General features: G+C 46.5%; 1 protein-coding gene across 10 annotated transcripts; it reads left to right on the top strand.

Moving 5' to 3' along the window:
* The first annotated feature begins 40,370 nt into the window (after positions 1 to 40,370).
* Positions 40,371 to 132,396, top strand: TNC (tenascin C). 10 transcript variants are annotated; one of them, XM_057313713.1, is made up of 30 exons: positions 40,371 to 40,707; positions 67,823 to 68,416; positions 70,992 to 72,401; positions 73,713 to 73,976; positions 74,926 to 75,041; positions 75,751 to 75,907; positions 79,557 to 79,826; positions 80,809 to 80,994; positions 81,242 to 81,331; positions 82,807 to 83,070; positions 91,170 to 91,442; positions 92,018 to 92,290; positions 92,886 to 93,158; positions 95,645 to 95,917; positions 98,481 to 98,753; positions 99,868 to 100,140; positions 102,568 to 102,843; positions 106,128 to 106,400; positions 107,966 to 108,238; positions 113,934 to 114,056; positions 115,184 to 115,327; positions 117,495 to 117,614; positions 119,438 to 119,581; positions 120,342 to 120,472; positions 123,712 to 123,844; positions 125,640 to 125,791; positions 126,686 to 126,782; positions 127,706 to 127,867; positions 129,797 to 129,960; positions 131,650 to 132,396. In XM_057313713.1, the coding sequence occupies exons 2-30, from the start codon at positions 67,960 to 67,962 to the stop codon at positions 131,758 to 131,760; spliced, it is 7,155 nt and encodes a 2,384-aa protein (XP_057169696.1). In that variant the 5' UTR covers positions 40,371 to 40,707; positions 67,823 to 67,959; the 3' UTR covers positions 131,761 to 132,396. The 10 variants fall into 10 exon arrangements, with proteins under 10 accessions (XP_057169696.1, XP_057169697.1, XP_057169698.1 ...); XM_057313714.1 differs by lacking the exon at positions 92,886 to 93,158 and having other exon boundaries at positions 40,372 to 40,707; XM_057313715.1 differs by lacking the exon at positions 102,568 to 102,843 and having other exon boundaries at positions 40,377 to 40,707.
* Positions 132,397 to 144,179: the final 11,783 nt, after the last annotated feature.

Raw genomic sequence — 144,179 nt, 5'->3', positions numbered from 1 at the left:
TCCTTTTTATAACCGGAAATGGTGTGTAATTGGAATACATGGAGAGGCTCAACAATGCCTGGCACCACTGTTTTTTTTGTTGCCAGTGACTTAGCTTTTCCATTAAAACCCACGAGAGAAGAAGAGAATCAAAATCCCAGCACCCAGCACAGAAAGCGCATCCCAGGAAGGTTCAGAGGTGACATAAAACACTTTTGGGCCCTGCAGTTGGCTTGAGAATAAAGTGATGCATGGTCTGGTTCTTGTCTCACTACGTTCTGTCAAAGTACCTAATTTACAGGTCATGCCCATGAGGCCATCTGGACTCTGTCAACTGCCCCGAGGATCCATGCCAGTCTAGACCGGCTGTCAGAGTTAAAGAATCTCAGAATTAAAGTGCCACTTAGCTGTCCAAATTGTTGGGATGAAAATGAATTACAGAGTCCATCATCACTAAAATTTGCTGAGGCTTCCCTATGTGATACTGCCTTGGGACGCGGCGTTCATTCTTTCAGTTAGTGATCACAGCACTCTCACAGAAAATGAAATATATGAAAAAAATAAGCCTTAATAATTTGCCCAACAATTCTAAGAGTAATATGAAACTTTTCTTTGCTCAGTGGTTCCAGCTCTCTACCTTCTCAGCAGCTAATATCCATTTACTGTGATTTATAATCACCCTCCACCATCTTTATAGTCTTACTCTGTCAGGGTAGGTGTTGAGTGAAAGACACAGGCAGGCTCATGTTTAGAAAATCCATTCTTTACCATAAACTGTGTCAAGATACTTACTACACACCTTCCAAATTATTCCTCACAAGACTACATGTTATCATTCCTTTATAGATAAGGACAATGACACTCAATGAGGATAAATGATTTGCCCAAAGGACACATTTTGTAAGTAGGAGCACCATAGCCCTTCCAACTCCAGCTCATGCTTTTTCCACTACCCAGGAGAGCAAGCTAACAAGAAGACAAAAAAAACAAAAAACAAAAACCATATAATAAGCTAGATGAAGGGCCTGGGTGATTCACCAGTTAGATGATATATCCTAGAAAAATGTGGTAGTCTGTTTCCACTAAGATGTCTCTGTATCACAAAAAGAATAACAATATGGCACAAAGCAACAGTTAGAAAAGGTGTAAATACTCCTGATTCCATTCCAAATGGTCTTAGATGGGAGGGAGGACAGAGCCTGTTTGAACTGAACCTTTGATTCATCGGTTGCTTCATGCCATCATTCATATTTACTGCTTGTTTGCCTAAAGAGTGAGAATCTTCAGAATACAGTGCCTGGCCCAAAGTAGGAACCCATGCACTACCTAAGGAAAGAAAAGAGTGAGTGAGAGAGAGAGAGAGAGAGAGAGAGAGAAAGTGAGACTCTGTCCCTATCCTCAAAGAGCCCAAAATTTAGTGTCAGTCTGAGAAGGAAACAGCGCATAATAGCAAATACGATTATTAGAAGCCAGTTGCGATGCAGGCTATGAAAGAAGAAGCAAAACACATATGTCATGCAAGGCTCTCCAGAGGAAGTGGTGTGACTTTTGAGCAGAGATCTAGGAGACACATTTGAGTCAAACCTAAGTCAGAAGTTATAGGAACAAAGATGATATAGACAGAAGTATGCCAAGGTTCAAGGTGCTGGGACCTCTTCAAGGGTTCATGCATCTCAGAGAGACTGTAATAGAGATTGTGGGCTTATGTGTTGGAATGGACAGCATTGTTGGGGCTGGAAGAGATGGGTCAAGACATGAGCTGGACAGACTGACAGAGGCCAGCTTTTAAAGAATGTGGAAGGACAATGTGAAAACAGGGACTTTCTGGAAGAGTGGAAAGCCATGAAGATTTTCAACAGAGGTGAAATGCCTTTACACTTGTCTGCTGTACATAGAACGGATTGGAACAGTTGAGACTGGGGTCAGAGACACAAGATAAAAAGCACCTGCCATAATCCAAGGGAGGAATGTTGGCAACCTAAGTTAAGGCAGTTCCAGTTTCAGAAGGTTCATGGTCCAAATTGGACAATTGGAGATGTTTCAGAATATTCTGAATCCCTAACCAGAAACTCCAATGCCAGAGTTCATGGTGTATCTTCCTTAACCATATACCTTTGTGGACCAAACTTGAATTTTCTCAAATATAATAACTACAGCAACAAAAATTCCTTACACTTGTGTAAATATTATAAATGACAGTGTCTTCTCACTTAACTTACACCCAGATAACTCAGTTGTTCAGTAGATATTCAATAAATAAAGTCTCTTACTAGATTCCCCAAATGGTTCTTTGAGGCAGGCAGGAGAGCTACGATCAGCATATGCATTTTACAAATGGGAAAACTGAGACTTAGAGAAATCAATGAGTGAGGGTTCAAGAAAATTCCAGACCCAGGAGCAAAACTAAAATCCATGTGGTCTGAGCCTACCTCCATGCTAGAGTCCACGGGCATAATTCTTGGGCCTATAGACAGGAATCTGCGTTTGTGAGTATCCTAATGACAGTTGTAAAACTTATTCGTCAGATGCAGTTTTAGAGGAGGATTTGAATGCAAGGCATACAAATACAGCTGGGAGACAGGAGGACAGAAAGAGTGCTAGAAACATTTAAGGAGGCAAAAAAAAAAAAAAATCAAAGATGGTCTCTCCCCCAGAGCTCCAAAAATTCAGGTCAAAGTGAGTCTACACCTGGCTTTTTGTGTGCTATATCCATGTTCGTGCAACTTGATTCCTACTGACAACAGGTCAGGATCTGGTCATTGTCACTATCCTGGATTCACTTTCCCTGGCCTCCGCAGACACCAAGCCCCACACATGTCATGGAGTCCGACCTCACACCTGGCACCTGCTGGGCTAGTGCTGGCTGCCAGCAAGAATCTCTCAGGTCTGGGCCATGAGCGTCTATGTCCTGGGAGAGCTCCCGTCCCAGCAGCATTAAGAAAGACACAGGTGATAAAATTCACTTGTCTACCTCCCCAAAGCCACATCCTGCCAGGACCTTCTGATTCTACATATAGGCCTCTTCTCTCAATCTCCCCTTCTGGACCAGGTGGAGATGAAGTCAGCCTCTTGGCTCCTCCAGCTCATCTCTGGCCACTCAGCTCAGACCACAGCTCTCCCACACAACGTGAGATCAATGACTAGCCACTAGGAAGAGAGGTTTGGGGAGGTAGACCCGAATCTAAGTATCTAAGCACAGTTAGATACTGCCCTAGCCCCCTGTAGTACACAGTGTTGCTGTTCACCCACCCTGTGCCTCTTGCATGGAGGACTGTTCATGCTCACCCTATTGATTTTGGCAGAGTCATGTGTCTTGGTTTTGGCCAAGGAAGCGTGAACGGAAGTGACATGTGTCACTTCTAGGAAGAAGCTTATAAGAGCCCAAGTGTGGTGACTGTGTTCTCTGTTCTCTCTGTTAATGCTCCAGATAGAAACTGCTCCCTCGGCGTGGGTCCCAGGCTGAGGTTAAAATGGAGCAAAGCCACAGCTCAGCCAAAGGCCACATAGCATGATAGGGAAATAAACTCTGTGTTGCACAGTGAGACTTAGGGGTCATTTGTTACCTGAGCATGACCTAAACTACCCTGACTTTCTCTGACTCCCCTTATGCTCTCCTGTCCAGCCCACTAAAGTGGGTCATGTGCTTCCTCTTCGGGTTCCCTGAAACAACCCCCCCCCCCCGCCCCCATGTGCACCATATCCTAACATGTACCATAACAAATTGGGATGTGGTTATGTTGGATACCTATCCACCAGCCCCCAGGTTCTATGTTGCTTGATCTGTACCTACACAGTTCCTAGCATATGGGCCTCACTTACTAAATGCCTATTGAAATGAACTGAATGTATTTATTCCTGAAATTCGTATTTTATGTTATTCCTTCTTTGCGTATAACATCGTACTCTACACTTGTATTAATGGTGCCTTTATAAAGCTCCCAGGAGAGCAGGAATGATATATGGAACACACTGTAGTTGACTAAGCTACCACACATTCCTGGTGGCATTCTTCCTTACTCATCTCCTCTATAGAAGCTGGAAAAGCAAACAAAAGTGGTCATATGATTTGGTTCTAGACAATAAAACGTAAGTGGGAATTTGCTGGGTATTCTAGGAAATTCTTGCTTTTCTGATAAAACGATTGAGTGTAGATAATGTCACCCATCTCCTTTCTTCCTGATTTGAAGGTGGATGACATGCTGGGAATGTTACTGCCAACGTGAGATTGTTATGGGGGAAAAAGGCAGACCCAGCCCCAACATTGTTAGGGTGAGACATCCTGATGGGTGAGAAAAGTAAACACAGAGTTGTTTTTCCCATTGTTAGGTTTTTTGGTCACTGTCGACCAACATCAACCTTTGCCACTTGCCTTCCTTGTCTAACTCCTACTGACCCTTCAAGACTCAGCCCAGTTACTATATCCCTCCTGAAGTCTAGTTTGTATTTCAAAGCACAAACCCTACATTCATTCTGCCTGGATCAGAAGCCCATTTCTTTTCTTTTTTTTTTTTTTTTATTATATTATGTTAGTCACCATACAGTACATCCCTGGTTTTTGATGTAAAGTTCAATGATTCATTAGTTGAATATAACATCCAGTGCACCATGCAATACGTGCCCTCCTTGCTACCCATCACCAGCCTATCCCATTCCCCCACCCCCTCCCCTCTGAAGCCCTCAGTTTGTTTCTCAGAGTCCATAGTCTCTCATGCTTCATTCCCCCTTCTGATTACCCCCCCTTTCTTTATCCCTTTCTTCCCCTACCGATCTTCCTTGTTCTTAATTTCCATAGATGAGAGAAATCATATGATAATTGTCTTTCTCTGCTTGACTTATTTCGCTTAGCATTATCTCCTCCAGTGCCGTCCATGTTGCAGCAAATGTTAAGAACTCGTTCTTTTTGATAGCCGAGTAATATTCCATTGTATATATGGACCACATCTTCTTAATCCAGTCTCGGTTCCTTCCACGATTTAGCAATTGTGGACAATGCTGCTATGAACATAGGGGTGCATATGGCCCTTCTCTTCACTACGTCTGTATCTTTGGGGTAAATACCCAGTAGTGCAATGGCTGGGTCATAGGGTAGCTCAATTTTTAACTTTTTAAGGGACCTCCACACTGTTTTCCAGAGTGGCTGTACCAACTTGCATTCCCACCAACAATGTAGGAGGGATCCCCTTTCTCCACATCCTCTCTAGCAATTGTTGTTTCTTGCCTTGTCAATTTTTGCCATTCTAACTGGTGTAAGGTGGTATCTTAGTGTGGTTTTGATTTGAATTTCCCTGATGGCTAATGATTTTGAACATTTTTTCATGTGTCTGTTAGCCATTTGTATGTCATCATTGGAAAAGTGTTCATATCTTCTGCCCATTTTATGATTTGTTTATTTGTTTCTCGCATATTGAGTTTGAGACGTTCTTTGTAGATCTTGGATGCCAGTCTTTTATCTGTAGTATCATTTGCAAATATATTCTCCCATTCTGTGGGCTGCCTCTTAGTTTTTTTTGACTGTTTCCCTGGCTTTGCAGAAGCTTTTATCTTGATGAAGTCCCACAAGTTCATTTTATCTTTTGTTTCTCTTGCCTTTGGAGATGTGTCATGAAAAAGGTTGCTTTGGCCGATGTCGTAGAGGTTGCTGCCTATTATCTCCTCTAGGATTTTGATGGATTCCTGTCTCACATCAAGGTCTTTCATCCATTTGGAGTTTATCTTGGTGTATGGTGTGAGAGAGTGGTCAAGTTTCATTCTTTTGCATGTAGCTGTCCAATTTTCCCAACACCATTTATTGAAGAGACTGTCTTTTTTCCACCAGATGTTTTTTCCTGCTTTATCAAAGATTAGTTGCCCAAAGAGCCGAGAAGCCCATTTCTAAGTGGATCCTTCTGCCACATGAATTTTCTATGAAGAGCTATTTGCATTATGCCTACACTTCTTCTTCGTGACAAGTTCTGCTCAGATTTTTGATGTCTGCTAGGTGTCCCCAACGAATCCGTTCTTTCTGGATTGCACATTGTAAGCTTTTCCCCAACAAAACTTGAGTATCTCTTCTGTAAACCACAGGGGGTTTGGCTGTAACCGGGGGCCAACCTGGGACACCAGGCCAGCAGCAGGATCTTCTGCATCTGTTATGTACTCTAGGTTGCTGGTTATAGTCAGTCTCCAGAGATGTCTGTGAGGATGGGTCTTAGTTGTTGTACAGTACTGGCAAATTCCTGAATATTTCCCCAAGAATCATCTCTCTCCAGTTCTTCCTCTTGGCATGGGCCTGGGACTAAATGGGCCCTCTGTGTGGCTTCTGCAAAGGCTGTAGCCTACACTGCCTTCCACCCCAGCAAACCCTCCCCCAGCTGAGTCATCCCAGAAAACCAACACACGTCTCATTGTGTAAAGTGGTCTTGGACAGGACCTGGGCTCAAACCCTACCACGGTAGATATAGAACAAAGAAAGGAGTGGCACATCAAGAAGGGGGTAGGAGTATAAAGACATCTTCCAGATCCTTGTGCATGGAGGTGATGGTTTACCCAGGGCTAATGGGAAATCTGTGGACTCAGATAACCAGGGCTTAAATGTTGACTCCGCCACTTAATAACTATGACCTTGGGGAAGTTAGCCTCACTGTGCCTCAGCTGCTTATCTAAAAAGTGGGGGTTGTAATAGTCCCCACCTCATAGATTGCAGTAAGAGGATCAGTTAAGCCAACGCATGCAGAATGCTTAGCACATTGTCTGGCGCATAGTAATTGCTCGATAAATTCTAGCTGGCGTTATTAAATTATAAAGGTAGAGGTGAATTGGTTGGTCTGTAGCATCAAAGCTGGCAGGTGCTGCGAACCTTTGGAACATGAAAAAAGCGAAGAGACAACCAAGAAGAGCAATCAGGGAAGAGGAAAGCTTAATGTCAATAAAAACCAGATCAGTCAGAAGACAATTCTGAAAGCCAGATTGTTAACTCATAGGAAATGTCTCTGGCAGGGGATCAAGTAACCCAATTTGGAGAAATAATTAGACGGCAGACTGGAAACACAAATGACAAAAAGGAAAAGGGGGTGAGCTCTGTGTCATAGTTGAGAGCACATCCTCATTACACAACCTGCTTTCCCTGGGATGAGCTCAGTTGGGGATTAAGAATTTGGTTCCCTCCACAGAGATGCCGAACAGCTGCAGTGGATTTTCAATTCCTGTCAAAGCAGTTGGATGCAGGAAGCTGGGGCAGGAGTACAAGGATGTGACGCTGATAGAGGCCGTATTCACCAGGGGGCCATGAAAATGAGGTAGATACAGAGGCATCCATGATTTCCAGACGGAAATGTTAATTAGGAAAGCTTCGAAGTGGTAAGATGACCGGCTCCAAATATGCATTTTCTCTGCTCCAACTTGGGAATGGGTAAGGTGCGTCATGATTGTGTTGGCTAGATGTGTGGGTCTGATTCCAGGGCTGGGAGACTTCTACCTCCAGCTAACTTGTTAAGTGACCTTGAGTAAATGCCTTCCCCTCCCTGGGCTTTTGGTTACCCCAGCTGTAAAGGGAGTGAGTTAGATCATTCCACATCTTCTCCCAGCTTTATATGGACATGATATGTGGCCTTAAAGAAACCAATAAATAATAGACTCTTGCTGCAGTTTTAAGGATCCCAATAAACAACACTCCATCCCTCTCTCCAAATTCAACACCCACTGCCTAATTGAAATTAGAGTCATATTGAAACAAGAGACTCCAAATGCCACCTTTATTAGATAAAAGTTTGGTTGGAGAACATGGTGTAGGTATGTGGAGTCATCAACTTCCTGAAATTAGCCTATGGGAACCCTGAGTCATGGGCAGCTCTGCTTAACTGCATGTCCTCCCCCAACCCCACTGGACAGACTTGTTTGGTTTTTTTTTTTTAACCAAGTGGCAGAAAGCAGACCAAAATATAGCTCCTCTGTAGGCAGGCAGAGCCAAAGAGAGAAAGGAGAAACCAGCTAACCTGAGGTCCTCAAACTTGAATGGGCATCACAGTCATTCAGTGGGCAGTAGGCTTGTTGATAGACGGATGGTTGGGCTCACCCCCAGAGTTTCTGATTCAGGAGTGATGGTGCGGGATGGAGCTGAGAATCTATTTCTAGTATGTTTTCTAATGATACTGATGCTGCTGGTCTTGGGACCATGTTGAGAATGCTGAGCTAAGCTAAGTGTGCTCAGCAACCTCTCCCAAACTCAACAGTATGATCAACTAGCTCCCCCCTCCGCCCCCTGCCAATGGGAGTCAGAGGGAAGGAGAGTTCCCAGGAGCTCTAGTAGATATTTCTTCACATGCAGTGAAGGATGAGTGTCCCCCAATACTAACTATTGAGTTTTTAGTGAGATGTATTCATGTAGTACTTACTGACTTACTGACAAAAATAAAGAAAAAACAATGCTATTATAATTGTGCTTTATTATATTAACTATAAGAACTGACAATTCATTAGAAGACTGGTAAAAATCCTAAGAATAATTATATTACTCTTCCAGTTAATATTAAAGTTAAATAATTTTCAAGGCGTTAGCCTACAATGGATCAGTATAATAAACAGACAGACCAGGAGGAGAATTCACGTAATTCTTGTCTTTGAAATTACAGCAGTGTTCAATTAGATATTGCCCTGGACCTAATGCTTGTGTTATTGATTTAAAAGGTTGCAAACTTTGGGGCACCTGGGTGACTCAGTCAGTTAAACATCTGCCTTTGGCTCAGGTCGTGATCCCAGAGTCCCAGGATCAAGCCCTGATTTGGGTTCCCCTCTTGTCGGGGAGTCTGCTTCTCCTTCTTCCCCTCCCCCTGTTCCTGCTCTCTCTTTCTCACTCTCTCTCTCAAGTAAGTAAATAAAAATTAAAAAAAATAAAAGGTTGCAATCTTTATTAAAGAAACCTCAAGGGCTTATTACAATCTGGTATGCTGTGTGCAGGCAAAAATCATTGTACTAAAAATTATAAGATCAGGATTTATAGTACCACCTTGGCTACTTTCTCAGTTAGGTGACCTTGAACATGTCACATCTGCTTTCTGCCCTCTTCTTCATCCGTAAAAATCACAGATAATATCTATAGACGACTGAGAGATCTGCATCCTGTTAACTTTTTTCAGCCTTGAGTGCTTTCTATTTTTGTATGACTTCAAATGTGTAACTTCATTTGGTGCTTGTTGATTGAGAGCCCTTAAAATCAAGCAACTCATCTCATTCAATAAAGCAGGAAAAAATTATAGATGCTTAGAGAGGTAGCATGCTAGCGAAATGCAAGCTGTGAAGTTGGCCGTCTTTTCAGCCTAAATTGATTTGATTAAAGGAGAAGATAAGAGTTCTCTCACCCCCAGGTCTAGAGAAGAGCTCTTGATGCTAAATAGGCAGCTGGAAGGAGTTTAAACATTTCCCCGGCTTTGGAATTTCTCTCAAAGTTGAAAAAGCTAAATTAAATCAAAATGTGTCATCATCAAACATTCAAGAGGAATAATTTGCATCATGCAATTACTAGGAGAGCATGGCTTCTCTGCCTTCTTAAGGAAATATCTATCAGGAGGATTTGGAAACAGGTAAAGAGGAACCAGTAGATGGGTCTACTTTTATCTAATGAGGCTGACATTGGGTTTTTCTTGTTTAAATATGACTCCAATTTCAATTATTCACTTGGTTCTGAATTTGGGGAGAGGGATGGGGTGTTGGTGATTGGGCCTTTTAAAACCACAATAATCAGTTGGGTTTTGGGGTTTTGTTTTGTTTTGTTTTTGTTTTTGTTTTTTGGGTTGTTTTGGTTTTTGGTTTGGGTTGTTGTTGTTTTTTTGTTGTTGTTGTTGTTGTTTTCGTCATGTATCCTCTCCATCCAAAGCTGGAAGGAAATTTGGGGTGGTTTAATTCACTCATGTTACACTTGGGAGTATCTGAAGCCCAGGTGTGGAAGGCATTTACTCAAGGTCACTTACCAAGTTAGTTGGAGGGAGAAGGTTCCAGTCCCGGAATAAAAACAAGGAGGTACATCAGTGTCGCTTTGAAATCTCATAATCAGATAGATGAGAGTGTGGTTTGGCTGAAGCTTAGCATTCCAGGCCCACAGATAAGAGCCAGCTATTAAGTCTGGGCAGAGCATAGAGGTGTGGAAGCTATTAGAGGCAAAACCCTGGCATGGATGACAGTATGGTGGCAAACAAGGATGGAGCTAGAGAGAGAAGAGTGCTGAAGACACACTCCATCGGAAGTCAGAAATTTAAGAGAGAGAGAGAAGGAATGGTCAGTGTTGTTCACGCAGAAGAGTGGTGCAAACAGATGCCAAAAGGAGATGTACGTTTCAGGAAGGACCAAGTAACACAATCCATTCAATGGAGAGGTCCAATAAAATAAGAACCAGAAAGATGGCTACTGGGCTTAGTAATATGAGGACTGGATTGACCTCAGTGGGAGCAGACTCAGGGAAGGGGGGCGGAGGGAGGAGGCTGATTAAAATGAATTGACAAGTGACTATGGGATGAGAAGAGGTAGTGGGTTATAGACTTTACAGGGATAAATTTAACAGAGCCTGATGCACAGTATGTGATCAGAAAACAGGGGAATAGAGGAGAAAGTGAAGGATACAAGAAAAAATAAAGAAGAATGTATATCCCAGGATGAGAAGAAAATGCCATACAGGGCATAGCAGAAGGACAAAGAGGCTAAAGTTTCTTTGTAACTCTTTTAGGTTGATTGATAGTTATGTATTATTCAAAGACATGTATCCATGAGTTAAATTACAAGCCTGAAGAGAACAAAGAGAAGGTCTCTTCTCCCTCCGGACAGATTCTTTGCATCTTTGGCACATTTTCTATTCAGTCTAAATATTTATGGACACAGCTTTACTTGGAGTTGCCCCATCTCCTTTTTTTTTTTTAAGATTTTATTTATTTGTCAGAAAGAGAGCACAAGTAGGGGGAGTGGCAAGCAGAGAGAGAAGCAGCCGCCCTGCTGAGCAAGGAGCCTGATGTGGGACTTGATCCCAGGACCCTGGGATCAGGACCCCAGCCAAAGGCAGACGCTCAACCGACTGAGCCACCCAGGCATCCCCTGCACCATCTCCTTTAAGGGATGTTAGCAACATGACAAAGAACCAGAGAGAGAGCAAGAGATGATAAATGTAGGATGCATGGTGGGGTGGGTGGGAATGCTGGGCAGGGGTTCTGGGCTCTACATTTTCCAGAGAGATGTTTTGATGGAATCTGACCTATGGCAGGAACGTATTAGTCATAATCACAGGATGGGCATCAGAAGGATTCATTTGCTGTTAGCTTTACCTTTCTCTGTGTTGATGTCATGGCATAGTCAGTGATGCCTACCAAGAAGGAAAAGATCGGAAGGCCTTCTCCATTTGACTGCCATCCACTTTCCTGTGACCTCTACAGACTGTGATCTGGTCCTTGCCTACATCTCCAACCCCATCTCCTCTGACAGTAACCCTCACCAACCCCACTCTACATATACTGGCTTTTGCTATTACTCAAATACACCACACTGGTCCTGACTCAAGATGTCTGTCCTGTTTTTTCCCTCTGCCTGGGAAGCAGTTATCAAAGATAACTGAGGTTCTTATCCATTAGTTCTCTGATCCAAAGACAGCTTTTGAAGAGGCCTTCCCTGACCACTCTTTTTAAAATAAGTCCCCCAACTCCATCTCATTCTCTAGACATTTGCCTTGTTATATTTTTCTTCATTACTTCTACTTTGAATATTTTATTTCTATGTCTCATCTCTCCCATTAGATAGAAAAATATTTTGACTTTCTTAGTGCTATATCCCCTATTATCCGGAAGAGGACCTGACACAGAAGAGGTACCAAAAAAATAGTTGGTGAATGGTTGAAATCGTTAATCAAGTTAATTCATTACTCCTCCAAGAAGACCCCTCTGTTTTCCCAGGCTGGGGAAGGTGCCCCTCATCTCTGCTTCTATAACCCCTAGATGATGATATAATGTATTAAAATGAAATGTTCTCATGTCTGGCTCTCCGGCTTGTTACTAACTAAGTTCCTGAAGCTCATGGCTGATTTTTCTTTGCCTCTCCAATGTGCCCAACGGTGTTGCTGTTCCCTGGACTAAAGGGGAAAGGTTTTATACATTAAATGCTGATAACCACCCAGAAAAAGAAAAGCGGAACAGAAGGTGAATTCTTGGAATTTAGCAATGACTTGCCTAGAAGAAGGAGAGATTGTGCTGTCATGAATTACATTTTTTAAAAATCAACCAGCAAAATATATTACGTACCCATTCAGATTGATGTGCCTAACCAGAGGAGAGCATTTGACATGAGAGTCAGCCAGCCTCTATTCTAGCTGTGACCTTTATGTGAGAATGAGTAGGGAGGATACCCTTTCCCCTCCGGGCCCATTCCTATCTTTATGGTGAGAAGATTAGACCATGGGATGTCTAAAGTGCTTCTAATCTTGATGTTCCAGGATTCTACATACCTAGGACAGCGAATATTGCAATCAAGTAAGAAAAATATGTAGAATGCATAACCCCACCCTCAAGAAAGGCAACCGTGCAGTTTGGAGTCAAATACACTTGCGTTTGAACTCGGACTCTGAAACTTACAAACTTGGTGAATTTAGGAAATTGTAAAAATCAGTCTAAACCTCTATAAAATTGAAGTAGTAATTCCTAGTTTACACTCTGTAGACTGTAGCAAGCTTGCTTTGCATTTCTTCATAGATCCCACAACTAGCCTTTTAAGTGGAGCTGATTTAAGAATCAGATGATTTTTTTTTTAAATTTTATAAACACCATCCTAGCAGGTTGGGTATCTCAAGCAGTACCGTAGCTTCGGCTCGCCTCAGCCCTAGAGCAGACAACCTCCCTCACAAGGCTAAAGTTTTCCAGGTCCCCCTTGGGGCCTCTCAGCAGACTCCGTTTGTGTACCCGGGAAGTTTCTCAAGCCATTTCTTTCGCTAGAATTCCATGGTAAACATTCTTACAGATGATTTACCGTCTGTCACAACACTGCAGTTCCCTTTCCAGAAGGAATTCCTACAGAATGAGGTCAGTTACTTACTAACCGTGACTTCCTTTTTTTTTTTTTTTTTTTTTTTTACTCCTTTTGGTCTTGCTGTTAAGATGCTGAGCAACTCCTCTGACTACACCAGTGGGTCTCTAACAACAGCTGTGGGAGCACAATGTTCCAGCAGTGTAAGACAGAACCCAGAGGAACCGAGAAGATGAAGCACAGACTCTGGGTCCTCTGGGGGAAATTCCAAGTTAGTAGATCCAATAATTGTGAAGTAGAGTTAATGAGAAGTTCTCAATTATGCTTCTAGAGGATTTGGGAATGGGGAGCATGTGAAGGTATTTGTCCTTCCATAGGCATACTTCGTTCATCAGTGGCCCCATAATGCCAGGGACGATGTCTCCTCTTAACTTTGCTTCAGAAATGTTGGAGACCCTTTAAAGAATTGAGCTAATCCCGCTGTAGAGTGCATGGAACTCCTTGCTCGGCAGAGTGTCAGCAACTCCCTTTCCCCAGGCATGTGGGAGCCCAGGCCAGGGGCCTGCAGGTGAACATCTCCCACTACTCTCTTCAAGAGGAGCGTGTATGTCTCAAGGAACATCAGAATGTGTGCACAGGCATATGCACACCCTCATGTACTCGTATTGCTGAATTATGAATATCTTTAATAATTCTATCTTTCATCTCACGTAGTTAATGCTTATGCATGATGGGTGCAGAGGTGAGGGCTGAATAGAATGAAATAAAGACTCTTGGCCAATCTAATTTAGGAAACTTCTATTTCTGTCTCCACTGGATAATTTCCCTATGACTTCTGATTAAAATAACATTTCAGAAACAGCAACAGAGGAACCCAATTTCATTCGGTCCATCTTCCATTCAGTCATTCCACAGACCTTTAGAGAGCCCCTCGGAGAAACAGGCCCTGAAGCTGTAGTAAGCTGAATTTCAGCCCCAGCTGAAATTCTTAAGCAAGTTACTTAATCTCTGCACCTCAGTTTTCTACATCACACAATGGAAATAACAGCAGAACCTATCTCCTTTGTCCAGAATAGTGTGTCAGTCACGCACAGCAGTGCTTGACATTGACTAGGACCTCAGCAGGGATTAGCTATGATCTCGGGAGCAGCAGTAGTAGTGCAGGAGTAGTAGTTGTAAAAACACAAAGACAGCAGAGAACACGATGTGTTGAAGGCTTTGGCTTTCTCATATGGTTGGAGGAAAGTGGATCTGCGTGGATTCGAGTGGGGAGATGGCAGGGGGAGATTCAGAGATGAATTTCAAATGTCCCTCTGGTCCAGTGGAAAGAATCCCGGAGGGAGAGGGAGAGGGCTGTCGTTCAAGCCCAAACTCTGACAGTAACTCTTCAGGGGATCACATGTGGGTCACCTCGTTTTTCTTGACCTTAGTTTTCTCACCTCTGTAATGTGGGCTATGCACTAGATGGGGAATGAGATGAGGAGAACAGTGATGTCAGGAGGGGAGAGCTGTCGAAGATGGACTCGCAAGGTAGGGGTGGCCAGCGGGGAGTGTTCTGCAAGCCACAGTACTCAGTTGGCTAGTATCAGAGACTATGAGCTCCCAAGAAAGGGATTCTATCTGATTTACTACTATGTTCTTCATACTCAGCACCATGTCTAACACGGAGTAAATACTTAATGAGAATTCGTCAAATGATTGCTTGAATAAACAATGAATAAAGAAGGCTTTGGAGGAGCCCCCTCCCTTTTTTAAGGGTTTCTATTATTTCAGATGACTATTTCATCTCCAAATACTGCAAGTACCTCTTTGGGACTGACTCTATCCAAAACACAAGCTATAAGGCTTTCTTTCTAAGGAGTTTTCCAAAGATTCTCAGTTTCGTGGAGCCAGACTGGGGACATGTGTTTGGCATTTTATAGGTGGGAGGGGAAAAAGGCAAATTCTGGAGAAGCAAGCTGAGCCCAAGCTGAGTCCAAGTGATAAAGAGAAATGACTAGAGAAGGAACAACATTAAAAGAAACTTTTTAAAAATACAAGTACATAAATCATCCCACTGCCATGCTGTCCTGATTAGAAACCCAAAGTAGAAAAAAAAATCATTTTCTTCTGTGCTAATATTTCATTATAACTGCCAGCTCAAAACCCCTGGGAGCCTAGAACTTGTGGATCTTTGAGTGGGGAGCTGGAAGAACTGATCTCAGAGCATTACCCTACAGCCAGCTCTCAGAAGAAACCACAGCACTGAGTGTGGGCTTCCGGAACCCTTGTGGAGACCTCTCATTCCAGCACAGTGTTTCAAGAAGGAGACAGGGCTCCCTCAGGGGGCTGGCCAACAAAAGAAACAGTTAAAGGATAAAGTCATACCAGGCATGATGCCAAACCCCAAGTAGCACTGGGGGTCACTGGCTGAGGACCAGGCCGTCAGGGGCCTGCCAACCGGTCATTTGTGCAGCACCCTCTGTGCCTATGACTGTACGTAGTCAACTGAGACCACAGTCCCTGCCCAACACTCGGGGGCATGGTGAGGAGAAAGAGAAGAGGCTCTGAAGGAAGAAAGCTGTAGATTCAAATGTTGGTCCTACCATTAAGTATCACTTACCCAATCTAAATCTCCAAAGTCTGTCACAAGACAGACAGACAGAGAGGAAGGAGCGGGGAAGGAAGAAAGAAGGAAGGGAGAGAGAGAGAGAAAGAGGGAAAGAAAAATGTTGTTATAAGAAGTAAATGAAATCACATATTTAAGGCATGATTCCTTGCACACGACATGGTTTTTTAAAATATTAGTGCCCTTCCTTACAGTGACTCACTGTTAACATAAGGATCCCTTTGTTACTCAATTCAGAAGTCCCAAATTTGTGAAAATTCACATAAATTAGCCCTACTGTTGTCCCCAAATGAATGTAGATTGCATCAACATATAACATGTTGGGAGTTGCTCACCTTGGTGAGGGAAATGAGGAGTATCCTCTCCTGTTGAACACTTCATGTTCACCTGCAAATGTCTTTGATGACCATGTCCCTCATTACTTGCAAAAGCCTTTCATATTTTGAGTTTAAAGTTTCAAAAATCACAATTCTAGTGGCCTAAAAGAGAGGTTTCTGGGCAGTCGGGCCTAAATGAAAATCTCGGTTCTACCGGTTACCACTTGTGTGGTTCTAGTAGTGTTATTTAATCTCTGAGACCCAAATTCCTTAGCCATAAATGAAAATATCTGTACCTTAAGAAGTTTATTAAACAACATCACATACGTGAAATGATCCAACACAGGAGGTACACGTTAGCTTCATTCATTCATTCACTCATTCATTCAACAAATACGTATCAAGCACTTTTGATGGGCCAGGAGGTACTCTGGGGACCGATGATACAGTTGTGAACTGAACAAAGCTTTGTCCTCCTGGCGCCTTTACTGTAGTAGGGGAGCAGGCAATAAAAAGATAAACAAATAGATTTCTCTCAGCTGGAGCAAGTGCTGTGGAAAAAAAGCTGCAGAGTAATAGGATGAACAGTGATAAGATGATGGTGCTAGAAACAAACACTAGATTCTTTCCCCTTTGGCTCACATGATTCTTCTCTTTTTGAATCCCAAAGTCTCCCACCCTCTGACCACGGGCCTCCAGGAAGGATAAACAAGAGGTTATAGTCTGTTGAATGGAGTCATCTGACATCCTTTAAATAAAGTTGTGGACACCAATAGAAGAGTCCATGGTCAACAGGATGGACAATTTGGGGGTCGCTTTGGAGACCCTTGGAGACTCGTAGCTATGCTGTCTCCGGGCTTGCCATGGTTGACACTACAGAGGCAATTCTTGGGGAATGACACTTCCCCCAAAGGAGGCAGTCCTCAATAATGCCATCTTTGTTGCAGCAGAACATCAGTGACCTTGTTCTGAGCTGGGTCCAAGCTGAAGGGAAAGACGGGAACGGCCAGCTGTGAAAAGATCAATTTGTTTCCAATCCACTCTTTCTTACCGTCAGGGTGGCTGGCTCCCCACATTGGCTGGGTCTGTCAGGGACAGATGCCAAGTAGGGCACAGACTGAAGAAACACCCCCTGTTCCCACTGAAGCAGGAGCATTCAGCCTTCTGAGCAGAGTCTGTGGCATTAGCCATCATCCAGCTGTATTGCTTTGGGGAGACACAGGCTAGGGGAGCCAGGAGGGAGGCTTCAAGTCTAATTCAAAACTCTGACTATTCAAATCCTCTTATTCACATTTGAAAACACCTAGGGTTGGCTGGATGTGAGAGAGTCAGCACTTCCATATACCATGGTTTGGAGTGCAAATCGGTGTAACCTCTTCAGAGACCCATGTGACAACAGGTATGGGAATTGAAAGCTTTGTTGCAGCCAGTCCACTTCTAGGAATTTATCCTTCAAATAAATTCTCAGAAGTGCACCAAGATGAAGTCACAGGGGTGTTTCTTGCTGCATTGTTTGCACTAGCAAAAGTCTGGGATCAGCTGAATGTTATGTTATAGCTAAAAAGAATGAGGCATAGGTAGATTTATGTAGAAAGGGGTGCAAAAGGAAAAAGAGTAAGGCAATATGGATGGTAAAATCCATTTGTTATATATGAAGCTAATCCCTCCATCAGTGTATATTCCTATTGTATCTCTGCTTAGACTTCTGTTTAATCCCACTCCAAACCTAGGATCTGATAATACTTATGTGGCAAAGGGCGCTATGAGTGTGCAGGATGCTGGGGATGAGTGGACACCATCAGTAGATATAACAGTACAGTAAGAGGCCTTGCAAGCCTCTGCTAACTCCACTCTGTGCACCTGTTTTCCTGGGCCAGGGTGACATAGAATCCATAGCCAGGTGAGTAGAGAGTTGCTTATATGGTTTTGGCTTTTCCTGAGCTCCTTCTGGTTGGGCAACTAAGACCACCCAGTATTTTCAGCATGCTCATAACGGTTGACCATTTCCTTCTCTCAGCAAAGAGCACAGAGAACAAATGTGAAGGAACCTAAAATCTCCCTAAAAGAAAGAGAAGTCCATATTTGCACAATAAGAATTTTCTCCTTTCCAGCTTTAAAATATCCAAACACTTGCCAGTTGCAAATATGACCAAATTCACAATGAGCACCAAATGTTGAAGAAAAAATAATTCTTCTCACCCTGCCACTAATCAGCGATGGAATTTTAATGGAGCTTCCTGCTCTCACTGGGCTTTAGTTCTCCCTGTGGTCCCCGTGACATGCCAGGCATGGCTCATACAGAGCACCCATGCCACCTCTCACCCTGCTTCCACTGACAGACATGACTAATCAATCACAGCATTTTCTCCTACAGATCCCAGAGGATTCCTGTGAAGCCTTCCTGATACAGAGCTCCAGACAGTCATGAATGATTAATCTAGGCTGATATTAAAGATAACGTTTCATAGCCTTCTCCAGACTAGATGATCTCTAAACTTTATTCCAGATTCAACATTCTGTTCCCATAATTCAAGGATTCGTATGAATCCAAGCTCGTTCATGAAGTCAAGCCGGATTGTAGAAACACAAGTTAGCTTTTCCCACCTCTGAGTTATAGAATCTGGTCCATGTAAAGTCAATATGAACTTGACTTCTCACTGCTTTGCAATGTTATCTCATTGTTATTATCTGTACAACCTTGCTGCCTCTCTGGGGATACTTGATTTAATTATAGAAAGGATATCTCACATCACAATTTTCAAACTCCAGTGCACTGTACCCACAGAGGTACTCAAGGATTTTCCAAGGTCCCCAGTTGGCAGATAGTTTTAAGGGAATTTTTAGATTCTCAACTTTCATTTGCACTCTTTCTCAAGAATCTGAGGATAAGGATGGTCCCCTTTTCATAAATGCCTTTCACCCACTTTACAAAAGGAAGCCATACCTCTCACTCATCTTGAGTTGTCTGGGCGTATGAATTTGTCTGGGAGACCAAACAAAGGTATAATTCAAAGTTCTATTGTAACTGTTGAGAAAGTGAATGACTGGTGATCTAGTAGCAAATCATTTTGCAAGTCACATGACTTCCAATGCTTTGGTTACAACAAAACTAAAGGGGAACTTAATTGAAATGTCAGTTAAAATTCATTAAAAATGCTTTTTAATGATTATTCTTATGTGATTTTTGGCATACAACCTGTTAAAAGATTATAACACTGCTATAGCAAAAGTCCTTCTTTTCTCCTTATTTATTTCTGTGAATGGGTTTCCCAGTGCCTACAACCAAAAAATGAAAACTAGAAATAGAATTTATATAATACCATCTCATGCTAGCAGTAATGTATATTCCTTAACAGATATATGATCTAATTGAAGAAAAATCCATCTATTGAGAAAGCATTTCCAAGGGCATCTGGGTGGCTCAGTCAGTTAAGTGTCACACTCTTGATTTTGGCTCAGGTCATGATCTTGGGGTCATGGGATCAAGCCCTGCATTGGCCTCCACACTGGGTGTGGAGCCTGCTTGGGATTCTTTCTCCCTCTCCCTCTGCCCTTCCCCTGCCTCTACAGAAAGAAAGAAAGAGAGAGAGAGAGAGAAAGACAGGGAGGGAGGGGGGGGAGAGAGAGAGAGAGAAAGGAGAAAGAGAAGGAAGGAAGGAAGGAAGGAAGGAAGGAAGGAAGGAAGGAAGGAAGGAAGGAAGGAAGGAAAGGAAAGAGAAAGGAAAGAAAGAGAAAAAGCAAGCAAGCAGGAAAGCATTTCCAATAAAAGTTTGTTTCATGTCATAAATATTTATCAAAATTTTGTAAAGTATATAGTGGGTTTATCAATTGAGTACTTATAATTGTTATGCTATTTAATCTAGAAGAAATTGTCTTGTGCTAGAACCTTATACTTACAGAACATTAAAAAAATTAATATCAATTTATATACATCTTTTGTTTTAGAGGAACAGGATAACATGATCAATGAAAGACTTTCAAGTATAAAAATGCACTACATATGATGAACTCCTGTGGAGGAGATGAAATGGAAATACACATTTAAGGAGGAAAAGAAACTATGTAAGTTTTCAACTGTTAAGATCTTATTCATATATTTCTTAATAGATAAATAGTACCAAATTACTATGGAATTTAGATTTTGTGAAATCTATTTGAAAGAGTTTTATTTTTAAATGATATATTTTTAATATACTTGAAGCTATATCCTTTGCAATTACTTAAAGATAAAAGCATTTGTCAACTTAAAAGGTAAATGTTTTTCCAAGATTATTTTAGAGGGTACAAAGCAAACTCTTGAAGACTACTGTATTTACCACTTGAAGATTTCCTGTATTTGCCATTACTGTATTTTACCATCTCTTCAATAATTTTAACAGGGCAGATCAAATGGTAGGTTTTAAGGGACCCTATTTGCTAACAAACTAATCTGTGTAAAGGTGGTGAGGATGACACATTTTCTAAGTATAAATGTTGCCTGTCAAGTTGGACTGAGGTTGGACTAGATCTGGGCCTCTTTGTCAATCCCGGTCCAGTGTTCTTACCCCTGAACCCATGCTACTCTTTGTAATTGGGCACCATAGCTTGCATTAGGAAATTGAAAGATATTTAAACCCTGGGTTTTTCTTGAGAAATTTTTTAAAAATCTCTTTAATTTCAAAATATAATGCTGGCACCTTGGAATCAATGCTTTATCTGGAGAATGCAAACAAAGCAATAAATATTTTTTTGAAGATTTTATTTATTTATTTATCTGACAGAGAGAGAGCACAAGCAGGGGGAGCTGATGTTTGAGGAAAGGGAGAAGCAGCCCCCCCACTGAGCAAGGGAGCCCAACACAGGACTCCATCCCAGGACCCTGGGATCATGACCTGAGCCGAAGGCAGACGCTTAGCAGACTGAGCCACCCAGGCGTCCCAGCAATAAATATTTTTAAATCATTTTTTAGGATGCCCTTTCCTTCTTTGGTCAATCCCAGATGCTTTCCTTTCTGGGCAGATTGCTAAACTGGGGTGAAGGCAAGTTAAGGAGGTGGTAGGAGGAAAAAATGCATATCGTCTATCTACTGTTGCTTCAGTTTCAAGTGGGGTTTATTTATCCGTTGACTCGTTCGGTAAGCCTAACCGAAACACCCAGTCTGTGCCAACTTCTGCGTTGGGATCTGGAACTTCCGAAGCCAAGAAGACGCAGGTTCTGCCTTGAAGAGCTCAGAGCTTACTAAGAAGGGAAAGGGAAACTCATGGACAAATAATTAAGATACTGTGTAGTAAGCATTTTATTAGAAGAACCATCAGGGTGCCAGGGATCCGAGAAGAGCAGAGAGACCTATCCTGTAAGAGCCGGTGGTGTTTGAGCAGTTCGGGCGGGAGGTGTAGCACGCAGACACGGCAGCAGATACCGTCACCACGTTTCAGGAATGGCAAGTATACTGTGGCTAATGCAGTGGGTAGAATCAGCATTTAGGAGTGGGGACGGGAGACAAAGCTCAAGAAGGAAATTGGGGATAGGTCACAACAGCCTTGAAAGCCTTGCTGAGGCTTGATCCTTTGAACATTGGGAAGAAGCATGACTAGATCAGGATTCTAGGATGATGATTCTGGGTATTCATGGGTTCAAAGATGTAAGAGGAAAAAGAGCTTCCCCAGCACTGGATGCAGACAGATTCTCCAAAAACCATCAGCCGACCTCTCAATAACATTTTCTTAAAAAGGGGGGGGAGCTCTAAATCCATGGCATTCAGTGCATCCAGTAAATGTATTATACTAAGAGGAGGAGGGAATGAACCAAGAAGATAGCTCTTCGTTTGTTCTGTCAGTATTTATACTAAGAGGAGGAGGGAATGAACCAAGAAGATAGCTCCTCGTTTGCCTCTTCCCTTCCATGTGGTTCTATACACTTTTTTCTCTGTACAATAAATTTGTCAAGTGGGAACTATGATCCCCACCTTCCTAATGTCTGCCCTGAGTTATAGATGGGCTGAGTAACTTGGCCAAGGTGACACTGCAGTAAGAATTAGACTATTTGCAAACCTGGGCGGCATTGCCTCCATGAACTGTTTCACTGTTCTGGACCATGAGAATAAAAACACATCAAACCAGTGATGCGAGCCCTTCGAGGGATGAATTTGGCCTACTCTTGGCTCCATTCCAAGTGAGGGGTTTCTATGTATATGAACTCACAGGCCAAGTCTGGAGATGAACAGAACGTGGACACTATGTCCTGCTGAGGCGAGGGTCACAGAGGAGTCTTTTCATGGCTATGGCTTCTTTCCTCAGCTGGAACTGCCAGGTCCAAATGGTGGTCATCCTCATTCTTCTCCTAATCCCACTTCAGTAAATAATATCACCATCTGCTGGGGCCCCACCTCCAGGATGTTCCTTCTCTCTATTTCATTCCCCACATCTGATCGATCACCAAACCCTGGCAAGTTTGTCTTTAATATCACTAAAACCTTCCACTTCCTTCCATCCCCACAGCACCTACCTGGCCCAAACTACTGTCATCTCTTGCTAAAATGACTCTGACAGCTTCACAGTGGTCTCCCTGACTCCAATTTGCCTTCTTGACTCTGCTTCATTCTGCAGCCAGGATATTTCTATGACATGAATCTCTTGTCCCTGCTTGTTGACATCCTGGAATGACCTCCCATCACCTAGCTGTAGGAGAGATTGAAATCCTTCACATGGCTTTCAAGGCCTGCATGAGAACCTGCCAGCCTTGTCCTTCTCACCAGCCCAACCCCAGTGATCCCTCTGCCCCTTCCCAACTCCCTTGCTTCTTTACTTCCCTCTCCTGTGTAACTCTAAATCATGTCCAAGACTCTGTTCAGGTGTGACACTCTTTAGCAAGCTTTCCCCCCACTCCCACCCACATAGATCTTCTACCCACTCTACCATGGCACTCATCACATTGGATCACAATTGTCACTGTACTTGTCTGTCTCTTCCCTGGGCTATAAGCCTCTTCAGGGCAAGCCCTGTGGTTCATCTAAATTCCTTACTGCCCAGAACAATACTAAATGTAGAACAAGTGAGCAGAATATATGTATTAAATAAATAAATAAATATCCTCATTGTCATCTTTACCTCATAATGGACACTATACAGTCTCATAATAGATGCCATGTTTGAAAACAGGATGATTTCAAAAGTTAAATGAGCTTGAACTTTGTCATTAACTCATTAGGGCCACCCCCAGCCTCCCTCTCCTGGGGATGGTAAAGATGTCTTCATCATCTCTATGAGATGTTCCCTTAGCAAGGAAACCAACTCATCCAGCTAATTGGAAACAGAGGCTGATAAATGCTTTCTCAACAATTTTAAAAGTCTGAGCAGGCCTTCTGACCATGGACGAGAACATAATGGATTTTTCACACCTGCTTTTCCAAAAACAGAAAGGAATCCACTCCAGGCTCTGCAAAAGAAGAGCTCTTGTAACATTTCCTTTTTTGGGGAAATCTTCCAATACTGTGGGCCCCAGACTACTGAGTGGAAACCACTTCCTCACTTTTGCCTCCTTTCCAACACACACACACACACACACACACACACACTCACACACACACACTCACACACATACACACACACAGAGGCTGGTGTTTGAAGATTTCCCTTAATCAGGAATTGACCCAAGGAAGGGTTGTGTCTCATAAGCTCCTTCAAGGGAAAGGCACACTGGGCTTGCTAAAATTCAAGAAAGAGGACAAAAAAGGGCAGGACACAGGGTGGTCCAGATGCCCAAGCCCTTTCCACACTGTGACACACAGCTGTTTGGGAGAAGGTTTGCAAATCCGATCCTAAAAATATATCGCGACGTCACTGAACATTCTTTGTATCATGATGAAGCACAGAACAATAGATGTCCTATGGTAAATGCCTGTGGCAGAAGCCCAAGGTTTCGTGCTCTGACTCCTTGGTTACACCACTGTTGAGCTTTCCTAGAATTTGTTTTCTAATATAAAACAAGCCATGGATGGATATTGCATTACTTGGGTAGGGAAAAGAAGAATTCCGAGAATATTTGTTCCTACTGTTGTGATGCCATACCAATGGAGCACGCTGAGCAAGATAAAGGCACACATTTTTAAACCCTCCAGGGCTTAGCATCTAGAAACTTCCATCTACTCACTTTTAATATGGAACTAGTAACATCTGCCCGTAGTCCATTTGAGAAGATTCCATGAAAAAAAAAAATGTGTAAAACAATTATCCCAGTGCCTGGCACATGCAGGCTCATAATAAATGTTACCTTATTTTATAATCTCATGATAGAGGCACATATGGAAGGAATTATTTATGATCCTGGCAAAGGGAGTAATCAAGGAACAGAGATACAAGTAAAATATAGAGAGGCATTCAGAGTGGAATATCGAGGAATGACTTACAGAGCAGGTGGCACTCAGGCTGAGCGTTGGAAGATGAAATGGCATTTTAGATAAGATGACAAGGCTGTCTTCCCAGAAGTCTGTGTAACTGAAGCACATCACTTGAGTGAGGAAAGAAACATTTCCTGGCTCAGCTAGTTACTATTGTGTCATTTGTTAACATTATCAAATCTTTTCCATGTGTTTCTGCTTCCTATCCAAAAATAGATTACAAACGAGAAACTGAGATGCTAGTTCCCAGCGCATCCTCATAATTTGTCTCTTTCGTGAATGCCAGTGACTACAGGGTGTTAGGTTGCTGCAGACTGATGATACGATGACTCAATCTTTTTCTCTGGAGGCTGGAAATAGCCATCAGTCCCCTGGGGATGGAGGGAGGGAGGACATCATTTTATTGAAGCGTCCTGGGAAAACCAAGAGTGGTACCCAAGTGGGTAGAGAATCAGTGCCCTCTCTGGCAAGCATAATTGCTGTAAGAGGCTAGAAGGTGTAGCAGAGATTGTGTGTGGACTACAGCTGCAAGGGGCATGACTAGAGGAAGTCCCTAGCCTAGTGAGGTGCACATGGTGTGCTGGTGATGCCCAAGTCGTTATGGACAAGCAGCAAGTTCTCACCAGAGCCAGCCATGGGCAGTTCCATTGTGTTCCATGAAACTCCCTATTCCCCAGTGGACACTGTCCTTTCCAGAAGGTCAGGAAAGCTGAATAAATGCATCCTCCTCTGCTGAGCACACGGTACTCATCATGATCTAGTCCAGCCATCTCTGTACCTCATGGATCCTATATCCATCCCTCCCGAACTATTCACTGCTCTGAAATGTTCTTCTGTGCCTCCTTGCCTTTGCACATGCTGTGTCTTCTACCAGAACATCCTTTCCCAATTGTTTGCTCTGAAAATGTTTTTAAGCCTCAGTGTAGGGATAAATCAGCTAATCCTCTGTCCAGCCTGGGTTGGTGATCCTCATCTAGCTTATACCTGCCTCTGCCACAGGACTCATTCTGCTGTATTGTAACAGCCCTATTCGTCATCTTTTCCGCACTTGAATGTAAGCCCCCCAAGAGCAAAGGCTGGATGTTTAGGCCCCCGCTGCCTAGCATTGTACATAGTATGGTGAAATGAATGTTTGTGGAATAAATGAGTCCATGAATTAACTACAATATGGGTAGACTCACATGGAACAGAGAGATGGGGTGCCTGAGTGGCTCAGTCGGTTATGATCTCAGGGTCCTGAGATTGAGCCCCTCTTTGGGCTCTCTGCTCAGCGTCAAGTCTGCTTCTGCCTCTCCATCTCCCTCTGTGATTTCTCTTGCTTTCGCTCTCTCTCAAATCAATAAATAAAATCTTAAAAAAAAAAAAAAAGAACAGAGAAATAAGAGGCCCCACTGATCCTTCTTCCTGAAGAGTTCTATTTTCATCCTATAAATTGATCCAACCCCCAGGGGAGTATTGATCACCACCTTGTCCCTGTTGCTACCCAGGAGGGAGGTCTATACATAGAAAGAATCAGTCATCAACTGAAAGGTGAGATCTGAGGGGCATGGCCAGATTTGTTACCTACCAAAATTTCTTCCTTATCCCAGACCATCTCTTCCAAATTCAGGTACAAGTTCATTGATGCCCACGGTGGCAGGGATGATCTAGCTCTTCATAACCTTTGTTTCCTCACTTTTCTAAGACCCCTAGATAAACTTGTAGTTAAGTGCGGTCCTGTGATTGGGTTCTAGCCGATGGAATGTCACTACTGCGTCTGTTCCATGATCCCACCCATGCAGTCCTCCTTGTTCTTTCTACTTCCGCTGGTTTACTGCAAGTTAAGCACGATCTCCATGGAAGTCAAGGTTGTACAGCTGTAGATGGAAGCATTCTGGTATGACTGCCTAGTGGAGAATCAGCCCCTTAGCAGGGCTCTGCATGAACAAGATACAAATTTCTGTTGTGTTAAGCTACAGAAATTGTGCAAGTTTTTCTTTTTTCTGTTATAACAACCCTTTCCCTCTACCTGCAGATGTGTCACCGTTGAGCCTATGATGGCTATTCATCAGATAAACACAAGAGCAAGGAATCTAGGAGGATGGACCACAATGAGGGCAGAAAACACCCAAAGCTTGAGACAGAAGGTGGCAGCAGCAGCATGGCCAGGTGAGAAATGTGTGCCCAGGGGAGACATGTGAGGCCCTGGCACTTAACTGGCCCTGTTCTACCTGTTTGCTAAAAGGCAGTACCAAGAGGAGTCCTAGATCCTTCCATCACTCCTCAGTGGCTGGGATCCTTCCGTCACTCCTCATGTGTTAGCCATGCTTTCTGCACTAGTGAGGGGCACTAGCTTGATGGTGAAGACCCAGGCCTTGAAGCAAGTGAGACCTAGGTTGGAATCCTGGCTTTGTCTCTATGGCTCTGTGCCTGTGCGTCGGCCAGCTCCACTAGCCCTGTCTTCTAACTGCTCTCAAGTGGAGATGTTAATCTACACATCAGTGTTTCAGAGTTACATGAAATAATAGTTGTTAAACATGTAACAGTATCTGGAATATTATAACCACTCAAGAATGGTTATTCTTTCCTATGAAATACAAACCCCTGGAAGATTTCTATCACTTACGTGTTTTTCTTTTTTTGAAATTACAGACTACTTGCCACCTGGTGTGTGAGCACAAGATATACACACAAAAAAACACTTAGTCCCTGCCCTCAAAAGAGGATACCAGCATCCTTTGGCTTTTTCCTATTTCCCTCCTTTCTCTCCTTTGATAGCTAGAGCTGCAAATGAACCCCTCTCCTTTCCTGGCTTGGGATACATTTGCGTTTGGAAGGTCAAAGGCCAGCCCAGAGAGCACCAGGCAACTGTGGGTCTCTCAGAGCCAGAGCTGCTATGGCTGTAATCCGATCTGACCACAGAGAATGTGACTAAGTGAAACCCCATCTGCTGCGAGGCTTCCCATGTTCCCAGGAGGGCCAGAGCAGGATATGAGGCGGCGGCAATCCCGAGGTGAGGGGTCTGTGCGGAAATGGTGAGATCCCCCACGTGTAATGTGTCTCACCGCAGGCCTGTGTGGGTCTCCCCCAGCATGACATCATCCTGGAGCTCACCAGGGCTCAGATCCACACACTGTTCCCTCCATGTGCACAGGGGACTTGGGGTGTGCGTGAGTGTGAGCATGTCTGCGTGCAGTCTGTGGTGTGCGTGTGTGCGTACGTGTGTGTGAGGTGCTAGAGGGGATAAACCAGGGCTCCTCCATCTCAGCAGTATTGACAGATCTGTACTGCCTAAGCCTTTGGTTTGGGAGTGGGGGTCCGTACTGTGCATTACGGGATATCCAGCAGCCTCCCTGGCCTCTATCTGCTAGTTGCCAGTAGCACTCCCACCCAAGTTGTGACAGCCAGAAATATCTCCAGTCATTTCCAAATGCCCCCTGGGGAGGAGAATCCCTTCCCTCCCAGGTCAGAACCACTGGTATAAGAGTGAAACAAATTGGACCCCTTTTTATCAAAGGCAGGGGAAAGAATTCGAGAGGAAAATAAAATACAGTAAGTCCCCAGCTCCTTATCTAGTTTTAGAAATGAAGTGAAAGCTGGTAAGGAAGCTTTGTTCAGTTGATATTTGTTCAATAAAGAGAAAAATCTGGAAGCAATAATAATTACCAACTGTTTAACACTTCCTGGGTCCTAAGCACAGTACTAAGTGCTTTACCTCACTGACTTTTAACAACAGCCCTACACGTAGCCGTTCTTACCTCCATTTCATGGATGAAAACACAGAGGCTCAGGGAGGTGACCAGTCTTGCCCAGGAGCATGTGGCTCGAGAATAACAGAGCTAGGATTTGAACCCGGGTCCGCGTGATTCAGAACCATTGGGTTACCTTAGTGCATTATTTTGGAGTGCGTATGCAACGTCATAAAAATTTCAAAGTCTGTGATTTAAACCAGGGAGTATTTAATGAGAACTTCCACATTCAGCATCAGCCTAGACAGAGGTGGGTGGATTTGAGTGGAAGACTCAGACTCGCCGCGCTTTTACTGAGACAAGACTAACCAAGCCACGTTTATAAATCAGCATGAGATAGCACATGATTAACCCCTGAGGGGTGGTGCCTCTTAAAGGCCTATGAAGTAAAGAGTAGGCTGAGGAGAAGGAGCATGTTTCAGTGACTGTGTTTCCAATATTCTGTCCCTGAACGGGGTGGCCCATACCCTAAGTGATGATGTGGAGCTGAAGCCTTGTGCTTGGCATGGGACGAGGCCAGGATCTCATTCCAGCTCTGACACTTACCAGCCGAGTGGCTTTGGACAGAGCACTTTACGACGGGGAGCCTCAGCTCACTCCTCAGCGGAATAGAGATTAAAATGCTCAGTTCCCACGCCAGTGAGATGGGCACATGCCGGGGTTCTTCTGCCTTGGTAACTCTTCAGGGCACCGCGGTGTAGTGGCGGTGAGCAGGAATGCAGGGCCAGAGAGGCTGGATTTGAGTCCGGGTTGTACCACCTTCCGCGTGTTACCTAACCTCTCCGAGTTCCTGAGCTATTTCCTTAACTGTGAAGTGGGATGATACTGATAGTAAGACCTCTCTGCTAGGTTATGAGGATTAAATGAGTTTACCACCTGTAACGCACTGAAGTCCATAGCACAAAATAAATATTATATAAATATGTTTTAAATGAGTAGAGTAAAAATTCACATCCCCATTGTGCAAACTGCAAAGGAAACCATTATCATTAATACAGAAAAGTAGTTTATATATTTTTTTCCTATCAATACCAAGGTCTTCTTAAATGACTATGTATTTTCTACAGAAATCAGTTTTGTCTAAAAGACTAAATTATTTTTAAAAAAATACAGGGCGCCTGGGTGGCTCAGACGTTAAGCGTCTGTCTTCAGCTCAGGGTGTGATCCCGGCATTCTGGGATCGAGCCCCACATCAGGCTCCTCCACTGGGAGCCTGCTTTTTCCTCTCACACTCCCCCTGCTTGTGTTCCCTCTCTCGCTGGCTGTCTCTCTCTGTCAAATATATAAATAAAATCTTTTTTTAAAAAATTAAAAAAATAAAAAAATATGAGTTTCAAAAAATATTCACCCCTCAGGATTGACCTAAGTCCAGGAAATGGAAACCAATGTAGAGCATCTCACAGTCACTTGGTTCTTGTTTTACCACACTCATCACTGTTTTGTTTATGAGTATATGCTTTTTTGTGTATGTATGTGTTTAATGGTCATCTCACCCATGAGTCAGAAAGTTCAGTGAGAGTGGAGACTGTGCCTTTTACTCCTGCCTTTCCAGCACCTTAGAACATGGCACATAATAGGTACTCATTTTTTAAAAAGCTGAGTGAATAGAAAATGTCAATTGCGCCCTTTTCCCTGCATTTTCCTGTAAGATAATGAATCTCCTGATGCTGGAAGCATTTGAGCATTGAAAAAAATTAGGTTCTCTGTACCCCTGTGTCCCTATCATAGCTTCTTGCAGTGACTTTCACTACAACACATACCATGTTGTTCTGCAGTTACCTGTTTCTGTGTCTTCTCCCATGGGGCTATAAACACCTGCAGAGCTGAATGGATCACCTTTTAATCCCTGTGACATGGTCCCATTACCAGTAGATACCCAAGGTGGGATACATGTCTGAGTCCAATAGATAAAATTTGTAAAATAAAGACATTGACGTATTAGAAGGAGGGCATTGGCCACCAAACTACACCTCAGACAAAATTCCCAGTCTGATATCTTCCTACTCAACTCATCAGTTATAAGCTTCAGCAGTTCTAACCACTGCCAACTCTGTTCATGCAACATCCAACAATCAGGAACAAAAGGTTGCAGTCATTATTTTTATTGCTACAGAAAAACATAGACAATCAATAATTCTGTACTAAATTAAATTGGCTGTTTTTGTAAAGAAGAAGCATGAGCCAGATTTTTCACATCCAAGCTTGTATTTCAAGATAATTAGATTCAACCATTCATAAAACAAATATCTACAGAATGCTTACTATGGGCCAGTCACTGCTCAAGATGCTGGTTAAATCTTGTTGGATCATTCAAGACCTAGAGAATGATTTTGCCATTGGGCATTCTTCTCAGCTACCCAAAGGAAACCAGATGTTTGGGTTAGAGAGAACAAAAGGACTCAGAAGTCTTAGAGATAAACTCTCCATCCTCTGACCTCAGCGCCTTTGGAGAAGGAAACAGCCGATGCACAAAGAAAATAGTTATTAAGCCAAAGATACTTCTTAGCCAGTGATAGCCTCCAAAGTGGGTCCCTGGACATTGAGAAGTCTGGCAGACTTCTAGGTCTCATGTCTCCAAACATCATGTAACTGCCCTTTAAAGCAACTTCCTTCATTCCTTCATTTGTGATTGTTCTCCATGGGAAGGAAGAAGGAAATTGGCATTTTCTGTGGCTGGCCATAGCTGGTAGCTTTATGCCTATAGCCCTGGAGTAGATCTAATACTCTGCAACATTGGAGCATAAGAAACATGTCATTTCTTTATTTCTCTTCATTTCTCTCAACCCTGCCTTTCTGCTCTATGTCCTCACCCAATTAACTGGTAAAATGAAAATAATAATAATAATAATAATAATAATAATAATAATAATAAAAGTCACCAAGTATCTGGTAAAATTCAATCTCAACTCTGGTGGGGAGTTATTCCTGGTTCATTCACGTGCCCAGGGGTCTTACGTGTTCCACAATATCTGGACACCACTGCACGCCTCCTTCAGCTCTGGCCATGGCAGATATCCTCACTGGGCAAGCCTACATCCCTAGAAGTGAGTGGCTGTGCTCTGTGCATGCCCAGGTGTGGTCCTGGGAACTTAGCAAGGCCTACGTTCACTAGTTGAACTAACACATAAGTGCCATCTTTGTAGGTCAAAGGTAGTCAAATGCCAGCAGTTTCACATAAATCACCTGTTAGATTAACTGTGTGCAAACAAGACTACAACTTGCTGAAGAGCCAAAGTACTTCCACTTCCTTTAAAAGCATCCATTTACTACTGATTTCAGCTCATTAAACCAGGCTCCCAGAAGATCTCTCACTGGCAACACTATACTGAGTCAGACGAGCTACTGGCAGACTATACTTCAAAGTAAGCACCCCTCTGCTGGTCCTCTGCGATGCAGCTGTCGCACTGATTCATTCTGGCCCCCACCCCCTCCCATCCATGGGGATTATCAAGGCTTTGCCATAATTCCTTATAAAGTATTTCCAGGGAGGAAGTCTTCAAACAGTGAGTCACGTATCTATACTTACTCTAGCGTAGTCCCCGTGTACCATCATTCTGCAAGTCAGGTCCGTTCTTGGCCTGGGCAGGTGTTCTAAAGAATTTAGAAAGCCTTTGAACTTCCCATACAGAGGCGGTTCTGTGAGATGGTGTCTGAAAGACTGGCTTGGCACCTCACTATGGTCCCCAGATACACAGCTCCATCTGATGCGGTCACTGGGTGAACTGGAAACCTGAGGGAAGCAGATGAGAGGACTTGTGCATCGTGCACAGAAGCAGGGGAGCAGAGCAGTGCTGGGTGACTGACCCCTTGCTCTTCTCACCCACCTTCTTACCTCTTCTCTGTCTAAGTAGAAGAAGCTCTGGGTGGGCGCCTGGGTGGCTCAGTCGGTTAGACGTCTGCCTTCAGCTCGATGATCCTGGGATGGAGTCCCATATCAGGCTCCCTGCTCGGTGGGGGTCTGCTTCTCCCTCTACCCCTCCCCTCTGCTTATGCTCTCACTCTCTTTCATGCTCTCTCTCTCTCTCAAATCAATAAATAAAATCTTTTTTTTTTTTTTTTTTTTTAAGAAGCAGCTCTACGTGAAGGATTTTCTAAGAAATAAACTCCTGGTTTCTGTGAGTCGTACAGAAATCTAGACAAGTCGCTTCCTCCATGTGAAACATTGCTCTGAGAATCAGCAGAGCTGGATTTTAACCTCAGCTGACCACAACTCACAGTGTGTGGGCAAAGCAGACCACTGCTTGAAGCCTCCTTTTCTTATCTCTTCCTCGAGCACGCCGCTCTCTTAGCTCTTTCAGCTTGACAAAGTATGCTTGCGATGGGGCCTCAGAGTTATAGATGGGCAGCTACCTAGATAAGCCTGACACTTATGAGGGTCAGGCTGACTCTGGAATGATAAGGATGTGATGTGTAAGTCCAGTTTTACTCCTGTCTCTGGACTAAATCACTCAACACTGCAGAACTCCCACATCAAGAGGCCACTTCAAAACTGTCAGGCTAATGGGGGAGGTTGGGGTCCCTCCAGCTTCCATTCCTTTCCCCATCTTCCAGACAGTACCTAAAAAGTCATATTCAAGGAGCTGCAATAAGAAGATATTTGAAAATCCAGTGATATGGAATGACCATTTTGAAGGCCCTGCTGTGCACCAGGCAGAGACATCATCCCATTGAGTCCTTGTATTTGTTTCCTGTCACTACTGTAACAAATCAACACCCATTTAGTGGCTTAAAAAAGCAAGAATTCATTCTCTTACAGTTTTGGAGGGCAGAGTCCAAAATGAGTTTTATTGGGCTAAAGTCACATTGTCCGCAGGGCCAGTTCCTTCTGGAGGCTCCAGGGGAGAGTCTGTTCCTTGCTTCTTTCAACTTCTGGTAGGGACCAGCATTCCTTGGCATGTGGCCGCATCATTTCCATCTCTATTCCCTGGTCACTCTGCCTTCTCCTCTCCTGCAGTCAAGTCTCCCTCTGCCTCCCTTTTATAAGGTCACTTGTGATTGCATCTAGGATAATCTCCTTGGGACACCATCCTTAATTAAATCACATCTGCAAAGTCCCTTTTGCCATATAGGGTAACATTTATAGGTTCTGGGGAGTTAGGTCATGACCGTCTTGGGAGGGGTGGTTAATCAGCCTACGATAGTCACCCTGTCCACTGGATGAGTGAGTATTCGCACCCCTCATTTTACAGGCAACGACACAGACGAGGCTCACAGCTCACAGAAGGAATTTGAAACACTTCACACACTAATAAATGGCAGAAATGGGATTGAACCCAAGTCTGTCCGGTTTCAGGTGATGGGCTTCTTCTGTGATGCCACTGTAGCTCATAAAACTGATGAAATAATACTCCATATAGACAGTTTCCACAGTGGCGACCAAGGAGCCCAGTATTTTGCATGGGGAGACCCTCTGTCAACCCACGTACTGGTTATGTGACTTTAAGCAAGTCTCTTAACCTCTCCTCACCTCACTCTTCCCCCCCATAATGTGGGGGGAACCTAGGTGTGAGAACAGAAGTAATGTTAATGCTTTGTAATGTTATTAGCAAATATAAGTGGGTGTATTTGCCACCCCTCCTGCTGTTGGAAGGCTGCTGCATAGGGAAGGATTGCGGTGAGACTGCCCAGTCAGGATAAAGGCCAGCCCACAATTGCTACCCAAGGAGGAGAGTGACCCCATACCCCGTACTAGTCCATCAACCTCTAGGCCCTGCCAAGGGAGCTTTCAGTTCTGAGGCAAGTGATACCATCCAGCTGACTCCAAATGGGGGAGAATTTTCCAGCATCACTGAGGAAACAGAATGCACCAAGACTTGGAAAACCATGGCAGAACAGGGGCCTTAAAGCCCACTGCAGAAGGGATAGGCAAATGTGGTTCCACTACTCGAAGGAAGTTAACCCTGTTTCTTCCAGATGAATGTCTCTCATCCCTTCAGGAGAATATTCAGTAAGCTTGTGTGTGTGTGTGTGTGTGTGTTTTGCATGTGCATAGCAGGCTGGAGGGGGAATCTGTGCAGGCTGTTTGAGTAAATAAAGTAGCCAGTGCACTCAGTTTGGTAACCTGGGAATTTCAAGGCATTTATCAATCTCTGTACATTCTTTTTGTGAACAATTTTGTTTTATTTATTTATTTATTTAAAAGATTTTATTTATTTATTTGACAGAGAGAGACAGCCAGTGAGAGAGGGAACACAAGCAGGGGGAGTGGGAGAGGAAGAAGCAGGCTCCCAGCAGAGGAGCCTGATGTGGGGCTTGATCCCAGGACTCTGGGATCACGCCGTGAGCCAAAGGCAGATGCTTAACGACTGCGCCACCCAGGCGGCCCAACACTTTTGTTTTAGAACATGACTCTGAGATGATCTTTTCTATCATTTAAAGATGAGAAAGTAAAGGCCCAGAGTAGAATAAATGACTTGTCTGTAATAGCTGATGATCACCATTTTGAGATTACTCAGAGTGTAGCAAGCATGAGCATTTGACTAAGCGTATTTCCTTCCATCCCGAGAGCAACTCTAAGAAGTATCAGTTCTTACTGTGCCCATTTTACAAACGAGGGACCTTTAACACACAAGTCAAGTAATATGGCCCAGGCCCCACTACTTTTCATAGCTGGTTAGTGGTTGAATTAGGACGGGAACCAAATCCATGCCAGATCCTTTCACAATTCCAGTATTAGCAGAGACCAGTGGGGACTTTTCACTGAGCCCTGCTGCTAGAGCACCCAGAGATACTTAACCAAAGCCCCCCCCCTTTTTTTAAGATTTTATATATCATTTGAGAGAGAGCATATGAGTGAGGGTTGGGGGAGGAGCAGAGGGAGAGGGACAGATAGACGCTAAGCTTTGTAAGGAGCCTGATGCGGGACTACATCTCACAACCCTGAGATCATGACCTGAGCCGAAATCAAGAGTCCAATGCTTAACCGACTGAGCCACCCAGGTGCCCTCACCAAAGCTCTTCTTGCCTCATTAGATTTTTATGCACAAACTCCATAATTAGTCAGGGAGGTCCATCTGAGTCCAAGCATGTCATCTTTGCCTTTGGGTAATTGTTAAATACGTAAGGAAGCACCCCTAGTAATAGAAAGCTGAGGACAGAGCTTACAGCCTGAGTTTGGATCTTCTTCTTGCTGCCATTTATTACTCATGTGTCTGGCACGATGTACTTAACATCTCTGTACCTCACAATCCCCATCTGCAAAAGGCGAATGATGACAGTATCTGTCTAATAGGCTCATTGTAAACATCACGGAACTGAATACATGCGAATGACTTAAAATACATAAACTACATAATGGGGACTACTCAAGAAATGACAGCTACTGTTGTCTATCGTCCACAAACAAAATCTCAGAAAAACCAAGGAGATGAATAAGGAAGAGGGACAAGTTAACTTCCTCACAAGTATCTAACTCAGCTGTGGCAACTCAGTCTAGATACCCAATCTTCATTACCTTCAAAGCTATGTATTCCCTCTGTGACCTGCATGAAGCCCCAAGATGGTTTGACTCACTTGTATTTGTTCTTGAAGCCTGGGCTCAGACCACGGAACATGCCCAAAACCACTTCTCCAGCCATCTGTAGAGAATCCACAACTTCAGACCTTCCAGCTTAGCATGGGCCAATGCTAATCTTTTGAACCCTCCCTCTTCCCCTTGGGCCTCCAGGTAAGAAGCCCTCTTTAGAAAGTGTTAGAAGACAAGACAACACCAGGTAGCTTCAACTCCCTTCTCTCCCCTGTTAGCCCTGGAGAAATACTTAAGATAGAACCTGGGATTCTTGCTTCTGTAAGTGCAATTCATTGATGCAAAGTATGAGCTTTTGACTGGGATTTTAGGGGGAGAATCATTCATTTTCCCCCAAATCTGTCTAAATCATCACAATTTCTCTTCCACTCTCTTCCTTCATCTTTAAACCAATGCTGGGAGGTACTAATGATAGGAATTTTTATCTGTCTCACTAATGGGGAATCTGAGTTTCAAAGAAGGGACATGATTTCCTCAAGATGTAATTCACCTTGTAAATAGTCAAGCTGATGAAACACCAAACTACCAGTCTTAGGCCTTTTCCATCATCTAGTCAATCAGTTAGTCAGTCATTTCATGGGAACATTAACTGACTTCCCAGTGCTTTGGGATAGAAAGAAGAGCTCTTGTCCTGAAGCAGCTCTCACAGTCTCAGTGGGGAAATAGGTGAGTAAATCAGTGATGATAATAAAGTCTCCAATCGTCTAATAAATCATTCCAAGAAACTGGTTTTTTTTGTTGTTGTTGTTGTTTACCTCCTAAATCTACTGTGGGTCTGTGCCATTCTAAGAACCATGATGTGCAGGAATGATATTCACAATAATTAGGAAGTGGCATGGCATAAGAACCAACCATGAACAGATCTGTTAATAAGCAGAGGAAAAGTATGGTGCCTACCCTCAAAGTGTTCATGGTCTACTGGGGTAAAATACACAATGTGCTAAAAATGAAAAATGAAAATCTGGATGAGAATAGAAGAGGAGCTCTTCTCTCTTCATGGAAGGTCATGAAAATGTTCTTGGAAGTACTATAAAGTAAATCTTGAGAAATAATATAGGAATTTGCCCTATGTGGACAAAGTAGGAGGAAGGTTGTTCTAGGGACAGGGAATTGAATTGCAAAGTCTCTGAGCCCTTCAAATTGTTTCTTTGATTATTTTACTTAAAATGCTTAAGTTGCTAAGATCCTTAGGGGTGGCTTGTTTGGTAACCAGGACACTGAGAGCCAAGGCAAGGAAGGGATTTGCCCGAATCCACTCCAACCCAAAGCTCCATCCCCTCTGCTATGCTGACCAGACAAGCTACCTATTGGTTGATTATGCAGCTGATTTGCCCTATTCCATCAAGCAGGAAAGCCCTCCTCTAGCTTCTAACTCATTCAATGGTGTCTTTGAGCTTTTTTCGTCCTTTGTTGTCTCAGGAAAAATGAGAAGAGATGACGAAGAGCACTGAACAAAGACTTGCAGACAGCAGGTTGGGGAACCTTGACTCTAAACAAATGCATCTAATTGAATGACTGGCCCACTGTGTTGGGTCAGAGCTCCTTCGTTGCTTTGGGAGAGATTTCTGGCATATGTGGAGTAACCTGGGGCTTCTGGACAGGAGTTATCACACTAGATGAATCCCAAGAAGAGGAGGAGGTTGGGAACAGTGAAGGAGTGGCTAAGCAGGTGGGAAGCAAGGGGTCCTGTGCGAAGGGGGTGCCAGACTTCTCAAGGAAATGGATGCCTGACTGCCTCAGATAGTGCTAGTCCTGGTCAACATTTTGCTCACTGGCTGATCTATCTGGAAAAAAAAAAAAAAAGCATTACGTTTCACAGACCTTCAAGGAAATGAGAATGATCTCACCTGAGGCAAACCCTCATGCTCCCTCTGGCCTCCAAACCACAGCCGCCACCAGCAGCCGGTGAGGGAGGATTACAAACAAGCAACAACAGCATCAGTCTTTGGCGGAGAACTCAATGCAGAGGTGTTTACAAGCCCTCACTCCACCCTCTCACGTGGAAGAAAGTGCTTACGGTACCGAGAAGGATAACACTATAAGAGATTGGATGCCAAAAGGTATGGCTCTGCCAAAGAGGAGGATGAATGGTTATTAATTCTAGAAACCTCATCGGCTGTAATGTCTAGGGTGGAAAGCAGCCATGGTGGCCTTGGGCAAGTCATTTCTCCTCTGTGAGTCCCCTTTCCTCATCTGTGCAGTGGGTGTGTTGGACACGATAATCTAGTTACCCTCTCATGTTCTATGAATGAAAAAGGACGATTTTTAATGATAATGCACAGTATGTCAAACATTCAACTTGTTCCTCCATTACTGTATTCATTCAGTAAACATTTCCTGAGTGTCTGGAATGCCCAAGGCTCTGTGCTAGGTGCAGAAAAAGCAGGTGTGACTCATGTCCTCTGGAAGCCTAGAACGTAAGGGGAAAAACTAGACATATGTCTACCATGTTCAAATAATGTATGTCCCAACAGAGCTCCCACATGCTGCGGTGCCTGGAAGCACTTCTTGTGGACGAAATTTAGGAAGCTTTGTGGTGAAGCTGGATCAGAAGTGGATGATAAGCCAACGTGAAGAGACGGAGGTGAGGATTCTGGGTAGAGTACAGCATTAACCAAGGTTCAGCTATTGGAGAGCATATGCAGACCCCTTCGCCTGCAACAGAGGCGGCAAAAGGCCTAGGGATGGATGGAAAGGAGTCCTTGTCTGGGTCCCCCTTACTGAAAAGCCAGGGTGTGGCTCAAGATGCCACATGGGTTTTGGAGAAAATTCCTAAAATTACTGTCCCTTCTAAATATACATGAATAAAGCTAGCCATCTCTTTTCTATGTTGTCAGAATATACTTCCATGAAAGTAACTTATTGCTTAGTCATACTCTTGTGTGTTTGCCCCACGGGCCTATTCCTGCCTTGAGGGCCAGCCTGGTGATATTTGGCTTTGTTTTCCCTCTGATTGTCTAAGCCACCTGTAGCTGACCCCAGTCAATGGCTGTGGAATAGTGGGAGGGTCAGGTTTGGGACATTCCCAGAAGTCATATTTATTACCCAGTTTTCTAGCATGCCTTCTTATTGCAGTTAAATACACACATAATCGCAAACGTGTATTGATTACATGCTATGTGTAAATATAGCCTATATGCCATATGAAATGTATTATATACTGTTCTAATGTTTTATTCCCTAACCCTGGGAGATAAACTTGGTCGAGTCTGGGAAACCAAGAGCTAAGGAAGCATTCAGTAGGAGTTGAAAGACACAGTCTCGTGCTACTGCAACATACTTGGGCTAAAACAGAGAATTAAAAACTTCCAAAACAACCAACATTTGAATCAGCCAAAATGTTCAAAAGTTCAAATGAGCTGTTTTATGACATGACTATTTATGGGCTTTCTTGCTGTCTGGGAGGGTCACTTAAGCAGAGAATCCTAGAACGCCAAAGCCGTAACAACGATGGGGATGACCTAACCTCGTCCTGCTTTTCCCAGGCGGAGAAACTGAGGCCCACAGCAATAATAATAACAACTCTGGGAATTATATCATTCATTATTAAAAATAGGCAGATGATTGCAGCCTCCGTTATTAGTAATGAATCAAAAAAAAAAAAAAACCCCCACAAGGATCTCCCCTTTAGCTCTTATGGAACAAAGAAATATATTTTCCCTATTTAAATATGGCAGTGATTTTTGTACAAGCAGTGTTATAATTCAAGAGGCCATAAAACATTTAAATATCATCTAACAATGTTCCTGGGCAGTGGTGCACAGTAGAAAGAACTATGGAGTCCGGTGTTGTCATCTAAACACTTCCCAGGTGCAGTCCCTAAGTAGACTTCCATTACTTCTCTGAACCTCCGTTTCTTCGTCTGTCGAAAGGGGTCAGCAGCTGCTTGGTGCGAGTAAGTCTGTAATGAAATAATATCCATAAAGTACCTCGCGGAGCACCTACTCTAGACTTAATAAGGGTGGGTCCAACGAGAGCCACAGGTTACATGATGCCTCGTTTCCCTCCACTGTCACAAAACTACTGTGTGTTGTGACACGCCGGAGCGTGGCTGCCCTGCCCTAGCTGCTTCGCCACTGCCCCGGATGCCTGTGTGTGCCCTGCGGATCCTCGGTGCATGCTAACCACCAAACGAATGGATGACTCAGAGCTTGGAAAGAGTCCACAGCAGGCTGGAGAGCAAAGGCGCAGCTTATGTCTCCAAGATTAAGTTGTTACCTTTTTTTTTCTTTGTGCTGGACACCTTTCCGCACTGAGAAGAAAACTTCAGGGAGCTTTCCCCAGGGGGTGCTACTTAGAAGATAGGCCCACTCGTGGGGCATGGGCATTGTCCAAAAAGCTGCCCCTGCGAGGGCCCTGGGGCTGGGACGGTGAAGCCTCTGGGCAGCTGGGCATGGCTCCCTCCCCCAGAAGACCAAGCCGGGCTGATCTGCGCTGCCCCGCTGCCCCACCTGCTGAGAACTAATCCTGGGTTATCTCTCTGCCCGCCCAGGGGAACCCAAACGCCCCAGGCTTCTGAAGGGCTCAATCTCCTCTTTCCAGGAACTGGGCTCGGCCCCTTTCCTTTCGGAGGTGCCACTGAGCAGCTGCCGCCCAGAGCCCAGGCGAGCCCCGGGTCGCGTTTCCAGCCCGCCTGAGTAGCAGAGCCAAGAGCTGCCGATCCTGCCCCCTCTCGCTCCCTGGGCTTCTGTCTCACAATTAGAAAATCCGTTTGGGGAGCAAAGCAAAAATCACACCTAGCTAACAGCTGCTCTGGGTCTGGGTCGGGGGTGGAGAAGGGGAGGAGGCAGACGAGGGAAGCTGGAATTCCTACTTTCGCCATAAATTGTATGCAAATGGGTTCCTTTCCTGGCAGGGAGCAGGGAGTGAGTGCGTCTTTCATGAGCTAACCCTGTTCCGCTGGGAGGGCTGTTCCTTTAATTCACCAACTGAAAAAGTAGGAAAGGATGTCTGGAGGCGAGGCGTCCCATTACAGAGGCAGGAGCCGCTATATAAACCAGCCAAAGCTGTCTGCGCTGGCCACAGCCTGCCTACTGTCACAGGCTCTCCCGCGAGCGCAGACACACACCGGCCTCTCTTCCGCACAAAGACTGTGCGGCGGGGGGTGACACTGGGGACAGCGCACGTGGGAGCCCCGCCGCTCACACCCAGGGACGACGGACTGCGTGGAGCTGGTTCACTCAAGGATCTAGGTCTTTCCCAACTCCGGAAAGGTAAGCGTGTTTCACCCTCATCCCCAAAGATCATTATGGCACACCGTTTGCATTCCTGGTACCAAAGGAGTTGTGGGTTCATAGTTGTCAAACTTTCGCTGTTGTCTTCGCTGCTGGCAAAATGGGGTATTTGTTATGATCAGATGCACCTTGACTGTCTTCTGCTTACCCCTTCCATCCTTGTCGATTTGGGGGGTTTGTTTTAGTTCTATGAACAGTCGCATGTGGAAGGAACTTTCTGTAAAGTTTTTATCTCTGCGTTCTTCAGAGGAAAAGTAAGAATCTTCTCTTAACTCCCTGCCTGGCTGATTCACCTGTGAATATTTTTGTTTGAGGGGGAGAGAGGTAGAATTTGAAGGTGTCCAGGTCATTCATGGCCTTATCTGGGATAGGTTAAGAGAAGGTTGATAGAGGATTATAGAGAGAACAATAAAATTGTATATCTTAACAGTGCTCACCTTGCAGTTTACAAAAGTGTGGTCTCCATCCCTCATTCCACCACATCCTCCCTGTGGTTAGACGAAGGAAGGGATGAGGGCTGGAGGACAGAAAGGAGGAGGTGACTCCTAGGGCCGGATGGGTAACTACACACTACAAGGTGTGGACACCAGCTTCCATTCTGAAGGGCAGGGGGACTTGCCTTGGGTATCTCCCGATTCACTGATCCTTGGGCCGGATACCTGTGCATGTCTGGGGGTGCTTAGAGCCAGCAGTACCCTGACTCTTTCTAGAATCACCTCCCCCTCCTCGCCTCTCATCACAGAAAGCCCTGAGAAACCCCTTGCCCCAGGATTGGGAAGCTCTACCTGTCAGACTCTGAGAAGGGCACAGGGGCTCCCCTCTTTCATCAGTGTTGTAAGGGGATTCAGAGCTCGGATTTTGAAGCCAGGGGTCAGTCATTTTGGTGTCCCCACCGCCACCATCAAAGATGTTACCCTGATGAGAATCCGCAACCTGTATGAGCCTCAGTGTCCACTTACCTAAAATGGGGACAATAACTGCTGTTGTCATGATGAGGAGGAAATGGGGCATAAAGCATTTGGGAGAGTGAGTGCTCAGTAACCAGAAGTGTGGATAATCCTTGTCATTTGTCAAACACTGCCATCACTTTGGAAGTTGAAAGAGGCACTTAGGCGATCTTGGATTCTTTCTCCTGTGTTCCTCACCCCCTCCCCCTTCTCTTTATCTCACTGGTCTGAGGGGGTCTCGGTGGGCTGGCAGTTCGGAGACTTGGCTGTATTTTATAAGCAGGAGGTTGTTTCGGCACAGGTGAGGGGAAAGGGAGCAGCCCAGGGCCGGATGTAAATGTCGAGTTCTGACGCCAGAATGCACAAGGTTTGGAGTTTGGGTGTTCGCGAGAGTCTAAAGCTGTCAGCTATAAAGTACGGTGCTGCCAGGGGACTCCTTGGAAATGCTTTCCGTCCAGAGTGAGAGCGGGGCAGGGAGCCCCACTTGAAGAATGAATGCCTCTTTTTCATGTTTTGTGGACCTTTTCCCCTTTTTTTTATGAAGCTTTCCCATATGTACTTTAGAAAGAAACCCTGCTGCCCACCCTAGGCAGCTTTCCTCCTTGTCCTCCGATATGGTAAGCCCAGCTGAGGGCTGGGGGGCGGGGGGTTGTTCAGCGCTAAAGAAACCTGTGGCAAGTTTGCTGGCATCATGTGTATCTGAGTCCATTACAGTCGATGTGATTGTGCTCTGACCAGGTAGGTGACGGCGTCTGGGGGAGGAAAAAGCATGCGTGGCATGAATATTCTCTGGTTTGCTCAGAACAGTGTGAATGGGTAGGGATTAAAAGGGGTATTACCAACTCTACAGTCTTTAAAGATTTTTTTTTTTGGTCTATGCTTTGTTTGAAAAACCTCGCTTCCCTATCTCAGCTTCTACTAACTGCTTGCCTCCTCCCCCCAAAGAAGTTACTGATCTCCCAGCCCTCAGTTTTGTTGTCCATATAAAGCAGATGACAGTCTTTATCTCTCAGGACTCTTGTGACGTCCAAATGAGATAATATACGGCAGACCCAGCACCTGACACATAGTAGGGGCTCAATAAATGGGGGTTTCTCTTAGTTCTCTTGCTTCTCAATTTATAAGGACTTACCTGAAATTCATGTTTCAGACAGTGGTTTTCGAACTTATATTTAGCCATGGAAATATTCATTAGATGAAATTGGCAGCAGAACTCCCACATGACAGGTAGATGTGGGGCTGCTTTGGTGGAAGTGGGAGTGGAGGGTCTGAAACTCGCCCCATTGTTCTTAGCCTTTGGGACATTTCCACAGAACCTTGAATGACACCAATGCAGTTAAAAATCATGAAGCAAGGCAGTGCACATTCAGGTTGCAATTTTGCACTTCAGCGGGGATGTTTGCCCCTCCGGGTCCCCACCTGGAACGGGAATCAGTACGATTCCCCAAGCAGGACAGTAGACAAGAGTATGGGACGTATAAAATGCTTAACAAAGGACGCTGATTTTAATTAATTTTAATGATACCATAACCAAAATCTATTGAGAGCCTGCTCTATTCTGTAGCCCCCTTGTGTACATCATCTCACTAAACATCCATTAGACGTCTCTGAGAAACGGACCGTGCCTAATGGATGAAGACAGGTTGAAGAGTAGAGAGAAATGAATAATTTTTCCAGAGTCCTAGAACGCAGGGTGATAGAGCCAGTTTTCAGACCCAGGTCCCAGTGATCCCTGAATCAGAAGCACATTTCACCGTGTTCCTTCTAAATGCTGCTGCTCCTTGCACTCGCTGCCTTTAGAAGGAAAAAAAACTTCCTTTCTGACTAAACCTACCCCTCCAGCCAGACTGTGGCCACCCATAAATACAGCAGTAGCCTGATCATATAACCAGAATGGAATTTGGAAAGGGAATTCAAGCTAACAGAATGAAAAACATGTCCCTCTTAATCCTACCCTTTCTGATGCTCGCAGTGAACTAAGAACACCTACTGCCTCCTTCCCCTGGGCTTCTGTAGACATACAGCCATGTTCCCTCACAGGAAAAACTATCTAGCTGGTGTAAAGCAGAAGTCCCTCCACACTGAAGTCACTTTAGTTTGAAAAGTAGAAAGTAGGTACCAGACATTTAGCTCACCTCAAATACACAATTCCTTGCAGTGAGGATAAAACACAGACACACAATAATTAACTCTGAAGGCTAACTGTGTATCACATACGTGATAGAGTTTGTCTGTCATTCCTCATCTAATTCTCACTCTAACACTGCAGGTTATAAATCATTCACTCCATTTTATGGACAGAGAGCAAAAGCCCCGAGAAGTTAAACGGCTCACATGAGGGCTGTCCGTAAAGGAGGGGCAGGGTTGGCTTTGAACCCAAACGTTCTGACTAAAACTCTACTCTTCTTTCCACTGTGCTGCATTGCTTGGTGAAGTCAGGCCAGGCTGACCCCATAGAGAACCTTGAATGATCTCTTCCAGTGATTGGCCAGACGGTAGTAGAGAAGCCCCCAACTGGCATTGATATCTGTTGACTTTACAGAATAGCCCTGCATATATCATTTTTCATGGTGCTCAGAAAAGGTCAGCTTATAGTGGAACAATTCTCTGCCTGGAAACAGAAAAGTTCGAATTTCAGCCGAGAGAGAGAAAGAGAGAGAGAGAGGAGAATGACACTAAAGGTAGCAGTCAGGTCATCACTGTTGGTTTTCACCCCAGGAAAGGAGGCACATACTTGCTGTGCTTGGCAAGTCTGGAGCTCTGCTTGGAGAAGCAGGACTGTATCTGTACCCGCACCCTCTCCGAGAGCCAGGTGAACCGAGCACCTGGTGTAAAAGGGCTGAAGGGGGGACAGAGTGAGATTAGTGTGCCCAGCCTTGGGGCAGTGAATCTCAGGACGATCAAAAAATAAAGGGTTGTAGGTTCCAAGCCACAAATTCCCCTGAAGTCTTAGAGAGGAGGGTGATGGTTCTTGCTTTGAGAAGATTGCAGGGGATTCCCTGAATCTAAACCCGGCCAACCTGAACATCTCCAGCATGTGGGAAACAGGAGACGAAGGCTCCCTTCCAAGGGGGGAAAACCCCATCAAACTCCTGCCATCTCCAGGCAATAATTCCATCCAAACAAAAGGCAGCAGTGGCCTTACCATAAAGGGGCTGCACATGCCGTGCGACTTCTTGGTAGAGGAGAAGAGTCTGTGTGCCTACCAGATTCTAACCCTCGTGACCAGACTTTTCTTTCAGTAATGCCCTTAAGCCTAGAATTGTTTTCCTGTTTCCTTCTGCCTTGTCTCCTGTCTGGCCTCTATTTAGTAACAACCGCATTCAACACTATCATTGCATCCTTTGACGCTCCGTCAAGGAATATAAACAAAATGCCCACACTGAAAGCAAACTGTGTGAGGAAAGCCCTTCCACATGCATTACTAGTCTACTTGTGAATGGAAGCGGAAAAAGAAAGGCCAAGTTGTCTCAGATTTTTTTAAGTTTCCTGAAATTCACAGATTCGTAATTTTGTAGCCATGGTAACTGGTAACATGGTTTTTGTTGGTCCTTTAACACCCACCCCCACCCCCCAAGAGCCAGAGAGATTTTGTAAGCTCTGAAAGTCGACAGCTTTGCTTCAGAACTAACCAGTGGGTAACTCTTTCCCTGGAGAAGGTGAGTTGGCTGCTACAAACTTCTGAATGAACAGGTCCAAAAAGGTCTTCTAGCTCGGGTGTTGGGGAGACTGTAATAGCCCCCACTTCCTAGCAACTCTACAGGCATTTTGCCTTTGAATCCTCAACCATCCAGCCAGTGTAACTGCCCCCCATCCAAATCTGGGGAACCTGAAGCTGAAAACGTTTAAGTGTCTTCCCCAAGACCACACAGACAGCAAATGTCTAAGCCCGAACTCAAACCCAGCTCCAAGTCCCGAACATGTGGTTATACCCATTAGGATACGCATGTCACGCTCGGCCCCGTAAATTCTTGTCTTCTGACAACAGAGGGGGCTGGACACCACAAAGCTAAGAAGGAATCAAAAGCTCATCTCTCAGACCCTAGTGTTCCTCTCTTCAGCAGGGCAGCCCCTGGTGGTATCTCTGACTTAACTCCTTCTGGTTTCGCTTCCTGTGCAAACTGTAATTAAATAATTCCTACTGCAATGTGTTTCCACTCCTGGACTCTGAGCGGCCCAGGGTGAAGCCTGATCCCCACCCGAGGCCCCTCAGCAGCCAGAGACCTGAGGCAGGTGCACACCCAAGTAAGTGCTGTGTCATGAAGCCATGCCCGGCCTGCAGCTGGCTCAGACACCCCTCTCCCGAGTTCCCGCACAGCTCTCTGCTTCCCCCACTGACCTCTGTGTATCATAAAGACTTTGATCATCACCTCTCCCGCCCCACCTGACTGCACACCTGTGAGGTCAAGGTCCTCAGAGAGGCAGCAGCTGTGTCATGCTGGTGCTCAGGTTCCCCAAGGCCTAGCCACCTGCTGACAGGTACCAGGCCCTCAGTTAGTGACTGTTGAAGATACTCTCTGCCTTCCCAAAGGAAATGGAACGGTGGCACAGCACTGCCTGGCCCTGACCTGCGTTCTGGGGCTTATGAAGCCCTTTCCTATGCTGGGTCAGGTGGTAACAAAGTAGGATGCACATAAATGCATAAATGTATAAAATGACTTTTCCCTGCCTCGCTCTCAGATGGTCCCAGCAGCTATAGATAACCTGACAGGTGGGTAAACTGAGGCCTAGAAAGGTGGTCACTTGCGCCAAGTCGAAAGTGATGGCGTGCCCACAACTCCCGCAACTACACTTCTTTCGCTGTGCCACTTAGCACTCAGGCCTTCTCATTTTTCAGATAAGAAGGAGGTTAAAGACAGCAGGCTACTTTCTAAAGGAATATTTACATTTTTAAAGGGTAGTTCAGTAGGGAGGGCAATGCTTAACCGAGGAGAGAATTGCCAATGGTGGACATCAGGCAAGGGGATCCTTGGGAGGAGTAGAACTCAAATTTTATCGCCCAGGGATGTGTTCAGGGGTAAAACCATACTTGGAAGAAAAGAAGGATGGCGGGGACTGAATATTGAGCACAAGTCAGTGTATTTTTGTTCAGAACTCTAAGCCTACAGATGCAGCATAAGGCACTCCTGGCTCGTAGCAGTGCACGGGGGAACTTTCTAGGCGTGTGGTCCAGCAGGAACGCACATGGCCTCTCTGCAGAAGTGACACACCACAGCCAGAACAAGAGAGCCTGAAGCAGCCCTGGACTCTCTGCCAGCCAGAGCCTCTCCCAAACACTGCATGCGGTGTAGGCACCAAGATACAGAATGACAGCAACAGCAGCAGCAGTACTCATGGGAGCATGGGAATACATCCGGACCAGAAAGCCATGACTTTCCACTTAGGGAGGAAACAGCCTGGGAGAGGCAAGTCCGCAGGGAGCGGGAGAGAACCCACCTGCTGGGGAGCTCGGGGAAGTAAAAGTCAGCTCATGCTGGGCACTTGTGCCTTTGGTGCTGCCCCCAGGGGAGGCAGGCTGCTCTCTGGCACCCTTGTGCCCTGGGTCCTGGGATGGTCACATGGAGGTGGCTTGAGGCCGAGATGTCACAGTAGAGTGTTCTCACTTAAGTGTTGTATCTGGTAGGTAGTTTGTTAAATTTTTTTTTTCCTTAGAACCTATAGAATGTTGAAATTAAAAGGGCTTTCCACAGCCTCTAAGCCAGGGGCTTGGAGACTAGATTGAAAAGACTCCTCCAAGATGATTTGGGGACTGCCGTGGAGAAATGGGGAGGCCAAGCAGGGGTTCCATTCTATCTGATTTCAACATAATCCCCTTCACTTTTATCTGTTTTGTGCACAGAGCTTCCTCATGAAATGTCATTTGGTGAAAGAGTTGTGTGGCAAAAGAAAAAAAAATTAAGGTTTTTGTAAATTGCTGGCCTGGTTTAACTCCCCTTATTTGGAAGATGGTGAAGCTGAGACTCAGAGGGGGAAAAAGTCCTTCTAAGATCTCATGCCAGTTGGCAACAGGGTCAGGACTCGCTCCGAGGTCTTCTGACTCTTGCTCTTGGAAGCCAGGGACAATATAAAAAAATGTCAGAGTTAATATATTATTTAAGAAGGGAAAATCAGCAGAGTCTTATTCTCTGAACAGCTTTGGCACATGTGGGTTGAGGCAAGAGTCCACTGTATTTGTTATCTCTTGCTGTATAACAAATTGCCATGAAATTTGGTGGTTTAAAATAACACCCATTTGTTATCTTGTAATTTCTGTAGGTCAGGAATCTGAGCATAGCTTAGCTGGATGTTTTACCTCATGGTCTCTCTTGAGGCTACACTCACAGTGTTGGCCAGAATTAGAGTCTCATCCGAAGGTTCAACTGGGGAATTATTAGCTTCCAGGCTCACTTACATGGTTGTTGGCTACATTCACTTTCTTGAGGTCTGTTGGCCCAAGGCCACCCTCAGTTCCTTGCCACATGGACTTCTCCAACATGGGCATTTGTTTCATCTGAGAGAGAGAGAGCCTACAAGCAAATAGACATCACAATCTTGTACAGCTTAATTGTGGAAGTGATACCCATCACCCTAGCCATATTTCGTTGGTTAGAAAGAAGCCACTAGGCCATCCCACACTCAAGGGAAGAGAATTGCACAAAGATGTGAATAGCAGGGACAGTATCATTGGGGCCCATCTCAGAACTTCTCTACCATTCCAGCACTCCAATGTCACCTATTTCTGACAACTTCTTATCAGTAACAAGTTCACCCAACCCACCTGCCCTTCTATTGATGGGCAGTCAACAATTATGGCAGCCACTAGAGTGGGCTGTGTCTTATTTAATTTCCCATCCATTTATAAGGTGGGGCCAGGTGTTTTGCATTAGATGTCCTAGTGCATTGGGAAGCCATAATTACTCTTGAAGGACAAGATCGTCCGAGGCAATGACTTCAAATATATTTCATTCAAAGGCAAGACACGCAAAGTGACAAAATCTGAAACTCATCCATTGTCTCCCTTCCCCAACCCATTCCTCTCTTAGCGGATAAAATGAAAACTAAAATTTTGGATTAATTCTTTCTCCCTTTCCACTTTTTCCTTACTATGCCACCACACTCCAAATCTTGGAGATTCTATTGCCTTAACAGGTAAATCATTTCACTGCCTCCCCATCCCCTCCCTCATCATCCTAATTCAGGTCATGCATCTCACAGATGGACCACAGCAATAGTTTCCCTATTGGCTCCCATCCCATGAGCCTTTCCTTTCAATCTATCCCTCAACCTGGGTTGTAGGTAAACATTCCCAGGCCTAAAGATTTCCAAATAATTCTCTTCTGGCCACAGGAAAAATTCAGATCTTTAACCTGGCATTCAGTTTCTTTCATGGTCTGGCTTCCGGCCTCCAAACAGACCTTGTACTTCAGCTGTAATCCATGCTCTCAACACCAACTATTTCATGCTTTTTATGCCCTGGCAAATGCCTCTCCCTCTTTCCTAGAATATCCTTCCCTATGTTTCTCACCTACTCATAATCTCCTTTTAAAATTCAGTTCAGGGGGCGCCTGGGTGGCACAGTGGTTAGGCGTCTGCCTTCGGCTCAGGGCGTGATCCCGGCGTTGTGGGATCGAGCCCCACATCAGGCTCCTCTGCTATGAGCCTGCTTCTTCCTCTCCCAGTCCCCCTGCTTGTGTTCCCTCTCTCGCTGGCTGTCTCTATCTCTGTCAAATAAATAAATAAAATCTTTAAAAAAAAAAAATTCAGGGACACCTGGGTAGTGCAGTGGTTAAGCATCTGCCTTCGGCTCAGGGCGTGATCCCAGTGTTCTGGGTTCGAGCCCCACATCAGGCTCCTCCACTAAGAGCCTGCTTCTTCCTCTCCCACTCGCCCTGCTTGTGTTCCCTTTCTTGGCTGGCTGTCTCTCTCTGTCAAATAAATAAATAATTTCTTAAAAAATAAATAAATAAAAAATAAAAATAAAAAAAATTCAGTTCAGGAACCATCTCCCTTCTCTGGGTAGATGAGATGTCCCTTTTTTGTCATCCCATTCTATCCTGTATCTTTTTCTGTCATCACCTTTATCATTCTGGAACTGCCTGTCTGCTCATAGATCAACTCCTCCTGCCAATGATGTTTTTGAAAGGAAAATTTATATCTGGTTCATCTGAAATTAAGCACAATTGGAATAAAATTAATCTTCAACCACAGACAGGAGTTCTTGCTGTATCCCAGATTTTGACTTCTCCTTCCTCACTAGAGTTTATTTAGAAAGCCCAGAACTTGAAGTTGTTTTCATGCCTTGCCCTCTGGGCTTTCAACTGTGCAGAGTGATGTCATGACATACGACAGGAGGAAGGCAGCCCTGTTCTGGGACAGGAAACTATCTCAGGACACAGACTTCAAGGAATGCCCTTGCTTTCAGAGGAGGCTTCTGGGATCAAAGCATTCCCTGCCTGGGATTTGGAAAAACCAGTACCAAGGACAGAGGAGGCCTGTCTGGGGATTTGAAGCTGAGTCACAAGAGATCCTAGTATCTGGAGATTATAACAAGGATCAGTCTACAACCAGTGGGAGGAAGGGAAGGACTCAAGAGAGGGATAGAGACAAAGAGCTCTCTATCTTAGGACATGGAGAAATTCACAGTGCAGGGGGAGGATCCTCTAATGGTTCAGAGTATGGCTTTGGCATTAGTTCTAGGTTCAAGTGCTTGCTCCTTTCTTGTCAACGTGATCTTGGCCAAGTTGCTTAACTTCTCTAACCTCATTTTCATCCATAGTAAAGGCAAAATAGTAGCACCTACTCAAGAAGGTTATTGTGATGATTAAATGGCATAAGGATGAGTGCATTGCTTAGCACAGAACTGACACTCGGGTATTAATGTTCTGTTGTCATTGTTGCTACCTGTCGTTGAAATGGTCATGGGTATTAAGGCTCCATTAGACAAGCAGTTCCTGGAACTGTGGCCTATGGAGCAGCATTCTCATGAGATACAACTGTAAAAGTGTTCTGTGGAAAAAGGGGTTTAGGGGACCCTTGGCACTGTGTCCTGTACTTGGGAATTCTTAGCTCATATTCCAAGGGTGGAGATACAGTAGATAAGAGGACATGCAAGATCCTTTTAAGCTCCTCATGGAGCTTATATTATGGTGGAAGAAAGTAGATGATAGCAAGGAATCAAATAAACTTGTGAGTACAATTTCAGGCAGGTTTTTGCTAAGAAGAAACATAAAACACAGTGAGGGAACAGACAAATGAGATAGATGGGGGTGGGTGGGGTGCTCTTTTAAATAGGGTGAGACATGGAGATGACTTTTAAGCAGAGATCTGAATAAAACAGAGAAATGAGCTCTGTAGGTAGTGGCTAAGAGTTTAGATTTTATTCTGTGTGTGATTAGAAGCCAATGGGAGATCTGGGAGAGAAAAGTACATGAGCTAAGAAATCCTGTAGCAGTTAACCCATTCAGCTTTGTTTAACCCAGTGTCCCCCAAGTTATTTGACCACAAATGCCATTTTCCACAGGACATGTACCTAAAAACATCTTGGAATGTAATCTGGTAAATTCTGCACTAGAGCACAAGGCTTCATACATTTTTAAAAGGACTATACATTAGCTCTCACTCATCTAGGCCTGTGGTAAAAAGCCCAGCAAACCACTCAGGCTGAAACAGGCATGCCCAGAGCAAGAAAACCTAGCTCTAGAGGTAAAGAGAGTCAGGGTGTCACCCTAATTAGCAACTCTTTTTGGCTGAGATGATCGATGAGCACAACCAGGCTTCAGCAGACTCAGGAATCCCATCTCAGGCCAAAGGAAACTTGCCAACATCTTCCTAAAAACTAATAAGTGTTTGCAAACAGTACACCTTGGCTTAAGCATTCTCCAGAGGGGAAGCGTATAAAACTTGAGGTCCAGCCAGAGGCTCTGGGAGAACGACAGAGGTCAAATATTTTGGTGGTTACACATAGACAGCCACCAGATTGCTGCTAAAGATCTAGGAAATGGAAGGTCAAGGTGTCTGCTCAGGCTCTGATCTCTCTCTTCATTGAGCAGCGCTAATTTAAATTTTCACCTGGGATGAACTACAGGAAGTGGCTTGATGAATCAGCCCAGGGTAGTTAGTTGAGAGCACGCATTTCAGAATTAGGGTCCAAATGCTGGCGGTCCCTCTGAGCTGTCACTGAACCACCCTGAGTCTCCATTTAACTTCCAGGTATGCATAATGCCTACCTCACCAGGTTGTCATGACAAACGACAAGATAAATGACAGCATGTATGAAAAGCTTCCAGCATAAGGTATGGCACAAAACAGGTATATATTGGCTCTCAACAAAATGTTAGTTTCCTTCTTGTCCAGTTCAATCTGTATTTGGTTTTACTACTATATTCCAGCAAGTGTCAGGGAACGAGCAGGTGGCAGCCTATTTTTATAAATAAAGTTTTATTGGAACACAGCCATGCTCATTCCTTTATGCCATGACTGTGGCTACTTTCTCTGCAATTATAGAGTTGAGTCTTTGTGACATAGATCATCTAGCTGCGAAACCTAAAATATTTACTGTCTGGTCACTTAGAAATAAATTTAGGGACTCCTGCCAATATGCTCAATTTAAATACGTAATTTCCAATCACCACACCCTAGCAAGGTGTATATTATATCCATACATAGAAAGAGATTGAAACAGAAATAAAGGCTCATCTAGTAAGTCCCCCTCCAAAAACATAATGCTGAAAGAAGCTTCGAAGAATGACAGAAGACTTATTCATTTGTATGATTCATCCTCAATTTCCCCTGGAACCACTTCTGCCTTTTATCTCTCTCAGGCTAAATTTCTTGATTGTCCTGCTATATGCTGAATTAAATGTTGTCCAGAAGGGATTCCCACTACTTTTCCTTATTTTGTTTATTTATTCATATAAGTCCATTCTTTCAAAAATGAAAGTTGTAATTTTTAGACCCTCTGAAACACTCTCACGCCTTGACTGATTTCTTGGAAACAATACTCTTTTTTTTTTTTTTTTTTTTTGGTTGTACATACCATGAGGGCCAGTTTTCCAGAAAGGAGAGATTTGTTAAGCTCCTCTGTCTGCTACTTCTCACTTTATCTTCCTCTCACTTACTCACTTTCTTTCCAGGCCAGACTCAAAGAGAGTAGGCTGTTTCCAGGGGCTTTAAAGATTTGCCTTAGACATAGATATTATAGTGCGTTTGGCTCTGTGCCTCCCTCAAGTTCAAAACTGTACATAAAATGGCTATCTGCACTCCAGCCCTCCAGCTCCACCCTACTAAGGGGCCCCATTTTAGCGATCCGACAATTCTACTTGCATGAGTGATATTGGGTATCCCTCTGATATTTGTTGCATAAATATTTATTGTTTAAACTGAAAAAAAATGAATCTTGCTTAAAAAGATAACTTGGTGTCGCAGGAGGACTATAGGATTTGGAATTATAGGACTGAGTTCTTAATTCTGAATCCAATAATTACTGGCTGGGCAAGTTATTTCACCTTCTGAAGCCTTCAGCTCTCATAACAGTAAAATACGAGCAGCACTTCCTAACTCCTAAGGTTGCCATCACAATTAAAGGCCATCTGCAGGGGCCCCTGGGTGGCACAGTCAGTTAAGCATCCCACTCTTGGTTTGGGCCCGGGTTGTGATCTCAGGGTCATGAGATTGAGCCCCACTGAGCATGGAGTCTGCTTGAGATTCTCTCTCCCTCTCCTTCTTTCCCTCCTGCTCATGTACTCTCTCTCTCAAATAAACAAATAAATCTTAAAAAAAAAAAAAAAAAAGCGGGGGGGGGGGCACCTAAAAGTTCCAGGCACTGAATACATGTGATACTATCTGTCTCACTCATGCTTTACATTGGTAGAGAGACTCCACCCACAAGCCTCGCACTCAGAGTCTGGCTCTGGTTGAATGCAGTCATTACTCCCATCTAATGTGTAAAGACAGGGAAGGAGGAGGGTGTAGATTTGTTCTAAACCTGCACTTTCCCCATCGTGTGCCGCCAAACTGAATCCCGTGACATATTTCAAACACAAAATAATCAAGTAGGTTTGGAAAACACTATAACCTCTTCCCGGCTTGGAGATAGCCGAGGTACACAAACCTATTAAAGACTCTGGAAAACCGTGAAGTCAACAAAGCTGTATAATTTGTTTGGTTTAAAATAGCATTTGGTTTAAAATAGCATTTTCCAAACATGTTTAACTAGGAAATCTCTTTTTTTCCCCCTTGCCTTAATACCTGCCAACAGGTTGTAGATTACACTTTACAAAATGCCGCCTAACGTTATACAGCTAATTAAACCCAAGTCAGAGGTGAGAAATAGCTCTGTTCTTCAGGCTCCATGTGCAGCTTCCCCTACTCTCTCTGGAAGTTAGGAAGGTCTTTCATTGTCAGTAGTTACTCTGGACCCTGACCACTGGGTCCTTTTGAAGTTTGCCCTTTTGCTTTCGTTGTGCAGACCACACTTTGATATCAGTCAAGGATGGCAGCAAAACCAAGGCTTAGGAATGGTCTCTCTGACACGTGAGTCAGTCCATCTGAATTAAATCCCTGCTGCCCCTTTCTAGTCATGTGAGCTAGAGATGTGGGGGCCTCAGTTTTCCTTATCCCTGAACTGAAAAATAGATAGATAGATAGATAGATAGATAGATAGATAGATAGATAGATGAGTAAATGAATAAAGGTGGCTACTTCATAGGTCTTGGAGAGGATTCAACAAAATAACCCAAGTAAGACACGTAGCACAATTCCTGGCACAAGTGTGTTCAATTAATGCTAGCTTCTATTGAAGCCTTGGAATGGCCTCATTTGAGAAAGAGAGAGCAGACAACAAAAGTATGTTTCCTTGCGTGGGTATCACACAAATTAATTGCCGAGTAGTGTTAGTTTTCCCTGAGAGTCTGGTTTTCTGCTTCCAATCTTAGAGGCATGGTTTCATTTCAGGAGTCAGCTTCTATCAAAATGCATCAAATTTTATTGCACTTGATTCGTACAGGCTTTTTATATTGTCAGAGACTCCATCTGGTTCCCTCTGACTCAGGCCTCAAACGGCATTCCATTCATTCGAATATCAGCACATTGGCTTGGAAAAGATTGCCAAAGCCATCTAGTCTTGTTATGCCAACTATTTGGCACATATATCAACACTCCCTCACTTCGGTACCCATGGCGTTCATTGCTAAGCCGTCACAGCACTTTCTCCCCTGAGTCCAAATGAGGCCATGGTGCCAGGTGGCCATATCAGCTCACTGGGGTTGACACGTAAGCTGAAACTCAGTTGCGTCCCAAACCAGTTCAACCTCTCAATGTTTGAACCACCTCTACAATATTACTGTCTGTTTTTTTTAATATGTCTGATGTTGTGGAGCTCCCTGATAAGGGAAGCCACAGAGGAAGAGGAGAGAGAAGGAAACCAGATACTAACATTTGGGTAGCGTATCTAACTGTCTCCAACAACCCTGGAAATATCCTGACTTTACAGCTTAAGAAGCCACAATTCAGGAAAACTATAGGATTTAGTCCAAGGTTCCCCAGCAGGTAAGCAGAGTTTGATCTCCATTCTTTCTGCTCTAAAGGCTATGTTCTTCTCTATCCTATCACAGTGCCTCCTTAACAATTTTCAAAGTCTTCCAGGGCTACATCTCTGGCATTGGGGTCACCATGTCACAGAGCCCTTTCTAGGTCTCTTATTTAATGCTGAGGTCTGAGTCAGTCTGTAACCCATCCTTCCTAGACAAATCTCTAATCTCTTGCTTTGGCTCAAGAGCTCAAGAACTACTTCCGGTGGCGTCAACTAGATTTCCTGAAATTCTGGATGAAGGCCAGAGGAGGTCCTTGTTCCATTAGGAAAGGAATTGAAATTTACATTTGAAACAATTTTCCAGAATTTTACAAGAACCTATATTGTGACCACTTGGTCGGACCCACTTTTTATTTTCCTTTCTGTCTAGGCAAGAAAGAGGAGAGAGAAAGCAAGTGCTCTGCAGAATTTTTATTTCAAAAATTGAAACCAGACCACACCAGGGCAGTTTGTGGTCTGAATGTATCAATGAATCTAGTCATATTTCATCTGAGCTTTTCTTAGGTATACTAAACCACAAATATGAATCTCATTATTGTGTCTGGATGGAAATATTTTATGGATTAAGATTTGTGAGCTTAATTGGGTTGGTAAGGAAACTTCTGTTTGGGGGATAGGAAGAAGGAAGCCATGGAGCCCCACCAGCGCTTCAGCCAAACTAAAGAAGGAAACAGTATCTGGGGGGCGGGGGCTGTACTTAACATTGGCTACTTGACATGGATCTAAAATTAAATCCAACTCAAGTTCAGCAGAAATATTGCCAAATTAGTGATGGATCACAGGTCCCCACAACCAGAAAGTGAAGGACTGGTGATGCACACTGTTGCTTATTTGACAGGAGAGTGGATGGGACCTGCCCAAGGTCCTGTAGTGAGTGGTTGGCAGGACTGTGCCTCAAAGCTCATCTTCTAGCCCTTTGATCTACTGTACTCCCCACTGCACGGCCTCAGGAGAGCCTCAAATCTCTGGGAGCTGAAAAATAAGTAGTGAAAAGTCAAAATTCAAAAGGAGAGAGAGTGACCTAAATTTAAACAACAACAAATACTGCATTGAAATGGGAAAAATTGCTGACTAATAAGCCAGGAAGCTTCATTCACGTTGAAACCAGAATTTTACACTGATTCTATCACAGGCCTGGTCCAGTTCACCTCCTGCCAAAGGTCTAGTTGAGTTTACTTTGATCCTATGGAAGGTCTGTCTCAAAGCAGACAGTACCGGGCTCTCAAGAACCCTTGAGGTGTTGCCTGGAACCTCATGGGAAGGAGCCTAGTGTGTCTTGGAAGGAGATATACATACATAATAAAGTCACCCAAAATCAATTTTAGAATGACATGTGATGGAAATCGTATCAAATCAAGAACCTGGAGAATTCAGAGGGAAAAAATTACCCGAGGAAACTTCTAATAATAGATAGTTTTTTGAGCTCTATCTTGAAGGACACATAGAGTTGTCCAATCAGAGATGGCAAAGGGGCTCTTGAGCAGCCTTCAAGGCATCTGGCACCCTCTCTCATTGGTAACTGAGATATGACAGCATGTCCAAAGATTTTCCCTGTTGACCCGGGTGTTTGAAAGTTATGGAGAAAGAGCTTGGGACTGATCTTGAACCATCACTTTTTTCCTTGGCCCTCCAGCACAAAAGGTTGTAGCAGACCGTGGTTCAGGGCACTTGTCTGGACTTGGATGGACTTGTGTTCATCTGACTCCACTACCTAATACATGTCTGAACTTACAGAAGCCGCATAATTATTCTCTGCCTCAGTTTCCTCATCTTCAGAATGAGAATAAAGATACTGCCTCATACCATTTTGTGAGAATTTAAAATTGGAAACCTAAGATGCTTACTGGCAAAATAAGCACACACGGAATGGTCGTAGATGACATTTTTATTACTTTTATTATCATTGTTATGATTTCAACCTCTTCCTTATCTTCCAAGGCCTTTTCAATCAATATTTGGTGGTTCTAAGCATTTCTTCCTCCAGGAAGCCCTCTGGGAACTTCCATGCTCAGGGTGACACTTGCTTCAATTCCTTCATTCAGACCAGCACTGCTACTGAACCTTGCTGTGTATGTTCTAGTTTCTGATATTTCTGGAAACAGAGAATAAGTCCTTCTTCTGCCTAGTCTCCCTAGCATTCATCATGTTGTGCAGCCCGTACTAAGTAAACAGCAAGCGGCCCTCAAAAGAATCTTAACACTTATACTCTTGCTATCAGCCTGAGAGTATGTGCCACGTTCTCTATCTGCACAAACATTATCACAGTATCTTCTTAAGAATATCACAAATATTAAATCCATAGTACATGGACTTAAAATCAACTACATTTGTGGGTGCCTGGGTGGCTCAGACAGTGGAGCATCCGACTCTTGATTTTGGCTCAGGTCATGATCTCAGGATTGTGAGACTGAGCCCCGCGTCAGGCTCCCATCTGTCTATCAGTGGGCGTGGAGCTTGCTTGAGATTCTCTCTCCCTCTGCCCCTACCCCCCTGCGTGCGCTCTCTCTCTCTTAAAAAATATAAAATAACAATAAAAATTTTTTAAAAATCAACTGCATTTGTGAACTTTTAGGAGAAAATTGTAAGCTTTATGATTAGAACACGTTGATCTTCTTCATTGTGGTATCCTTCATGGTTAACCCAAGGCTTGGCTGATGGTAGGTATTTAATAAATATGTACTGAAAAGATGGATAGTTGGATGGATGGATGGATGGATGGATGGATGGATGGATGGATGGACAGATGGATGGGTGGATGGATGTATGGATGGACAGATGGACAGATGGATGGGTGGATGGATGGATGGATAGATGGATAGATGGACAGATGGATGGGTGGGTGGATGTATGGATGGATGGATGGATGGATGGATGGATGGATGGACGGATGGACAGATGGATGGGTGGGTGGATGGATAGGTGGGTGGGTGGATGGATGGGTAGATGGACAGATGGATGTATGGATGGATGGTTGATTGGATGGATAGAAAACCAAAGAAACCTTACAGGACCAAGAAACCTGGAAATCTCTTAACACAGAGTCTCTCCAAGATCCTATCGCTGATACTTCTTTCTGGGGACCTTTACAATGACTTCAGACTAAGAATTACCAGAAGCCTCTCATATGGACTTATTTTTGAAGGGCTTTCAATAACCTGGGGGAAGAGATAAACCTCAATCAAATTCATTGACTTAAGAAGGAGGATCTCTGGGTATTAATATCAGCTTTACCACTAATTAGCTACCGACCTTCTCTGATGTTTCAGTTCAGTAATTCCCTTTCATGGCATGTACTGCCTCTCCTGATTCAGATGTGGCTGCCTGGCGCGATGTATTCATACCAGTGCTGAAGCGGGGATCTGCGGAAAAGTATAGGTGCTGATTAGCAATGTCTGCCACGTATACTAGAAGGATGTGTGTTGGTGCCACAGATTTGCCACCCCCAGACTCAGTGATCTTCTACCATTGCTTTTAAGCCCTGCTCAACTCTGATTTTCACTCTATCAACTCCTGTCTGTGTCTGTGGAAAGTGCCGAGAAGCTGAGCCAAACGTTTCCCGTCAGGAGCAGTGTCTTAAAAGACTAAACCGCAAGCAGCCTCTTCTGGAGAAATCCCTGGCGGAACAGCATGGACAACCATCCCAGTAGGAGCACTGCCTCTTGGCCGGGGTACTGACCTCCCAGAAAAGAGCCCCACCCTAGGCTCACAGACTTGCTTTTCTTGCTACTGAATGAGAATAGATAAACCAGGAGGAAAACCAGAGCTGTAGCCTGAGCCTGCTCACTCCCTTGTGGATTTCAGAGTACCCCTGACACTTGACAAACTGACGCACTAACAGCGATACACTGCCAAGGAAAAAGCAGTAGTGGGCAAGAGGGGGCTCCCCCGCATTCCCTTACGAATCTCTCATCCTTCAGAGACTAGCCTTCCCCTAACTGCCTTCTCTAAACCAAGGACACAAACCATCACACAATAACAACACACACAGGTTACTGAGCTCTCTTCCCCTGTTAGGCACTGTCCTAAATGGGTTCATATATTACCTCATTTAATCTCATTTTCTCCCACTTGCAGTTGAAAGAACTTTATTGTGGGGTTGATATTAGTGTTACCGTTTTACAAACAAGAAAGTTGAGGCTCAGAGAGGCAATGTTACTTATCGAAGGTCATAGCTACTAGATGGAACCATATGAAGTTACCTTCTGTCCAACCATTTTGGACCTACAAAAACGGCACATTCCATAAGGGTCCAACTGAGAGCAAGTGGCAGAACCAGGGTTCAATAGTATTTGACTGATTCTAGAACAGATATTCTCAAACACTGCACAGACTCTTCCTGGATAATTGTCCAATTTTAGCGTTTATCATTCTTCCCCGTAATTATCTGTCGATGTGTCTGTTTCCTTTACTGGACCGTGAACTTAATGAGAGCAAGAATTATCCGTCATGGGTCTCTGAAACACCTCACTATCCCTTGGGCTATCTTAGCACTCATTCAGTTCATCTCTGTTGAATGCAAGAATGAGTAGTTTTTCAAATGAAATAATTCTCAGGCCTCTGGGATGATTGCTGGCTCCAATAGCGTCCGAATTGGGCACCAGTTAAGTCACCATGCTACATGAATGGATAAATGCTTTTCAGTGCTGGAATTCAAACACCTAGGGCTTGGAGGTGCTTTGGTTTGGCAGTCAGAGTTCTCTTAATTCTTTTAGGACAGGTTGTGCTGGCCTTACTCAACTATAAGGATCAGATGTCCTCGGAAAAAATCCACACTTAAGGCTGTTTCCTGGCTCCTCTCTCTTCCTGACACATTCCAAGAAGGAATTTATGGATGTTGGGAAGGACAAGGGGTGAAGAATTTCTAGAACCTTTAAGAACGCCCATGTAAGCAGCTCCATGCTCAAATGACTGTGTACGATAAAATTCTCTTGCCTGTAAGCAAGAAGAAAAATTTGGTGTGAGCTGCCTCATGTGTTGCCAAAATGCGGTGGAAAGAGATTCATCTGCATTTCTAAACAGTAGGAAAATCCTCCTTGCTGCCCCCAACCTAGGGTATTCCATGTGCGTGCCTAAGTCAACAAGATAGATATATTCTGGGAGCCACTAAAAATGAAGTCATAAGTAACTAATTCTGAAATATGATTCTAGCCAGTTGGAAGTTTTATCTTTATCTAAAAATGAAATTGTTTATTCTCCAGCTGTGACCAGGAAAAAATTCAAAGATTGTTGACTGCTTCATCCAGCAGTGGTCTTTGTCCTGTGGTGCGGTGCCTATAAATAATGGATAGTTTCTGTCATGCTGCTTCCAAGAGGTTAGCTACCAAACAGCTCTTCTCGGGGATGGGGTGGGGGCAGATCTGATAACCAGACAAGAGGCACCTTAAAGTATAAAATTATTAACTAGAAAGCCCTTGGAATATGGCTGCCATGATACCGACCATGCTGTCCTCACCTGTTAAAGGAAGGGTTACCTCAGAGTAATGTTCTGAATAAAAATCTATACTGCCAGGATCTGGAAAATGATCCTACACTGGCAACATCCAATACCGGAGAAGGTGAACCAAGAACTAATTTTTATCTTGCAACTGTAATGAAGTCCTAACAGTTTAATGCCCTCCCCAACTTAAAAAAAAAAAAAAAAAAAAAAAAAGGCTTCAGGACCATTATTTTAATCTCTTTAAATTTGGAGGGGGAACCCTAAATATGCCGGGTATTTGGAGGCCAGGGACTAAAGACAGAAGCTTATGTTCTACCTAGTCCTTTCAGCAGAGGACACTATCCTCAGATACAACGTTGCTTACTGGGCTCAGTGCCGGCTCTTCACGTTGACCCTTCATGTACTCCTATTCCTTACTCTGGTTCTACCAGCTCTGTGTGCTCGCTCCTTTCCGCTGCCCTGCATGTCTTTGACACCCCAGTAGGACTGACCTTCAGTATTTCATCCACATTACCCCCACCTCTGCCTCTAGCAGGGAGCCACAAAGGGAGGCATTTGTCATCTTCTTTATTCTCCTTATCAACCATGCATTCCAAGTCCCTCGCCTTTTCTCTGTTCCCTTTCTAGACTTCCACAGGCTCCGAATCCTACCCACCTACTGCGGTTGTATCCACCCACTTTTCGAAACTGCCACCCCTCCTTCGGGTCTGTCTCAGATGGCTCAAAGTGTTTTTCCTAAACCCCTCGAAAGAATGCAGCCTCCCTCCACTTTAAACAGGCATAGACTTTGACCAGTCTCTACTGTTACCTGTTATATTGTTATTATAATCATGATGTATCTCCCTGATTCTCCCATCCCTTCTAGATGCAAAGTTTTCTTTCTGACCCATTCTCTACTTGACTAGTGTTATGATCGCTTCTATTATTATTAGCCACCATATAGAAAGCACCTACTGTGTGCTAGACACTATGCTAGTACCTTGACATATCTCACCTCTCACTTCATTCCGTTCTCCCGAAACGCCATGAAATAGATGTAGGTATATCCATGGAGGGGATCCAGGCACGTGAGACCCAGGGGGTGAGTGAGTGGCCCCAAGAAGCAGCTACTAAGTGGAAAAGCTGGATTCTAACGTAGGTCTATTTCTTTCCAAAGATCAGGCTCTTTCTCCCACACCTAGCTGCTTAACAGAATGGTTTATATTGCTGAAGGGAAGGGACTGAGTCCTCTCAAAAACTCTGGAACAAAGTACCGTATGGGTCAACAGAAGGAGAGCCATAAGTTATCTCTGACAAGTTCTACCAGCTTCCAAGAGAAGGGTGAGGCAGAGCAGGACAAGATGTTAGGCATGGCCAGAGTGATCCTTGAGGTAGCTTATCTTTGGTTTGATTTGAGGAGAAGAAACTCATGGAAAACTTGGGGCTCAAAAGTATGATGAAAGGAAGGAAGGGAGGGAGGGAGGGGAGGAGGGAGGGAGGAAGAGGAAGAAGAAAAAGTTTACTATCCCAAGGTAGGATAGGGAGTAGAGGAGAAGGATGCTGGCCTGGGGCAAGGTGGATGTCCCTTCAGATTTGAGGAGGACAATAGCCGTAAAGGCCATTTCTCACTTGTACCTGGATATGTTTGAACATGTAAGGTCCAAAAACATAAAGGAAATTATACTGCACACACGTATTTGCTTATGTTTAGCTCCGTTACCACACAGGCGCCATCTTCTCACACTAGCCTCCTGCCATCTGTACCTGAGGTACTCACCCATTTTCATGAGACAGGACACTTAGCAACATCATACAGATTCTCTTTGACCTCTCTGAGCTTCAGTTTCCTTGTCTGTACCACGGATTTAATATCACTAAGCAGTCCTCCAAAGCAATCCCGCTCAACAGAACTTCCTACCGCAATGGAACAGTTCTGTAGCTGCACTGATGTTATAGTCACTAGCCACATGCCACTATAAAACACTTGAACTGTGAGTATTACACTGAGGATGGAGATTTTCATTATATTTAATCTTAATTCATTTTCATTTTAACAACCACTTGTGACTAGTGGCTGCCATATTGGACACCACGGCTCTAAACCAATGCATTCAAAGTTTTCTACCTCTTCTTGAACCTTCTATCTCATGGGGAAATGTTTATGGTATTTTTTCTCTCCAGATTAATTATGTTTTGAGAAATTAACAGGAATGGACGGACCTAAAGAGTCTCACCCCCCCCCCCAAAAAAAGCACAGCAGTTTATTTGGATCTATAAATTGCTTTTGATAAAGATACAAAGCAAAATCTGATCTGCACTACTTTTCTTTCCCCAGAATTTATGCTGATAAAGAGCAGGGCAACATGCAAAGTTTGGAAATAGCCCATTTGTCCTAAACGTGTAACCCCGGCAGCTTATGTGTCGAGCTAATGCAAAGGCTATGTCTCTTCCTGCTGTTCTCTTTTGCAAACACTGATACTCAACTAGATCCTTTAATGTTATCATAAAATATAGGTAGACCTGGGTCTATATGTACATCCGTATCTTCCAAAGTGTATTGGTCTGGGAACTCTGAAGGAGGAATCTGTCACTGCAGAACTTTTATCCTTGCTTAAAAAACAGATCTGCATATGCCAACATAGATTGCAAGAGTTGGGAGAAATAAAATTCTAGAAAAAATATTAATTGAAGGCCATGCTTTCCCCTACAAAAGCTTCCCTTCGATGAACTTCTGCTGTTAAGGCTCTGCCGTCCCTACTACCCACGTTATCTCATGCGCTTTTCACAAGAATCTCCTGAGAACCCCTTTATCACATTTGAATGACGATGTGACTCTGGTTTAGGGTAGTAGATAACATTTTACCCAAGAAAGAGAAAGTTGAACAGTTACTCAAACCCAAGACAGTGTGTCTACAGAAGCTATTCTTCAACACTAGCCTACATTCCAGTGCCTTGGATCGTGCTATATTCTCAAAGAAGCCCTTTCTGTTAGAGAGTTCCAAGTAGAAAAATATTTCTCCTCTTGTGCTGAAATTTGCCTTCTTGTAACCAACTCCCCTCCCCAACATAAACACGCATCGGCCCTTGTTCTGTCCTTTGAGGACACAAGGGACTAGCCAGCTCCTGCTTCCCTAGGATTTATGCGTGGTCATCCTGTCCTTCTCAACCCTGGCTTTTTCAACTACAGGATAAACACACACAGTCCACACTCATTCCTCCTACAAGATAGTTTCCAGACCTTCCATTGCCTGATCACTTCCTATAAAGATAACAATCTGCTCGTGCTTTTTAAAGAGTCTCTATAAAATAAGTCGTCCATTCTGAAATTTTAAAAGCCCTGCTGTCAGAACATGACCCTTCTTCACGTCTAACCTAAGTTATCACAAACTACAATCTAAAATAATTATCCCGAGGTCTATCCTCAAGGGAGACATTAACCAGCCAGTTGTCTATATGAGAATATTTTACATTTTTAAAGGTTATTATTTGCTCCCTGTCTTTTTCCTCCCTGGTGTAAACATTTCCAGTTCTAGAAAATTGATCTTCGTAAGGTTTACCTCCTCCCCCCATCAGCAGTTTCTGCAGTGCCTCTTTCATCTAGATCCAGGTTGCTACAGAGTTTAAGACAGTATACAATGCGGAGGTCAAGCTCAGGCTTAAGCAAAGGGAAGCTATTGACCTGAACTCATGGCTACATTTTGTTCTTAGGAGTGCAACAAAAGAGCAGCTACTTTTTAATGTGTGCCTACTATGGGCCTGTCACCATGCTGGCTGCTTTCTATACAGATTTCTAATCCATAAGTCCCTTTGGAAAGACTTGCACTCACATTTTACAAATAAGGTCATGGATAGAGAGGATAAGTCATTGTCAAAGTCACAGAGCTAATGAGTGGCATTGAACCCAGGTATGTCTAATTCTAAAACCTGGTGTACTGGGTGTTATATGCAACTAATGAATCATCGAACTTTACATCGGAAACCAGGGATGTACTGTATGGTGACTAACAGAATATAATAAAAAAACATTAAAATAAAAACATAAAAACATAAATAAATAAATAAATAAATAAATAAATAAATAAATAAATATTAAAAAAAAATAAATAAAACCTGGGCACTTTCCTCCACCCTGAAGATGTAATGGGTCTTTTCCAAAGTACAAAAAATATCCACCTGCCCTCAGACAGCCATGAGCCAATGGGAAATACACAACCCTCAAGAATCACATTTCCTTCCTCCAAACAATGCAGCATTTGGCTGTGCCAATGTAAGTCTCTTACATACAGCAGTGAAAAATCCTCACTCAACCCATACTCTGGTCATTATTACCCTAGACTCATTGCCTTGGAGTCTCAACCAGCAACTCTAATGGCCTTTTAGATGGAAATTTAAGTCATTTAGCAACACACAAAAAAGTGTTGGATTAAAGTCCAAAAGCATTTCAAGCTTGGCCCATGGCCCTTTCTCATAAAAAAAGAAAAAAAAAAGAAAAGAAAAGAAAAAAAAAAAAGGAAAGAAAAAGCTAAGAATTGATGGGAAGAGGGTGGAAGGAAGGACTTTGTGGAAGGCAAAGAGAGTTAAAGTGATTGCAATAGAGTGTGCAATTAATGAATATTTGTCCAGTAAACAAATAAGATGGGCTATGCTGGCTTAAAAAAAAAAAAAAAAGAACTTGCCAAGTTTCTCTTCTTCATAATAATTTTTATTCAACAGGCTGGCCTACATCACAGATCCACACATTCTTATTTAGGAAAGTAATTTGAATAAGAAAGCATACTCAAAAAAAGTGTTTGTTTCCTTTTTTTGTTGCTGTAGTTTTGGGGTTTTGTTTGTTTTTGCCCAACCAGGGAGTAGATGCCCTAAGTAGCTGTTACATGGATAGCTGGTAAAATACCAAGTACGAATATAATTAGGATGTGATGGGGATGTGTAGATAGGAAGTTCTTGATTAAATGCATAGCCAGTGCTTTCACAGTCCCCAGACCCTTGCTCAGTCCTACAGAGATGTTTCTCAGTTCAGTTTTCCCTGCCATAATCCCGCTCCAGATTTCACAGACACTTTCTGTTGTCATGCAGAAGGCAATCACTGGGATCATGTTGATGCATTCTATCACTGGGATAAAATCCTTCTGAAAAAAAAAAGTTAAGAGAACCTCTGTAGGATAAGCATTCCAAATACTGCTTCTAATTGACATATGTAGCTAACGCTGAATGAGCAAGTGTAAGAATAGCAGGGGCATCGAAAAATGCTAATTTGTGAAGCGACTGATTAAAAACCGAATACCTCTCAATTATTTTCTTGAACTATATTCAGGTTTATTTTCTAATTAAAGAGGAGTATGAATGACTTCATTCCTTATATATGTCATTCCCACATCCATCCAGAGCATAGTTAGGTCAATAGTATAACCCTCTATGGTTTAGCCGTGTCTTCCTATCTACTCAAAAATTTCTCAACCACCTTTGACAACAGCCCTTGCCTCTGCTACCTTGATTGTCCATACTGATAGTCATAAGGCAGATTAATAAGACAATTTAGCAAAGTAAGAACTGCCTCACAATAGCATAATCTCCTCCATACTCTGTTGGTTATCTAATCCTTTCACTCTTTAAGGCTCAGTTTAAATTCTGTCCTTTCCAGCTACCACTCTTTGACAATTCTTTTCATTTGTTTTCCAATTCCGTCAGCAGTAATACTCTATACCACAAAATCAGTATATTGCATTCCTTCCTGCTTTGTTCCTTAAGTATTGAACATGTGATTCCATTTTATTTATAATTCTGTTGTTAAGGCCTTGAGGGTAGACAGTTGGTCTTACGTTTATTTCTACCTCCACAGAACTCTGATTATTATGGAAAACTCAATGTATTAGTCTGTTCAGGCCATTATGGAAACATATCACAGACTGTTATTTTGGTTTAAACAACAAAAATTTATTTTCTTACATGTTCTACAGAGTAGAAGTTCCAGTTCAAGGTGCTGGAAAATTCAGTTCTGGGGGGGGGGGGGGCGCTCTTCTTGGTTGCAGATGGCTGCCTTCTCACTGTGTCCTCACATGACCTCTCCTCTGTGCACAAGCAGAGAGGGAGAAAGAGGGACAGGGAAAGGGAGAGGGAGAGTTCTGTCACATGGTGATCCTCTTCTTCTGAGGACACCAGCACTAACCCACCCTTCTGACCTCATTTTAACTTAATTACCTCTTTAAAGGCCCTATCACCAAATATAGTCCCATGAGAAGTTAGGGCTTCAGTATGTGAATTTGGGGGGAGGAGAGGACAGAATTTAGTCCATAACACTCAGTGAAAATAGTATAAGTACTTATAGATTGGAGAAGACACCAGAGGCTCATGGACATTCTTTCTGAGCCATCTCCTGCCCTCGATCATAGCTTGGACAACTGGGTTAGAAACATTCTGTCAGATTCTCCAAAAAACCTGACTTTTTAAGGTTTTAGAAATAAATCAAGGAGAAGAGAAACGGAGGCTCAAAGATGTAGAGCACTGTTCCAACAGCCACATAACAGTTAAGAAGCTGGGCTGGAATTAAAGCTCGCCTTGCCTTCTAGCATGTTCATCATTGGAACCTCTGCCTCCCAGAGTAGAAGAGAACCAGCAGGTGCTACTAAATGCAGACCGCAGGACAATAATAAGAGGCAGGAGTTACGGCACGTCTGCTGCGACTGTGGCTTCATGGCACTACAATGACTCGCTCAGTGGGCTCATCAAGTAAATATCGAAGGGATTCGTAAATCTGTGGAAGCTTTCTACTTATGCTTTTACTTATATCATTATCTTAACCCCGACATTAGCCATTCACGATACAGAAAGAGAAACATGACAAAGAAAAGTTACATGACTTACCCAAAGGCACAGACCCAGAGCTGAGATCCAGCCTGGCGGTCTGGTCTATGCTATTCCAAAGTTTTGCCCTTTTCCCTATTCCCTGCCATCTCCCTGTATTTCCAGAAGTTGGTAAGTGAGTGAAAATCATTCCTTCAAGACAGACCAGTTTGTACCAACACTACAGGGTATAATGAAGGAGTATCAGGAGAGCTTCAAACACAGGAGATAGAACGTCAAAATTCACTTGGAATGACGCTATTTGATAGAGTCGATTAGCAATGGCTACTAATGAGCTTGTTGATTTCCCTCATGTACTTGCAGAAGAGAATTCCTTCAAGAAGAGCAGGAACGCACTGATCTGGATTCTCCTCTGGGCTTCCACATCCACACTTCTGCCTGAGACTGAGACGCCCTAGGAGCAGGAGTGCGGAAACCCCCCAGCCAAACCCACCTCCACCATGGGGGCCATGACCCGGCTGTTGGCGGGCATCCTCCTAGCCTCGCTCACCCTCACTACCGAAGGTGGTGTCCTCAAGAAGGTCATCCGGCACAAGCGACAGAGCGGGGTGAATGTCACTCTGCCGGAGGAACACCAGCCAGTGGTGTTTAATCATGTCTACAACATTAAGCTGCCTGTCGGTTCCCAGTGCTCGGTGGATCTGGAATCAGCCAGTGGGGAGAAAGACCTGGCCCCGCCATCAGAGCCCAGCGAGAGCTTCCAGGAGCACACGGTCGATGGGGAAAACCAGATCGTCTTCACACACCGCATCAACATCCCGCGTCGGGCCTGTGGTTGCGCCTCGGCTCCTGACGTCAAGGAGCTTCTGAGCAGACTGGAGGAGCTGGAGAATCTGGTGTCTTCCCTGCGGGAGCAGTGCACCACAGGAGCTGGCTGCTGTCTCCAGCCTGCCGAAGGTATGCCCGGCCGCTCACCGTCCAGACAGAGAAATGAGGAGGATGGCCAGATCCGTCACTTTGTTTCCAAAGCGGGTTCCCTGGGGAACTGGCCTCACAAAGTGTTCATTGGGAAGAGATTTTATGGTCAAATAAATGTGGAGAATGTAACCATCTCTGTTCTGCTCTTGGAGAGTCTTGGTGACAAATGTTTCTCAGAGGAGTTTCTAGGCCTCTGAGAAGTCTTGCTTGGAAAAACCTTGTTTCACTTTAATGACCAGTTTCTAACATTTATTTGACCATGAGACCTACACATTCTCTACCCCAAAACCTATGAACATATTGTGAAATCCCTGACCAAGATCACTCTGTGACAGGTGCTGATACGGCCCCATCACCTCATTGTCCAGGCAGGAAAACTAAGGCCCAGAAGGAGGGTGGGATTCCTCACAGTCCTGCCGCAAGCAGGTGAGTTAGGACTTAAACCACGGTATCCCACGCCCTGGTGTTCTCACAAAGACACAGTGCTGCGTGTGGAGGTAGAAAGTGTGGGAACTGGAAAAAATGTCCCAGTTTAATGGCAGCAACAATCATCATCACAGTACACATTGAGCCCTCTTCTGTGCGTCAGGCACTGTAGTTCATTACCTCATGGAACCCTTCCAACAACCCTTTGAGATAAGGTTTAATACTCCCATTCTGCAGATCTAACAGCTGAGACTCAAAGAAGTTAACCAATTGGCACAAAACGACACCAAGAGTAATAAGAGAAAGGAGCTCTGAGTGCGCCTGTCGTCTCCGGAGCTCGCGCCCCCCTCCCCCCGATAGCCTGTGTCCAGTACATCCTTTTCCCAGGGATTTTGCCACTTTAGAATTGTCTTCATCTTCACTGCCCAGACTGGACAGGGCTACAGGAGTTTGGGCAGCTTCAGATTGGAGCTGAACACCTTGATTTCTGCCACCCCGAAAAAATGACCAGAAAGCACTTTGATGGGTTATTTCAGGAGTAGACCTAATCACTGTAAGTGGAGAGGACTATAGGGCATGCTCTAGGTTTCCGGGGGGGGGGGGGGACGTTTTCTTTAGGTACAAATTACTTAATCTTCCACTTCCATCAGCTCCCTGGCAACATGTAGATGGGAATTACACAATAAGGATTAATGCTAAAGAATGGGCTGAAATAATTGTTTAATGCAATCCTGTCCAGGAGAAATACAACATGAGCCAGGAATGTATTCTTAACTTTTCCAGTAGTCATATTAAAGAAATGAAAAAGGAACAGGTGAAAATAGTTTTAATCAACTATTTTATTTAATTAGTGCAACCAGATTGTCCACTTTTCAGCATGGGATCGATGCAAAAATTATTAATGGATATTTTATATTCCTTTCTTTAAACTAAGTCTTTGAAATCCCATATGTATTTGACATTTATAGCAAATCTCAATTCAGACTAGCCACAATCCGGTTGTTAAATAGCCACATGTGTCCAGTGGCTACCATACATGAAAATATACGATCCTCATCTTTCAAACTGTTTCAATTGCCTTCTTCCCTGCTGTTAGGAAAGAGATAAAACATATTGATACAATTGTGTTGGGGTGCAGAGAAAATGGAGTGAGCTTTGTTTCTTCTCCTTGGCTCCATGGAGACTACACCAGTCACTCCTGCAAGCTGAGCCAAGATGTGATGTCGCCTTCAGAGAGCTGGAGTCTGTCAGCCCTGACCAATTCATCCACCACTGCAGCCGTCAGCCCTGACCAATTCATCCACCACTGCAGCCTTCAGGATGGGGAGGAAAAAAAGCTAGACGCACATGAGTCTTGTGGGGGCAGAGCCACATTATAAGCTGTAGTGACAGAATTAGAAAGCCATTCGTATGCTGCCTCATTTTAGCAATGGAAAATTTGAAAGTTCGGTCCCGTAAACCCACATACCGACTTGAGTCAACCCAAAAAACTCTGCAGGAGAATATCACAATGAGAACAACAGTGGGTCTGCAATGTCCTCACTTGACCCTGATACACCCCAGGGAAGTAGGTAATTGGTCCCACTTGACCGATAAAGAAACTCATCTCCAGAGCATCTCTCTCCCTTTCCAAATGCAGCACAGCTACTGAGCCAGAATCAGAATTGAGTTCAGTTCAACAAATATTTCTTGTGTGAAACAATTATTCTCTTATGTGCCTGACCTTGGCTAGGTGCAGGAGAAATTACATAGCCCAGCATAATACATTCCACAAGGCAATGATTTGTAATCACCGGGGTCATGGGAATACTTGAAAATTCGATAAAAACTATGGATCCTCTCCCCGGGGGTGGAAACACACACACACACACACACACCCCTACACACATATGTACACAATCTTTGCATAGGAGTCTACGGTTTCAGAGAGTACAGGTTAAGAATTCACACCTACTCTAATGGGATGTCTGTTCCCTCTGATTTCACACTTAAAGCAACTAGTTTTCAAGCAAGATGGAACCTGAGGGTACCACCATCTTCCAGCTGCACTGGAATCTGGGTCCGGCAGGTGGTAACAGAGAAAGCAGCTCCCTATGCTCAGCGGCCGGCCTCTGCTCTCTCGTTGCAGGTCGCCTGGACACCAGGCCCTTCTGCAGCGGCCGGGGCAACTTCAGCACGGAAGGATGCGGCTGCGTGTGTGAACCCGGCTGGAAAGGCCCCAACTGCTCAGAGCCCGAATGTCCCGGCAACTGCCACCTGCGAGGCCAGTGCCTGGACGGGCAGTGCATCTGCGATGAGGGCTTCACAGGCGAGGACTGTGGCCAGCCCGCCTGCCCCGGTGACTGCAACGACCAGGGCAAGTGCGTGAGCGGGGTCTGCGTGTGTTTCGAAGGCTACTCCGGCGCCGACTGCAGCCAGGAGGTGTGCCCGGTGGCGTGCAGCGAGGAGCACGGAAGGTGCGTGGACGGCCGCTGCGTGTGCCAGGACGGCTTCGCGGGCGAGGACTGCAACGAGCCGCTCTGCCTCAACAACTGCCACAGCCATGGGCGGTGCGTGGAGAACGAGTGCGTGTGTGACGAGGGCTTCACGGGCGAGGACTGCGGCGAGCTCATCTGCCCCAACGACTGCTTCGACCGGGGCCGCTGTGTCAACGGCACCTGCTACTGCGAGCAGGGCTTCACGGGCGAAGACTGCAGCCAGCTCAGCTGCCCGAACGCCTGCACCGGCCGGGGCCGCTGCGAGCAGGGCCAGTGCGTGTGCGAGCCGGGCTTCGCGGGGCCCGACTGCAGCGAGAAGAGGTGTCCCTCCGACTGCCACCACCACGGTCGCTGCGTGGACGGGCAGTGTGAGTGTGACGCCGGCTTCACGGGAGCTGACTGCGGCGAGCTCCAGTGTCCCAACGGCTGCAGCGGCCACGGCCGCTGCGTCAACGGGCAGTGCGTGTGCGACGAGGGCCACACCGGGGAGGACTGCGGCCAGCTGCGGTGCCCCAACGACTGTCACAGCCGGGGCCGCTGCGTCCAGGGCCAGTGCGTGTGCGAGGCAGGCTTCCAGGGCTACGACTGCGGTGACATGAGCTGCCCCAACGACTGCCACCAGCACGGCCGCTGCGTGAACGGCATGTGCGTCTGTGATGACGGCTACACCGGGGAAGACTGCCGGGACCTGCGCTGCCCCAGGGACTGCAGCAACCGTGGCCGCTGCGTGGACGGGCGGTGCGAGTGTGAGCACGGCTTCACTGGCCCTGACTGCGTGGAACTCGCGTGCCCGGGGGACTGCCACGGCCAAGGCCGCTGTGTGAACGGGCAGTGCGTGTGCCACGAGGGCTTCATGGGTGCCGCGTGCAAGGAGCGGAGGTGTCCCGGCGACTGTCACGGCCGGGGCCGCTGCGAGGACGGGCAGTGCGTCTGCCAGGAGGGCTTTGCGGGCCCCGACTGCCGGCGGCGCTCCTGCCCCAACGACTGCAGCGGCTGGGGCCAGTGCGTGGAGGGCCGCTGCATCTGCATCGAGGGCCATGCTGGGGAGGACTGCTCCGACGGTGAGTCCCTGAGCTGAACCACCTGCCCTTGGTTCCTGAGCGGGCCCCTGGTGCGGGTTGGAGAGCTATACGTTGTATTACACCTGCGCCCCAGCTTGCACACACACCTTTGCAGGGGCCCTGATTATTCACCTGTCACAGGGCTGCCTATTAGTAGGCTCAGAGGCTCAGCAGGGTCATAGAATTGTCCTAAGGACCCCTAGCTAATACGTCTCAGAGCTGTTATTTGAGTCTACCTATCTGGTCTACACCGAGTGTAACACCCAGTAACACCCGTGGTGAGGTAGATGAAATGAAAACAGCCTTTTTTGCTAAATATGAACCTTCTCTCCTACCTCTACTGACACCAAACCAAAAATAACCTAAATCCCTTTATTTGGAGGGAAGCAAGTTTCAGCTCAATTGAATGGACGGTGAGATTATAGTTTATTTTATGTAATCTCACTGTCCATTCAATTGAGCTGAATTTTTACTCTCAGCAAGAGAGTAAATGCTAATTAATCACTTACGAGGTAGACCCATTTCTTAACTCATTTTTTCATAACTGTTTTCAATCCCAAGGATTATGAGCTCCTTCAAGGAGCGCTATCCTGAAAGCACTAGGCACAGTATACAGTAAGTGCTCAATAAACTTGGATTGAGTGAAAATACAAGAATGATAATGCTCATGTTTGTTGAGGGTCTTCTTTGTACTCCTCTCATCCACCCAGACTATACCTGTTGTAATAGAGAATTTCTGCCCTGATTAAAGGTATCATTGATATGCATAAATAAATGTGTTTAATGGGCCCAAGGCAGGGAAGCCTGGTTGGAAAGAACACCAGGCTGGCAGGGAGGAGGTGTGAGTCCCAAATTTGATGAGATAAGCAAAGTTAGGCCAGTCCCTCTGCTTCACTCACATCTAGAAAATAAAAAAATTGGACCAGATGAGCCCCAGATACCCTTCCAGCACTGACGATGTAGGACCTTGAGTTCAGAGCAGGGAGCCAAGCTCAGGCTGCCTGTTCCCATGCAAATGGCCTGAATATGAGCTAAGGTCCAGAGAGTAGAGAAGTCGGAGGGGCCAGGTCACAAAGAAGCCTGAAGGCCACACTGCAGACCCAGCACTTTAACCCGAAGGTCACCAAAGGTTTTCAAGTTGAATCACAGCAGGATGTCCTTGACAGGTTTTTCATTTTAATGGAAGCTGGATTTTAGGGCTCTGTGATTGGCAGTGGAGGGGACAAGTGAAAAGAAACAAACCTAGAGAGAGTTTATGGAGGACCTTACTGGCACCACCTGACCCAAGCTGTCCTTTCGTCTTCCTGCCAGTGTCCCCTCCCAAAGACCTCATCGTGACAGAAGTGACGGAAGAGACCGTAAACCTGGCCTGGGACAATGAGATGCGGGTCACAGAGTACCTGGTCATGTACACACCCACCCACGAGGACGGCCTGGAAATGCAGTTCCGCGTGCCCGGGGACCAGACGTCCACCACCATCCGGGAGCTGGAGCCCGGCGTGGAGTACTTTATCCGTGTCTTTGCCATCCTGGAGAACAAGAAGAGCATTCCTGTCAGCGCCAGGGTGGCCACGTGTGAGTGCGCAGAACCCACCCCCACCCCCGCAGCCTCTACTGCCCTCGGCTTGCCCAGTGCATGGCCCACCCCCATGGGTCACTGCTGCACCTTTGCCCCGTATGCATTGCTGTCCTTTCACCGTTGCACTGAATTTTTTTTAAAGAAACCCCTAATCTAGTAATTCATTTAACTCACCATAACCCTGTGAGATAGGGACAATTATTAACCCATTTTACAGATGAGAAAACTGAGAGTAAATGGTCAGCAGCTCCTCCCCAGTCGTACTCTTAATAAGATGGGATTTAAACCCTGGCAGTCTGGTTGCGGGTTTATGCTCTTACCCACTCTATTCTACTACTACCTATCTAAGAAGCTCATTGTCTACATATTTAAAAAAAAAAAAAAGTAGAAACATTAGGGTTCAATTGTTCCTTTAAGAATCCAACATCAGTATAATTCCCCTCATACCTAAAAAGCAAGTTGTGGCTAGAAATTGGTCCTTATTTTTGCTTAGTAAACATAACATTGGCTGCCACGTATTGAAATGTGCCATGCACCAGGAACCGTGCCCAGCGGTCAACATGCAACTTACCGCTCAGTCCTCAAAACATTCCCAAGAACAGGCATACTTACCTCTTCCTCCCGAGTGGAGAAGCTGAGGCTTGGTGCCCTTTGTGCAACTTGCCCATGCACACAAAGCTTGTAATGTGGAGCTTAGATTCGAGCCCAAGTCTGTCTGATTCTACATCCGGGGTTCATATGGCTTCACCATATGAAACTGCCAGGATTTAATCGTATGGTGGACCCTAATGCTAATTGTCACACTGCCTCGTCGTAAACAGCATCCCAGGAGTAGTCAAAAATAGAATCCAGCTCTGACGGGGGTGGGTTTAGGGGAATCACCTCTGCGTCCACTCCTCCCCACCCCCAACACGGAGCCATCCTTCCCTCTGTTCTTCCTGACAGACTTGCCTGCACCTGAAGGCCTAAAGTTCAAGTCCATCAAGGAGACATCTGTGGAAGTGGAATGGGATCCCCTGGACATTGCTTTTGAAACGTGGGAGATCATCTTCCGGAATATGGTAAGGAGCACAGAGGAGCGGGCGTATGTGACCTCAAGGATCTGAAAGACAGTCCGAGCGCTCTACAGACTTTTATTTCCTTAGCTTCTGGTGGGAGACGGGGCTGTAGTTAGTTAGCCCCTACATGTGTGCATATATATTCTAAGTGACTTTAATGGGTCAGTAAGCATAGCCCTTTAGGGCTGTGAGCTCAAATAGATGCTGAGCCGTCCCCTTGCTCCTCAGTCTGGCAAATCTCTACTCGGAAGGGAACAAATGAGCTCTGTCTCCAAATGCCTCCAGGCATATCTGAGATTGAGTATCCCTTCTCTCTGGGCCTTAGAGCACATGAGAGGCAGGAAAGCAGGTTCCTGAGTCCGAGCCCAGGCTCTGCCACTACCTAGCTGGGTGTCAGTGGGACAGCCACACAACTTCTCTGATGCTCGCTCCTCAGTCTATCAAAGGAAGAACTGAATCTGTGGCTCTAGACTGCTTTGGCTCTCACATCCTGGCACTTGACTTGAGCGTCAAAGGAGCGAGTAGAGAGGTTTACAAGAGGGAGAAGCCACCTCGAGGAATGTCCTTATCCTCTGTGTGTCCTCAGCCCCTGCCATGCTGATCTGCTGCCTGGGGAGAGCTTAGTGAAGGAGTGGATGCGGAAGGAGCGAGTCACAGAGAAGAAGAGGCCGGAACCTTCTTTAGGTCTTACCAAGGTGCTCCTATCTTTCAGAATAAAGAAGATGAGGGAGAGATCACCAAAAGCCTGAGGAGGCCAGAGACCACATACCGGCAGACTGGCCTAGCCCCGGGGCAAGAATATGAGATCTCTCTGCACATCGTGAAAAACAATACCCGGGGCCCGGGCCTGAAGAGGGTGACCACCACCCGTGAGTATCACCTTTACTAGCACAGACCCATGATGAAGCTGACTGTTCCCCAGAGCGCCTCTGCTTGAGGACGTCTCCTCTTACGTAGCTCTGCATCAACTGGATGTTGCTACATGAGAAACAAGCCCCAAACTTAGTGGCTTAAAACACTAGTTCTGCACATTGGTGATTTGGGGTTGGGCTCAGCTGGGCAATTCTGGTTTTGAGCGGGCTCGCTTTTGCATCTGTGTGGGCTGGGGGCTGGGGGGCCTTGGGTGGCCTCAACCAGGACGTGCCTTTCTGCTTCCCATGGTCTCTCAGCCTCCAGTGTATGCTAACCTGGGCCTGCTCACACGGCAGCTGAGCACTGTGTCACTCTGTCAAAGCACATCTCAAGGCGAGTCCACATTTAAGGGGTGGGGACAGATCTGTCCCTTGATGAGAGGAGCCTCAAAGTGACATCTCAAAGAGGGCACAGGTATAGGAAGATCAATAAGAGAGACCATTATAAATAACCTACCGTATCGTCCAACCTGATACACTGGTCTTATGAAAGAACTAGGGCAAATATTATTGTTATTATTTCTCAAGAGTAGAAACTGAGGCTTAGGGAATCGAAATCAGTTATACAAATGCCACATGGTGAACAACTGGGCCACCATGGGGCCACAGTTGTCAGTGAGGATCCAGTGTTAGAACTTTCACCCCTTTACCACTAGCATTGACAAGGCACCCATCTATGTAGAATGTTCATCCCATATCTCCAATAGGAACGTAAACTAAATGTCACTCAATAATAAAGATGTCAGAACTTCTTGGGGGTAGAATAGAATTTAGCACTACTAGATCGTTTGCTGAGGGGGGGAAAGAAAATCTGGATTTGGAGTTGTCCTACCAAGAAGCAAAATTTTAAACATCAATAAATAAATAAAATTATTTTGCATTGCCATTTGGGAAAACCTCTTTATCTTCTTCAAGATAGCATCTGTGCCAACTGTTTAAGCAATTGATTCTTTTTGGCAGGAGGTTGTTGGAAAAGTTAAATCTGTTGACTAATGACAAGAAAGAACATCTTGCATTTAAATATTTGCACATTTTGCCTAGCTCAGAGCCAACTCCTACGTTGTCTCCTTTATAGGCAAGTGTTTTCCGTCATTCTGACACCATCCCTCTGTGGTAGGTAGAGAACAGGTATCGACAGGAAAAAATCATTAGATCACCAGAAGGGCGTAGAAAAGATCCAGCAAATGCTTGCCTGCTATAGAGAGGGCACACCAAAACTGCAAAAAACCATTTACCTGCCCCTTGCTTTTTAATCTAATTCTGGGGATTAGCTGCTTTGTTCTTCTCAAAGGACAAACATCCCAGCAGCTAAAGTTCCCTAATCACATAAATATCAACACTGAGAGGCAGACACTTACATGTTCATTTTGCTGATAGCTGAACTTTATCCAGGTTAAAGGACCTTAAATTTTGGGTGACAAAGTGGCTCCTTCCTGCTCGTATCAATATAAGGCTGTATTACAACCATTTCTGGATGCTTTTGAGAAGCGTTCACATTTTTTTTTTTCAAGATTTTATTTATTCGTGAGAGACAGAGAGAAAGAGCCCACAAACAGGAGGAACGGCAGGCAGAGGGAGATGCAGGCTCCCCACTGAGTAAGGAGCCCAGTGCGGGACTCGATCCCAGGAACCTGGGATCATGACCTGAGCCGAAGGCAGATGCTTAACTGACTGAGCCACCCAGGCATCCCGAGAGGCATTCACATTTAAAGGAGCAAGAGCGTGGGCTTTGGACCCAAACAGACCTGAGTATGAATTCCAGCTTCACCACTCACCATCACCTTGTGAAGTTTTACTTCTTATAAGCCTATGACCTACCATGAGGAACATGGGTTTATAGTGTCCTTGCAGGGTTGTCATGAGAGTTCAGACATACGTGACAGGGCACTATGCTTGGCGTGTAGGAAGCCACAGCAGTGCTAGTCTCCGCTATTCAAGGGTCCCAAATCTGGGGGGTGGGAGGGGTCAGTGAGCTTGACTCAATCCCAGCTTCTTACGAAAGGGCTGCTGAGGACAGTAGCAGGTGTGGTTTGGGTGCTTGCTAGCACCTGTAAGAACAGGGGACAGGCAGCTTCACTGTTGAATTGTAGCTTTGTTTTCATTGCATTCTGTGGGTTTGTTGTCCATTAGCTGAGACTGATGGATGGATCAACGCTTAGAATTCAAAAAATAGACTCTGCAGGTTTCTCATAGATAGGACTTATTCCTCCTTCTCATTCTCTAGATAACACTGAAGTTCCTTTCATTTGATATTGTTTCCTCAACCAATGCTGAAAACACAAACGTAGCTATTTTTAAATTGTAGAAATAAAGAAACATTGACTAAATGCCTTAAAATCTTAATTTTAGGCATTTGCCAAATTCTCCGTCTGTTTTAATGTTTGCATTAAAATTGTTTATATAATTAGAAAAAAAGAATTCAGACATAAATGACAAAGTCTGATGCTATGCCAGGGATTAAAAGGGGTCAAAGATCCACTCTCTAAATAAATGAATTTAGACCCTAAGTTGAATAATACAGTTTGAATAAATTATAGAGAAATATTTTACAGAACAGTGAAAAAAGTGCATTAGGATTCTCTTATTTTTAATTGTGCAAAGACCACTTAGAACGAGATGTACTCTTTCAATGAGTACTGTTACCCACAGGCACTGTGCTGTCTGGCACATCTCTAAGAACTTACTCATCTTACAAAAACTGAAGCTTTATACTTGTTGGGGAGGGCGCATGTGTTCACCTGATTACAACAAGGGTCAAAGAGGACTCTCGTTAGGAAGTGACATATAAGTGGGGTTTTGAAGGATGAATAGGAGATTTTTTAGAGAAGGAGGGGCAATCGCAGGAAGAAGACACAAAAGAAGAGCAAGTGCAGAGGCCGGAGTTGAGAAATAGCATGCCACACCTGCCATCACAGCACAACAGCACACAGCACAGCACGACAACACAGGGGTGGGTGGGAAGGGAGGAGGGCTGAGATGAAGGCACAAGGATGGCGGGGCTTGGGACAAGCCGTGACTTCCTGCCTGAATTCTTTCCTCACAAGTAACTCTCCATACCTGGCCAAGCCAGGGGTGGCCTCGCTTTTGGGCTCCATAATTGTGATGGAGAAGTTATCGACCATTCAGGGAGTTTTGCCTAATAAAAAGCCAGAGAGACGAAATCAATGCTTTTTATTTTGTATTTTTGTATTTAAATTCAATTAGCCAACTTATACTACATCATTAGTTTCAGATGTAAATCAATGTTTTTTAAATGAAAAAAGGCCCTAAGCATGTTTCTCCAATTCATGAGAACCATAATGATAATAATAAGAGGGCCACGATCATTTCTCATGTAGCTGCCATGCTCCAGGCTCTGTGCTAGGTGCTTTACAAGCATGGTCTCCTTTCATGTTGGAAAAAACAAGAAACCCAGCAGGGCGGTTCTGATCATCCTTACCTAGAGCTTGTCGGATGGGAAGTGGGGACTCAGAAAGACAAAAGAAGATCAGAGGGTCAGGAGACACTGAGCTGCATGCATGGAGCTGGATGGCTGCAAGCCCCTCTCTGCTAAGCCCCTGGCCCCAGCCCCAATCTCTGAAACCACCCTGCTGTCTGCCCATCACAGGCTTGGACGCCCCCAGCCAGATTGAGGTGAAAGATGTCACGGACACCACAGCCCTGATCACTTGGTTCAAACCCCTGGCCGAGATTGATGGCGTTGAGCTCTCCTACGGAATCAAAGATGTGCCTGGCGACCGCACCACCATCGATCTCACTCACGATGAGAACCAGTACTCCATTGGGAACCTGAAGCCGGACACCGAGTATGAGGTGTCCCTCATCTCCCGCAGGGGTGACATGTCCAGCAACCCGGCCAAGGAGACCTTCACGACAGGTAGCAGACCTTCCCCGGTGAACAGCCAGGAGAGAAGGGTTGTGAGACTTGTGTCCCAATCTGCTGCAGAGTCTTCCAGGCTCCTTTGACAGTAGGAAAATAGAAAGGGAAATTATTCCTTTAAATGTTTATTTTAAAATATTGTAGCAATTGATTAGCTTTTTAAAGAAAAAAAAAACAATATCCAAATAACTTTCTAAAAAAAACAAAACCAGAAGGTGCTGGTCTGATAATCTCAGACAAAAGAAGTTTTGATTAAAATAAGATTCAAATAAATATTTTCATAATAAAATACAGTTTATGGAAAGCATGAATGAGAAAGATGCCTGTAACCTCTGAGCCTGTGGCATTCTTTTATTGTTCTTTTAAAGATTTTATTTACTTACTTGAGAGAGAGAGAGAGCATGAGCGAGGGTAGGGGCAGAGGGAGAGGGAGGGAGAGAGAACCCTCAAGCTGACTCCCTGCTGAGCGCAGAGCCCTACTGAGCTGAAAACGGAGGCTTAACTGACTGAGCCACCCTGGTGACCCTGTGGCATTTTCTTAGAAGTCCCAATGTGTCCATCAATCATTGAGTCAATAAATATTTTTTCAGAGCTCAGTAAGCACCGCATGAATTACTAGAAATACAGTGATGGGCACAACAGATCAGTTCTTATACTCACAGACCTTATTTGTAAGTTTCTGTATAGTTTTTTTAAGCATAAAATCTGAGGAGCATGTGAATGACTAGAATATCACACACATTATTAATGGGGAAAGGTAAAAAAAAATAAAATAATATAAAATAAAATGAAATAAAATAATGAGGAAAGGTGCTCAATATGCAGTATTTATTTAGATCAGGTATTGAGGTGGGTGGGGGGAGATGTTGTCATTTTTCTCCAATGGCAGGTGCCTGTCATGTCTCAGCTTGTATTGTCAGACTCCCACGCTCCTTGTGCCGGTCTTTTCGATGCAAATGTCCTTTCCTCTTCCAAACAGGCCTGGATGCTCCTAGAAATCTCCGCCGCGTCTCCCAGACGGACAACAGCATCACCCTGGAATGGAAGAATGGCAAGGCGGCCGTTGACAGTTATAGAATTAAGTACGCCCCCATCTCCGGAGGTGACCATGCCGAGGTCGAAGTCCCAAGGAGCCAGCAAGCCACCACCAGAACCACGCTCACAGGTGAGCTCTGCATCCCAGACCCAGCCCGCCCGCGGGGGGCATGTCCCTATTTTGCAGCCCTCCACATACAGAAAAAAGTGCGGTTCCCAGCAATTCCTCTCACTTGGACTTGAGCGAGGCAGTCTGTAGAACATACCAGACACAGAAATCATAGCCTCCAGCGACGGGCAGCTCAGGGCTATTTTGATGACCCTCTGAAAGTCTTTCCAGTTTGGGTCTGAATATCCACCTGCCCATTCTCCCTTAGGTCTGAGGCCGGGAACCGAATATGGGATCGGAGTGTCCGCTGTGAAGGCAGACAAGGAGAGCGATCCGGCCACCATCAACGCGGCCACAGGTGAGCCACCCCTGGATCCTCACCACCGCTGGGCTGGCGCTGGCAGACGCGCTGGGGCCCAGGAGGCAGAAAACCTATTTTGAAAGAAACAGTGGATGCACAGAAGAGAAAGGGGCCCCTAGGATCATCTAACCCAGCTGTCTAATTCAGAAGTAACATAAGCACACTGCATCTAAATGATCCTGAAGGGAAATGAGATTTTTTTTAGGAGAAATTGGAACCAGATTCTATAAGAAACCTGCAAACTATTTTTAAGTTGGTAATCAGTTCCTTTTTTTTTTTTTTTTTAATAAACCATGGACTAATCCAAACACATCTGGGAGGTTTTCTCTTAGAAAACACCTGACTTTTATAGCATACCATTGTCCTACAGACCATAAGGAGCAGGAACATAGTTTCAGACAGACTTTGCTCTTACCCATTACATCCTGAAGCTCCAGCCTTTGGAGGAGGGTGGTGAGGAGCTGTATGACTTAAAGCCATTATTGATTCTTTCCTCAAGTCCCACCCCCCACCCACCCACCGGAAAATTTGTTAAAGAAAACTCTTCCCTCTGCTTCTCCACCAGCCTCCTCCTTACTTGCCCCAGGCACTGTGAAGAAAAGGGGTCTGGTGTGCAAAGAGGATGTACACCATGCTCCTGGAACTTCCTCATTATGCCGGCGCCGTGCTGAGCACACACACTCACACTCTTTTTTATCTTTTTATTTTGAGGTAATTGTCAATTCACATGCTGTTGCGAGAAACAATACAGAGAGATCCCCCTAAACCCTTTGCCCAGTTTCCTCCAATGGTTCACAACTGTGTAGCCACTGAACGATATCACAGCCAGGAAACTGATATTGATACAATCTATCAACCTTATGCACATTTCACCAGTGGTGCATGCAACTCATTTTTATGTGTGTGCATATTTAGTCTTACGCAATTTTATCCCACAAAACTTTTTTCATCCACTGGTACAGTTAAGACACAGAATAATTCCATCACTAGGGTCGCTTTTGTCCCCTTTTTTATAGCCACAGGCACCTCCCTCCCAGCCCCCTCTCCCTAACCCTGGGCAATCCCTAGTCTTCATCTCTGTATTGTTGTTATTTCAAGAATGCTACATGTAAGGAATCATACAGAGAATGTATTCTGCCGCGATAGGCTTTTTCACTCAGTCTAATTCTCTCGAGGTCCATTCAAATTGTTTCTTGTGTCAACGGTCAGTTCTTTTTAGATGCTTTTAATTAAGTAGTATTTCATGGTATGGATATATACCAGAATATTCTTTTTAATCTTCCAAAACTCAACAAGGCACTGTACTGTGGCATCTTAGAGAGGGGAAAATAGACCCAGATGGGACAGTCACCTGCAGGCACACAGCCCCCTGTAGGGCAGAGTTAGGATCCTAGCCCAGAGCTGCCTTTCAGCCCCAGGAGCAGCCCTGCCTCCCAGCCTGAGGCCTGTTCATCTCTCTGCTTTCCTCCCAGACATAGACGCACCCAAGGACCTGCGGGTTTCTGAAACCACAGAGACCAACCTGACCCTGCTCTGGAGGAGGCCTTCGGCCAAGTTTGACCATTACCGCCTCAACTACAGCCTGCCCTCAGGCCAGCCAGTGGAGGTGAAACTTCCAAGAGACACCACTTCCTATGTCCTGAGAGGCCTGGAACCCGGGAAGGAATACAGCATCCTCCTTACCGCGGAGAAGGGCAGGCACAAGAGCAAACCCGCACGAGTGAAGTCATCCACAGGTGAGGTCAGCCTCTGAACTCCCTCCAGAGGCTCTGTTGATTCTGAGGTTTGCAGACCCATAAGTCAGGCTGTCTCCATAAGGGAAGGTGAGAAAATGCACAACTTTCTCTACATAGCACTTTGAGGGAGCGACTGACTTCTCTTTTCAAACTCTGTTAACTGATTCAGCAGAGTCTTCTTGCTGGGGACTCACTAGCGTTTTTTAAATATTTCTTCCTGGGAGAACTTAAAAGCATCAGGGTTTGTGTTTGTCTTTGGTTCTTTTTTTTTTAATTAATTTTGTGCATTTTACAGAGTATTTTAAATTGTTTATTTTTTGTCCTCCCTCTTTAGCCTAACAATTAATTTACTTTTTACTTTATTTTTTTTCAAGATGACCAAGATATTGGTAATAATTCTTTGGTTACTTCCCACTAAATGTTTTTAAGTTTGTTTGTTTATTTTAGTAAGCTCTACACCTAACATGAGGCTCGAACTCATGACCCCAAGATCAAGAGTCACGCGTTCCACCGACTGAGCCAGCCAGGCACCCATCCCACTAAATGTTTTTATTCCAGGTCTTTTACTTCCCTCTAAGGTTACCTGAAAAGTTGTGTATGATCCTTTGAGGCTTGCACAGCGCCCTCCTCATTTTCTCTTTTCTCCTAGTCTTCAAGAGGCGAACTTGGTTTTTCCATGACGGCTAAATCCTGATCTCTGGTGTTCCTTCTAGCCCAAATATCCTGTTCCTCGTACCAGCTGCCACAGTTCCTCGGTAGCTAAGTTGAAAAAATAATCAGAAAAAAAGTCCATTCTTCCTATATAAAAAATATATGCATAGAGTTGTGGCCCCAAACTATTCAAGAGGTCTAGGTGGAAAATGTTAATTCTACAGGGCTTGACAAGTAATAGTCTTTAGTCTCAATTTAATTAGTCTTTACTGAGAACCCACTGAATACATTGTAGTGTGCTGACATTTGAGGGGAAAGTGGGTCATGTACTTAGCATTGTTATTTTCACTCATGTGCTCTTGCTCTCTGTCCGTGGGGAAGACTATCAGATATCAGATATGTTATCAGATGTTAGATGGAACACCATCAAGGAAAGGGGGTGATTGGGAGAATCAGGGGCAGCTGGAGAAACTGTCATGGCAGAGATTTTAGTCCAACTCAATCTCAATAAGCAGAAAAGGGGTCATAATGATGGGCAAATCTGGAAATGCCTTGAAGAGTCTTTGTCATGTATGAGTACCTTCCCCTGCAAATAACAGAGAACTCAAAAAACAGTCACTTCAACAAAATGGAAGTTGATTTCTTCTCATAAGGTAAATCTGAGGCTAGGTGGTTCAGGTCTGGCATAGCAGTTCCAAGGTATCAGGGGCTTGGGCTCCTTCTCTTTTTCTGTTCCACCATTCTTAGTCCTTGGCTCCATTCCCAAAGTCACTTTCATGTCACAATATGGCTGCCACAGTACAGCCTTCACATCTGTGTACTAGGCAGCCTGAAGGAGGAAGAACCAAAACCAAGAAGGAGCACATCTTAGATGAGTCTTTCTAGAAACCTCACCGTTGATTTCTCCTCATATTTTACGGGCCACTCCACACTATAAGCAAGTCTGGGAAAGGCAGTCTGGCTCAGCTTGTTGCTGCCCACATAAAATTGTGGTTGTTTATAAGGGAGAGAGAATGGATATTTGGTGGACAAAGAGCAGCCTGTTCAGAGAGTCTAAAGTGTGCTCTGTGCACGCACTGCTTCCCAGCCAGCTATGATATGATCATCAAGGGTGCTCTGGAGGGGCAGTTCAATCAGATAAGGGAGGGGCAAAATAGAATCCAGAAGAAATAAATCCAGGGTAGAGATTTGAATGTGTCAGCTTTATAAACATGAGCTTGTCATAAGGTGTCAAGGGACGGACAGCAAATGAATCTGGAAAACAGAGAAAGAAATTTCTTTCTCTTCTTTCTTTCTACTTCCTCTCCTCCTCCTCTTCCTTCTCTCACTTGCCCTGTCTCTCTCTTCATCTTTCCCTGAGTTCGACAAATACTTTATCAAAGAGTTTCCTGTCTCTACTCAATCATTTTACCCTCTGGCTGCAGCTAGGTTATCCCCGGTCTCCAGTGGGGAAGCCCCCAGGCCTCAGCAGCTCAGGAAGATGAAAGCTTTCAAATGAACCACAGGCTGGATTACTTGGTCTCTGACTAAGAGCCCAGTTTTGGCATCCCAGAGACTCAGTGGTTTCATTTCCCCAGCCACACATCCTTAATACGGTTTCCAAAAAATCATGTTGTCTATTTAAAGACATCTTTCATTACAGGAAAAATGTTCAGAGTCCCTTTTATTGGCTCTTCCCCCACAGTCTGCAGAATATTTTTCCCTAGGGCTTTCTCCATAGGACAATTTTATTTCATTAAAAGTGAGGTAGACATCTCTTTCCTTCTCTCGAATTCTATCCTTTCAAGTCCTCTACATTCCTTGACCCATAATGTTTACAGATGAGCTCCGTGTGCTAAGTTCTGTGGACAGTAGATCAGTTGGGACAGATCTGTGCTGCCGGGGAAATTGCTGGTACACAGACCGACAGACAACAACACAACACTCCGCTTGCTAGAGTTGGGGGTACAGAGGGTGCAGCGGGAGCACAGGATGATTTCTGGGCATCAGGATAGGCTTAAAATGGGAGGAAGCTTTTGCACAGACACATAAAGGCAAACAGGACTCTGTTGTGGATTATGGAAATAAGTACCAGTAGAGGCACTTGGCCTTGTACATATGGGAAGAAAACACATATGGGAAGAAAACAGAAACAGATCACGTGGGAGCTCTTGGGCAAAGGTACTGTGTGGTTTTGAGTCCCACGATGTCAAAGGGCCACAGGTTCAAACCTCAGAAGAAAGGGATTCCCTGTTCTGCATCACTAGATTCTTTTTTTTTGATCTCTTTTTTTGAAAGATTTACTTATTTATTTGCGAGAGAGCACGAGCAGGAGGGGTAGAGGGAGACAGAGAGGGAGAGAGAATCTCAAGCAGACTCCACGCTGAGCGCAGAGCCTGATGCGGGGCTGGATCCCACAATCTTGAGATCATGACCTGAGCTGAAACCAAGAGTTGGATGCTCAACCGACAGGTGCCTGCCAGGCGCCCCCATCACCAGATTCTTAATAGCAGAAGTCTGCAAAGTGCTGCTCATTTTCTGTGGATCTTATGGAGAAGATGCGGAATTGGCTGCCCCCAGAGCATTTTTTCCCAGGGAATTCCAGAGCTCTAGCCATGAAATTGAGCCAAAGGGCAAGCTTTGTCCTTGACACAGAACCAAATTACAAGTATGCGTAAGCTAGCTGCCCATCACACCTGAAATAAAATCCAAAGACCCTACCACAGCCTACGTGGCCCTACAGAATCTGTCCCTTCCAGTCTCTCTGATCTCACTCCCACCACTCGTCCCCTTATTCATTTCACCCTGGTCACCCTGGCCTTCCCGCTGTTCCTTGAGTATGCCAAGCCTGCTTCTACCTCAGGGCATTTGCACATGCTATTCCTGCTGCCTAAATACCACTCCTCTCCCAGTTATTCATCGGCATCTCCCTCATTTTATTCAGCTCAAGTGTCCTCTCAGTAGACTTTTCTGGCCACCAGTCTGAAATGGTGTTCCCATCCTGATTTACCCCTTCAGGGTGCTGCAGAGTTCCTCATGACACTTATCTGGCCCGACATTATTCAGTAGTTGGCTTACTTGCCTAGGACCTGCCTCCTACTACCGCCCAGAAGGTAAAGACTCTACCTCCTTTATCCAGTGCTGCATCGTCCCCAGTGCCTTAGACACAGCCAAGCACAAGACATGTGCTTCACGAGCATTTGGGAACCCCAGCTACTCCAAACTGGTAGTGTTCCATTGACTCTCCTGGTCTTTTCCTTCTACTTCTGTATTAACAACCCAAATTCTCTCCATTTAGGATTAAGGGAAGGGAAGTTATTCTGCTGCCTTCAATTAAGCTTACTCTAGATAGAAAAGGAAGGAAGGAAAAGAGGGAGGGAGAAAGGAAAGGGGTGATGAAAAGAGCGAGGGAGGGAAAGAGAGAGAGAAGGAAAGCGAGAGAAAGGTAGAATCCCATTAATGTTGAGGAAAATTAGTGTGTGCCAGGCATCTCCCCCATGCCCGGCATCTCCCCCATGCCCCACCCCCTGCATTTATATTTTGATAAACTCAGTGAAACCCTGCTTAAAACGGAGGCCATGAATTTGTAGGTGAGCAGTAGGGACATAAAGCAGAGAGACTACGTAAAATACAAGGCCAATAAAGCATCTTTCCATACCAGCGGAAGACTCATCAGTGATACCCCAGTGATTCTCATGGGTTTGGGAAACAGAAAAGTGGGATTTTTCTTACAGTCACAGCTGCAAGTAATAGGGAACATTCTGCTGTGATGCCGTTTTGATTTATTCATGGAGCAACCTGAATGTATTCAAATATTTAATCATCCAACAAATATTTATTACTTAACTGCTATGGGTTAGGGAATGCTGGTGTCTGTGTAGAACAGAAAGGCACACAGTGAAGCCCTTTGCAATGGGAAAGAGAGAATCAAAACCAAAATTATAAGAATATAACCAGTCTGTTTAGAGGGAAGTGTGGGAAGCTATGGGAGCAGAAACAAGGACCCATTCCAAACCTGAGCGAGGGGAAGGAAGGATATCAGAGAAGGCTTTCTGGAAGACATGACACTTGGCTGAGTCCTCAAAGAGGAAAAGAAGAAAGGAAGTGCAGAAGGGGGTAATGACATTTCCAGCAGGAGGAACAGCATGTGAGAAGCTCACAGGCATGAGCAACTTCATAGTAGTGAAACACAAGCTGTCCAGTCCTGCTCTATGATGGAGCAGGAGAACAGCAAGGTATGGGGTTGGAGACATCATCAGAGACGGTCTACAGAGGGCAGTCAGTATCATGCTAGTGGGCTTGGTCTCCATTCTTGACAGTGATAAAGAGTCACTGAAAAGTTTAAAGGCAGGCAAGGCTTTTAATTTTAATTAATCTTGAGTTTATAAGATGAGATCAAGGCAATTAAATCTACCCTTTGGGGTCCTCAGGCTTGAATTTGGCCATCCACCTGCTGTGGGAGAAGCACTCTCTCCCATCAGTGAACACTGAAAGTGAATTCCTAATCAGCTACCACTTGATAATTACCATCTACAAGATGGTGGAAGATTTAAAGTTGGCGCATCTGAAAGTTTTAAGTTGGCACAGCCTGAAATTCCTCCAGGCCAGCTGGTCAACCCACCATGAGCATAGAAATGGGATTTCGAAATTCTGATTTCCCAGGCCCACTCACATTGTTCAGAGGGTGGATGCCAGTGCACAGCTGTAAGAAAAAGACAACAGCCTTTTCATAAAGAAATGCCAAGAAATCCAGCGTGGAACTATACAGCGGAAACACTGGGCTTCTGGGACAGTAAGGCCACCAGTGTGTCATTTGCTGTTGAAATGTAGAATCTGCATTTATGTGAAACCTCTTAGTCCCCACCTCAGCTGTTGTCCACTGTATTTTTATTAGTATTTTTCCCTCTAATTTCATAATTATCTCTCTCCCTTCAATTTATCTATCAATTCCATTCATTTTACTTATCTGACTAGCATGTGTTTAGTGAAAGGATGGGGTGGGGGGCAGGGGACCAATAGCACCCATAACAGGAACAGTCACAGCACGGCTCACTAAAGATAAACTGATACTCTTTCTTGACCTGCTGATCCAAAAAAAAAGTGGAAGAATAGTCAAACGTTTTGGTGGAAATATCACCCTGATTATTACTGTTTATTGAGCAACATGACGTTACGTGAAAGTCACTCTGTCACCTGTAAGAACGGATGAAACAGGACGAGAGGGGTGGTCATATAATAGAGTCAGTGGCATTTAAAAAAAAGCCGATCCAAAGAGAAAAGATGGTTCTGTCAGGAAGAGAGAGTTCCCACTGCACATCCCCTCCTGTCCTCTCTCCATCCATCTTTACTGCAAGAGCTTTCATAGACCATCCATAAGCCCTCCTCCCTGCCCCAGTTAGGTAACTCTCCTCACCTCTCCTGCAACATGGTTTTCATGGGGGGAAAAAAAAAAGCTTTATGTCTGAATCAGAGAGACAGCTTAAAAAGCGGTTAGCCAAGAAGGAAAGACAGTGACTTAATTCACATAAAGAGGAAACTTGTCAGTGCCATCCAAGTTCCTGACAAGCAGTTTTGACAGCAGGAGGAGAAAAAAAGAGGAAAGTGGGATGAGTCATAGGGGGCATTTGTGGTTGATAGGATTAATTTTTTCTAACCTTAAAGAGTTGCTTAGACTGATTTTTGTCCTGTATCTCTTCATGCATGAAGACTACTAGAATATTTGAGAAGGACACACTCCTGATTTTAGTTGTGCTTAAATCCCAAGGTCAAGGAGACGACTGTTACATCTGGAGCACTGCTCTTGGCCTCACAAGGGCCAAGGGGTTTAAGGATGGCTGACTCTCCCTTTCTTCCCCCAAAACGAGATGTGTTAGGTGCTGTCTTTCTCATCGAGGTCACGTTTGTGTGGTTAAGAACTGCTACAGGGCTTCGGGTGAGCTTCAAGGCGTGAATTTGGGTTGTATGAGGAGCCCATAGAATGTAGTGCAGGATCGGGTATGGCCAACATTTTCTGTAAGGGCCAGAGAGTAAATGTTTTAGAGTTCTCAGGCCGTAAGGTTTCTGTCACAACTCTTCAAGGGGGCCTTTAGCACCAAAGCAGCCATCAACAATACATGAATGAACAACCATGGCTGTATGCTCCAATAAAACTTTATTTATTACACCGAAATTTGAATTTCATTTGTATTTTCATATATCATGAAATAGTCTTCTTTTCGGATTTTGCCCCAACCATTAAAAAATATAAAAAACTGTTGTTAGCAGTTCATTACCAAAAACAGGCAGTAGGCCAGATTTGACCCTCAGATCATAGTCTGCAGACCCCTGTTCCAGATCAAACAAGATTTGCAGGAGTGCAGGCTTTGTCAACATGAAACATTAAGGAAAACCTTTCCCAGAACTTGGAAAAGTCTGAATTAAATAGATTCCTGAAAAGAAATATTTTTCCCTCAGAAAGGAAATCTTCAATCCAATCAAGCTAGGATTTTTAAGTTAGAAGCGTGCTTTGATGGGCACATTGGGCTCTTTTGAAACCAGCAGCCAATGGGAGGCATGAATAGAGAAACAATTTGTTCCTTTCAGTGAGCTGGAGGCAGTTCTTGCTCTGTTATTTACAGGATCCATTTCCAGGGAAAATCCTTTCCTCTAGGTCACACCAAGCCCACTTAAGCTCAGCCCTGGGCAAATTATCACCTGGAAGGGGTAATCAGACAGGTGTGTTGTTGCTGTACTTTCTGTGTTCAGGAGATGAATGACGATGGCACCTTCGGTTTTAACTGAGGTTAATAAGCTCTGTTTGTCCAAAGCCTCAGTCTTTCTCTCTAGTAAGGGGCGGTTTTGCAAAGACTCCTCGCCTTCCTCAGTACGGCCTTCCTTGGATCGTGTTCATTTATCTCTGATCTTCCTGAAGTGGTTTTATGTAAACTGACTTGAGCCCCGGAAACTGACTAAAATCCCAGCATAGAGACTATAAAACAGATCTCCTAGACGAGATTGAGGAAGCATGAAAAGGAAGGGAATCTAAGAGGAGCCAATTTTCTCAAAATACAGAAGGCTGAGCAGCTCAGACCAAGAACCCTGAGAAGAGCCAGACGCTGTTCCTTATGATCTCATCCTTATGATAAGAGACACATTCCAAAATGGAAACCAAAGCCTAGAGCACTACTAACATGGATATGTAGAGTTTTCTAGATCCACCGGACACTGGTCAGTAGGAAAATACCATTTCCAAAAGACACACCCAAAGAGGCAACAGGGCAAATAAGTATTATATTGAGTTTTCTGTTGATGTTTTGATGGCGACAGCAGCACTGGGGGATGGATACAGTGAGAGAAACATGGCGCTCGGCCCCGCCCCAGCCCCCACCACAGGCCTTTGCAGCATTGGCAATGGGTTTGCCATTTCTGGGTTCCCAGAAGGAAAGGGGTTTGAGGAATGGCTTAACTGACCCATCTCTGTCATTATTCAGGCCATGCCCCTGAACTGGAAAACCTCACCGTGACCGAGGTTGGCTGGGATGGCCTCAAACTCAACTGGACCGCAGCTGACCAGGCCTATGAGCACTTTGTCATTCAGGTGCAGGAGGCCAACAGGATGGAGACAGCTCAGAACCTCACGGTGCCCGGCAGCCTGCGGGCTGTGGCCGTCCCGGGCCTCAAGGCCGCCACCCCTTATAGAGTCACCATCTACGGGGTGATCCGGGGCTATAGGACACCGGTGCTCTCTGCCGAGGCCTCCACAGGTACCTCTCTCTCACCCTTCCGTTTCTAGCTTCTTTTGTCCCTAACAGGAAACTACCCACGGATCATCGGACGCAACTCACTTTTGAATGGACTTGTTCTGCCCCAAGTTGTAGCGCTCTGGTGTCTAACAAAGGGGAGCCGTCAGGCTGTGTGACTCCAGGGGCTCCTTTGACACCGCACCCTATGTGAACAACACCCTTTGGGGTTGTGCAGAGCCCTGCCTGGGGACAATACACACAGCCCCAGTGGCGGGGATATTTAGCTTCACAAACAGACTCCCTCCTGGGAAGGGATGTGAAGGCATCGTATTTAAAAGGAAAAAAAAAAAAGTCATGAAATTAATCTCCCTGTCCACGGAAGGTTGGGGCCATTCTTGAATAAAATAAGATGACAAATATTTTTCTAGACCTCATGCTCTTTGCTCTATTTCTCAAATTCAGGAGGCTGCATGATGCATGTTTATCTAAAGAAAGTCCTATATTTTTAAGTAATGTAAAGCCTGTTCTGGTGTTCAAGATTCCCTGGATCTTGCTGTGTGATTTGGTCATTAAACTCGTTCTTTGTCCTTCTCCAGGGGAAACTCCCAATGTGGGAGAGGTCACGGTGTCCGAGGTGGGCTGGGATGCCCTCAGACTCAACTGGACTGCTCCGGAAGGAGCCTATGAACAGTTTTTCATTCAGGTACAGGAGACTGACTCGGTCGAGGCAGCCCAGAACCTCACAGTCCCGGGAGGACTGAGGTCCGTGGACCTGCCCGGGCTCAAAGCAGCCACTCATTATACCATCACCATCCGTGGGGTCACGCAGGACTTCAGCACGACTCCTCTCTCTGTTGAAGTCTTGACAGGTATTGTAGACTAGTTCATTAATCTGCTTCCTCCCCTTGTCTCTGCTCAGGAAGGATCAGAGCTCTTCCTGCTGTAAGCTGGACTCAGCCTCGGCCACATTGGGGAACACCGGTGAATCATCCCCACTTCCCTCCAAATGTCATATCCCTTATTTGTCTAGTCTAGCATGGTAGCCAATTCCATGGAAAATTCCACCTACTCTTCCCTTACAAAAGTGAGAGGTGACTTTTCTTTCGAAGCAAGTTGCAGTCATAATAGCTAAGAAATTGGAAAGCAGTTTGCAAGTGGAAAAAAAAAAAAGTGGTCTGAGCTCATTTTAAGAACACACTAAGAGATTCCCCAAAGCCCCATTTAAATGTTAAGAATGGAAGTTATGAACAATTCCTAGAACTATCTTTCACTCCCAGAGACCAAAGAGAAAAACCCTGGCTTTGGTGCCAACAGGCAGAGTGCTCAACACCTGAGGTAAATCACGCATCTGTAATCAACACTCAGCAGACAACTCATCCCAGCCTCAGCCAAAGTGTCCTCTCACCTGATCCCGGCCTGCAATTACCTTTTTTAGTAACCCAGCAACTCTATGTCCTCATGCAGAGGGGCGTCCGGATCTGGGAAACCTCACAGTGACCGAGGTTCGCTGGGATGGCCTCACTCTGGACTGGACCGCCCCCGATGGGATCTATGAGCAGTTTGTCATTGAGATCCAGGAGGCTGGCCAGGCCAAGGAAGCTCACAGTCTCACGGTTCCGGGCAGCCTGCGCTCTGTGGAAGTCCCAGGCCTCCGGGCCGGGACTCCTTACACGGTCACCCTGCACGGCGAGGTCAGAGGCCACAGCACTCCACCCCTTGCTGTGGAGGCCGTCACAGGTATAGGACCCTCCTCCCACACCAGGGACGTGACTGAGCCAGCCTCTCTTTGGCTCAGAGAACATTCCCCACGCGTCAGAGTTTTATGCCAATGTTCCTGACAGGCAGCGCAAATGCAAGTTCTAACTCAGGAAGGTCTGGGTTGGAATTCCACTTTCCTGGCTGGATGTTCTTGGATCTATCATTCGACGTTTCTGAGCCTTCTTTTCTCACCTCCAGTTCAGAGATAATACCCCACCTGAGAGCATTGTCCTGAGCACTGAATGAAACCATGACGGAAAGTGCTTAGCAAAGCTCCCACCCTGTAGTAAATACTGAACAGCAAATAGGTAAATATATCAGGTAGCAACATATCATAATGAAAATAGCAGAAACAGTCGGGCTCTGGCACAAGAACAAGGTCAAAACTTTCTAGAGAAATCTTATCGTGAGTGGCCTCTGAGTCCCTGACTGCCGTCCATCTTGTGGGCACATCTCTATGGAATAACCTTTGAAATGATCTGGCCATCTTCAGCCGAAACCGTCCGAGTCTCTCTCTCCCCTTAAAAGACATTCAGGGCAGCAGGCACATTTCCATAAAGAACAGCCACATGTGACTTCAATGTTTTTCATTCAGTTGGGGGAGGAAAAACAATTTATCTCAATTTGTCCCCTGGAAATATGCTGTTCCATCTGTTATAGGAAACTCTACTGTTCGTGAGGTTTTTAGAAACAGCCTTAAAAGGGGCAAATGGGCCAAATTTTTGGTAGGGTTTTTATGCTGGGCCCTCAGTCCTTGCCCTTCTCTATAAGTCCTGTGTTTCGATAATAGCACCCAAATAACCTAATTCAAATAAATTGTTCTTCTTGCTCACGTATACCAAGGAAATTTGGTCCTTGCTAGAAACTACACACAATTCCAATAATGAGAAAGGCGATGTCGCAATCCACATAAGCTGGCCAGGTTATATTGTCCTGTGCTGCTTGAAATATCTTCAGACCAAATGAGCAAAAGGGGCTTTGAGGCCCGTGTGGTCTGGATCCGGGATGCTAACGGTCTCTATCTGTAGTATGCAAACTTTTGTTTTGAGCAACAGAACTCCTTTTGCTCGTGAAATCTCACAAGGAACCCCACTCCATGACAGATAAATGGACAGCTCTTCTCCGTGAGCTAGGGAGGCAGAGGGGACTTCGTGCTCTGATCCCCCCCCCCCAAAAAAAGCACCACAGTCACGTGGTACAGCTTGAATCAGCCCCTCTAACAGGCGGAGTCTGCTCAGACCCTCACAGTACACGGAGTCCTAAAATACCTGGGAATAAGTACCTCGGGTGCACTTTTTTGGCTGAAATCCCTACAGATATTTTCTTTTCTAACTTCGAATCCATGCCCCTTTAGCCTTTAAAAGGAGTCTGAGAGATTGCATTTAATCCTCAGAGGTGTTCCACTAAGCAGTGGGTTTTGCCATGTCCAGAATCCAGACTTCCTAAATCAGCAAAAAGAACTACATTAAATTTCCCTCCTACGTGGTAGAAAGATAAATAGTGGACCCTGCTCTGCACCGTTTACCAAGCAAAACATAATCACTTTTAATTAAAAGTGGGCACTCATTTCGCACAAATGGCTTTGCTTCGTGGTGCCGACATTCTTCATTCAGGCACAAAGTACTTGCAGAAGGGTGGGAGGGAAAGAACCAAGCCAAGAATCCAGCACAGAACATTTGATCCCTGAAAGCCGAGTCAAGTCCAGAGATAAAACATCAGACTTGTCCAGACCGAGACAGCATACACTTTATGAAGCCAGTCCGATAGCAGGTGGCCAGCAATAAGACGGTCTCTCCAACGTGAAGTCACGAAATGAGGCAAATAATTGTCTCCGATACCGCTGAGAAGTTCCAAGGGGAAACATCTAAACAATGATGTATTTGTTGAGCTGCCACTTACTGGGCACAGTTTGTGGGTCGGGTATGACACTCGGGTTTATAAATGGTATTGAGCCATCACACAGTCACTGTCAGCTCCCTTTATAGGTGTGGAGAGTAAGACTCAGGGACGAGCTGGGTGACAGGTCCGAGACCACCCAGCTGGTAAATATCATTGTTGGAATTCCAGCCAGGGCCCAGCTGCTTGCAAAGCCTGCACTTCTAACCATCCCTACCCCCCTTACCCTGACCCGTGAGCCCTCTTTCCCAGCTGCCCTATAGGTTCTGGCCACACATGCCCAGAGACCTCCCGGTGGGCTGTGGAGTGGCCCACCGGATGGCATTGCCATCTCAAGGATCAGCCATGCGGATCTTCCCCTTTCTGACCATTTTCAATCCTGAAGAAAGCTGTGGCCAGGTTACGGCCGCTCAAGCAGGAAATAAATGCCCAGGGACCAAGAAGGACCACACATGCCCACGAAAATTCTCACGCCTCTTTCCGTCTTCCCTAGAGCCGGGCTGTGGGACGTTTGGTTTCCTCCTTTTGTGGTTTGCAGAACTGACAAATACCTCTCTGTCCTTCTTCAGAGGAGCTCCCCCAGCTGGGAGACTTAGCCGTGACCGAGGCTGGCTGGGATGGCCTCAAACTCAACTGGACCGCAGCTGACCAGGCTTATGAGCACTTTGTCATTCAAGTGCAGGAGGCCAACTGGGTGGAGACAGCTCAGAACCTCACGGTGCCCGGCAGCCTGCGGGCTGTGGCCGTCCCGGGCCTCAAGGCCGCCACCCCTTATAGAGTCACCATCTACGGGGTGATCCGGGGCTATAGGACACCGGTGCTCTCTGCCGAGGCCTCCACAGGTACCTTCCTCCCACTGCCGATGCCCCTCCCCAAGCCACCCTGCTTCCTCTCCAAGAGACTGTGCAGAAAGTCAGCCTCTCTCCATGTCTGAGTCCTTCCCTTCTGCCTCTTCGTGGCTGGCCACACATGCTTGGAGCCGTCCCTGTGAGCTGTGCCTCGGTCTACAAGCCCCTGCCATTTCGAGAATGAATGATAGAGACATTGCCTTTTCTGACCTCCAGTCTCCAGCCTCTCCTAGCCTTTACCTAGTCCTGCCAGTCCCTCTCTTTCTGAATGATGGCTTTCTGTTTCGGGAGACAGCCTGATGGTTTTAATTCTCTCCAGGGCTGGAGGAGAACTAAAGGCCGCCCCTTGCCCTGTACGAGTTCTGGTAGAGCACAGATTATTTACTTTAGAGAGTCCTTTTGCTAGTTGGAAACGGTTCTTTACTATCCCAGATCCCTCAAGGGCATGGGCACTGCTGTTCTAACATTTAAAAGAAATGTTTTAATTTAAATGTTTCTTTAAAATGCACTGAGTATAATAAGAGAACTGAAGTACTCTCCTCTGGGCAATTCTCTCAGATACTGAGTCATTGTTAGAACACCAAATTAGCAAATAGCTAGACCAAAAAGGAAAAAAAAAAAAAATCACACAATTATGACTGGAGACAGCACCAAAGAAAAAGCCATTCATTAGGAGAAGTCCACACAGCAGCATTTGAAGCAAGGAATGTCCCAGGCTATGAATGTCAAACATCTGATGCCCTTTTTTGCTCTTTTAATCAAGAGGTGCTCCCTGGAGTGTTGGCCTTGGTGTGACGCACTCCCAGTGCCGACCCAGGAGCATGCGTTGAGCTTGACTCATCATTCTGCCCCAGCGGCAAGGCCTTCAGTGCTCCCCGGGAGCCGACTGCAGTGCGTGGCCTTCCCCGCACTGTCTTCCGTCGCTCCTCTTCCTATGTGCCTCCATTGGCTGGAAGCTCAGCAGAGGCTGTCTTGCTTGGGTCTGCAAGTGCCTGCCCCATTTTTAGATAATTATTACAACTAAACTTCCATGCAAACCCATCCACCTCCTCGATCCTAGCAAAAGCTAGCTCTGCATTTTAGCCTCAATCATTTCAATAATTCTCGCCGAGATAAACATAATGCAGACAGCCACTGTCTGAATGATGACCTTGAAATGCCCAGGAATTGCAACTGAGGCTGCCCAGGATGGACCCAGGGCCCTTTGATCTGACATAGGGATCATAAATCATCCCTTCCCAGAAGGCAAGAGAAATCACCTCCATTTCTGGTCTTTCCTTCAGATCTTGTGGTTTGGGTGCCCTTAGTACTTTTATGTGTGTGGTTTGTTTTTGTTTTTTTTTTCCTTTTTAATGATAGCAACACTCTTGTTTCTGATGAATTGGTGGGAGGGGAGAAGGGTCATAATTCCATCTGATCTGTGTCTCCCACATCCGCTGGGATGGGAAGGCCTTCTTCCCTGCTAGAGAAGCAATACGAGCTCTCCCTACCCTGCTTCTGCCTGCCCTCTGCCTGTTTCATTCCTGTTGCATGATAAAGCACTGGTAGGCCCATCTCCCAGACAAAATGCTATTTCTTGGCCAAACAGGGTGGCCTGAGTGCCTTGCCTCAGCTCAGCTCTCCTGGTTGGCAATGCAGTAGTAGCTTTCTTGGCCCATGTAGAAGCAGTTAAGAGAGGATGAGCTGTTCCAACGGAATATGAAAACAGCCGGTCCTTGTCAGGGTATGAAGACCATACCCAGAACCACACTGACAAGTTGGCAGTTCCCTCTAAGTCACAAAAGCAGAAGCCTCAGGGTACCGCCTTGGGAGGCTAATGGCAGCAGTTACTCAGTCTTCATTTAAATAGATGGGAGCTCCCTCAAAGCAAAGGATGCCCCCAGGAGGGAGCCAAGTAACTTGCGGTCTCCTGAGTGCAATTCAAGAGACTGGGAGCTGCCAACTCGCTTATCTTTTTTCTTTTTTCTTTTTTCTTTTTTTTTTTTTTTTTTTTTGAAGATTTTATTATTTATCTGACAGAGACAGCAAGAGAGGGAACACAAGCAAGGTGGAGTGGGAGAGGGAGAAGCAGGCTCCCTACCGAGCAGAGAGCCCGATGCGGGGCTCGATTCCAGGACCCTGGGATCATGACCTGAGCCGAAGGCAGACGCTTAATGGCTGAGCCACCCAGGCGCCCCAGCGTGCCTATCTTTTGACCGATGGCCGGCATCCCTGCGGCGGGGCTCCCTGAAGCATCTGAGCTTAGGCAGCACAGTTCCTGCTGACGTCATTTAGATGGCTTCTCACGCACGGAAGCTCAGCCAGCCGATCATGTATGGCAGCTCCGGAGCAGGGAAATCTCACTGCCCAACCTTCCTCTTGGTCTTCTCCTGTTAACAGATCCGCTCTTTCTCTCCCATCGGCACCGCTGGGTAACACCTGCTGCATTTCACCATAACCCTGAACTAGCAGAGCCTTCTAAGCATCCATGGTTCTATTAACAGCCTCAGTCTTAAAACACAAGCCAAATCATTAACCCCCGATTTTTTTTTTTCTTCTCTCCTGCCCCCTTTTTCAGCCACAGGACCTGAAATTGGAAACTTAACTGTTTCTGACATAACTCCTGAGAGCTTCAATCTCTCCTGGACAGCCACCGATGGGGCCTTCGAGACCTTTACCATTGAAATTGTTGATTCCAATAGGTTCTTGGAGACAATGGAATATAATATCTCTGGTGCTGAGCGAACTGCCCACATCTCAGGGCTACACCCTAATAATCATTTTACTATCTACCTCTCGGGACTCGCTCCCAGCCTCCGGACCCAAATCATCAGTACCACAGCCACGACAGGTACATCTGCTTTCTCCCATGTCTGACACCCTCTCTCCAGGTCTCCAGAGTCTTCTTTGCAAGGTGAAGCCGCTCCTTCTGGCCTGCTGAGGCACAAGCCATAGAGCATTTAACTCTTCCAGGATGCGAGGCTGGAGCACTACTTAACCTAACTCTCTTCCAGCAGCAGCCCAAATGGTGGGTTTCCATGAAGCCCCTTGCCTGACCTGTTACTGACCAGGACATGTGCAGCCTTAAATGTAGTCTGGTCCTGATTGCCATATGGAACCTGGAGAAAAGAATTCTGCCCTTCCATACCAAAAGCCAGAGTTGTCCTTGATTTGGAAAGTTGTCTGCCAAGTATCCCAGTGATTTAATGAAATTGTGTTGGTGCTATTTTTTTTGTCCAACTGGGAAAATGTTAGGAGAAAAAAGAAAAAGAGCAGTTACTGATCAGTTGGGAGCACAAGGAAGCTGTGCAATCCAGAACGCCCCGATTCATCACAACCTCTAGGAGCAAAGACCTGAGCATGCTGTCTTGCCCCCAGAGAGTGAATGGTTGATTTCAAAAACAGAAGTAGTCATGTTTAAATAAGGAACTTGGTCAACCAAAGCATAAGCCGCTCTTACTTAAATTTGTGGTGTCTGTGATATACATACTGCATGAGATGCTCTCTGGCATGCAGCAAAAGAGAATTCTCTATCTGAATTTAGAAAGGAGAGGCTTATCCATTCTAAATAGCATTCTTAGCACATTTTGGACTGTGAATCAGGAAATCCAAGAAAAGCGTTCACATCATAACATCAAAATCATCTGTCGCTTAAGTCACCCATGGCTGAGGGAGGGTCTGTCCTCGTTCTATGTGAGACTACAGCAGGGTGGTGGAGCTGTCGCCCCTTCCCCCCCCACCATCCCCAGATTCAAGTACACCAAAACCTAGGGGAGAAAACTACCCAACCCCATCTATTCGTTTCTCATGGCTCAATCTGGGTTTCAACAAAGGATCAATGCCTTTATTGAAGGGTGAAGTCTAAAACTTTATGGATTTAGTCTTATGTGTTTTGCTTTTTGACTCTGTAACTGTGTTTTAAACTGACACGCTTTCATATATATTTTTTTTTCTGCTTGCTTTAGTAGCCGAACCTCTCCTTAGCCACCTCACTATCTCAAATGTGACCTGGGCCAGTGTGTCCCTCTCGTGGAAAGCCCAAGAGGCCACCTTTGATAGCTTTCTTGTAGAAGTTAGGCATTCTGACCACCTCCAGGAGACGGTGGTCCACTCTGTGCCTGCAGCGTCTCGCAGCTCTGTCATCACCAACCTCAAAGCTTCTTCTAATTACACTGCCCACCTTCATGGGCTGATTGGCGGGCACCGTGTTCAGACTCTGATGGCCCAGGCAACCACAGGTATTTTCTACGACGGCTTCTTCTCTCTCCATTGAACTTCCTCTGAGGATCATTCCAAAAAAAAAAATCACTCGCTACCTATTTTTCATCTTCCTAGTTCCTCCAGATCGTTCTCAAATTTGATAGGGCTACCCAAATCAGAGCTTTAAAATTAAAAAAAAAAAAAAGACCACCCACCCCAAATTAAGGAACTTTTATTTCAACCTCTTTTTCCTAAATAGGCACTCACATCTGGAGTTGCTCTGTGTGTGTATATAGAGTTAACCTGACTTGCTTTGGTTGAATTTCTAAATCATCCTTCCATCTGATCTTGAATAATCGTTTCCAGTTCCACCCATTATCATCTGCCTGTGGTCTAATCAAAGTTTGCCTGTGTCCTCTTCAAAGAGGTGCGTGCATGCCAGTTTCGGTCCCCTGATAGAATGTTCTACATCCTCTTTCTCTCGCCCACGATTCTAAACAGCAGCGCCAGTAGCATGCAGAGAAGAGACCCTAACACATGTGAGAGGACTCATTGATCTCATCGTGTTCTTGAGACTTCTATTTGCTTGCCTTCCCTACAAAAACAGACTGTTCTCTTTTCCCTACAAAGCATGCTTTGTCATCTACTGACACCTGTCATGAAATGTCAGTCTTCTTTCATCTGTCATTTGTCCAAATCTTGGTGCATGTGGTAAACATTCAGAGCATTAAATTTCTGAAAAGATCTGTTTCCTGGAAGCAGACGGCATGTCCAGGAATTGTTTTGAAGGGTCAGAAGCGGGGAGGGAAAGCTGTCCCAGCTTGCATGGAACACTGCGCCTACCTTCTCCGCACCCCCCCAAGACATTCTTCTCGCTCCTCGATTTTCAGCTTGGCCGCACCCTTTGGGAGACAACTGGAGGTCAAGCTGGCCATGAGAACTTAGGTCTTACTCTGCATGGTGAACGTGTTCCCACTGCCAGTCTCTGTCTGGTGGCATGAGAAGAGTCCTAACATGCATCCTTACTTGGAGAGATTGCTTCCACAGCAAAATACAGGGAAAGAGCACACAGAGGCCTATTTGGAGGGTTCTACCTTTAGTGCGGTTGAGGTAATTTGCCAACATTGTGGCTAAAAAGTATAGCATCGTTAGCTTCTCAGGCAAACTGCTAAGGAGGAGATCCCATGCCGTCTCTTACGGCTATATTCTGCTTCTGAGCCAGATCCTTGTTGCTCTTGGAGACTTTATGGCATTGAGTTATGCTGTGCAATTGTTCAGTTAAAGTTCCTCCAGGTGAGCCCCTTCTTTCCTCCTAATACTGGACCTGCAGCCACACAACTCCCAAGTCCTTGGAGGAAATAGTCTGCTTCTCTTCCTAAGCCTACAAGCTGGCCCTGGTACCTCAAGCTTCCAGGACTACTGCCTCCTTCTAAAATACATTTGGAGTTGAACTTATTTTAATGGTAGTATTACTTGATAAGTGTGCATTGAAGAGGCCAGACTGTCTACATCCCAGCTGAAAACTAGCGGTACAGGCCCCCTACATTAAAAATGAATCCCTTCATCACTGATCGCCTAGTCATTAAGGAACAAGAGAAAGTTAACCTCCAGGGGAACCAGCTAGCTTTGCAAATCATCCAATAAGTGAATTTTCTAGGCAGAAAGTGCAACACCTAGCTAGATTTTCTTTTACCTTTTGCATACACCAGGAATGATTTCATGAAAGCCATTTTACCTTTGCAGTATTTAAGGTAGGAAGCAGATTTCCCTATGGTGTATAGGAAACCTTTAGATTTCTAAACACTGTGGAGAATTTCTCTTGTGTGGATATTAGCCTTTAATTTGTACAATCCAAACAGATCAAAAGAAGACTAAATAAGGAATCTTCAAAGTAGCATTTTCTAATATGTGCTCAGTGGAGCACCTGCTCCTTGAGATGTTCAAAGAATATTTCCCAGAAAGGGTATATCCATTGATCAGTAAGTTTATGAAGTTCTGGGCTACACAAAATTAAGTAGGTTTCTTTATAGAACCAGCGTTTCAGAGGCTATAAAATGCTAACATGCTTTGTGAATCTCTAGGGTGAGACAGAATATCAATAAATACTTCACTATAAAGCTGTTTTTCCTAGAACATCTTACGGAGCTGGTGCCCCACTGCAAACCTTAGAACTTCACCCTTACTATTCTATATTACTCCTACCTACCGTTCTAATGGCTTGTTCTTTTCTTTATACATGGCCAGCAAATGGTCATGTCTGTCCTTATGAAGAACACACATCATGCCTGCAGAGAAAGCAGTATATTCTCTAGGATTATAGTCAATGCCTGTGTAGCCACAACCTGATGTTCTGTCTTTGGAGGGATTGGCACTTTCGTGTCCTATGGCTACATTCTGGAAAAATCCACTGCTTCCTCTAATAATGTCTCTCTCTTTCTCTTTCACCCATGTCCCTGTCCCTTCAGAACCAGAGCCACAGTTGGGCACGCTAACCCTTAGCAGTATTACTCCTGACAGCTTCAACGTGTCCTGGACCACTCGAGCCGGGCCTTTTGCAAAGATTGTTGTCAATGTTAGCGATTCTCACTCGCTGTATGAGCCCCAGCAATTCACGGTCTCAGGAGACACACAGCACGCTCACGTCACAGGCTTGGTGGAGAATACTGGCTATGACGTTAGTGTGGCAGGGACCACCTGGGCTGGGGACCCCACCAGGCCCCTCACTGCCTTTGTCATGACAGGTACTCATTCAGAGGTTCTTGTTTGTCTGTTTAGAATTCCGAGATGGGGAACAGGGTAAAGGGGACAGGCATTCTAAATTCAACCCCAAATACAGTCTTCACTCCAGATGTAAACGTCTAAGTGAAGAGAGCGCAGATCCCATGGCAAAGACGGGTGTTTTGCAGCCATTTGTGGGAAATGGAGACCATGTATTCGACAGCTGCATAAACTTTCCAGGGATTTCCCTGCCTAGCTTTATGAGCTGATCCGTATTTTAGTGATTCTGGCTGTAGAGTGAGTTCTAAGTTAGTAACAGCCAAGAGCAGGAATTTTGTCCATAAATCATGCTACATAAGGCAGTTTATAAACCACCTGCCCCAGAAATGCAATAATTTATCTTTTTCTTTTTAAAAAAATGCTTTGTCTTTAAATCAGCATCTACAACAGATTACTGAAGGTTTGACCTAGAATAGTAGATCAATCCAAACTTAATTAAAGTTTACCCATTTATTGAACTTGACCTCCAACGTCTCTTTGAATCACGTAAGAATCTCGTAAAGATATGGCTTTACATTTTCTTGCCTGAGATTATCCCAACTCAATGGCAAAGACTGCAAATGGTGTCGATTTACCAAATCTCTAGCTTGACAAACCTCAGGAAATATTTAGAAGTCTCTTGCCTCCCACTAATGATAATTTTCAGGAGACTGACTTTGCTTTCCGATTCTCACATTAAACCAGGCCTCTCCCAGCATCTAAATTGCTGCCAATAAATATGTTAATACGTTCAATTAAATATTTAATTGGAGGCTGCCATGATGACCTCGACACATGAGGGTTTTGATATCAGGCCTGAGTGGTTTCTGATCTTCTCCCACATCCTTTTAGCTGCATAACCTTGGTTGGTGTTTAACTGCTCTGAATTCCGATTTCCTTATGAATGAAGAAGGGACACCGACAGCTACTTGGGACAGCCCTCATCTCAGGAATTAAATGGATACAATGAACTTTAACAGCCTGGTATCCAGCAGGCGTCTTACAGATGCTGGGTTCTTTCCATTTCCTAGCAATAGGAGGGGGGGAGCAGTGTTCTGAAAAATAATCCACAAGTCTAGATAGAAACTCAGCAATTATTTGTATGAAATCATGACTTTCTTACGATTTTTAAGAGAACGCAGAATGTGTTTTAATGGGAGATCAGAACAGTGGGTCTATTTTCTGTCCCGTTGCCTACTGTGAATTCAGTCGTTCAGACAAGTGTTCAAATACAGAGCATGCTCCGTTCTGAGTGGGGTGGGGGAGGGAGCGGTGGGGACTTCCATTCTCTCGGGTCCCAAAGTGATGAGGTGAGCAGGAAAGGAGGAATGGCCAGCCACCGATCCCAGTCAGTCAGGCCCTTACTTGTTGCCTTGCCTCGCACCGGACCTCCCACAGAACAGAGAGAAGAAAGGCAGGCTGGGAATGCTAGTCTTGGGAATCCTAGATCTGGTTACAGCATTGTCTCAGCTAATCCTTGAAGTGAAAAGACCCTGAGTTGTAAAAGAAGCATATTTTTTTTAAAAAGAAAAAGGAAGAAAAAAAAAAAAGCTGAACATGAATGGCTATAAATAACAAGCCCTTGATTGACTAATTAGCCTGAACGCCCTCCTTTTCACTGGAATCCGCTGCTTTGATGGGGTAGAGGTGCAAAGGGGCTAGCTATCGGATGAGGCGCCATTTATCTAAACAAAACTCAGCAACAGAACTTGAGACCCTTGTCTTGCAGACAGAGAAGCCTGTTTGCACAGGATGTGCAATTTCATCTCTGCCTTTGATAAGAGTTATGATTTGGGGGAGATCCTTACATGGTAAAAAAAAAAAAAAAGCCTCAAAGCAAACAGCAAGTGTGTTAAATAAATACAGGTCCAAGCCTCAATAAAATTTAAATCTCTGCTTCAGGAATGAGGGCATCCGTTCACTTGTTCATTCAGTCCCCAAAAATCTTTTTTTTAAACATTTTTCTTTGCATCCCGTGGATTAGACTCTGGGTATTAGTGTAAAGTCATTTATCTCTTTGAACGTTTCTATTTAGAAGCAATGGAAAAGGTGCTTCTAAATGAGGTGGGGCTTGGTCATGGAGTTCCCAGCCCCATGCCCCCTCTGATGACAAACACATTCACCAATACCATGTTTTGTTTTGCTAGAGATGCCGGACCTTCCCCACCAATCCTACTTATGCTTCCAGACTTGCCAGCCCTGACGGGGTCCACCAATTAGACGTTGGCTCGGGATGTGCAAAGAGCATTGAGCTTAGAATCAGATGGCATGGGAGGGAGGCCAGCTTAGCCACCCAGTAGATGTGTGATCCTGGATAAGTCGTTGACCTCTGTTTCCTTAGATGTCATGAGGGTGAGGGGACAGGTAGCAGTAACTACTTCACAGTGTCATTGTGAGGTTTAAATAGGAGAGGGGACATGAAGCCTGGTCAGTTGGGAAATAATGGCACTTAGAAACTTAAGTGATATAAGCTCAGTCCTTTTGGAAATCCCAGTGTGTGAAGACCCATTGGCACCTAAGAAATAAGAGTGCCTGGGACACAGGTTTGGTGAATGAATGAACGAACAGATGACAACAGAACTTACTAAAGATCCAGACATGTCTTTATCTCCTAACTTTATCCAGGAAAACAAGCAGCCAAAGAGTTAATGAATCCTAGTATTCCTTCCTGGGCTGCAACCATGATTTGTTAATTCTGGCACATGAAAAAATCTTACCGCCTCCCTCTATTTCATATATATTATGAGGATGAGTATCACTAATGGGCCTCATCAGCTTGTTTCAAAATGCAAACTAGAAGTGAAATAGAAACATATGAAGTATACCAAAAAGGAAGTATAAAGTATATCTGGGGGACAGGGGGAGTTGATTTTCTTCAAGACCTTCAGAAGCAGAGAAAGGGATCCAAACCTAACAAAAGCTATCCAATTTTGTAGGGAAAAGAAATCATGGCCTTTGGAGTGAGACCCAGCTAAAAGCCTTCCTGTAACCCGTATTAGCTCTGTGACTTTGGCCAAGCCAATCAACCTCTTTGAAACTCAGGGTTTTTTGCCTGCATAATGGGAATAGTGTCTGTCTCGTAGGCCTGTGGAGAGATTTACACGAGCTAACATCATCTGGCCCCTAGTAAGCTCTTACTAAATATTCATTTTCTGAGAATTTAACACATTTAGTGATTGGGTATCTGTCGGTATTCGTGGAGACGTGTGCTATCCCCACAAGGTGAGTGCTGCTAACCTAAGTTATTTTCACTCCTCCCTTCTTTCAGAGGCCCTGCCCCTTCTGGAAAACCTAACCATTTCCGACATTAATCCCTACGGGTTCACAGTTTCCTGGATGGCATCGGAGAATGCCTTTGACAGCTTCCTAGTAACGGTGGTGGATTCTGGGAAGCTGCTGGACCCCCAGGAATTCACACTTTCAGGAACCCAGAGGAAGCTGGAGCTTAGAGGCCTCATAACTGGCATTGGCTATGAGGTTATGGTCTCTGGCTTCACCCAAGGGCACCAAACCAAGCCCTTGAGGGCTGAGATTATCACAGGTATTTGGATTCAAGTGAGCCATTTTCTCCCCTCCTTGGTTCTCTTCCGTGTAATCCATCTACCACATCACCATGGTTTTAACATCCGTGTCCATTTTCTCTACGTAATCCATAGATGTGGCCTGCTCTTTTGTGTTTCCCCCCACACTCTCCCTTGTCTTGTGTCTCAACTGAGCACTCCTCTTCTCCTACTCCAGAAATGAGAAGTTCAAAATGTTTGCCACTTGGCATCCCAAATCTTTTAGACCATGTCTTGTCCATAGTTCTTGTGTGCTTACTCCACATCACCCTCTTCTGTGTCCATCGTGGCTGGTCCACAGCTATGTTTCAGCCTTCTCAAAAGAAATATACCAACGAGAATATTTCAAAAACTTATTTACAACATTTGCCATCTCAACCTCTCAACTGTGATCTTGATAAACTCAGCAGGTGGGCTCGTTACTGGAAACCCAACTGCGAACCTATGAAACACTAATGTCATAGAGATTCTTTGACACAGACTAAATCCATAATTTTCTCAAGACTAATAATAATTCCTAGAGACATATAACATTAACAACTTTAACAGTTAAAAATCTGTGTTTCCCAAAGTCTTTCCAGATTTTACTAGTTCCATAGGATATTCAAAGGTCCTGCTTGGTGAAAAAATTTCATGTTCAGATAAGTTTTGGAAACATAGTTTAATAGGATCCTTGACAACAAGGCTTTACAGAATATCCCAATATGCATGTGTCTCTTCCAAGAGAGACTTACCCCAGGCAGTATTTCCCAAACTTATTTGACATTGGATGCCTTTTTAGGAAGAGGAACAAACAGGAATAGTTTGCTGTGAGTACACTTTGGGAAACTCAGCTCTAAATTTTCCCCGACAATGAGTTTTGTCTAGTGAAGGCAATCCAAAATAATACCTTGAGTCCAAAGTACGGAGCACAAGAGGTTCCAAGCCTCAGTTCTACCCTCTGAACGCTTGTCTAATGGTTTAAAAAGCAAGCAGCAAAGTCAAGAGTGGGAGCCTTCTTGAGTCCAAGAGTTCCAAGAAAAAAGCAAAAAGACCGTAACATTTATAACATTTTAAAAGCCATTTTGCTCAGGATCAAGGGAAATATAATCAGCAGTATCATCATGGGCAACTCTACAGATCGCTAATACTGGTTTATTTGTCTTTTCAAAAAGAAAAGAAAAAGGTCTCACAGAGGATGGGCACTCGGCCATTGGAAGACAGAGAGCAAGTGTAAACAAGTTACTGGCTTTGAACTTGTTTAATAATGCGTGGGAGGGGCCAAAGCTGAGTCCAGATGTGTTGATAGAATTGCTTTTAGACAAAACTCACATATGCAAGCATCCATTTGGCTTGTATTGGATGTGTAACTCCATCTTTCCCTTCTCCCAGACCTACTTGTTTGTGTTGAATGAGTTTATTTTCGGGATCTCAGGACACTTCTGTCCCTGAGAGCCAGGGCCACGGCCTATTGATAACCCCCCCCCCCCCCCCGCCCCTGCAGAGGAAGACCGCACGAGCTGGTAAATGATGTTCTCTCTCCTCCTCCCACCATGTTCTCCTCTAGAAGCCGAGCCAGAGGTGGACAACCTTCTGGTTTCAGATGCCACCCCAGATGGTTTCCGTCTGTCCTGGACAGCTGATGAAGGGGTCTTCGACAGTTTTGTTCTCAAAATCAGAGATACCAAAAAGCAGTCTGAGCCACTGGAAATAACCCTACTTGCCCCCGAACGAACCAGGGACATAACTGGTCTCAGAGAGGCCACTGAGTATGAAATTGAACTGTATGGAATAAGCAATGGAAGGCGATCCCAACCAGTCCGTGCCCTAGCAACCACAGGTACCGTACGTAAACAGGAGAGAACCGAGAACAGTCGTGATGCGGGGGTCTTCTTTCACAGGGCTGGGACATTGCAAGAGCTTTGAATGCAGCCAGGCTCTTTCAGTTATAGACTGTGTGAATGTGGACAGTGTGGCTGAGCTTTTATGCAAGGAGACCGGGATGCCATTTATTTAATGGGGTTGGGAGGATTGAATGAGATAATTCATGGCGAACCCATAGCGGAGGATCTGGTGCATAGCAAGGGCTCGGCAAATTAAAGCTGTTTGGAGTTACATTCTTTTCATTAATACATCATCATCATTACAATTATTGCAATTTTTAAATTCGAAAGACCCTTCTTTCAGCCTATTAGCTCATCATTTTTTTTTTAATGCAGAAGTACCTCTGGGCAAATGTTTGACCTTACAGTATGCAGGGGATAATGGAGAAGTGGTCCCTCCACCCATAAAGATGAATATTTATCAGATGCAATGTGTGAATAATCAGTACCATGCTCAGGAAGGATCAAAGGAGGGAGCTGGCAAGGTCAACAGACTGCTCTTCATGAAGCTCATGATTTTATACGATAGATACTCATAACAACTCTGAAAAGCACTGGAGGGGGAAGTGCAAAACCCTTTTCCATATGATTGTTTCAAGGAGAAAAAAGAAAGGATTGATTGGTAACAGGACTCTTGAGAGGCCAAGACCTATAACAGGTGCGCTGAATTTGTTCCTGAAAGGAAGGGACAAGGAGAAACATAGCATTCCCTAGAGACAGAGTGCTTCGAAGAGGGATCAGAAGAAAGAATCACAAAATCTCAGGGAGAGGTAAAAGGGACTAAGAAAGGGAGTAGCCCAGCCTCTTCTGGTCGTGCCTGAAGAAGCTGAGGCCCAGAAAGATGTGATTTGCCTCATGTCACAAGGGCCAGGTTGGGGATAGAACCCAGACGCAGTTATTTTAATACTTATTTTAATACTATTTTATTATTCTATTTTAATACTTATTTTAATACTATTAAATGTAAGCAGCCTGGGTGACGGATAACCAATGAGTGTACATACCTCCCCCCTCCGACGGGCATAGAACACAATAGCCGACACCTTCTCTTTGCACAGAGATGGGTGTATTTTCATGTCAAGTTGCAGGACCCACTGGGCTCTGAGAAGCCACCTACAGAAACCGTAATCAGTATCTGTGGGCGCAGAGGAAACGCTGAAGTGCAGACAGCAGCCCAGCCGGAGGAAAAACCCTGTTTCTTATTAACTTGGACACCCTATCCCCGGGATGCGGGTCCTTGTCTCCCCCTCCCTGTGGCTGGCCATAAAACAACTTCAGATCCCAGACAGAGCCTGATTTTGACCTTGGTTTATAAACACTGCCTTTCAGAGTTTACTTCTGATCACTGATTTTGTTTTGCCAATCTTTTTGCTAGAGGCCCTACAGTTCTAAAGCAAAAAAAAAAAAAAAAAAAAGAATGAATAATCAAGAGGGTTTTTTGGTGTTTTTTTTTTTTTTTTTTTGTAAGAACAAAAAAAAAGAAAGACCCTGCTCTTTCAGAAAGCCTTTTCTTTGATTTCTTATTTTGGGGCTTTGTATTTCACAGCCAGAGAGAAGCGTGTGTGTGTGTGCGTGCGTGCGTGTGTGGGTGTGGGTGTGTGCGTGTGTGTGCGCGTGGCCCGCTTGCTCCGGTACTAGGAGAGGACAGGACCAGTGACTCCGTTAGACAGCATATGTCTAATTCCACCATCACCTCGTCAGTTTTGTAAACTTTCTCTTTTGTTTTTCCATCCTTCCTCCTCTTTCCTCCCCTGCACAGTTGTAAATCCTTCCCTGAGATGTTCTGTTCCTCTTCAGCTTCATAAAAACTGCTGCAGGTTCTCCTCTCACTCCCAGAGCGCAGGCTGCTGGCCCCGAGTGCCCAGCAGCAGAGAGGGCTGTTAGGGGCAGCGCACGTAGTGGTCTGGCCTCAAGCCTCTGGGCAGAGTCCCTGGAGTCTCATCCTTGCTCTGCCAGCTGTGTGGCCTTGGGCAAGTCTCCTTTCCTCTCTGAGCCTCGGTCCCCTCATCTGGCAAACAGCATTTAACTCAGAATTCAGCCGTGAGGTTTAAATAAGATCATGAATGTCAAGTATTTAATTTCTTTGCCCATAATAACAGGATGTTATGATGTTTGGGTGTTTTCATGTAAATTTTATTTTTTTAATGGGCCGCTTGATTCAAAATTCAAAAATTCAAAAAGGACATATACCAAAGTCTCTATTCAACTCTGTCCCTGCTCCCTAGTTGGTCTATATAGAGACAGTCAATACTACCAGTTTCTTGTCTGTACAAATAGACAAAATTAGACAAAAACCTATACTTTTTTAAAAATTTTTTTGCAGGGAGCACCCTTCCACACTCTGGTGTATGTGTGTTCCTTGCTTATTAGATCTGAGAGCGAGTCCCGTATGCTTATTTACTTCACCAGCCCCCTACTGATGGACACTTAGGTCGATCCCTGGATTTGCAATGGCTCCTCTTCCCTTCCGTGGTTTGAGCCACTTCTTCCCCACAGCCGTGGTCCCTCTTTGGAAAGCCCAGAATTGCCAGGACCAGCTTTGCCTCTGCGGAGCTAAAGGCCAATGTGCCTCTGGGCACCAAATGGAGGGGCCCTGGAATAGACAGAAAACAGTTAAAAATCCAACCACAAAGTATGCTGACTTTGTCTTTCTCTTCTGGAGTTTATAGTGCTTAGCGAGGAGCCTGAGATGCTTCCTTAAGCTGTTCCCATCACCGCCCCCAGACACATACCCTCGGTACTCCCTTCCACCCTGGAGGCCAGTGGGGGTAGTCTCCCGTCTCCCAGGATGTGCCCCCTTCCATCCCACTGTTCCTTTCCCAGCCAGACAACCTAGCAACCCCTCTGCTGAGTTCCAGTTCAGATGCACTTGAAACCGCACACCACTGAGTTGCCGTGGCATTGTGTGCGGGGGCCTGACCCAGAAGGTCTGCAGACACCCTTGCTGGGCAATCTTCCCTTCCATATGAACAGGCTCTTGATGCTCCGTGCCTCTGGCTCTGACTCCCATGAAGCATAAAGTCGGTAGCCACCAATTATAAAGCATGCACTCCTTGCCACACGAGCAGGACAACTGACACACTTTTATCTCTGTGAATCACCATAACACAGCCAGACCCAGGGAGCCCCTCATTCAGCCCCACTTCACAGATGTGGAAGCTGAGACCTAACGGAGTAAGGTGTTTTTAGCTAGGAAGGCCAGAATGGAATTCAAACTCAGGTCCACCTAAGCCCCAAATCCTTGCTCTTAAACCATACTGGCTCCAGTAGCTGTCCCCGGAGCTTAATACGGGAGCTGGCACATAGGAAGTATTCCATAAAAACATGTTGAAGGGAGAGTAATTTTTAAAATGATTGTCCATGGCCACATAATTAAAGCAATGGGCATTTGCTCCAGATTTGGGGAGGCAACTTTTTATGCAAATTGCAGATAGAGGCCCTCCTCACCCTCCTTGGGAGTTTTTAGCAATTCCAAATGTTTCCCTAATGGGGTTTTTATTGAAAACCAAGCGTCCACTTGGAAAGAGAGACAGAAGCATTGCCTTGCTTGTGTCTCTCAAGTTTTCTTTTTCTTTTTAAGATTTTATGTATTTGCCAGAGATTGAGTGAGACACAGAGACACAGAGAGAGAGAGAGCACAAGCAGAGGGAACAGCAGGCAGAGGGAGAAGCAGGCTCCCCACTGAGCAGGGAGTCCAATGCGGGCTCTATCCCAGGACCGTGGGATCATGAGCTGAGCCGAAGGCAGACGCTTAAATGACTGAGCCACCCAGGCGCCCCCTGAGTTTTCAATAGTATGATTTAGTTGCTGTGTGAGGCTCTATCTTCGGGTTCCCGTTGACCATCTCCTCTACTGCGGTGCTGGAGACTTATGGGCACTATTTATGACCGAATGAGATACGCTAAAATAACAAATAATCTTCCACACCAGGGAAGGCCTATCATCCAAAAATATCACACTTTTGAGCCTGGACTCCCATCACTACTGTGCCATTCCGTCAGGTTATTGGGCATAATATTTTCCTGCTCCCATTCTGATCAAGCACGGCCCTCAGGTGCACAGGATGTATGACGCTAATTCTTACGGCTTCTAAGACAGGGCAGATAATATTGCCATTTTGTAGATGAGAAAACCTGGCACCTCGAGAAAAAGGGCTGTGGCCACAAAGATACATCTAAAATGTGCTGAGGTTTGCAGTCAGAGTGAAGGGCGGCGTGGACCAGGCTAGCCACAGGAGAGTCGCGGTGCCTGCATTTACACACCTCACTGGGTTTTATCTTCATCCAACCTTATCTAGTTCTTTCTTGGGAGTTACTTCAAAACCCAGGGTAGCCCCTGGGGAAAAGAGTTAGATGGGGAAGGAAATAGACAAGAATCACGTTTACTGAATTCTTACTATCTGCCAGATTCTGTTAAGGGTTTTCCACCCATTAGCTCTGCTAATCCTGAAAATACGCCTGTAGGTGGGCATGACTTTTCCCACCGGACAGATGGAGCCACTGGGGCTCACAGAAGTGAAGGGAACCGCCCCAGGTTGCCAGGGCCCTCCGCGGTATTTGCGCAATCAAGATCTTCCAGGCTCCAGAGCCCTTGTGGTTTCCAAAGCTTGGTTCCAAGGAGAGGGCAAAACCCCAGTCAGCCGCAGAGCCTGACTACCAGGAGAAAAGGTCACAGGAGAAAGCCAAAAAGAAGAAACAAAAATGGAGAGGGGGAGAAACATCCCCCCAAGTGGGCTGTGGGTTTTAAAACTTAATGATCAACGTGGGTTGGAGAGGGAAAAGATGAGGAAATGAGCTCCCTGGAGACCTGAAAATTGTTTCCTGATCTCTCTGGTTAAACATGGTCAGCTGAAGAGGGCAAAGAGCAAAGCCAAAAAATACACAGAGAAAAGCCAACGGAAACTGGGTTTTAGGGGAAGGTATTTATGTAGCAGAAACGGTCCCATGGGCATGGCTGTCCCCGCAGGTAGACCCAGTGCTCAGGAGCTGTTTACTTCGCTTTCTGTCCCGACTCTGGACCTCGATCCAGGTCTGGGAATGGGTTTGTCGAGGTCAGTTTCCATGTCAATGTTATCTCCAGGATCCCCGGGCCGTGCTGGCTTTGCTGCCCAGTCCTGGGCCCAGAAAGGTCACACCACAACAATGTGCGTTGGAGAACCAACCCTCAGTTTCCTCCTCTGTAAATTGGCTATAACCGCACCTTCTTCTCAGGGGTTTCTAAATGAGGATTGATCCCTATCAGTTACAAAGAACCGCACATTTATCAAGTCCTGGTTATCATTTAATAAAAGGAACTAGAAAGCAAAGGTTTGGGGGAAAAAAATGCTAAAACTGAGAAATTATAGGATGGCATCTTCCCAGCCGTGAAACCGCCCAGCCTCACTTCCTCAGACATCAGCTGTGGTGTTCACATTCTACTTGAATGAAACCTAATGGCAACTCTGCGGCCCTGGGCCTTGTACCTGAATGAGAGAACACTTGTCTCTATCAAGTCACAACTTGACCACAGATCCCCACATTCTCCATCCTAAAGGCTTGACTCAGACACGAACTCTAGAGGCTGAGTTTTCCTGGGTAAGGAATCCAGGAGGAATCTTTGACCAGCAAGATAGTTGACTGTTTCTGGGTTTCTCCTGTGCTTTCTCCTTGACAGCCATGGGCTCTCCGAAGGAGATCAGTTTCTCAGATATCACCGAAGATTCGGCCACTGTCCGCTGGATGGCGCCCTCTGCCCAGGTGGAGAGCTTCCGGATTACCTACGTGCCCATTGCAGGAGGTAGGGCGGTGGAGGGGGTGCAGTGTTTTGGGGGTTGGGGAGCAACTGGAGGGTTCAGGTGGGATAGTGAAGAGACTCAGGTAATTCCCATCCTCCCACATATGACCAAAGAAAATTATTTCCGTCTATTGGAGACCATCTCTGTGGATTTCAGTTGTAAAGTGCTGTAAGATCCTTGGAAGAGCTCCCTTGTAAAGGGTCATTTGATGAAGACCCTCTCCAGCCTTGAAACCCTCAGCTCCTATGAGAAACGGACCCCAGTGTTGCTTGGCAACAGCGGCAGAGACTCTAAATACACTGGTCCTTTTCTCTTTGGGCACGCTCATCTGAAAAGCAGATCCTGACCTGGATATATGTGAGGTTTTACCCTTCAGTCCTCAAATCTGTCTGTCTCAGGATAGATGGGGAGTTGTGGCTTTGCTGCTAGCAGTGGGAGTTTTAGTTCAGAGCGCAGGGGCCACAACAAAGACCACGGTGGGGGAAGGGGGGGTGCACCATCAGATCTGCCCAAAGACAGTCTGGCGAGTAGAAGTGTGTCCAGAAAGGATGGCTGACGCTCTTTAGAGAGGTGCTGTAGCAGCTCTATGGAAGTTTGGCCAGCTGGTATGTAAGCTCCTCACCAGCCCTGAAATTCTAAGAAATATAAATTGCAGCCTTTTTTAATAAATATAAGAGTACGCTCTTGACTATGACCATCTTCTTTCCTTAAAGAGTAGGATCTCTGCTAGGAAGGGAGTCTGTATATTCCAAAGCTAAGACGATGGGTTAAATAGATCAGATATACATTACATAGTGAGCTTTTCATATTCTTTGTGGGGAAAATAAATAAATAAAAACATGCCAGCCCTCTACTGAACGGAAACTTGCCATTTTTAGCACATTGTGACTTCATGTTTTTTCCCCTCCTGGCTCAGTTTTTGGCATCTGTACGGATGGAAAAAAAGCATTATACAATAAGTAAGACCTCTTCTCTTATGCCAGAGGGTAGGAGCAAATGAGAGGAAGTCAAGAAAATGGTATTGGATCAAGATCTAGTTTCGTTTCCAAATCAGATGCAGCCGTTCTTGGGGCAACAGTAAGTTGCAGTGAGGTTCACCATTCCCGATCTTGCTTTTGCCATGTTCCAGGGACGCCGTCAGTGGTAACCGTGGATGGAACCAAGACTCAGACCAGGCTGGTGAGGCTCTTACCTGGAGCCGAATACCTTGTCAACGTCATCGCCATGAAGGGCTTCGAGGAAAGCGAACCCGTCTCAGGATCGTTCGCCACAGGTGCTTTTCTCACCCTCTGCATTATAGCTCATGACTCAGCAGCTGGAAAAATTTCTTTTATTTGGGAAATCCTAGTGGAAAATGGAGTGAATTTGGAGTTCCAAAGACCTCATTTCTGGCCCATCCCTGGCCTCTTATAGGCAGGGTAACCTTGATTTCATCTTTAACCGCCCTGGGCCTTCATTTCTTGGGTTAGTGTGGAAGAAAGAACACATGCTGGGGAGTCATACTGACCTGAACTGAAATGCCAAGTCTACCACTTCTAGATACATGAGCTGTCAGTGAATTTCTCTAGGACCTAATTTCCTTCTCTGTCACATGGGTACAATTCTGCTTCCTTTGCAGGGGGCCATAGAATCGCATGACATGATTTATGTAAAACATCTGAAATGTAAATGACTGTGGGCATTAATCCCCCCCTTCCCTCCCTGCCCCTTGAGGGAACCCTTTCAAGCAGGTGCATCCCAGTCGGGTAATGGTGACAGCTATAAAATAACCACTCCTGATTGGGCAGCTACTGTGTTCCAGGCACTGTTACTAAACCCTTCGCATTTAAACCATGAAAATGGCTACTATCGTTCCCATTTTACAGAGGAAACAACTGAGATCCAGGGACATGAAACACCTTGGCCAAGGCCACCTAACTAGTAAATGCTGAAGCAAATTTGAGCTTAGGTCAGTCTCACTCCAAGCCCTGTGTTCTTCTAAAACAGAGGATTATTTTCCTATTATAACCTGATTTGTACAGCATACTGTCAGGAGGGGGAAATAATGAATTGCATTGAAGGAGAATGAAGTGGAAAATTTCTGTTCGGGCAGCCATGTCTCTGAACAATTTACCCTTTGATAGTCCAGCAATTATCCAGTCTAATCCATTAAGGGATCCAAAGAATGGGCCTCATAGGAAATTTTAAAAATATCCTGATAGTCGAAAAAAGTTGATTATATGCAATTATAACATCCCATCTGAACCCAGAGTCCTGTCCGCCCTGCCACACAGGCCCTTATTTCCCCCATAGAAACCTTTCATTCAGGGACTCTCCAGTTGCAAAGGCTAGATGCACTCCCTCCCGAGGCCCATTGTCCTGGGCATTTAAAGGAAACTCTGTACAGACAGGCTGAAGCAGGAAGGAGCTGGGAGTAGACCATGGGGGCTCCCAAAAGTACTCTGCCTCCTCCTGCTTCTCAGGCCGGTCTTCACATCTCTTGGGGCTCAGGAGCCTCGTCTTTGAAATGAGCTGATGGCAGCTGTCCTCCAGCCTCCCAGGGCCGTTGTCTTGGAATAATTGAGTCATAAATGCAAATGCAAGAGGATAATAGTCCTATTTAGGTTCGTTTCTGAGAAAGGGATGCCGGGTCATCGCAGGGGTTTGTTAAACGGGCCAGCGCCCTTTGTCAGTACAAGTCATTTGGGAATCATGTTGAAGACTCCAGTAATGTTAATAGTCATGTTAGTAATAGCAGCCGCCGTGAGCGAGCGCTGCCCCAGCACATTTCACACACGCAATGTCTAGTTCATCCTTCTAGCAGCCTCTCTCTGACACCTGAAGAAATGAGGTTTGGAGAAGGGCACACAGACGCCAGGCAGAGAAGCCACAGTAGAACCGGGGACCGCCAGCCTCTGGGGCCTGGCTGCATGTTGCCCACCAGCCACCTAACTGGAGCTATCGTTCAAAGCCCAGAAGAGCCTCCTGCAGCCTTGACTCTGGGGGGCTCCCTGTTTTTCTAAGCTCTTTCCCTGGGAACAGTGATATGAACAATAAGAATAACCCTCATCATGTGTTCAGCCCTTTCCGGTTTAGATAGCTCCTTCCCACCTATACCATCACGTGAGCATCAGGATAACACTGAGGATAAAGCCGGACAGAATGAGGATCCCCATTGTACAAGTGGGGAGAGAGAGACCCGAGAGAACCCAGCCAGCAAGGAAGGAATCATGACTCAAACCCAGGGCGTCCTGGTGCCAGACTCAGGACATAGAACTGTCCGTGCACCGGGCGCCATGTCCCAACACCAGGAGCCGTGTCCCAACACCAGGTGCCGTGTCCCAACACCAGGTGCCGTGTCCCAACACCAGGAGTCCAGGAGCAGTGAGAGAGCAGCTGTGGTCTGATGTCTGACCCCACGACTGCCTAGCTCTCCAACATTTCATCATCTTTCTTTGCAGCTCTGGATGGCCCATCTGGCCTGGTGACAGCCAACATCACCGACACAGAAGCCTTGGCCATGTGGCAGCCAGCCATCGCCCCTGTGGATAGTTACGTCATCTCCTACACAGGGGAGAGAGGTAAGGCCATGTCTAAGACCCTCCCCACCAGGAGGAGTGTCTGTCGTGCTGATCTCGTCTTCCCTGCCACGTTTGGCCCAGGATGGCAAAAATACCTGGGTAGCTTGGAAGGGCCAGTGATGTCCTTGCGGCTCCCAGAATAGACTCATGGGCTGAAGGCCAGGGCTGGATAGGTCGTTGCAGAGGGCCTGGCCAGAGGGTGGCAAGGGAGGCCTTCCCCATCCTCTTGTGCTTGTTACAAGCGAAGAGCATCCATGTCGTGTTCATACCAAGGAAGGCCGGTAGGCCATTTAAAGGAAAACAAAGGGCACGTCTGCAGCCTGCATGCGTTCCCCCAGCCTGTCCCCCGCCTCCTGCTAGTCTCCCTGCCTGTCACCATGAGCCTCCCTCTCCGGCAGCAGCTCCCGTCTCTTAGGAAGAAGGAGTTTGGAATCTGGAGTCTTAAACAAGCTATTTCAGGAGCCACTGGGCCTCTTGGAGGCTACGGAGGAGGCCAGTTGTAACAGATGTGATGGAGAAATCAGAAATTATTGCTCCTCGTCTTTGCAGACATCTGTGCTAATTAATTTACTTAGTTGGCCGACTGAACACATGTTTGGGGCACAACACACCGTGGCCACCCAAACATAAGGTCAAATACAAGTAAGAGAGGGGAGAAAGAGATTGTCTTTGAGTGAATGAATTCATGCCTCTGTCATGTGTTACCCTAGAAAAAGACTCTACTGTCTGAATCCCAAAGCATATGTAAGTTTCCTGTTTTACGGTTCAGAATTGTTTGACTTGCAGTGACAACATGAAGGGGCACTGTAACCGTGCCTGGGGCCTCTGAAAATCTTCGGTCAGCCCTGGGCCACTAGCTAAGAGAGATCTTTAGGAGCATGGCACAAGTTGGAGAGTGAGGGAAGAGAGATTTGGGGGGTTATTCTTTTTACTCTTCTATTCATTCATTCATTCATTCATTCACTCGTTCATTCATCTCTTCAGTTCTTAAATATCCCTGATGAGCGAGCTCCTCTGAGTCAGGGAAGCTGGTGGTGTCGTACCTACAGGAAACCAGAGCACAGTTCGCAGGGGTTACGAGATGAGTGCGCAGACCTAGAAAAGGGCCTGGTCCAGGAGAGGGAGCTTCATGGATGCTAAACAGAACGATCAACTCATCCCAGGTTGCCCGGGACTTCCCCAGTTCTAACACTGAAGTCCCACACCCTGGCAAACCTCTCAGTCCCTGGCCAGCCAAGGTGGTCGGTCACCTGTGATCAGGAAATAAACACACGCACCTGGCACCATGCTTTGGTTTCCACCATGGCCTTGACCCAGTGGGTCTGAGAGGCACTAACCAGGCTCTAGAGTGTCTGCAGCTGCCCGAGTTTTATGGTTCTCCAGTCTCGTGATTTAACAACATTTGCCAGATTATAAAAGGACATGAGAGTAAGTGAGAGAGAGGGGGAAGCCAGTAACGGGACACGTTCAATCTGGGAGCCCGAGGCTTGGAGACATTAGCTGCAGCTCTCCTCCAGCTCTTCCTCCATCTCAGCTGGGAGCTCCTGCAGCCAGCACCATGTGGAAACACCTCCTGACCCCCAGGCCCCTTCCTCCCAATTTGGTGCCTGGAAAAATCTAGTCTCCATATGATAAAGCCTTTGTATATGAGGTGAGCGCTCAAGAGAGAGAACAGGGTGTGAGTCATTTCAGAAATCAGACCTGCTTTTCTGCAGGGTCACTGAAAGTTTCTGCTAGAAGTAGGTGTGTGCGCAGTGTGCCAAGTGTGCTGATGGCTCACACGGGAAGCGGTAACCGTCTCAGTGTGCGTATTTCATGTTCAGTGCCAGAAATTACGCGCACGGTGTCCGGGAACACAGTGGAGTACGCTCTGACCGACCTCGAGCCTGCCACGGAGTACACGCTGAGGATCTTTGCAGAGAAAGGGCCCCAGAAGAGCTCAATCATCACTACCAAGTTCACAACAGGTACAGAGACGCCAGGAGCTGGAAGAAGCCCACCCACAGCCTCCATCTCGAACGGTCATGCTTTCCAACCCCTTCTTTCTTAAGTCAGATCCTTGCAATGTGATGACATCAGCATCAGCTAAGTTCACCAGTGCCCACTCAATCGGGACCTTGAGAAACACACCATTTCCTTTTGAACTGAAGTGACCTTGTTCTCCCCACGGACTAGGAAACGGTTTTAAGAGGAGGGCTTTTTTAAGTGGAAAACCAGTCCCCATTGGCCCTCAACCCAGTATTTAATGACGGCTGTTCTAGGCAGGGAAATATTTTTAAGAGAAGGATTTTTCAGGCACTTTTTCCTAGATGTGCATTGGGTTTTTATACATTGGGATCTTTTTACAAACTGTAGCAAGCAGGGAAAGAGAAGAAGCGTCCTCTCGGTAGGGATGAACGCCAATATCAGCATTCATCTGTCCCCTTACTGAAGAGCAAGAGGGGTTGGGAATCATGTTCACAGCTGTGTGTTTCTCCCCAAATCCACCCAAGGCCAATCAAGAGTGTGTTGGGCTCAGGAAAATCTGGCCCTTCGGATGAAACGAGCCACAGAGAATTCTGTCTTCTGACTCAGCCTCCTCGTTTACAGATGGGGGAGGTCTGCCCAAGGTCATATAGATCAACGGTAGGGAAAGGACTTGAAGCCAGGCTTCCTGATAACCCAGCCAAGGGGTTTTTGTCCTAGAGTTGCTGACGTATTTGCTAACAAGTGACTTATCTTCTGCAGATGTCGATTCTCCAAGAGACTTCACTGCTACTGAGGTTCAGTCAGAAACTGCCCTCCTCACTTGGAGACCCCCCCGGGCACCTGTCACCGGTTATCTGTTGGTGTATGAATCCGTCGATGGTACAGTCAAGGTATCTTGAAGTAGATAAACTCCCCGCTGCTGTTTGAAACTTGTACATGATCCTTAGGGGAGAGAAGAATCACCCCGGGCTGTTTCTCCATCTCCGTGCAGCTAGGGAGCTGGAAAAAAAAAAAAAAAATTAACAGGGACTGGATGCCATGCCAGACCTTCTGGATCATATGCTCCAGCCCCCCTGTCTCATTTTAACCAGACTCCAGTTTTGATAGCCCGCCAAGGTCAAGAACCAGGGCTCACAAGACTCGAGGACATTTTAGGAGCCGGATGCATGGTCTTTTCATGTTTTACTGAGCAAAAGCCAAGGGCGTCTTTGGCATCTTTGCCGTATATACAATCTCGCAGATGGCATCGTTCCCTCAGATATTGAAACATACATCACCGTGTTTTTAGGACAACTGTTAATGCTATTTACAGCAATGGTTATTTATATTCTCTACCCATTAACATCTTTTCTTTTACTTTCCAACTTGAAATAACTTTAGCCCTTCCTTTCACGCAAGTGAACTTGATCTCAAAACTTTATTTTCTGAACTTGTTATTGAACTTTTCATACTGGTCATCGCACTCTACATTTCCAAGATCTTTTCCTGATTCCCTGCTCATCCATCTTTCTCTAGCGTGTTGTTTGTTTTCCACGTATCATCTTCTGTTTATCTCTAAGAATATACGTTACTGGCATTTTATTCTACAACCTACATAGTATTTCTTCAAAGTTCCTTTTTTTTTTCTTTATGTTTCACTGCTGTTGTTTGGTTTGGGTCTTTATCTTTCACGTTGGAGACTTCCGCCCAATGTCTGAGGGTCCTTTTGTACTTGAGCCGAGAATGAAACAGCCTAGTGGGAGTTCCAGTTGCAGACACGGGGTTTGTCAACTAATGGGGCTCACCGTAGAGTAAGCAGGTGCCCAGCAATTTAGTTGGGGGACTCGCATGTAGCAGTTCTGTAAGCCTTTTCTCTTGAGCTAGTCCTCCTCTCTAGAGGGTCCTCCAGCCCCTTCAAACTAAGCCGCTAGGAGCATAGCCCGAGGAAGAGCCTGGGCCCCCACTGTGTGCATACCTTCACTTCTGTGTCCCGCGTAGCTCCGCTGGGCCTGGTGGATTTGAATCCAGAGTCTTCTCTCTGACTCGGTGTCTCCAAAGAGTACACCTCAGCCTTTCATCTGGACTGGAAAGGACAGTCATCCAGACTGGGGGTGGGAGGGAGATGGGGAGAGCTGGAGTCTGTTCCTTATTTATGCTGTTAAACAAACTTTTGTTCAGCCATGCCCCACACTGGCCTTCAAAGGCCTCTTTGCTTTTGTACACATTCCATTCCTGAACTTGCTGGGCCCTGTGGCATTCGTGAACCAGCTTCAGGCCGCCGCCCCCCACCCAGCTCAGCCAGCTATCCCCCAGCCCGCTGGGCTCTACCCCCTCGCTGTCACCCCACCGCACCCCTTCCCACCCGTCAGGATTCTGTGGACATCGCACACCTCTGTCTGTCTCGTCTGTCCTCCACTTCATCCTCATGGGCCTGTACTTTGTATCCCTTCACTCTCACTGTGGGGGCTTTCAGAAGAAAGCAGAGCTAAACTGGCATTTCCAGTCTGCCATGTTTCACTAGAAGCGGACACACACCTCTGGTTACCACCATGGCCCTTCTTTGAGTTGGCATAACAACGAGCTAACTCACTGTGTGCATGGAGGCGAGTCCCTTACCTTCTCTGGGTGTCGTGTTCCCATCTGTAAAATGAGTGCATTGGACTCACCAGCCTTGCAAGTCCCTTCCCAGCAAGCATTCTAGGACTGAGTGTTCCTCGAGTCCTGAGCCTCGTTTCAGTCTTCCCTGATGGCCTAGAAAAGGGCTTTGCACAGCAGCCTAGAGAGCTGAGCGGTAATTGTATCCCCATGTCATTGAATGAACCCGGCTTTATACCTGATCCTTCCCCAGGGACCAGACCTGGGGGCCACATAAAGGTCACTGGGTCGCCAGGGTCAGCCTACTGACTTACCTTCTTGCATGTCCAGTCCCCGACTCTGTATGTTTCCCTCAAGAAATCAGCTGGTGTAGGAGGAGAGAGTTCTGGACAGGATGTGGGGAGACAGGAGGTAAGACCAGCCCCTGCCACCAACAAATGATGGCTTGAGAGCAAGTCCGTCAGCTGCTCTGGAAGTCAGCCCCTCAGCCCTCATGCAAGAATCAGGGTAACCTCACCTGCCCAGAGTGAGGATGCGAGAAGACCTTGCAGGGGCGTCCACACTGGCTCATTATTGCCTGCACCTCGTCGACCGTGTTTGCAGGTTGCAGACACCGTTGGGTTGGGTTTGCTAGTGGTGACGGTGAATTCCAATCCCAGACACCAAGGTCATCTGCTAAAAGGTGAATTCGCAGGCACTGGAAGCTAGAAAGAGGATTTGAAAAGGAGGAAGACCTCCTGAAAGCTGAAACGAATGTCCTCTGAACAGAGTCGCAGTGAGCAGTCCCAAACTACGGGGGGAGTTAGAAGAGGTCTGGCGGCAGAGGCACACACACGCCTCTCCTGGACATCTCTCTTCTAGAAAGAGATATGCAGGGTCGGCTCAGGCTTTCCCTGTGCCATGCCTGTTGAGCTACTCCAGTCATCCCCTGACTCAGGAGAGCCCCAAACTGACTGCATCAGAATCACTCGGGGAGCTTCTTACATACGCACCTGGCAGAGCCCCCTTCTGGCTCTTGTGAAGCAGCCAGTCTGGGATGGAGCCTGGGTGGTGTATTATTTTAAAGCTTCCCAGAGGACTGTGAAAAAGAGCCGTATTAGGGACCACTGGTCTCAAAATCTAAACCTTTTGCCCTTTGTGTGATTCATGTTGCAACCAAGTTAAGCTGGGTTCACTTCATTCACTTGTTCAAAAACCTTCTGGGAATCCACATTCCTCATCGTGATAAACTTCGGATTCCATAGGCTTGGCACTCAAGGCCCTTTGTAATCTGGTCTTTGTCCACTTCTTCCCCCAGTCCAGCACCCAAAACCAAGTGTGGTTCAGGTAGGTCATTACCTCCTACTCTGCCCCTTCTGGCCTCAGGACCTTTGCTCATGCTGCACTTTCCCCATCTCTGATGTCCCAAAAGTGAACATGGAGCCTGACACAGAGTGAGACTCAGTGGATTCGTTTGAATGAAGAAATGAATGGATGGGTGAATGAATGAATGTCTCATCTGTACCCTGAGGACTTATGTGGCAAATAACTATTATATTCTTTCTTCTGCCCTTAGGAAGTCATTCTGGGTCCAGAAACCACCTCCTATAGCCTGGCGGAGCTGAGCCCCTCCACCCACTACACAGCCAAGATCCAGGCATTGAATGGGCCCCTGAGGAGCAAGCTGGTCCAGACCATCTTTACCACAAGTAAGGGGCTCAGGGTGCAGTGGGGCCTTGAGATCGAACTTTGTGAGACTAGACCGACCCTCCACTTCTCTGACTTTGACAGAATTTTTCCATCAAATCTCTTAAAAGAATCAGTGCCTGCTACTCCCTGAGAGCCCAAGGAATGTGGGTGCAGGAGGTTGAGGGCCTCGTGGTGAAAGGGAAGGAGGGCCAGTAGGGAGACCTCTGGATACAAGCCCCATCTCCACCACTTGCTCTGGGTGATTTAGGAAAGTTACCACCACTCTGCAAGCCTCGGTGTCTCCATCTATACAGTAGGATTCACAAGCATCCCTTCCTCACGAGAACCCTGTGCTGTGTCTGAACTCCTAGCCCAGTGTGGGGCCGTGGGCCGCGCTCATTGGAAGCCGGGTCCCGTTTTTTTCTCCTTCATCATGTCAACCTTCACAAAGCCTGTCTATGGTTGAAATCAAAACCAGTCCTGCCGGCAAGCTGGTAGGATCATCAGGCCCAGGTCTCTGCCGGGGAAGCTGAGGCTCCCAGAGACTCAATGACTCCAGGGTCTAGCACGAGCGAGAGGCAGATCTGGGCTCAGGGTTTCCAGGCCCCGGAGAGCAGCCCTGCGCCCTGCCACCAGGGGTCGTCTGCAGATGACAGATGTGCAAGGCGTTTCTCTGGTGCATGAAGAGGACACACGCATTCCTGAGGAAGGGAGGACTGGGCCCCTGGACAGCCCTGACCGTGGGATACACAGAGTGCAGCCCCGCCCTGCCTCCTGCCCTTCACACTTCACTCCGGTCACTCTGCGCACCCCTACTGAGGGAGCTGCAGAAGCCAAAGCCCCTTTGGCCAGACCTCACACCCGGTGCTGATCGTGCCCTAAAGATGCTCCCAGACCGGGGCCGGGAGATAAACCAGGACACAGCTCATGATGCAGCCTCAGGTGAAGGCAGCCAGATCAGAACCCTCCGTTCTCTGTCCCACCTGCTCAGCACGGCCCCAAGATTGTCCATTTCTATCAAGTTATTTATTTATTTTTTATTTATTTTTTTTAAAGATTTTATTTATTTATCTGACAGAGATAGAGACAGCCAGCGAGAGAGGGAACACACACAGGGGGAGCAGGAGAGGAAGAAGCAGGCCCACAGCAGAGGAGCCTGACGTGGGGCTCGATCCCACAATGCTGGGACCACGCCCTGAGCCAAGGCAGATGCTTAACTGCTGTGCCACCCAGGCACCCCTATCAAGTTTTACATTGTTTTTACGGCACATGATTGCACGTGGAGATTCCCCAGGCGTTCTTGTTTGGTCTCTCCCAGGCTCCGAACTGTTAAATGACCATTCCAGGGTCCCGAGGCAAGGGAGTGCAAGTTCAAGACTAGAATCCTTGGCTTTGGCTCCCAAATCCTCTGAAGAAGTTGGGAAGCACGGTTATTAGATGCCCCGTAGAGTGCCCTGATCCACGGCGAGCCACCGACTGGTGCTAGAGACCCGGCCATCCTGCCAGTACCTGGGTCTTCACCAGGTGCCGCCTGGCCGCTCAAGGTAGATCAAGGTCAGCGTGATACTCGCTCCTCACAGCGGCTCGGCTCTCCTCCCACCGATACCATTAGCATCTTCCAGGAATATAAGCGACTGAGCTTATATCTAAAGGCTCGTTGCAGCCCTGCGAAATCCCGTCTCGCACACAGGAGAACAGAGTGGGAGAGAGGCTGAGCTGCGTGCTCGTAGGCATCTAGCCAATATGCCGTAGTCTGAATGCTCCTATCCCAACCCGCCTGCTCTCAGAGGGCCGCTCTTCCTTCTTATCCCGCAGTTGGACTCCTGTACCCATTCCCCAGGGACTGCTCCCAAGCAATGCTGAATGGAGACACGACCTCTGGCCTCTACACCATTTATCTGAATGGCGATAAGGCCCAGGCTCTGGAAGTCTTCTGTGACATGACCTCTGATGGGGGTGGATGGATCGTGAGTATCCCGACCTCTCAGGCGTGGGGTCCGGGGAGGAGGGCAGGTCCTCCCCGTGTTCTCAGACACCAATGTTTGGAGGTTTTGCAAGATAGTGCCTGTCATCCAGAGACGCTTAGGAACCATCTCTGAAACGAAGGAATGGGGAAGAAGCCAGGGATAAAAACCAGGAGAAAATGATTTACTTGTAATTTATCTGATCTGATTCTCAAACAACTCTGTGATGCACAAATATGTTGGTGGTCATGGAGCCCATTATGCGGATTAATTAGCATTTGCTATCTACCACTAAGAGTTTTATGTGAAGTATTGTTCGAGCTGGGTAGTATTTTTTTAAATTAATAAACCATTTCTTTTTTATTTGAGAGAGAGAGAGAAAGAGAAAACAAGAGCAGGGAGGAGGGCAGAGGGAGAGGGAGAAGCAGCCTCCCTGCTGAGCAGGGAGCCTGACGTGGGGCTGGATCCCAGGACCCTGAGATCATGACCTGAGCCGACGGCAGACGCTTAGCCGACTGAGCCACCCAGGTGCCCCTAAACTTTATTTTTAGATCAGTTTTAGGTTCACAGCCCAAGTGAGCGTAACGTGCAGAGAGTGCCCACAGACCCCTGTCCCACGCGCATGGCCTCTCCCCCATCAACATCCTACACCAGAGTGTTGCATTTAGAACAAGTGATGAGCCCACCTGGACACATCGCCATCACCCAAAGCTGGGTGGTATTTTTAATCCCTGTCTTTCAGGTGGAGGTGGCCTGCCCAGAGTTACAGCCAATTAGTGATGGACAGAGCTGGGGACTGGCGCTTTTCCCACAGTTCCGATGTTCTTCCTCCCAGAAGGATGCCTTCTCTTTCTTCCAATAGCTAAAGCATGCCCTGATTCATTGGTTATATTCCAGGTGTTCCTGAGACGCAAGAATGGACGTGAGGATTTCTACCGCAACTGGAAAGCCTATGCTGCTGGGTTTGGGGACCGCAGAGAAGAATTCTGGCTCGGTAATGCAGCCCTGCGTGTGTGTGTGTCCCATTTCTGCCTTCCTTGTCATTGTTCCTAAGCTACAGCAACCCATGGGAGAGAGGGAGCCTAGGAGGAAACAGTAGCTCTGGTAGTAGACACGGCCTATCAACCCTTCCATGGAAAAGACTTTAAATTCTCTAGGTCATTAAAAATAAAAATCTGATCCAGGGAGGGCCAACGACCAGAGCTGAAGGATGAGCGTAACCTGAAGTCGTTCACTGAACCTCTTACAGACTCGTCCTCACCGATATTATTAACCATTTCCGTCCTGGGCTCTGGGTGCTGAGATGGGCCTTATAGCCATAACCTTGAGCCTCCTAGCACCTGGGCAAGGTACAAAATTCTGTCTTACACGTAGGAAAAGAGGGATGAAGTCACGTGTCCACAGGAATCTAGCCAATAAGCAGTGGAGCTGTCCCTTGAAATCTCCCCAAACAGTACCACCAAGCCGTCATCTGTCCATCCATCCAACCATCCATCCATCCGTTCACCCATCCGTCCATCGGTGCAGCTCGCACTTTGCCACCATCTCCCTGCAGGGGGCACTGTTCCGTGTTCTGGTGCCTGTGCTGGGGAATGTCCACCCAGTTGGCATCCACGGCTTCTCTCCTGCAAGGAGCTTTGGAGGTTAAAAGGAGCTTTCCCCACCTTACCTCCTTTGATCGTCACAGTGCGCTAGGGGGTGGGCGGGGCAAAGACGTCACCCCGAGTTTACCTGAGGCTCGGAAGCGTCCTCTCTCACCTGGCATCGTGCCGGCGAGGAGCGGACCAAACCGCAAGGCCCGGTCTCTGCCAGGCGAACCTCTTTCTGGAGCCCAACCGCTGCTCCTCCCGGGGGGAGGGAGTAGGAGCAACGGCCTCAGTCACTCGTGCGTCTGTAACCCGCACCTGTCCTCCACAGGGCTGGACAACCTACACAAGATCACAGCCCAAGGGCAGTACGAGCTCCGGGTGGACCTGCGCGACCACGGGAAGACCGCGTACGCCGTCTACGACAAGTTCAGCGTGGGGGATGCCAAGACTCGCTACAGGCTGAAGGTGGAGGGCTACAGCGGGACCGCAGGTAGGGGACCGCCACGCTCCCCGCCTCCGAGACCTCGAAAGCCTTCCCTGGGTGTTCAGCTCGCTCCTTCCTTCATGAATCCATCCACTTACCACATCAACACATCTCTGACTCCTGCTTGGTACTAGTCCCGAGCTGCAACTGAGCGGAGCTGGGTAGATACTTTGGTCACCAAAACACAGAGTAGGGCTGGGAATCAGAAAAAGCGGTCTCTTTCTTGCCCATTTTTAGATACCAACTTTAGATGGATAGACAGTCTGTTGGGGGCCTGAAGACTCACCTAATCCAGTGCATCTAAGTTTATTTAAATTTCTTGTGTGTGTAGGACCCCCGGGGATCCCGTTAATGGGCCGGGGTGGACACACCAAGATTCTGCGCTTCTTACGGGTTTCCCTGGCCGTGCCACTATCGCGGATGTTGCTGGTCTGTGGACCACAATTTGAGTAGCAGGCCATCCACTCCTTCCCCCAGCTGCGTGCACTTTTCCAAGAACATCCCCGCCATGCCGCCGTCCAGCCACAGCCCACATCCCCCCCGTGGCCAGAAGCTCACCACCTGCCAAGTGGCTTTGCGGTTCATGTCTGGTGCATAACGTAGCTCAGATCTTGCAGGTGGCATGGCCTTAAAGTGGCCTCTGGGTGATTTTCTGGCTCGACATGAGAGGAGGAATTACAAGGAAGCCACACGCATTCAGGCCTATGAGGGAGCATCTCCCTTTTGCGGATATTCCGCAAGCATTACGCCCTTCCAGTTCTCATGGATGCTGTTCCAGGACAATGTTGCTATGACACAGATGAGGAAACTGAGACCCAGAAAAGTTGGGTGATTTGCCTGATGTGGACCCAAGGGGCAGGCTTGGCGGCAGACAGGTGTGCTTGGTAACGAGGAGGGATCAGGTCTAACAGTACAGCCATCCTTCCCAGCTTTGCGGTGGCGTCCAATTATGTCCATGAAAACAGAAAAGACAGAAGCTGTGGTACATTTCCAGCCTCTCTGAGCCCCGGGAGGTAACATCCATAACGGGAAGAGTCTCCAGAGAAAGATAGGCCGTCTAAGGAGAGACCAGGCTCTTTCGAGATCAGTGTGGCGGTAGTGAAGAGAGAGAGCCAGGGGCCAAAACTGTTTTCGTTCTTGTGTCCCTCAGAGAATTCTGACATTTCATTACCTGGCAATAAATATCTCTTTGAGTGAAGTGACTTGAGGCAAGAAGGATACTGTTAGCGGGCGGGAGGGAGGGGGGTGTCCCTGAGCATCAGGAATGCGGTCTCCACCCGCCTCTCTCTGCATTTATTTCCAAAGCCCCCTCACTAGGGTAGCCCTGGGAGAGCTGCATCCTCTGTGGCTGCCTGCTTTCCATGGGGGGGCATCCTGTTTCACCCATACCTCCCTGCTCTCGGTCGCTTCCTCGTTAAAGAGGCATCTGAGACGCTTTGTACCTCGCTTCAAAATATCAGTGCCGCCTTTCCCTCTCTGAGCTCCGTCATGTAAAGGAACGCAAAACCCGATAAAAGTAACAAGGATCGCAGCTATTTGCAAACCCCTCTACCTTCATATCCGTTGATTGTCCCAACAGCACGCTGAGGTGGATGGAATCCATGTGCTAATTCCATTTTCTAGAAGATTCGAACACTGAGGCTCAGCAAGAGGCTTGACGTGGGCCAGGTCACACGAGGGAGTGAGAGCTGGACCCTCCAAAGCCACCCACAAGGCTCTTCCTACCACATTATGCTGCTTCTAAAAGAAATGAGCCCTTGGGTTGGGGGCGGGGGACTCTCCTGTTCCCTCCAGTCCTGTGTTCGATACGAATTCTGGGGCCAGGGTTCAAGGGAGCCCACCCCAGGATCTTTCAGTCACCACCCCGGGTCTGCCCTTCCGAGCCCACGAGAAAACCCCGGCTGGACTCCTCAGATCTGTATTTCCTCTCCGCAGGCGACTCCATGGCTTATCACAACGGCAGATCCTTCTCCACCTTCGACAAGGACACGGACTCAGCCATCACCAACTGTGCTCTGTCCTACAAGGGGGCTTTCTGGTACAAGAACTGTCACCGCGTCAACCTGATGGGGAGGTACGGGGACAACAACCACAGTCAGGTGAGCCAACTGCGAGGGTTGGGGGCAGGGCTCGGGAAGCTGGTCGCGGGTGACAGGTGGGCAGCTGAGCCCCTCGGTCCCCGCTGAGACCCCGGGGCAGCGACCTCCGGGACATGGTGTCACATCTGTTCCCAGCAAGGAGGGACCTCGGGGACACTGCAGGTCAGGTAAAATCCTCGAACCTTCGTCTGAACTCCAGAAGGAAAGTAGATAAAGTGGAGGCCATCTAGCTGACGTGGGGCGAAAGTGGGGTGTTCTTTTCACCTTAATGATGTTGCCCCCAGGACACTAGCATTTCACTCTAGCATTATTGTACCACCTTTGTTTCCTCGTCCCCTGCCGCAGAGTGACACAAAGTCCTCCTGGGAAAAAAACAGAAACAAAACAAAAACACATGCCCAGAAGGAAGCTTCTTTTTCCATCCCCCTCCCCTCCAATGGGGGCTGACGTGAGAGGCCACAAAGGAGTTCTGGGAGCCCCGTCCCAGCTCTGGCTCTGCCCTGGTAGCTGTGTGGACTCGGCGAGGTCACGTTCCCGCTCCGGCCTCTGTCCCCAGCGTAGAACGAGGAGGGCTTGCATCCAGCCCGGCACCAAGTGCTCCCCAGAACTGAGGAGTCACAGACACGTTTGGTCACGGGCCGAGCCAGCCGTTCTCACGTCCCAGCCGCCCGTCAGAGTCAGAGACTGCCCGCGCTCGGTGGATGTCAAACCATTAGAATCCTATAAAGGGTCTCTCTTTTCTTGCCTCATTTCACCAGCCATTAACCCCCTTCACAGCCCAATGCCGCTTAAAGAGAAGAGGGGTCAGAAAATGAGGTGGTGGCCTCCTAGGAGCACTGCTGGAAGCCGACCCCCCTCCCCTGCTGGGGCAAGGGGCCCTGGGGGTTTTGACGGGCAGACTCTACTATCTGTAGACTCTGTGGGAGATTCAAACGTGGCCTTAAGAGGGTCTGGACACAAATATAATCTTTTCTCGGGCAAAAAAAAAAAAAAAAACTTTGGCGCAATTTCCAAGGATACCTTTCCCTGTTGGAGATGAGGGAAGTCATATTTACTTCGCACCTGCAATGTGCCCGGCACTCTGATCGCTCCCTTACAAACCCACTGAACCCCTATAGCATCCTTTCGAGGTTGGCACTATCAGACCCTAAGGGGGGGGAGATGGCGACACTGAGGCCCAGAAAGCTTTGATGACTGGTTAAGACCATTTATGTCTCAAGTAAGAGCCTGAAGAGTTAACCCTCTAGGTCAGGTTGTAAGATTTTGTTCCACCTGTGTTCTCCTGCCATTCCGGACGAACCCTTATTAAAACACCCCACGGGAATCCTGGCAGTGAGAGACTCCCCTGCATATAGCTCGTCCGTTCTGTAACCTCCAGTCGTGACCTGAATTCCTTCAGCACCTCCTCCTACCGACGGCAAGTTTCACGAACCACGATTTTGTGTCACGACGGCCCCTCAGAGCTCAATGCAAACGCAGGTGGCTTCTGACTGAAATTTAAAAAATCGAGTCAGACTCAGCCAGCAGCTTTGCAAGCCCTCACTACCCAGATCAGTATAGACTGGGCTACTGAGCTACCAAATGGTCGGGTTGAAACAGAACTCCCTTTGTTCCCGTCGACCAAGCAGCAGCGGTCAGGGAACACCTTGCCTAGTGGAAACCAATCTGGAGGTCTTCTCTTTTTCACAGGGCGTTAACTGGTTCCACTGGAAGGGCCACGAATATTCCATCCAGTTTGCGGAGATGAAGTTGAGACCCAGCAACTTCCGAAATCTCGAAGGCAGGCGCAAGCGGGCGTAAATTCCGGGACCAACTAACTGGCTGGGAGAGGAGTAGGGCCCAGAGGAAGAAGCAGATTTTACCAAAGTCTCAATACAACCCGTCCAACCATCAAGCCACACCCGGGTATCTGGCAGGAGATGAAGCTGACCGTGGATCACCGGGCCGATGGCAGGAGCACTGCCTCACCGACCCTGCGAGTCCTTCCTTCGCACCAAAGACGACAGTCTCCACAGGTGTCTGTTTCGTTGTTTGAATCGGCAAACATCTTCCAGGGACGGCGTCACGGTGGTTGTCCTTCTCTTGGGTGGCTCTGGGAATGGGAGAGGGGTAGGCTGTACAGTGGTAGTTTGTGGTAGAACCAGCTGTATTTTACACAAAGCTGTATAAGTATCATTATTTTTGTTCGTGATGATTCGGTGTCTGTCATGGGAGGCCGTCCCCACCCTCCCCCCCCCTTTTTTTTTTTTACATTTCATGCAACAAAAACCAGAAAAGCAATACTGTTTCGATTTTAAGGATATGATTAATATTATTAATATAATTATAATGACGATGAAAACTAAGAATTTTTAAAGAGATCTTCCTTTCCAAAACACATCTGGACAGTACCTGATTGTATTTTTTTTTTTAAATAAAAGCACAAGTACTTTTAAATTTGGCTGTTGTTTTTGCCTTTCATTGTTGAGCCTGAATTCCACCAAAGCCAATGTATTTGAACAGAAGGAAGAAGGCCTGGAAGGAACAGTGAGGAGGAAGGGAAGAAGGGAAGAGGGCCTACAGGCTGGGAAAGAAAGCACTTTTTTGAACAAAGTTGAACGAGGTTGGAAAAAGTTACCACTTGAGATTCAGCTTCTTGCTCAGTATTTTCAAGACTAAGAGCTTATGGTTTCAGAGATGCTTTTATACCCCTCTTCTAGAAATTCCATGATGTAGATGAGGAAATAGTTGTCATCCAGCAAGAATTAACATGCCCAGAGGCAGACTACCTGAGTTCAGATCTTGGCTCCACCATCCCCTAGTTCCCTAACCTCTCTGTGCCTCAGTTTCCCAATACTCACGCTTCTTAACTGCATAGCATTTCTGCGGAAAAAATAAATGTCATCCAGACGAGGCCCTTAACGTGGTTCCTGGTGTAGAGTAAATGCCAGTAAGGACTAGCTGTCTCTACGGTGGCTTTATACATGGCAGGCCGGGGTTCACAGGAGTGCAGTGACTTGCCCGCGGCCACCCACCCAAGTAATCATAGAACTGGGATTTCAACTCAGGTCTCCGGCCCCAGTGTTCTTGCTCTCCCTCGGGACCCTGATGAAAATCCCTCCTTCCCTGGGGCCATGTGTGCCGTGAGTTAGGGAATGATGGAGTGCGGGGAAGTCCAGCTGGATCTTTCCTACAATCCCAAGATCTTAGAACTAGAAGGAATGTCTGTTAAGATCTCCCCCTCCCACCCCGTGTCCCCCAGCCTCAGCCTGAATGCATCTAGTGATGGAGGGAACTCACTGCCCAGCACAGCAGATCTGTTTGTACTCGGGGAAGGTCGAATATCCAGTTAGAACCACACATTACACATTTGTCTTTGAACACAGGGTGCGTTGGGGGAAGGTGGGGGTGGGGAGCAATTCCTAGTTGGTTCTCTAGGGGATTTTCAGCAAAGGGACTTATTTAATGAAAATGTTTGGGCTGATAGGCCTCATTCAAATGGAATGTGATGGCTCAGACATGAGGCCGAGAAGAATTTATGGCTCAGGCCAGATCCTCAGCTGCTGAGTTTATCTTGCTTTAATAAATGCTGTCACGTTATATACACAATCGGCTGTCCCAGATCATAAGACTCGTCGCCCGCAGTTCTGCCATAGCAACACTCGCCTGGCTGTGTAAACCCGAACAAACGGGCTCCCTGTAACAACCAAGCCTCGAGCGGGAGGCTTAACCCTCTGCTGACGGCTCCCTTGGGAGGCTCTGCGCCCCACCGCTGTCCCCTCCCCGCAAATACAGAGGTAATGAGGCGGGTGAGGTACTTCCCAGAAGCCACGCTGGAGTCAAATTCCCCATCACACAGGAGTCCTTAACCTTGGCCCTGGGAAGCTTGCAGACGCCCCCATGTGGGGATGGGCAGGCCGGAGGGCCTGAGCCAACACGCTCAGTGCTGCCCACATCCCGGTCCACGCATGAGCTCACCAGTCCTAACATGGCCTTCAGGGGCTGACTCTGGCTTTGTCCAAGCAAACGCCTCCATCCTGAAAGGGCTCCCGCAATTCTCCACTACCACCTATCCACTAAGAATGAATTCCCAGGGAGTCTGGCCTTCCCTTTGCCCTTCCTCCAACTGTTCCCCTCCCTTCTCCCTGCTTGTACCCTTCGAGGCCACCCCGCATGAATTCTATCAGGGGACCCCATGCCCTCAGGTTTCTGGCTGGCTATCAGAATGGGAAGTGCTGGGACACTGAAAGCAGGAGACTGGGGGATGGGGGTGGGGGTCAGGGATCTTATTTTCCAGCCCCACCACTGTAGCATCACCAAGGGGCTGACAGTTTCCCTCCTAGGAGAGGCACAGCACCTGTCCATTGACCGACCCCACTCAGCGGTCTCTCCAGGTGTCAGATAGCTGTCCCCCCTCGAGCCCCTTCAGGCCCAAGGATGGTCCCTGCACCACAGCTGCTGCCGGACCCGGGGCCGTGCGAAGCCTTGTGGCTCTCCCCCACCCTGCCTGCACCTTCAGAAACAGTCCCCCTACCCCTGCCTCTCCCGGGGACCCTGACAGACAGGCCTGCTCTCCGGGATCCTGGGCACCGCTGTTTTCACTGCACTCAGGCCTCCGACCGTGGAAGCCACAGGGGAAAATATTCTCTCCTCCTCCCCGTGGGAGCGGGGGCACCTAACTTGAACTCTGCCCACTGGACACCTGCAGAGGGACTTCTAGCCTTGAACAAGGAATGCAAATCAAAGAGCCAAGGAGGCTGGCTGCCCCACGGCCACCACAGTGTCTGCCCACACATCCCTGCCCTTTGAGACAATCCATCCCACCGTCTCCCTCTCTCAGCCTGCCCCTCCCATGCCATTTGCTCCCAACGCCAAGTACAGGGTGGCGGCCCCTGGTGGGTTGTGCTGATTGGCTCTCTCTTCTCCCCCAAGATTCTCTTTCTGCTTTCTGCTTAAAAGTCAGTACTGAATACCCCCCACAGGCCCAGCACTATATGACCAAAATAACCACGGGCCCTGGTCTCTCGAGCAGCTTCCATGCCAGGGCAGGCCGGCAACAACCACCACAGCAGACAAGCAAACAGGGTAGGCTTGGGGAACAAAGCCAAGACACTCCGAGAATATCTAACGAGGACCTGACCCTGACCGGGAAGGGCTCCCTGAGAAAGGACATCTGAATCGTGACCTAAACGATAAGCAGGCATTAACCAGGGAAGAAGGCAGGATCTCTAGAGGCCCTGAGATGGCCAGACTGTGCAGAAAGCAAGCTAGGAATCCCATCTTGCAGGTTCTTTTGGTCCAGGATGAGGATTTTTATCTTTTTTCCTAAATGCAGTGGGAAGCTACTAAGGAATTTTAAGCAGGGGACGATTATGATCATATCTTTTCTCTAAACCATCTTTGTGCTGCGGCCTGCAAGACGGGAGGGGCCGCAGGGGCGCAAGGGCAAGGTGATGGAGTTTGAGTGGCTATGGGGTCATGGAGATGGGGCATACGGTTCTGAGAGACGTTTGGAAGGAAAACCCATAGGACTTGGGGTCCCAGAGAGCTGCTCCACGTCCACACCCCAGTTCCGGAACTGCTCTCAGTTCCTGCAGGGAGTGTCTTCTAGATGCGGCTCAGTAGGGGTGTGTGGAGCTGAAGTCAAGGCCCCATAAGCCTCAGGAACCCGGGGGGCTATAGGGTCCCATAGGACTAGGCGTTGCTCCTCGGACTTTGGATTGGGGGAGGGGGGCAATCAGGGAAGCTCCTTGGAGGTTACTGTGATTAGAATAGAATTAATGCCAAGGCGAGGCTATGGCAGAACGCAGAGGGTGAAGGTGGTGGGGGGCCGGGGGCTTGCCCCGAAGGCTTTATGTCCTCTGAGTGCAGCTGAGAGTTGCCGATGGTGTTTAGGGCAGGAGTGACGAAATCAGCGTTGCTCTTTGGAAGGCCCCCTCCCATACAAGAAAGGCATTTGCTCCTGCTACCTTGTCCTCTGGCCTCAGTGGGGTGCTGGATGGCCTCACAGGTGCCCTGCCCCGCAAAGCCACCAGGATTTGGGCGGGTGTGGTATACTTATGGCCAGCAGAGGGCTCCCTCCCCTTGTCCTCCTCCCTCCACTGCCAGTCCCACAAGCGAATTTAAAGCTCTATTAAGGAGAGCACGTATTGCCTGGTGCACTGGGTGTTATACGCAAGTAATGAATCATGAAACGTTACATCAAAAACTAAGGATGTACTGTATGGTGGCTAACATAATATAATAAAAAAGTATTATTATAAAAAAAAAATAAAGCTCAGGAAGGAAGCAGGAAAGGGGTCTCCTCTTGAGAATCACTCCAACCTCACCAAGACTGGAAAACAGCTTTCAGTGTGTCTCAGAAACACACACACACACCCACCCACACACACAGTCAAAATGAGCAGCTCCCACGTTAGCCCAGTACGTTTGCAGCTTCAGGTAAGGAACTGTTTCAGAGCAGCGAATGACTTCTCTGAGGCTCACTTGACCTTGAAGTGCCGGAGCTAGGACTGCAACCTTAGATCTTCTGACCCCTTAGGCCAAGTGCCTCGAGGAGCATCTATGGGCATACTTCTTCCTTTATCCATTCTTCCATTCGGTACACAAGGACACGCGCCTTACGCTGGTTCCCTCATAACACTTTCCAGTTTGCAAAGCCAATGGGATCATAACTTCTTTAAAGTAACCATCTTTGCAGGCAGAGCTGCGCTTGAATCCCGTTTTCCAACTACTGAACGATCTTGGTCGAGCTGCTTTATTTTTCTGAGTATCCCTAAGTGTTAGAATGAAGAAAATACAACCTGATGAGAAGTTGTGATGCTTTGAAAGAGAAAAATGGACAGCACCCAGCCTGGAGAAAATGTCAACCACACATTTCTTTCTCTCAAATTGATAGTTGTCCAAAGCTGAGCCTCAGGGTAAAATACTCATGTCAGCCAGCAGGTGGCAGTCTCCCCCGGCTTTAGGAGGGCACGCAAGGAGGTGTTCCTAGCGGATGTGTTCCCATGGCTGGAGACCCAGGCTCCTAGACGCCTCCAGGGAAACTGCCACCTTCGCTCCAATCCCCTGCTCCGTAAGAGGTTCAAATCCTGCCCAGGGGCAGCAGGACATGGCAGGCTGTCTCTTCTGTTTCTGTGTCCCCCTCGGCTGCCCAAAACCTTATGTCAACCACCACAAACCCTCTTGCTTCTCGCCTCTTGCAAATGTACACTGGGGTGGGGGGATAGGAATATGGGGGACAGGGAGGGAAGGCTTCGGGCCCATGAGTCCAGTCCCCACCCAGATTCCGCAGGAACCACCACCGTTCTCTGGAATGTTCAGTCTCCAGTGTAGAGATGTCTCTTCACTAACGTACTTTCCATTACGAATCCCCTATCGTTGGGAGTGAAGGGCAAGCCCACACTATTTCTACTGTCCTGTCGGCTCCTCTGGCTTGCTGGGGCCCTTCAGCCTCAGGACTTCTCCTTTCCTACTGCTTACCATGCCAGCACAGAGTGAGGCCCTTCTGGAAATGGGACCTGGGTCCTACTCTCATTGCTACTGTTTGGCTGTCTCTCCTCAAAAGCCTGGCTTGGATGGTGATCCCGTTGGATCACCCTGAACAGCGTGGGCCTTGGAAACGTAGCCACGGGCCCTGCGTCCCCAGCCCTTGGCTCCTTGAGACAGTCTTATACCCCCAAAGAGGTGTAGAGCGACCTTCGTAAAATGCCGAGTCACATCACCTCATTCCACCGGCCCAAACCCTCCAAGCTTGCCTTCTGGCTTAGAGCAAAGCCCGAGACATGACAGTGGCCTTGGAAGCCCAGAGTGATCTGTCCGTCGATACTGCTCGGAACGCCAGCCCATCTCAGGACAATGCAGGTGCACTGGCCTGTCTGCAGTTCTTCGACCCCAGCACTCTCCCACTGCAGAGCCTTTGCCTGGAATGCTCTTGCACACGTGCGTGCACACACACGCACACGGCCGGCTTTCTCACTTCCTTCAGGCAACCTCCCAACATCATCTGCTCCATGAGACTCTCCCTCACTGCCCCACTAAACACATACGTGCACTCCACGTGTGCAAACCTGTGCACACACACACACAAGCCCTCCCCAACCTCCATACTCTTCTCTTTCCCCAGAACTCGTATTTCCATCTGACTCACTGCTGTTGTACTTACGTGTATGACTTCTAGAAATTAAGCTCCGTGACAACAGGGACTTCATATGTGTTTGCCCCCCGGCTGTATGTCCACACCTCGCACGGAGCCCGTTCTGTGGCCTCCCGGCTCTTACACGTTAACCGAATACATGACCAGACCTAGGAACACAGGCAAGCAGGCCCTAACTGCCTCGCCTTATTTTCTGTTTAATTCATGGAGTGTCCGCTCTGTCCCCACATCATCCTTTAAAGTGGAAACAAACTCAGAGAAGTGATTTTTCTCGAAGTTGTCACGCAACCAGTATGGATTCAAATCCAGTTCCTGCTCACGCACACCATCGCCCCAGCAGGTCAGACCCTGACGTGTGGTTTAAAGAGACAGCAGAGGACTTGCTCTGTCGAGAGCCCCAGGCAGCAGCCTCTCCTGGGGACACAGGCTAGGGGCGGAGACTGTCTCCCAGCCAAGGAGGGAGAAATCCAGCAGGATATGTAAATGGAAAACACCATAAATATCAGGCATTTGAAAGACGGAGCACGGTTGTATCCAACCAAAGTCTCTTGTCCAGGGACTTTCCACACATGTGGTCCCTTGGAGACTATCTTCCCAATTTTGGACGGAGGCTCTGCCCTCCCCCTCCACACTGAGAACTATCATTTCGCAAGGGTTAATGAATTAAGGGTTACATGAATTAACTTTTAAAATTTACCGAATTGGGAGAGAGACAGAGAGAGAAAAAGGAAGAGAGAGACAGACAGAGAGAAAAAGAAAGAGAAAGAGAAACAGAGAGAGACAGAGGCAGAGGCAGGAACAAAGACAGAGACACAGAGAGAATTTTCCAGGGATGGTAGAAGCATCATCATAAACTAAATTCCCCTAGGTATGGGTTCAAGAGCTTCTCCAGAAAGAAGTGTATCTACCACCTGACCATCAAGGCCTTCTAAGCAGTGAGCAGAGGAGAGACTGGAGCAGGCCCCAGGTGCGTGAGAGGTGTTTTGTCCACACAGCAGACCCAGCTCAGCAGAGGCTAAAGACTGCACTCCACTCGCACACCCTTCCAGGAGCATCAGAGTTGGGCTTGAAAAAGCATCGCTCTCCACCCGAAAGCCCAGTCCTAAGGCAGCAAAGAACTTCCATCCGAGTGCAGCACAGGGCTAGGTCCGGACGGAGCAGGCTCTAAGCTGCGCGAGAGGCTGGCTTGCTCTGCTGTGTCCAACACCGCGTCCCCGGCACATAGCGCAGGAGCCCCGTAACCGCACAATTCCGATCTCTTTATTCAGACAGCAGTTTACAAGAACTGCCCACAAGTTCTCAGGAGGGGCTCTCAGGTCACACCAGACCCAGTGTGTAAGAGGATTGCCCTCACTTAATAGACAGCTCATTCATCTGGCTGTCACCCTTAGAACGGTGCTCACTCAATCAGATAGTGAAGAGACTGAAAACACCACGTCCTTCAGAGACAAACATGGGATAATGAGCAGGGACATCACCTCAGTCTCAGAATCTCTGCAGGCATGGCCTGGATGAGAGAAAGCAGACTCCTCCTGTTGGGGGACAGAAGGAAGAACTCGGGTCCCATGGTGACATCTACACGGGGGCAAATGGCACCGAAGTAAGAGAAGAGCTTGTCACGACCAAAACCATCCAGGGAGCAGACAAGCCATCGGAGAAGCAGCGGGCTCCTGACCCCGGGGGGCTCCTAGGTCTCAAGGTTCACACAGTCACGAAAGCAGCGTTGTAATGCCCCTTCCTGCCCCCAGTGGACTTATCCTTCCCTCTGGCGAAATTAGTTGTCTCATCCAAGCTGCTGAGAAGCTCCTGCCCCAGGTTTTCAGCCTCCGGCCTGGGTCTCAAATGCGGCAAAAGGAAAGCCCATCACGACAGTGTTAAGAGACCACAGAACGCAGATTTATTTAAAGAAGGCAGCCCCTCGGGGAGACAGGACATAAACACAGTGTTCACTGTTCTCAAAGCCCTTCCTCCGGGGAACGTGCCCGGGAGCCACATTTGCAAGCTGGCAAAACCCTAAATCTCCTAAAAATTCTAGGTTTACTGAGCTTCTTAGAAGCAAGCTCCTTACAGAAAAAGACACCTGCAGCCCCAACCATGACCCACTGCCGGGGAATCTCACTGACTCCTGGGCCGAGATACTTGCTGCAAGAAATTGCTTGGGGTCAGATTCCACTTCCTAACTCCGCCTAGAAGTTCCAAAAGGCTGGCACAGCGGACATCTCTGGAAAGGAGGGATATCATGCTATCATTTGACCCCCGATATCGCTCTCTCCTTAACCCTTTCTTCCCACTTAATCTAAATGCCAAGAGCGTTCAAGGGGAATGTAAGTGGCTTCATGTCCATCGTATGATACGTGTGTTTGATGGCAAGGCTGGAGATTGATTATGTCAAGACCGCTAGACACGGGGCAGGAAAGTGCCTTCCCAACCAGACTCTGGGTGTCCTGGAGGCAGGAATCAGTTTTTGTTTTTGTTTTTTTTAATACGGTCTGTTAGTCACCATACAGTACATCATTAGTTTTTGGTGTCGTGTTCCATGATTCATTGTTTGCATATAACACCCAGGGCTCCATGCAATACGTGCCCTCCTTACTACCCAACACTGGGCTAGCCCATCCCCCAGCCCCCTCCCCTCTAAAACCCTTGGTTTGTTTCCCAGAGTCCATAGTCTCTCGTGGTTCATTTCCCCCTCTGTTTACCCCCCCCCTCAGTTTTCCCTTCCTTCTCCCACAGGAATCAGTTCTTAGCAAACCATGTATCCGCAGCACCTGGCGAGGAAGATAGCCCTAGCTAAATCGATGCATGAATCAATCGATCGATTGGTGGTTTCGAGCTCTGGCTCTGCTCTGGAAATAGCTGTGTGACCTTGATGGAGTTGTGGAACATCTCGGAGCTTGGAATGCTTTCATCTATAAATCGGAAATCATAGTAACTACCTGGTATGATTTCCATAAATGCCATGATGCGTATAAAGTGTCCCAGAAAACAAACTGAGGGTTGCTGGAGGGGAGGTGGGTGGAAGGATGGGGTAACCGGGGGAAGGGCGTTAAGGAGGGCTGGTGGTGTGATGAGCACTGGGTGTTCTATGCAACTGATGAATCACTAAACACGACATCAGAAACTAATGATGTTCTGTATGTTGGCTAATGGAATTTAAATAAAATAAAGTGTCCCAGAAAGCGTGTGGCATGTAGGAGGCAGTCGGCAAACGGCACGTTCCTTCCACTCCCTCGGACCATCCTGCACACGAGGGAAATAAACAGTAAACATCTGCCTGGCTGATCAATACTTGGAACAAACATGAGGGAACTCAGTTACCTGAGCAGGAAGCCAAGGCAGGTGAGGTCCTGTGCCTTGGGTCAGGTGGCTGCTCCAAGGAAGAGGTTGGGGCAGAAGGAGAGAAGGAAATCCACAATTTAAGGATACCTTTGCTCATTGTGAGAGACAGCTAAGATTCCCATTTCTCTTTCATTCACACTGTGATTTCCTCTTAGACATTCAGCGGCTAAAGGCAACGTTCTGGGATCTTCTGGAGGATTCGCAGAAGATTCACGCCTTTAGCAGGTTCTCGTTAGTAAAGCTGGACATACAGACACGGTAAACTGCACCCGAAGCCATTTATTCTTAAAGGACACACATTATAAACTCCTACTGCATCTAGTCCCCCTTCCCTGCCCCCAAGAATGTACGTCTGCAAACGAATGTGTAATTGATGGGGCAATCGGGAGGTGAAATGCATGTCACCCAGTGTGTCCCCCCACTGCCTTAGCTGCAAGGACAGTAAGGGCAAACTCATTGCTCACTTACTCCAATCATTGTGGCTCCGGTCCACGGCGGATCTATTCCTTCTAGTTTCTTCCACCCATTTCTGTTCCCTTTTTCACCGCAACGGGCTGATTTTGCTTTGCGTTTAATCCACAAATCTTTCTGACAAAAAGGTAAGCGAGAAGAATATCAAAGATGTGAACTGGCACACGAATTCCCAATGTGGGCTTTCCTAGCCTGAAAACGGAACCTGAAATCCTGCCAGTAAGCGATATCGTTGTACCCATTACACAGAGGAGGAAAACTGAGGCAGGGGAAGGTTGGGGAACTTCAACACCACACTGTTGTGCTTTATTTAGGGGGATCAGAATGAAAATGGAACGTTTAATTTAGAACCTTGTCGTCTGGGACCCACCGAGACGACTGAATCTAATGAACACGCTACAGTTGGTCACCGTCGGGAGTAAGCCCGACATGCCTTCCACCTTTCACATTCCGCTGTCAGAACGGCAGAACCTGACGGTAGAAACAATGCAAGCCAAGAGGTTATTTATTGCTAGAAAAGACCCATTAAGGTAAAAGGTCACGTCTTCTCTGCCCACAGACACACCACTCCGCCAGCTCCCGCTGACCTAATGCCTCTCCCGCAGTGCGGACAATGGAGCCAGGGACCGGGAGGAGGAAACACCTGCAGCCCCAGCTCCTGCCCACGGACCGGAGGTGACTCACACCGTGTGCAGGCGAGCCGGTCCTGCCGAGCTGGTCGCATAGAGAAGTGGCTGCCCTCACCGGCGGCTTGGAAAACCGTGGTCCACAGACGGTACTGCCCAGCTGTTCCGCATTCCAGAGTCTCCCGAATTCCAGGGGCCACGCAGGCTGTGTTGCCTTTGCACCGGAACACGAAAAGAACCTCCTTCCAAGTCCTACGGTCGCATCGCCGGTAGGGTTTCGGAATGAGCGACCTCCGGTGGAAATGCCATCTTCGCGGGGATGTGTATGGAAGTCACCGCTTCTCCCACACTTTCATGACATCATCGGTGTGGCCATCGTGGGAGTGGAACCCACATACACGGAAGTGCCCTTGACATGGCCAAGCAGGACCAGGAGGTGAAACTTGTCCTTTCCCGGGAGAGCCTCCTGCCAGCCCGCCACTGTGTGCGGAAATCACAGGGGGCCTGCTGCGTCGTCCCAAGCACCCAAGTCCTGCTGCCTGGTTCTCCAGCTCGTTGCTTACCCGGCCTGCTGTGTCCGACTCTGACACCTTCTACCCTGACACCTGATAAGCAACCAAAGCTTTAGCATTTTGGGCCTGCTTTCTGGACTGGCGTTGACCTTTGACCCTCTTTCTCTGCAATGAGCCCAGCCCCGGTCTGGTACTGGTCTTGTTTGAACAGATCCAACACCAGGACACATGCACGAGCTGGTGGGCTTTAGGCCACACTGGCCAGGCTGCCAGAGAAGGCTGATGGAAAGACACATATCATGGGATCATGGGAAGGAGTGACCACAGGGAGGCTCCTTCAGACGGGATGGTGACATTGGCACCTCGCCCGTTAGTAAGGCACAGGGCAACTGTTAGCGCAAAAAAGGCTAGGAGTGGGAAACAGCCTGCTAAGGGACATGGCCTCAGCAGACATTCTAGCGCCTTCCCTGGTCCCTGACGTCAGCGCAGTAGCAGGGTCACGGGCTCTTCTGCAAGCTCACCTCTCAGCCTCTCCGCTTTTCTGCCTCAGGCCTTTCCTCAGAGCCTGGGAAGCCACTCCCATCTCACACAAGGACATTTTCCAAGTGGGAGGTAGGACAGGCCTGGGGACCCTCCACCGAGGAAGGACAGGAATGAATGGATGAATGCCCCAGGTTCCTCTCCTTTCACGGAAGGAAGCACGTTCAGCGTGCCTTCTCACGGGGCCCCGGTGGGACTAAGCCACAGTTGTCCACAGGAGGACCCGAACAGCACAGCCCACGTTGGCCGTCCTTCGTCCCTGTCTCACCCTCCTCTCACCCTCACTCCTGCACCGGGAGCATCTCTAAGCTCTGGCCTCTGGCTCTGCTTTAGGTCGGATGGGCTGAGGCAGAAACTCGTCATAGTTGTAGTGAGACTCGGAAGTGCTGTAGATTATGTCAGTGAGGTTAGGACGAGCCAGAGGGTAAAGAGGCCACAGAAAGCTTTAGATTTCAGACTCCACTGCCTGGGCAGTCAAGATGGTAGAGCCTAGCCCAGGAATCCTGTCAATGGGCCTTCGGGTGGCAGTGGCGGCTGGGGATCTGGCCTCACCAGATGGAGTCTTTGGGCCTCCCTCCGCTGAGCCGGCGAAGATTC

Source organism: Ursus arctos, unplaced genomic scaffold, assembly GCF_023065955.2.
Source record: "Ursus arctos isolate Adak ecotype North America unplaced genomic scaffold, UrsArc2.0 scaffold_18, whole genome shotgun sequence".
NCBI classification, from domain to species: Eukaryota; Metazoa; Chordata; class Mammalia; order Carnivora; family Ursidae; genus Ursus; species Ursus arctos.
This window is presented reverse-complemented; position numbering and strand designations above follow the sequence as displayed.

Coding starts and splice junctions, on each gene's coding strand:
- TNC (XM_057313713.1), top strand. CDS start 67,960: ATGGGGGCCATGACCCGGCTGTTGGCGGGCATCCTCCTAGCCTCGCTC. Junction 68,417..70,991: donor CTGTCTCCAGCCTGCCGAAG/GTATGCCCGGCC, acceptor CTCTCGTTGCAG/GTCGCCTGGACACCAGGCCC. Junction 98,754..99,867: donor CAGTACCACAGCCACGACAG/GTACATCTGCTT, acceptor TGCTTGCTTTAG/TAGCCGAACCTCTCCTTAGC.